At 42.4% G+C, this 144,179-nt stretch overlaps 6 protein-coding genes across 6 annotated transcripts in view; 5 read left to right on the top strand and 1 right to left on the bottom strand.

Moving 5' to 3' along the window:
• bin1b (bridging integrator 1b) overlaps positions 1-3,444 on the top strand; it is a 44,709-nt gene extending 41,265 nt beyond the window's left edge. The window contains exons 13-14 of the mRNA XM_080758467.1: positions 1,199-1,300; positions 2,762-3,444. Of these exons, the coding sequence (XP_080614593.1) occupies positions 1,199-1,300; positions 2,762-2,863 (204 nt within the window). The 3' untranslated portion in view covers positions 2,864-3,444. The remainder of the gene's footprint in view (positions 1-1,198; positions 1,301-2,761) is intronic.
• An 11,300-nt stretch (positions 3,445-14,744) lies between these two features.
• Positions 14,745-17,569, top strand: LOC308311917 (tubulin alpha-1A chain-like; the record flags this gene model as incomplete). Its single annotated transcript, XM_080758713.1, has 3 exons — positions 14,745-14,938; positions 16,342-16,490; positions 16,592-17,569. The coding sequence occupies exons 1-3, from the start codon at positions 14,818-14,820 to the stop codon at positions 17,567-17,569; spliced, it is 1,248 nt and encodes a 415-aa protein (XP_080614839.1). The 5' UTR covers positions 14,745-14,817.
• A 1,007-nt stretch (positions 17,570-18,576) lies between these two features.
• On the top strand, positions 18,577-27,332 carry LOC308311932 (tubulin alpha chain-like). The gene is made up of 4 exons (XM_080758738.1): positions 18,577-18,626; positions 23,473-23,695; positions 24,683-24,831; positions 26,121-27,332. The coding sequence occupies exons 1-4, from the start codon at positions 18,624-18,626 to the stop codon at positions 27,096-27,098; spliced, it is 1,353 nt and encodes a 450-aa protein (XP_080614864.1). The 5' UTR covers positions 18,577-18,623; the 3' UTR covers positions 27,099-27,332.
• A 1,306-nt stretch (positions 27,333-28,638) lies between these two features.
• On the top strand, positions 28,639-36,660 carry LOC308311599 (dynein light chain Tctex-type 3-like). The gene is made up of 5 exons (XM_080758350.1): positions 28,639-28,785; positions 30,333-30,374; positions 31,763-31,886; positions 32,221-32,298; positions 34,829-36,660. The coding sequence occupies exons 1-5, from the start codon at positions 28,759-28,761 to the stop codon at positions 34,900-34,902; spliced, it is 345 nt and encodes a 114-aa protein (XP_080614476.1). The 5' UTR covers positions 28,639-28,758; the 3' UTR covers positions 34,903-36,660.
• Positions 36,661-40,584: 3,924 nt separating this feature from the next.
• cybb (cytochrome b-245, beta polypeptide (chronic granulomatous disease)) lies at positions 40,585-57,254 on the bottom strand. Its single transcript, XM_080758285.1, has 13 exons — positions 57,145-57,254; positions 55,629-55,721; positions 53,000-53,110; positions 51,184-51,268; positions 50,757-50,908; positions 49,534-49,715; positions 47,977-48,115; positions 46,901-46,993; positions 46,245-46,504; positions 44,939-45,101; positions 43,110-43,256; positions 41,987-42,111; positions 40,585-40,825 (listed from the first exon to the last, which is right to left on the bottom strand). Exons 1-13 carry the CDS (start codon positions 57,184-57,186, stop codon positions 40,708-40,710), a joined length of 1,710 nt encoding a protein of 569 aa, XP_080614411.1. The 5' UTR covers positions 57,187-57,254; the 3' UTR covers positions 40,585-40,707.
• An 11,890-nt stretch (positions 57,255-69,144) lies between these two features.
• Positions 69,145-138,208, top strand: crfa4 (cytokine receptor family, class I receptor 4; the record flags this gene model as incomplete). Its single annotated transcript, XM_080758631.1, has 10 exons — positions 69,145-69,262; positions 92,753-92,856; positions 103,256-103,889; positions 107,273-107,445; positions 113,080-113,270; positions 121,971-122,124; positions 126,252-126,339; positions 130,358-130,427; positions 134,208-134,900; positions 138,152-138,208. The coding sequence occupies exons 2-10, from the start codon at positions 92,772-92,774 to the stop codon at positions 138,206-138,208; spliced, it is 2,145 nt and encodes a 714-aa protein (XP_080614757.1). The 5' UTR covers positions 69,145-69,262; positions 92,753-92,771.
• Positions 138,209-144,179: the final 5,971 nt, after the last annotated feature.

The raw sequence follows: 144,179 nt of genomic DNA, 5'->3' as shown, positions 1-144,179 counted from the left end.
AATATATGCGTGATGGTTTGTCCAGGTGAAGGTAAATTAATATATGCGTGATGGTTTGTCCAGGTGAAGGTAAATTAATATATGCGTGATGGTTTGTCCAGGTGAAGGTAAATTAATATATGCGTGATGGTTTGTCCAGGTGAAGGTAAATTAATATATGCGTGATGGTTTGTCCAGGTGAAGGTAAATTAATTATGCGTGATGGTTTGTCCAGGTAAAGGTAAATTAATATATGCGTGATGGTTTGTCCAGGTAAAGGTAAATTAATATATGCGTGATGGTTTGTCCAGGTGAAGGTAAATTAATATATGCGTGATGGTTTGTCCAGGTAAAGGTAAATTAATATATGCGTGATGGTTTGTCCAGGTAAAGGTAAATTAATATATGCGTGATGGTTTGTCCAGGTAAAGGTAAATTAATATATGCGTGATGGTTTGTCCAGGTGAAGGTAAATTAATTATGCGTGATGGTTTGTCCAGGTGAAGGTAAATTAATATATGCGTGATGGTTTGTCCAGGTGAAGGTAAATTAATATATGCGTGATGGTTTGTCCAGGTGAAGGTAAATTAATTATGCGTGATGGTTTGTCCAGGTGAAGGTAAATTAATATATGCGTGATGGTTTGTCCAGGTGAAGGTAAATTAATATATGCGTGATGGTTTGTCCAGGTGAAGGTAAATTAATATATGTGTGATGGTTTGTCCAGGTAAAGGTAAATTAATATATGCGTGATGGTTTGTCCAGGTAAAGGTAAATTAATATATGCGTGATGGTTTGTCCAGGTAAAGGTAAATTAATATATGCGTGATGGTTTGTCCAGGTAAAGGTAAATTAATATATGCGTGATGGTTTGTCCAGGTAAAGGTAAATTAATATATGCGTGATGGTTTGTCCAGGTAAAGGTAAATTAATATATGCGTGATGGTTTGTCCAGGTAAAGGTAAATTAATATATGCGTGATGGTTTGTCCAGGTAAAGGTAAATTAATATATGCGTGATGGTTTGTCCAGGTGAAGGTAAATTAATAATGCGTGATGGTTTGTCCAGGTGAAGGTAAATTAATATATGCGTGATGGTTTGTCCAGGTGAAGGTAAATTAATATATGCGTGATGGTTTGTCCAGGTGAAGGTAAATTAATTATGCGTGATGGTTTGTCCAGGTGAAGGTAAATTAATATATGCGTGATGGTTTGTCCAGGTGAAGGCGGTGCACGACTACGCAGCGACAGACGGAGATGAGCTGGAGCTGAAGGCGGGCGACGTCGTGCTGGTGATGGCCTTCGACGCTCCTGACGAGCAGGTCAGTGCTGGTCGGCTGCATCGCTGTTACACTACTGTTACACTACTGTTCACTACTGTTACACTACTGTTACACTACTGTTACACTACTGTTACACTACTGTTCACTACTGTTACACTACTGTTCAATAGCTCAGATTTAATAATAATAGCTCAGGTTTATATAGCGCTTTTCTAAATACCCAAAGCGCTTTACAAGGGAACACTAGGAACAGACTTTATTAAGAGAGAAAAAAAAAAAAAGTAAAACATAACAGATACAGGGTTATAAAGATAAAAGGATAAACGAGACGTCAACTGGGGGCCGAAACATAGAAGGCCCTGTCCGTCCCCCCAGGTGTCCCCCCAGGTGCGGTACTTGGCCTTGCGGACCTTCAGGAGGTTGGCTTCACTGTTACACTACTGTTCACTACTGTCCACTACTGTTACACTACTGTTCACTACTGTTCACTACTGTTACACTACTGTTCACTGTAGTGATTCATTTATGATTCAACTCATGCCTGGGAGTTGGAGCACCCCTGAACAAAATATGCAGCACACATTAGCACCCCTGAGCTCCAGTAGAAGTCATTGCACACTTGAAGGGCTGTATTTTGCGTGTCTTAAAGGACCACTTCACCACTTTTCAACCTATCTTCATATAATAGGTCCTCACTAATAATCATGAAAAAATGGCGCAATTATTTTCTACTCGGTCTGTCTGTGTCTCATAGAAGCTGTGGGCAGTTCAGAAACCGTCTTCCAGTGACATCATCATTAGGCAGATTTCTTTTTAAACAAGATTGTTTTACAAAAATGTTTAGATTTCCATTATCGTGAGAACGATGGCTTCCATTTTCGCATTGCAACTTTTCAGGACTAGAAAGCCTGCAGTTTCTATTAGCTTGGATTCCCCATCGATGATGTCACTGGAAGACGGTATCTGAACTGCCCACAGCCCTCCTATGACACACAGACAGAGTAGAAAGAAAATGCGCCATCTTTTCATGATTATTAGTGACCTATTATATGAAGATAGGTTGAAAAGTGGTGAAGTGGTCCTTTAAGTACCAGGTCTTATTCCCTAACTTGATTAAACTAAAGACCTGGAGGCGTGATCAATGCCATTTGGCTATTCTGAGTGGCCAAAGAGCATTGATCACGCCTCCAGGTCTTTAGTTTACTCAAGTTAGGGAATAAGACCTGGTATACTTAAGACACGCAAAATACAGCCCCAGGTTGCGTGCTGAGAATAGCAGATCTACAAGACCACGGCGAGATGTGAGCTTGTAAATTATTTCCAGTTATCTTCAGCAAGTGTATAAAATCAGCCAAAACTAGACTAACTAGACTAAACGCTAAACATTCCAAAGACTTATTACTACTAAACTAAAATATAGAAATGTGCTGACGTACGTACGTACGTACGTACGTACGTATACTGTATACATAAATATCTGTTTATACTGTGTGTTGTCAGGATGACGGCTGGCTCGTGGGGGTGAAGGAGTCTCACTGGTTGGAACATAAGGACCTGTCGATCAAGGGAGTGTTCCCCGAGAACTTTACTCAGAAGGTTTGAGACGAGCGCCGCCGCGCCCGGCCGGTCCTTCTCCACCTCTCTCTCTCTCTGTCCCAACATGTCTTGATGGTCTCTCTCCTCTGGAGAGACACCAGAGTCAAGTCAAGACACACAGACGTGGCTCTCTGAATTGAAATAAGTATAATACTGGTACGTTGTGGGGATTTGGAGTTTCCCGTTGAAATACGCGGTTTTGCGTTATCGATTGATTTTATGTTTTGAGGTTTACATTGTTCTCGTGGAGTGGGGTTAGAAAACAGTGCCAGTTCTGTGTACAAACACACACACACACACACACACACATGCACGCGCACGCATGCACGCGCGCGCACACACACACACACACACACACACACACACACACACACACACACACACACGCTCAAATACAGCTAAACAGTATCAAAGCGTTTTTAGTTTGATGGGATGTAAAAACTAAAAAAGAAGAATATATATATATATATAATATAATACAGTATGACCCAAATCATCAGCATGTTTCTGTTTTGTTACACGAGTCACAACTTATTTATGCGAAACCAAATATGTTATTAGCAATAAAAAGGGTAAAAGGTAACCGATGAATGTACTGTGCTTCTTTAAAACATGTTCTGTGACGTCATGGGACTTTGACACCCTTTTCACAGTCCCTTTGCATGACACACATCTTTGACTTGTATTGTGAGTTGGTGCTTTTTCAAATACATCAAAAATATACTTAGTATTGCCTGATTTCTACTTGGCCGTGCAATTGCGGAACTCTCTAACACTCTTTTCAGATAGAAAGAGGATAATAAGTCAAGCTTTTCGTACAGCTGCAATGTTGGTGAGTTTAACATTGTTTAATACAATCTGATGTTTCTGTTAGATTTACTGTTGGGCTGTACCTAGTTACCACCACCCTGGCTAGTTACCACCACCCTGGCTAGTTACCACCACCTAGTTACCACCACCCTGGCTGCCATTAACACAGACATAAAAACACCCCGTCGCGCGTCGGCTAACTTGCTTCTTACATGCGCTGGACATGATCAGCAGTGGAAAGAGGATAAGGTGCTGGACATGATCAGCAGTGGAAAGAGGAAGGTGCTGGACATGATCAGCAGTGGAAAGAGGAAGGTGCTGGACATGATCAGCAGTGGAAAGAGGAAGGTGCTGGACATGATCAGCAGTGGAAAGAGGAAAAGGTGCTGGACATGATCAGCAGTGGAAAGAGGAAGGTGCTGGACATGATCAGCAGTGGAAAGAGGAAGGTGCTGGACATGATCAGCAGTGGAAAGAGGATAAGGTGCTGGACATGATCAGCAGTGGAAAGAGGATAAGGTGCTGGACATGATCAGCAGTGGAAAGAGGAAGGCGCTGGACATGATCAGCAGTGGAAAGAGGAAGGTGCTGGACATGATCAGCAGTGGAAAGAGGAAGGTGCTGGACATGATCAGCAGTGGAAAGAGGAAGGTGCTGGACATGATCAGCAGTGGAAAGAGGAAGGCGCTGGACATGATCAGCAGTGGAAAGAGGAAGGCGCTGGACATGATCAGCAGTGGAAAGAGGATAAGGTGCTGGACATGATCAGCAGTGGAAAGAGGAAGGTGCTGGACATGATCAGCAGTGGAAAGAGGAAGGCGCTGGACATGATCAGCAGTGGAAAGAGGAAGGTGCTGGACATGATCAGCAGTGGAAAGAGGAAGGCGCTGGACATGATCAGCAGTGGAAAGAGGAAGGCGCTGGACATGATCAGCAGTGGAAAGAGGAAGGTGCTGGACATGATCAGCAGTGGAAAGAGGAAGGCGCTGGACATGATCAGCAGTGGAAAGAGGATAAGGTGCTGGAGCAAATTTGTGTTATTCTAAAAGCGGTTTTAATAAACATGGTTATTATGACATATGGAATTAGTGTTATTTCTTCATTCAGAGCATGCCAACACATTACACAGCAGAAGAGAGAGAGAGCATGCCAACACATTACACAGCAGAAGAGAGAGAGAGAGGTGCCAACACATTACACAGCAGAAGAGAGAGAGAGGTGATGGAGCAATCGGTGTAAATGTAAAGTGTGACAGTTTATTTCAATGAATGTAAATAAATGGAAGTGTAGGTTCTGCCGTAGCAGGAAGGTCTGTGACAGCAAGCTGGTTTATCTATCGAGCGATGATCCATTTCTGGTTTATCTATCGAGCACTGATCCATTTCCGTTTGCCGGAGCGGACTGCCGTAGCCGCCGGTCTGTATAGTGTAAAGCCAAATTCCAATACCCAAAATCTCGGCCACTCGCTCACTTCACTCACACTCAGATTATGGGGAAATTGGTGACCTTCCAAAATATGTGCCCATCTTGTGGACTTCACACAACTTACATGGAAGTCTTTAAATACGTGGCCTGCCCTAAATACCCCTAGGTTGAACTCTGTTAATGAGCAAACTGCATCAATTTACATTAGGACACTAACATTGTAAGAGCCATTTGAGCCTTATCATCTCTGTGATGTCACTACAGGGCAATGCCAATTTATCAATCAAGGCCTAGGTTGCCATAGTTACAGGGAGGGTATTTAACCCTGTCCCTAATGAATTGCAGGTGTTGCTGATAGGAGGCAAACTGTTTTCTGACTGCAGAGACAGGGACTGTTGCATTCACCACGTTTGACTGTTTGTTATTTATGTTATTTGCATTCAAAGTATAGGATTATGGAAAGTAAATAAATATAATTTAATATCCACTCAACACTCTGGACCTCAGTTCTTTCAGCACACGTCTAAACTAAGATTTAGGCGCTATAAACATTATGTGATTGTCTACAACATGATTGTCACATATTTCAGCAGGTCACCAATTTCACCGTAACATGGTATATTATGCCATTCTAAGCATGATTACCACTAATAACCCTGTGCGGAATATTATGTAGGCTGTTTCTAGAGAGGCCTGTGGATGGATGGTGCCAGGAACTAACGAAAAAGGTAAATGAATATTTTTTTAATGTTTTTGAATCAAATCTTGTGTAAGTCGTGGATGGCTAAAATGAAATTATTATGCAAATATATCTTGAGAAAAGATTCCTGGATTCCGGTATAGGCTAACACTGATTTATTACAAGAAATAAGATAGCTTTTTTCCGCTCATGATATAGAATTATAGGCAGTGCAGAAATCTGTTGGATCAAAGCTGTGTCATTAAAGACTCAGTAATACAATACAAAAAATCCATTATCTTTTTGTCCGTTGTTTAGACTTTTTTGTCTCGTCTCATTTACACAACATGTTGTCATTGCTTGTGCAATAGTAGTGCAGTGTCACCACTGATCTGTGCTCCCATTATACAACACCAGGTGGCGGTATTACTTTGTAACTGGCCACTGAACGCTGACACTACCTTGATTTGACTGGCATTTCCAAGGTCATCATGGCCTGATCTCATGGCGTCTGTGTCTGTATTTCTGTAACCATAGGGGAATAGCAGTCACGTGGGAATGGAACAGCTCATCAGTCAGGCCTCCACGGGACATACAGTAACGGGTGCTGGGGGTGATGTATTTCCCTTTACAGTAACATTGGTTTGAGCCATAATGTATTGACCATTTGCAGACCGTGGCCGTCAGAGTTTGGAAGCACTCGTTTTCAGTAAAGCAATGTCCTGCTGCCTCCTGCATTATGTGCTAATTCAGAACAGGTGGTACGATGCAGGGCAGTTGAGTGATGTCTAACGAGCACTTCCAAACTGCAACACTTACAAAGATAATCACCTGCAAGGACAGAAAGTAAAGTAAAGTGGATTGTTATGAAACAAAGATAGAAAGAGAATAATTCAAGCTTTTCGTATACAGCTGCAGTGTTGGTGAGTTTGCCGTTGTTTAGTACAATCAGATTGGACTTTTCTGTTTGGATGAATGGGCTACCTTGTTGTTAGCGCCATTAACTTCATAGTGCATAATGGTCCATAGGCCTCCCTCTCAGGGGTGTCATTTGGGGGCACCAGGGGATGGCATTTTGATGTAGAAATAGCACTCTATAGTAGTGTATACGCATTAGTTTCCTTATATAGATATTCCACTCTTAGGTTCTTATAGCTTACGTACATGATTCTTGATTTTTATGTATTTGATGTAGTACCATGTTTTGTTCTCATGCTTACTGTAATTCGCTCTGGAGTGCATGTATGCTAAATGGCTAAATTGTGACATACACATAACTCAATTACATTCAATGCATTTGGTTACTTTCTAAATCAAATTGTGGTAACCCAATTGTGAAGCAACACATTAAACTGACTGGGCAGAGGAGAGAAGACAACACATTAAACTGACTGGGTAGAGGAGAGAAGACAACACATTAAACTGACTGGGTAGAGGAGAGAAGACAACACATTAAACTGACTGCAGGGTAGAGGAGAGAAGACAACACATTAAACTGACTGGGTAGAGGAGAGAAGACAACACATTAAACTGACTGCAGGGTAGAGGAGAGAAGACAACACATTAAACTGACTGCAGGGTAGAGGAGAGAAGACAACACATTAAACTGACTGGGTAGAGGAGAGAAGACAACACATTAAACTGACTGGGTAGAGGAGAGAAGACAACACATTAAACTGACTGGGTAGAGGAGAGAAGACAACACATTAAACTGACTGGGTAGAGGAGAGAAGACAACACATTAAACTGACTGCAGGGTAGAGGAGAGAAGACAACACATTAAACTGACTGCAGGGTAGAGGAGAGAAGACAACACATTAAACTGACTGCAGGGTAGAGGAGAGAAGCTGCTGGTTGACTTCCGTCTGCATCTGTATTGAACGTCCAGTATACTGTGTGTGTACAGTGTGTGTACCCTACAGTGTAACAGCTTGTCATTGGCATAGCAATGCAAGATGTGATCACATAATGGGCATTGCACTGGTTATGTTGTCACTGTGGTTCAAGGAGGTTTAGTGTGTGTATTCTGCTTCCAGAGCTCATGGCCCAATCCCCAATGTTAGCATATGTTACAGTATAGCACAAAGTCAATATAGACTATATACTAGTTAACAATACATCTACCGATGCACAGACTTGGACACATCATCAGTGTTGAGTCCTGGGATCATAGGGTGTTGAGTCCTGGGATCATAGGGTGTTGAGTCCTGGGATCATAGGGTGTTGAGTCCTGGGATCATAGGGTGTTGAGTCCTGGGATCATAGGGTGTTGAGTCCTGGGATCATAGGGTGTTGAGTCCTGGGATCATAGGGTGTTGAGTCCTGGGATCATAGGGTGTTGAGTCCTGGGATCATAGGGTGTTGAGTCCTGGGATCATAGGGTGTTGCGGGTCTTTGAACAGAGACCCTCCTCCAGGCGACCCGACCAAGGCTGATCAGGCCCGGCCCATGGCATTCTACTGCAGCCTTTTCAACCAGAGCCTCCACATTGTTCTCTGTGGTTCTTCTTCGGTCGGCATCAGTTATGCCCTGCAGCGTACCGTAGGCTTTGCTCAAATGAAATATTACACAGAGATTTAATTATATTTTCTGGTACTGATGCTGTATTAAGTGCCTAAAACTAACTCACCATTAAAACGTGTTGACCGTCATTGAGCTTATAGTATATGATAAGATATTTCTAGGGTGGAATCAGGAAGTTGATCACGTCCCTGTCCCTGCCTCTCTAAGACTCTGCACGTCCCCGCAGCCGACAACCAAGTGTAAACAGATCTGTTGCCATGGCAGCCATAGGAGCTTAATTGTTCTGGCAGTCTCCACACAATGCAAACGTTTAAAGGTTTGTCGCCATGGTTACACAGCTCTGATGCTTTGGATATAGCGTTACAGGACTGCCACTCAGACAATGGAGTCAAGCAGAGCAGAGGCGTAGTTTCAGAAAGACGTCGCATACCATTAGCCCCATAAAATGACAAAAATAAAAAGTGGATCTACAAATCTCTCAACGCGTTGCCAAGCAACACGTTGACAGATGGCAGATTAACTATTTTCACTATTTGTTTTAGGCGTGAAAAAGAGAAAATGTTTGAAAGTGTTGGCCTATAAGGACATGACATTCCCAAACTATCGTTGCTATACGTTGAAAGTGGTTATTGTTACCGGTAGATGAATGGTTGCATTAAGATCACAACGTCGCAATGTGTGAGCTTGTACTGTAAATCTACTATCTACTGTCTTGTATGATGACGTAGGTGGGCATTCATTTACAAAACAGATAATGAAGTTTAGATGGCTCTGAATCTGTAGATGATTATCCATTTTGTTCCTTCAGAATCAATAATCTAGAGCTGGTTTGATTGATTTGATTGAATGATTACTTTAACACAGTGGTTCCCAAACTCTTTCATCTCAAGGACCCCCAAATTGACACTAATTAGCCCCTCGGACCCCCGTTTGAAAAGATACTCCAGTGTCCCCCATGAGAGAAGATTTGTACGGCTCTATAGCAGTGATTCTCAACCATTTTAATTTCAAGGACCCCCCCCAGTTTGACACGGACCCCCATTTAATGACATTTCCATCTCAGGGACCCCCAATTTATATTGTAAAATCAATGTTAATTTAACTCTGAGAGTGTCCAAATGGAACCAAATGGACCCTAACAGGTCCATGTTGTTCCATTTGTACACTCTCAGAGTTGCCATTAGCTGGGGACCCCCTGGAACTGCCTCAAGGACCCCTGGGGGTTGCTATTGCAACCGCCTGGAGGCAACTGGAATGTGAGAAGGATGGGGCCACCATAAGGTTGGTGGTGAGTTGAGGGTTTCAGGTATTGTCTCATGATATAGATAACTATGTGTGAAGGATCGGGCCATCATACGGTTTATGGTGAGTTGATGGTTTTGAGGTATTGTCTCATGATATAGATAACGATGAATAGATGAAGGATAAGGTTTGTGGTGAGTTGATGGTTTCAGGTATTGTCTCATGATATAGATAACGATGAATAGATGAAGGATAAGGTTTGTGGTGAGTTGATGGTCTCAGGTATTGTCTCATGATATAGATAACGATGAATAGATGAAGGATAAGGTTTGTGGTGAGTTGATGGTCTCAGGTATTGTCTCATGATATAGAATTGATAACGATGAATAGATGAAGGTTTAATTGTGAAATGGGCTATGGTTAAATGGTTAATCCATTCTTGGCGGGAACCCCTGTTGGTGTTTTTAAGCATTATTTTATGCTTTAGCTATTGAAAAATAGCAGATCTACAAGCTCATTGTAGAGCTTGTAGGTCTGCTATTTTTGAGTGGTGCAACCACTCCTACAACCAGCAATGTCCGTGTACCTGTTTGTGTACCTGTTGCGCAAATCTTCTTTCAGAGCGAACTTTTATTTTTATTTTTAACTAAAATCTTTGCTTCTGGAACTTTGCTTGTTTTCAAATTGGGGTCGGCGGCCAAATGCATATAATTCTGGGGGTCCTTGACATGAAATATTGAGCACCACTGATAAAGAAACATGAGGTATTTCAGAAAACTGTCATGATTTAGAAGATGTTTTTTTAAGGTTTTGATGTCAGGAGGAGTCATGGCTGTGCAGTGTGTGCACACAGTAGGCGCCGCACATCGCAACATGATCATGACTGATTGCCTATGTCTTATATTCTCTGATCAATATTTGTACTAAATTAGTGTTTTAAGTGTGTTGATTGAAGTTAACTTCATTACAGCATGGTGCTGGAATCCAGATCCTCCAATTTCAGAGGTAAAAAACCCCCATCTTTTTTTTCCCCCTCCTTTTCTTTAATAGAATTGGATGAAAATTGGTACAGCCTATGTGCATTTTTGCCATTAGCCGATATACTATACTATACTATACTATACAGTCTGTGCAGATGTGAGGTGATGGTAAAAGAGAACTCAAATGATGCCAGATTATACACACTACAGTGCTGTATAATCTGATCTATAAACTACAGGTACTGTACCTGGCTGCTACAGACTAAACGTTGCTAGACAGTGCCACTTGTTATTTGCTATTGCTGGCCTTAGTGGCCTACCATTTGAAACATAGGTATAGCCATTCTTATTAAATGCTTCTCCTTTCATCAGGTGAAGGCAATGGCCGAAACGCTGTGCACGCTGACAGTATTTTAAATATATATATATATATTTAAACATTGAGGAACAAAGCTGTGTGCAGACCTTTTCATAATTGTCATTTTGTGTCCACTAGAACCAGCAAAGGAACCGTTTTGATCCCGTCAGCCATTCTTACTCGTGTGGGACAGAATTTAGTTTCATGGTAATCTTGTTTTGTTGCTGTCCTGTCCCCCTCTAATAATTAACTGATTGCATTTGTAATCTCTAAATTGTCGAAGGGGCCCCGCTCGCCTGGCTGTCTACTCCCCTTACTGTACATACTATAGCCTACTGTACTGGCCGGCTCGCCTGGCTGTCTACTCCCCTTACATGAGAAGGCCGTGTTTTGAATGCGCAGACCACACTTACTGTACTTTGGCCTGATAAAACTCCACGGAAATGCAAACACGTCGTCCACACGTCCACCGGTGTCCTGTTTCACTCTGGATAGAAGCCTTCGTCTCAGGTGTCACCTGGCTTTTGAAAGAAGCGCGCCAGGTTTTCGCCCTATTGGCACCGGCCTGTCCACCACTTACTTTTGCATTTTGCCAAATGTATCTCGAGTTCTCGACCCGCACTGATCTGTTAATACTATACTACTACTACTACTACTACTACTACTACTACTACTACTACTACTACTACTACCACTACTACTACTACTACTACTACTACTACTACTACTACTACTACTACTACTACTACTACCACTACTACTACTACTACTACTACTACTACTACTACTACTACTACTACTACTACTACTTACTACTACTACTACTACTACTACTACTACTACTACTACTACTACTACTACTACTACTACTACTACTACTACTACTACTACTACTACTTTACTACTACTACTACTACTACTACTACTACTACTACTACTACTACTACTACTACTACTACTACTACTACTACTACTACTACTACTACTACTACTACTTTACTACTACTACTACTACTACTACTACTTACTACTACTACTTCTACTACTACTACTACTACTACTACTACTACTTTACTACTATTACTACTACTACTACTACTACTACTACTACTACTACTACTACTACTACTACTACTACTACTACTACTCGGGTCACCCGAGCCAAGTTAAGATATCCGTTTTCTGAGGGAAAATTGGTTGTTCTTTGAGTCAATTGGTCTAACCTAAAGTTTAATATTATTTTATTAGGACTGAAAATAACTGTTATACTTTGCCGTTTAACCACTTAAACCCAAGCATTTCTATTCTGGCGGGAACATTCACTAAAAATAGACGATCTATACACACACACAGCTCCGAAGAATAACTCGCCAAGTACAGTTTAACTTGGGTAAAGTATCGAGCGTCTAAGTGGTTAAACTGAAGTGACATAATAAATAAATCCCAAATATTATCCAAGTATCCGGAGGCACCCCTGGACTGGGCTGGCACGTGACCAAATTTGACTAGGAGACTGCCATTGGATTTTTGTTAATTTTTTGTTTTTTCAAAGCAGGGAATCATAGCTTCAAATTGACATATTGGTTGTTCAGTTTGACCCACCAGTTTTGGAGATATGGCTTATAGAGAAATGTCTTGCAGAGAAACGGCGAGTTGAGAAAACAGGCTTGAAAGGTTCACTTCTGTGGTCTCTAACATTACACCTAGCTTCATGTTTAAGCATTTATTTCATATTTATTATTTCAGCTTTGACACTTATTTCAGACATGCTCTATAGTATGTGAAAAAAGTTTTTCTCCTCAGTCAAATCTGGTCATTGTATAAGTTGTGATGGCCCAGTATTCTGTCCCTAACCCTAACCCTATAGTACAAGTTGTGATGGCAACCACTTTGAGAAGCCCAGCATTACAGTATGTCACCACTCACCAGCAATTCATCTGGTATGCGCTTTGTTTGTAAAATGTGTAAACTGGGCTTTAAATACCCCAAATCTAAGATGTTTTGAAATAGCACATACACACATTTTGTCCAGTACATATACTGTAGCCTGCAGTATATATTGGGCTTTACTCCCTGCAGTCCCAGCCAGGGAACAATATTGTTCCACGCAGACTCTTCATGGTGCAGCACAAGAGAACAATTATGGGTCACATTTCACACAGCTGCTGTAATCTTGGTTGCCGGGGAGACGTCTGTGTAAAAACGACAGCCGTCATTCCTTGGATCTGCGCACGAGAGCATAGCAGCGGATTCTCTGTTTGTCCCACTTTTATTTGGTCTCTCTGTGGCTCCTCTGGTTACCACAACATGCCAAAGCCTGTCGCCTAGCGACCCCCCCCCCCAGCCTATAAAGGTGCCTCGCGCGCTTTACACCTGACACAACAAAAGGTCCCAGAGCCAGACACATCACAGCCTGACCAAGAGACTACATACTTAATACTCTGCAAGCAATAATGGTGAGTTAATCCCTTTTTTCATTTATGGTCAAAATGTTAATGCGATGAAAACAAAAATTATTAATGTTCTAGTAAATGTATGTTAGATATTTGTGATGCAACACAAGGATATTATAGGCCTAAAAATGTTTCTATGTTCTGGGAAAATGTAGTTGTCCATTTTTGTCCAAGTAAAAACGTGCACTTCAACCTTGTGTATACCTGTAGTTAGTTAATAGTATGTGTATGTCCACGTATAGTGTTCCATTTCAAAATGAGCCAGACAGACACCACAAAGTGGGAGTAAGTGACATCTTGTGTTAGAAAGCAATAATGGGTAAAAGGCACCATTTATGTTACACTACTTATTTTGATGATGAAGTGTATAACCTTTATACTGTACGTGCCCCATGTTGCACAGTAATAGTCAAATAGGTCTATCAACTATTTCTTGACTCCTTCCCTTTTCATAAAGCTCATGAATGATGGACTACCATAATTATTTGCTAGCCTATAAGAAGTTTGCTCACTAAGAGGAAACACATAAAACTACAGTATAGTATAATACTGTACTTTTGTCCAATCTGCATGCATGGTGTATTGGAGTCCCTGCTCCTCTGTTGAGACATTTAGATCATGTCATGTGACTCATGTCTCACTAGTTAGACACATGATCTGACTTCTGACACAATATTTACCTGATGGTCAAGATTCAATTCATCCCCTGAGCAGGCAGGCAGGCTCTACTAGCTCAATGGTAAAGAAGAATCGGGTTCAAATCCGGGGTAGAAGAGGAAGGTTACAGAGTGCAGCTTTAACCCTATATATATATATATATATATATAATATAGATGTAATTAGATTTGATGGCTTTTCATAAATATGTATTTTAAAGTGAACATTTTTAACTCAAATCATTGCTTCTGTGCGCTACCTGAAACAAATTGTTTTAAGATTGGCTCCACACTCTGTCAGTCAAATACATACTAGGCTAATGTTGGTATAATAATACAATATAATAATAATAGGTTCATGACATGAAAACGTTTGAGGACCATGGAGCGGCAGTGGATCAGTGGGTAGAGTGGCCGGATGGCAACAGCAAGGTCGCCAGTTCGAACCCTAGTGGGCTCCCCCAGAGTTATAGTGTCGAAGTGTCCTTGAGCAAAGACACTGAACCCCTAATGGCTCCTGATGTTTTGTTTGGTGCCTTGCATGGTTTCCGCTGCCATCGGTGTATGAATGTGTGTGTGAATGTAATGCACACTAAAGCGCCTTGGATAAAGGCGCTATATAAATGCACCATTTACCATTAACCACTGATATGGCAACAAATGTTTTTTTCAGAAAACAAAACATTTGTGTAAAGACAACTCTTGACCCTTGACCCTTGACCTTTCCCACAGCGTGAATGCATCTCCGTCCACGTGGGCCAGGCCGGCGCTCAGATTGGCAATGCATGCTGGGAGCTGTACTGCCTGGAGCACGGCATCCAGCCGGACGGTCAGATGCCCAGCGACAAGACCATCGGAGGGGGAGACGACTCCTTCAACACCTTCTTCAGCGAGACCGGAGCGGGGAAGCACGTTCCCCGGGCCGTGTTCGTGGACCTGGAGCCCACCGTCATCGGTAAGTTAGTTTAGTCCATGATCAAAGCATTCATCATCCTGTCTGTTCTGCCCTTACTATACGTGTACATTGTGTATGGCTTGGCAGACAGCTAACATGGTTCCCAATAAAGCTCCAAAGGCAGTGACTTAGTTTGGGTTCTTTAGTGAAGAATACATTGTAAAACTGCAATACAGAAAAAATAGAAACACAACATTGGTGTCATATACTGTAAAATAATAAACCAAACATAGTTATTGTATGCATCATACAAGATTACAAAAAGAACATGTAAATTGCTTTAAGAGCCAAGAAGTTTAACAAAAAACACACAAACGTACAGACTTATCCTGTCCAAGGCCTGATAGAAAGGGTTAACTCAACATGTAGTGAGTGAGCTCTTGACAGTGTGCTGGCTTGAACTGAACTGACTCTCTGACCAAACTATATCACCTCATAACTACCTTTGTTAAGCTACCAGGTGAGGAGAATTACTAATTAAGCAAAATAACATTGGTCTCCATTACACATAGGGCCTACTAGGTGAAAGGTGAACTACCTAGAAAAGTAAACAGCACACTGTCCCTTGATTTTCACGGATGCTTAAAGCCATTGAAACTGGGAAAGCATCTGTGTTGTTGTGTAGATTTTATCATTGGAAAATAATGTTTTTAAGTGAACATTTTGAACTCAAACCTTTGCTTCTGGGGGTCCCTGTGGAATATATATATATATTTTTTTAGATGGGGGTCGTCAGCCAAATACATATGATTTTGGGGGTCTGAGCACCACTGATATAATAAGCAACATAAGTTTTCCAGAAAACTGTAAGGATTTAGAATCAAGACATTTGTAGAATCGGTCTCAGGTCTTAACAGTTTACCCAACGAGAGCCATCTGCCCTGCATTATGCATATGAAATGTATATTTTGAATCATTACCGATCTCATCCATTATCTTTTCTCGAAACAGACATCAAAGTTAACCAAAGCAGCACAGTATAGGCTATATGTGCTCAAAAGATAATTCTGTAAGAATTGAAACAGAATGTAACATCAGAATGGTCATATAAACCAGCAAAGATAATGTTTTCTCTGTGTTATCGTCAGGTGTTGAGACATTATGGACAATACAGCCAGTAACTATTACATGTTATCGTCAGGTGTTGAGACATATGGACAATACAGCCAGTAACCATTACACGTTTCATGAAAATCCACCGCCTCACTCTCGTTTTACAAACACCTTTTTACCCAAATGTTTGCCTTTATTCTCTTTGGGACATCCTACCAAGATTCACCAAAAATACACCAATAAGTTATTTTGTCGACATTCACATACAAACAAACAAACAAACGACTCAACAGGTGGAGGTATAACGGGCATATTGAATAACATGTGAATACAATATTTTCCAATTCCAGATGAGGTCCGCACCGGTACCTACCGCCAGCTGTTCCACCCCGAGCAGCTGATCACCGGCAAGGAGGATGCCGCCAACAACTACGCCCGCGGTCACTACACCATCGGCAAGGAGATCATCGACTTGGTCCTGGACAGGACCCGTAAGCTGGTACGCCATCTGTACAGTAGTACACAACATTCATTTTGATATTGTTATTAACTTTGAACAAAATCATGAAATGTGTACTTACTGTATCGTTTCTTATTCAGGCGGACCAGTGCACTGGGCTCCAAGGTTTCCTCATCTTCCACTCCTTCGGTGGAGGAACCGGCTCTGGTTTCACCTCCCTGCTGATGGAGCGTCTCTCCGTCGACTACGGCAAGAAGTCCAAGCTGGAGTTTGCCATCTACCCCGCCCCCCAGGTGTCCACGGCCGTGGTGGAGCCCTACAACTCCATCCTGACCACCCACACCACCCTGGAGCACTCTGACTGCGCCTTCATGGTGGACAACGAGGCCATCTACGACATCTGCCGCAGGAACCTGGACATCGAGCGGCCCACTTACACCAACCTCAACAGGCTCATTGGTCAGATCGTGTCGTCCATCACGGCCTCTCTGCGCTTCGACGGTGCCCTGAACGTGGACCTGACGGAGTTCCAGACCAACCTGGTGCCGTACCCTCGCATCCACTTCCCTCTGGCCACCTACGCCCCGGTTATCTCCGCCGAGAAGGCCTACCACGAGCAGCTCTCTGTGTCCGAGATAACAAACGCCTGCTTCGAGCCGGCCAACCAGATGGTGAAGTGCGACCCGCGCCACGGCAAGTACATGGCGTGCTGTCTGCTGTATCGAGGCGACGTCGTGCCCAAAGACGTCAACTCGGCCATCGCCACCATCAAGACCAAGCGCACCATCCAGTTCGTGGACTGGTGCCCCACGGGCTTCAAGGTGGGCATCAACTACCAGCCCCCCACCGTGGTCCCCGGGGGAGACCTGGCCAAGGTCCAGAGGGCCGTATGCATGCTCAGCAACACCACGGCCATCGCAGAGGCCTGGGCCCGCCTGGACCACAAGTTTGACCTCATGTACGCCAAGCGGGCCTTCGTCCACTGGTACGTGGGCGAGGGCATGGAGGAGGGGGAGTTCTCCGAGGCCAGGGAGGACATGGCCGCCCTGGAGAAGGACTACGAGGAGGTGGGCACCGACACCCTCGCCGACGAGGGAGAGGAGGGCGAAGAATATTAGGGTTCAGAACAGTTAAACATAACAACATCAATGCTGTATAAGGTTCTCTTTTTTTTTTGGTCACTATATGTAACAGTAATTCATTATGAGAATTTCATGAATAAACCTTATATTTTACAGCGACTTTGATTTCACGTGGAAAATGAAATAGCCAGACTCAATGTGCCGTGACTTTCAGAAATTGGTTGAATTAGAGAAAAAAAATGTAGTGTCAAATTTGTCATTGTTTCCAAGTTTAAATGACAATCAACACTCTGCTCTCTATATAGAAAGCTAACTTACAGCTTGGTTCTTTGTGTATTTTGGTGCACAAACGATGTCCTTTTTGTGTGAATAAATTAAGCCAAATAACGACAAAACGACTGGCATCTCAAGTAACGTCACATGGTTCACATAAGGAGCTTAATGCCATTATAACATGTCTTGTGCGGGAACTCCTTTTGGTGTTTTAAGTATTATCTTATACTTTATAGCTATTGAAAAATATCAGATCTACAAGCTCATAGCGAGGCACCGAGTGCCGCGCTACGAGCTTGTAGATCTGATATTTTTGAAAAATCGTGAAGGCGCAAATCTTTGAATGTATATATTCTTTCAGAGCGAACGTTTTTTAACTCAAATCTTTGCTTCTGGGGGGGGGGGGGTTCATAATCATATGGTGGTTGGCCATATATTTTTGGGGGTCCTTGACATGAAAATGTTTGAGAACCACTGATATATAATATATTATAGGTTTTTTCAGAAAACTGTCAGGATTTAGAAGACATTTGTAGAATTGTCCTCGGGTCTAAATTAAATGGGTTAAATCTACTCCACTCACATCCCATAATATATCACTCTAATATCATAATTATCAGTCACTCCTGCACTCACGTCCATATAGTATTATATAACAAGGATGAAATATGATCCTCCCATGCAAGGTTCAGCCCCGCCCCTCTGCCTCCGTCAGAGCCTGTATAAAAGCCTCTCTGAAACCCCAGAGTCTCATTCATCCTTCATTCACCGAATCCTCAACTTCGGACAGAAGGGAAGCACAAAAAAACCGTTGAATATGGTGAGTGTTATTATAATTAATATGCTAATTAAGACACGAGATCCTTGTTTTAACAGCTAGACTATATAGACACAACAAGATCGCGACGTTTTAACAGCCGGCTTTTTTTTTTTTTTTTTTTACAAATCTAAAATGAGGTGGGTGGTGTACTGTACTGTAGGTCACTGTAGGACGTTCGATCGTGGTCGTTTAAAAGATGCTTTGACGATAACACGATTTCTGTTTGAATTATAATATAGCCTAGCGTATATTCTTCAGTAATATTTTTTTCCCTTTCAAACGTAGTAGGCTTTATCTTCTAGCCCAGACATGTAGACTGGGCTCTATCAGAACATTTGGTGCAGGACTGCAGGTTCATTGTGAGACTCAATGGCTTTCAGAGCCACATGGTCAGGCCTGTACTGTACTGTACAGTTTAATCTGTATAGTCAAATAATAATAGCACGTTTGTGCAACTGTCACTTTATTAGACTAGTCATTTATCCCGTTGATTATGCGTTCGTTTATAAAGTTCCTTTTTTTTGTTCGGGTGCATTGACGCGTGTCGTGGTGGTGGAGGAGGAGGAGAAGGGGAAAAAATCAATGCGGGTGTGTGTGCACCGTTACAGATATTTGAACTGGATGTGATGCCGCGCGCGCCACACACTGGCACTGCACAGTGCACACACACACGCACACACACGCACACACACACACACACACACACACACACACACACACACACACACACGTGCACGTGCACGTTCACGCACGCACACACACACACACACACACACACACACACATGCATGCGTCTACTGTACATGGATAGTGGATAGACCTTTGTTGATTCTCCGTGGGGGGGGGGGGGGTTAGAACATGAAATGACAATAGGGAGACAAATAAGACTGTATAGCATTTACTATATTTATCGATTCTGACATTTTCAATCTTTAAAATGTCAGAATCGATAATTAAATACATCTACGACTCGAGAGTCCAAAGATTATAGGCTATAAGTCTGTATAGCCATCTGTGAAATTAATGACCCACATCAGCATGCCAGCTGTCTGTGAGTTGTTGATAGGATATACAGTGTCTGTATAATATAACAGACACCAGCACTTTGTTGTGTAAAAACAGATGGCATATTGTGTGTACTAGGTTTACCGCACGCACGCACGCACACACACACACACACACACACACACACACACTGGCACAATAGTGTGTGTAATGTGTGCGTGCGTGCGTGCAATAGGCTACGCATCGTTTCACCATGCCGTGCAAGTATAGGTATAATATCTACGACTCAACTGTTTAAAATTAATCTCACCACCAATATTTTGAGTTATATTCATACTAGCCTACAACAAGTGGCCTATGCTATATACATCATGGCAAGGTATTATACCGCTCTCTACCTAAGTGTAGTAATATTAATAATGATGCTATCAGCAGTGGCAGGTTCTTTTTTTTTCCCCCGCTAAAGAAACAAGCGGACAGGTCTATGGTGGGGGGGGGGGGGGGGGGGGGGGTGTAGATGGGGAGTGGCTTTTCTTTGTAGCATGCAAGCCTTCCATGATCCGCTGGCGCTGCCCAGTCAGTCAGTCAGCCCACTGAGTCCATGTTGTGGGGGAGAGGAGGGGAGGGGAGGGGAGGGGAGGGGGATGATAGCAATCATAGCACCGCTCCACCCCGGCATGGGGATCATAGCACCAGCACCACCCCGGCATGGGGATGATATCACCAGCACCACCCCGGCATGGGGATGATATCACCAGCACCACCCCGGCATGGGGATGATAGCACCAGCACCACCCCGACATGGGGATCATAGCACCAGCACCACCCCGGGCATGGGGATGATAGCACCAGCACCACCCGGGCATGGGGATGATAGCACCAGCACCACCCCGGCATGGGGATGATAGCACCAGCACCACCCCCGGCATGGGGATGATAGCACCAGCACCACCCCGGCATGGGGATCATAGCACCAGCACCACCCCGACATGGGGATCATAGCACCAGCACCACCCCGGCATGGGGATCATAGCACCAGCACCACCCCGGCATGGGGATCATAGCACCAGCACCACCCCGGGCATGGGGATCATAGCACCAGCACCACCCCGACATGGGGATCATAGCACCAGCACCACCCCGGGCATGGGGATCATAGCACCAGCACCACCCCGACATGGGGATCATAGCACCAGCACCACCCCGGGCATGGGGATGATAGCACCAGCACCACCCCGACATGGGGATGTTAGCACCAGCACCACCCCGGCATGGGGATGATACTAGAGCCGGTAACAAGACTACTCGCCCCGTTTCTGTTTTCCTCCCAGACTTTTCCCCAGTGAGGGGTTGGTGGGAGAGGCTGGACAGCAGACTGAACTGTCCCCAGTGAGGGGTTGGTGGGAGAGGCTGGACAGCAGACTGAACTGTCCCCAGTGAGGGGTTGGTGGGAGAGGCTGGACAGCAGACTGAACTGTCCCCAGTGAGGGGTTGGTGGGAGAGGCTGGACAGCAGACGGCTGGACTTTGAATTTCTCTAACTATAAACTTTCATGAGAGCAGATCGACAGCCCAAGTACAAATATAATTTAAGTCTGTTATTTATAATTTAAGTCTGTTCACAGAAGTTGTTGTAGGCTATGTGGGGATTATCTGACGAGGTACCATTTGAGTGGGCAAAACCTTACATAATACTACATAATACTAAATTGTTTATAGGGTCAATATAAGTAAAATAATATAGCCTTTCCACAGGAGTATCTTTTCATATTTTTCCAAAAAGAATACAAACAGCCAATAGCATAATATTACAAAGTTATCCCCCTCACTGGTGAAAATTCCGGGAGGCAAGCACCGGGGCGAGTAGTCCAGTATTCGATAGAGCCGCACCACACCGGCTGCTGCAGAACGGAAACCCTGCGAGTGACTCAGCATTATGGTATATTTGACTAGTCACTGGAACATGATGAGTCCCTCCTAGTCCTCCCAGTCCCATGTGGCCTGAATTAAACATGACCTAATATATATGCAATTACAACAACAACAACAACCGCAGACTTATGTTCCCTTTGGTCCCTTTAAGATGCGCAAGCGGATACGGTACGCGGTGAATCAATATTTCATTAACGTGTCAATCATGCAGCACTCTGCGTCCCATCCCGTAATGTAATGGGATTATATGACATGCTGTATATTATACCGGTAATAGTCAGATAAATAAAACAATGATAGACATGGTAGCATTATGGTATTAAAAGGCTTTTTAGATGGGGAAAGGTTTAACATTTTGTAAATGGATTGATACAGTCTTTGTCTGTGTCTAACCTTGACTGGTTGCATTTCACATGTTGACTCTTTATAATTATTATTTCATAATCGCAACCTTTTTTTTGTGAAATATATGATTTTTAAGTAAATTAACAATACTACATTCAAGATCATAGTTGGGCTGCATGGGCAATATGGACAATCAAATATAATTATATTTTCGATTCTCTTTTGATGACGACCTCTAAATCTAAATTGTGGGGATGAGTCTGACTATTGCTGCTTTTGCAAAAAATATTTACATAATAATAATTATAACACAATAATCAGTAATGCAATGCCTAAAGAAAAACGATGCAGTTGAGCTAAAATAATCCGGTAAAGTAGATGCGTCTTACTGTACTGCCGTCTTTAATGCCAGGAAATGATGACACCTGATATTATACGATATCCAAAATCCCTGTCTCAAATCATGATATTGGCATTTGTTTTGTGGCCTTGCATTCTAAATAATGGAACTATTTTGGTTGGTGCTTGCTTTGTTTTTAAAAATGGGCCAGGCGGAAGCAAAGTCTGGAAGTTGAAATTGTATAGTCGGGGCTGCGAGGAATATAAAACAGGCAAAAACCCCAATCTGGCTCAACAAGGACAAAACGTGGCTCCTCTTAAGCGACTGTAAACTCCACCTGTTCTTTTCATGAGCACATAAAAGACTTCTACTGTACAACACAGAACACACACACACAACATAAACGCACTAATTCAACCCAGGGACCTCACATACGGAACAAGGCATAGAATAAAATAGGTGGCATCATGTCACTCTCACAGTATACTAGTAGGAATCTTTTGCAAAGATGTACCAGTAATTATCGCGACCGAGTACCAATCCGATACCAGTTGCGTAATTTCAGTGACCCTCACAGGTCTGTAACTCACTCAGAGTTATGGGGGTCCTTGAAATTAAAAGGTTTGAGAACCACATATCTATTTAAAATAAGTCACAAATCGTTAAAGAGCAGCTATACAAGTTAGTCAAAACATAATAATGTAAATAGTATAGGAAGACTATAAAACAGTCATCAAACATCAACTGAAACATTCAAAACATAACTGTAAATTATATCTCATGATGTGATAAATTACACTGCACCAGAATGGCATAGATTGACCGCCTGACCGGCATACTCGCCGATACCGATAATAACCAAAGACTTTAGCCAGTGTCTGCAGCTTTTCTGACATATTCATATTGGAACAACTCTTTTTTTTTTTCACTTAATTTTTATTGAAGGAAGAACAGACACAAACAAAAAAACAACTAACAAGACAATACGGGAAAGAAAAAGAAAAGAAAAAGGACAAAAAGTAAAAGAAAAAAGGCTGCATTTTTCATATTACAATAAACATTCAATGAAATTCTATTGCAATATCGCTAGGCTGAGAGAAGAGATTCCACTTTTCCCATTTTTTCCTTTTCCTTTGTTCCTCAATAATCCATCCATTGATCTTTCGTTGGTGGGTCCTGTTGGTTGGAACAACTCTTAACCTGTTGTGTTATTATTCTCTTGCAGCGTGAGTGTATTTCGATGCATGTGGGCCAGGCCGGCACCCAGATGGGCAATGCCTGCTGGGAGCTGTACTGCCTGGAGCACGGCATCCAGCCGGACGGTCAGATGCCCAGCGACAAGACCATCGGAGGGGGAGACGACTCCTACAACACCTTCTTCAGCGAGACCGGAGCAGGGAAGCACGTTCCCCGGGCGGTCTTCGTGGACCTGGAGCCCACCGTCATCGGTAAGAAAGAGGTCGAAAGTGGACCGAGGTTGTCGACCAGGCATTTCTGTTATATAATATGTTGTATTATCGGTTGTAATTTGGGTTGCGACCCTTTGAGGATTTGTAGTCGATTCAAACCGGTGACAATTTGAATTTGAATCGTGATGCAAACAGCAGAGGGCGTGTAACAAAAGAGAAGAAAATACAGACTCGTCTTAGACCTTTAGCTAAGCCCCTCCCCAAACTGCTATGGTCCAATCAAGCATAACATGGGTTAGACAAACTTCTCCACCATAGTTTTCCTATTATGATAAAACATTGTTTTAAAAACCAGTATTTAATGATATTTACATTGGAATGAATGAGCCCAGCTGGAAAGTGTCCAACCCATGGGGAGAGGAGAGCTAAATGATTTTAAAAAGTCAGCCATTCAGTCATTTGAAAAGAGGAGAAGGTAAGGAAATTAAAGGAGAAATAAAATACTCGATTTGTCCTTGTGTGAGAGAAAATATGATTTAAAGAAGAATCTGTCATTTGTCTGGAAAATAAATTTGTTAAAAAAATTATATCGTGAGTTTAGTGAATCGGTGTTTAATTGTAACCATCCCATTCCTTAACGATTCCCTCTTAACTATTCCTATATTTAAAAAAAACAAACAATGTTGGCGTTTCGTAATTTTTTTTGAGAAACACAAATGACCCACTGGGTTATTTGTGGGGGTTTCCAAATGGACCCTAACAGGTCTTTAACTCTGAGAGTGATGTTGGTCCTTGAAAATAAAAAGTTCAAGAACCACTGGTATTAAAGATGGTTAACCAGCCGTGAAGTCCACATACCAGCTCTGACAGATAAACCGGTTTCCGGGGGAAACGGTTTCCAAAATGTGATGGAACACATTCCAGTGTTTCCTCAATTTTGGATCCGGGTTCCTCCGATTCCCGGATGCCATTATTAACCCTAGTTACAATTCTACTAAATATAAATGTATCCGATTGGTCCCACAGACGAGGTGCGCTCGGGTACCTACCGCCAGCTGTTCCACCCCGAGCAGCTGATCACCGGCAAGGAGGACGCCGCCAACAACTACGCCCGCGGTCACTACACCATCGGCAAGGAGATCATCGACATGGTCCTGGACAGGACCCGTAAGCTGGTAAGACAAGACATTAGTGTATTAATAATAATAATAATAATAATAAAACTTTATTTGTATAGCACCTTTCATGACATGAAATGCAGCTCAAAGTGCTTTACAGAAAAATGGAGAATAAAAGAAAAGCAAGGCAACAACATTAAAAACAAGCAGTAATGCAATACAGTGAGGACATGAATAACAAAAATAAAATATCAATTAAAAGCAATGTTGTAGAAGTGGGTCTTGAGCTGAGCTTTAAAAATGTCTTTAAAGGCTGCCTGACGAAGGTACAGTGGGAGTTTGTTCCATGCCGTCGGCCCGTAGAAGCAAAAAGCTGCTTCCCCGTATTTTTTAGTTGCCACTTTTTTTGGCAAAGCGAGCAGGCCAGCAGTGGAAGACCTTAGGGGGCGGTTTGGGACATATTTAGGCAGGCAGTCATGTAGGTAGGAAGGTCTGAGACCATTGAGAGCTTTATAGACAAGTAAAATAATTTTAAAATCAATGCAGTGATGCCAGAACTGGAGTAATATGTTCTCTCATCTTAGTTCTAGTTAGTTAATTAGTATATGTGTCTTTATGGGGTTTATGTGTATTAGTATATATGTTTTTATGGGGTTTCTGTGTACGCCAAGACATTAGTGTATTAGTATATATGTATTTATGGGGTTTCTGTGGACGTCTGGAAGATTTAGTTTTCAGAGAGAAAAATAAATCTGGGAGAACATTAAGGAGACACTCTTGGGGGCATGGAAGTGTCATCTTCATTTTAATCTTCTAAATCCTAAATAAATATTTTCACGATTTTTCAGACCTACAAGGTTGTAGATCTGCTCTTTTTCAATAGCTAAATTATAACATAATGTTTAAAACACCAAAAGGGGTTCCCTCCCCAAAATGGATTGATGTAGTGAGTGATAAGGCATGGCTTATGGTCATCGCCTACTAGCATTGTGCAAACGTGAATTATAAAAATAGCTCGTAAAATATACGCTGTCACTAAAATTCTCCATTCATTGTCAATGGGAATTTAATGTTTGTGTAGGACAACGTTTGTGCACATAGGCTACACCAAATGCTGGCCATAGGAGGGCCATAGGAGGGCCATAGGAGGGTCATAGGAGGGCCTGGCGCTCCTCAAAAAAACCCCCAATTGTGTGACAGTGAGGGGTCAAAAGACTTGGCTGCCACATGACGTCATTTCTGAAAGCTAGCGCCACTCAAAACAATACTAGTGATGTTATAAAATGCGGAGAGGTGCTACAGGAGAAGGCGAGCGCTTGATCACCTCTTTGTTCTTCTTGGTTCAGGCGGACCAGTGCACTGGGCTCCAGGGTTTCCTCATCTTCCACTCCTTCGGTGGAGGAACCGGCTCTGGTTTCACCTCCCTGCTGATGGAGCGTCTCTCCGTCGACTACGGCAAGAAGTCCAAGCTGGAGTTTGCCGTCTACCCCGCCCCCCAGGTGTCCACGGCCGTGGTGGAGCCCTACAACTCCATCCTGACCACCCACACCACCCTGGAGCACTCTGACTGCGCCTTCATGGTGGACAACGAGGCCATCTACGACATCTGCCGCAGGAACCTGGACATCGACCGTCCCTCGTACACCAACCTCAACAGGCTCATTGGTCAGATCGTGTCGTCCATCACGGCCTCTCTGCGCTTCGACGGTGCCTTGAACGTGGACCTGACGGAGTTCCAGACCAACCTGGTGCCGTACCCTCGCATCCACTTCCCTCTGGCCACCTACGCCCCGGTTATCTCCGCCGAGAAGGCCTACCACGAGCAGCTCTCTGTGGCCGACATCACCAACGCCTGCTTCGAGCCGGCCAACCAGATGGTGAAGTGCGACCCGCGCCACGGCAAGTACATGGCGTGCTGTCTGCTGTATCGAGGCGACGTCGTGCCCAAAGACGTCAACTCGGCCATCGCCACCATCAAGACCAAGCGCACCATCCAGTTCGTGGACTGGTGCCCCACGGGCTTCAAGGTGGGCATCAACTACCAGCCCCCCACCGTGGTCCCCGGAGGAGACCTGGCCAAGGTCCAGAGGGCCGTATGCATGCTCAGCAACACCACGGCCATCGCAGAGGCCTGGGCCCGCCTGGACCACAAGTTTGACCTCATGTACGCCAAGCGGGCCTTCGTCCACTGGTACGTGGGCGAGGGCATGGAGGAGGGGGAGTTCTCTGAGGCCAGAGAGGACATGGCCGCCCTGGAGAAGGACTACGAGGAGGTGGGCACCGACAGCGTCGGAGAGGGAGAGGAGGAGGGCGAAGAGTACTAGATGTACAGACAGTACGTGATATCAAAGGTCATCCTTGTTACCGGTATCCCAGTTTGACAACTGTTGTCTTAATTTTGCTGTTTTTCTTCCAATACGTTTTGTTACAATATTCAATTAAGTATAGCACAAGGCTAAACACCCCACGAAAGATTTAATGGATTGGACATTATATGGACGTTTTATTAAGAAGCACAATCCTGCTCCCATGCTTTTAATAAAGAAAAGTACTCTCAACTAATTTATTTGACTTTTGTTTTCACTGGGTGACTGTTCTAGAATCAGCAATCAATCAACAGAATGTGTCAGTAGAATCAGCTGATTATTTTATTGTTCTGTCAGTGGCAAGGGTGTGTATCAAGGTTATCAGGACACACACACACACACACGCGCACACACACACACACACACACACACACACACACACACACACACACACACACACACACACACACCAGATATACTGTAGGCCTATATGCAAATGTGTATAGGTTTGTGTATTTGTAATTTAGAACTTTACTGTTATTTTAATAAACTGGGTTGATGTTTTGTTAAAATGAATGTTAAATCTATATTCTCATTCATGCAATCATTGTGTTTGTTCTATCTATTAAACAAAATGCATTGTTTAGGTTGGGATACCAATTATATCGAATCAGGAGATTATACTCATACAAGACAAACAGGTGAAATTGGAAGTGATATGACAAAGACATTAATAGCAGACAAAAGTCATGGTTTGTTACTGGAATATTTTAAACTGATTGGCTGACACATTGGCAACCCGCCTGAAAATGTTTTTTCTCTATTAAAGGTAATTAGTACGTTTTGTTAAAAGGTTACAGCACTAGTACATTCAGTTAAATTGTTCGCTCTCCTCTCCCCATCTCCAGCTCTACAACATGTCACAGTGCAGCCGTGTCTGTTAGAGTTGGGCCATTACATATAAATGGCTAGAGGACGCCTCCTACTGACATAAGAGAGGTAGTGTTCTGAACTAAAGAACTCGGCTCTGTCTGAGAGAATTTATAACAGAGTAGAGATGCCGCTAAAATGAAACGAGTCCATCAGATTAGATTTATTTTCCAAGGGTAAAACCTTAGAGGATATATTGCTTAAATGATAGCTTGGAACCATATAGCAATGTTAGCTGGGTGGTCAAGGAACCACCCAGCTAACATTGCTATATGGTTTTACAAATTACATTGGGGTCCCAGAGATAGAAATGCCACAATAAATGGGAGTCCCCCCGGGTCCGTATAGACTAATGCATGTCAAACAGGGGGGTCCTTGATATTAAACGAGTTGAGGAGGGGGTTCGTGGCATGTGTTTTCAAATGGGCTAATTATATTTGGGGGTCCTTTGACTCATTTCCTTGACATGATGAAAACGTTTGGGAACCTGGGTTTTGACAACAGTGAAACCCAACCGCGTCGATAGGGGGCAGCATCAGTCAAGTTCATGAATGTTTTTATCCTCTTTTTTCCCCCCAACCTCTGTCTTCAGCAGCAGCAAGCAGGAAGTCATATGCGGCATCATTTTTGTGTCTTCGTAAGCAACAACATTATTTACAACCACAGACATAATATAACAACAAGCTAGTTTTGACATAATCCTACTTGTTTTGGTTTGAACCCACCCACCGGCGGACGGAGAGCAAGAATGGAAGAATATCACCCCAGCGATGAGGTTTGATAAAGTTGCATTTTGTCAGTATGGACTATATAATATGGTAGTAATGTGGTCAGCTAGCCTTGAATGGTGGGCACTGGGTTGGAATGATTGTTGATTTATTTGTCTTGACTTATTATGTGGGTTGCAACAAACCATGTAGCCTACAACCCAGATTCGGCACAAACAAGGGACTAAATTATTTTCGCTCCTATGCCACCAAAATGTGGAACGCCCTAACAACAGTCATTAAGACATGTGAATCCCTTGACTCAAAGGGCACCTACGGATGGCTGCAATTCGAAACTGGGCCCCGTAAAATCTGAATGCCCCCCCCCCTTTTCCCCTCACTGTATATGTTTCTTTTCCCTTTTTGCTTCCTTTATGATGAATTCCTGTTCTGTTCTTTAGCTACATAGAAGTGTCTATTTGTACGTCTCTAAATGTTTTGATGAATTTAACATGGTGGACGTACCCTCTTGTAATGCTGTCCACTCACAGTTAACAGTCTTTGTATTGAGTTTGTGCTTGAAATGTACTGTAATTCTGCAAACTGTTAATAAATATTTCAATCAAAATAAAAAACCCCATAGCTCTAATGCGCATTAGAGCTATGGACCAGAGCTAATGGGGCCCTTTTGATCAAGACTATCATCATAGCTTTGTATTTTGTGGTATATATTATTAGTAAGGTTGTATTTGAGTTAAAGGTATTTTTATTTATTTATTTCTGCCTAAACTCTTGCTCTCATATTACTGCTGCTTCACTGTGGGCCTTTTATGAATGAATGAATTACATTTTTATTTTCGTCTCATGCCATTTTGGCCATTCCATATGGGATTTATTGCCCTATTGTACTACTCCTGTATTATAATAGGCAGAATTTATATTATATATATATATATATATATAGCGCTGAGAACAGGGGAAAATAAGGCAGGAAGAATCATGACTCAATCATGCAGTATAGGAGAGTAAGAGTATACACTATAGTATACAGGTAGGTGAGCAGATATAAAATACAGGCAGATTAATATCAAATCAAACTATATATTTATATTTATCTGATTGCCTAAGTCACCTATGAGGCTGATATAGGGGTCTTTCATTTCTTTCTTGAAAACCTTACAAATGATATGACTTGGGCAAACAATTATGCTATTATATATGAGTTTTTGATTGATTCATTGATTGAAATATTTATTGACAGTTTGCAGAATTACAGTACATTTCCAGCACAACTCAATACAAAGACTGTTAACTGAGTGGACGACCCAATAAACAAGCATTACACTTGTTTACAAGAGGGTACGTCCACCTTGTTCAATTCATCAAGACATTTAGAGACGTACAAATAGACACTTCTATATATACTGTAGCCAAAGAACAGAGCAGGAATTCATCATAAAGGAGGTAAAAAGAGGCATAACGATTTAGCCTTGATCCAAGGCTATTATAAGAGCCCACATGATTTATTGTTATCATTACAGTATATCATACATATGCATTTATTGTTATTATCATTACAGTATCTCATACATGCATTTTCTCTTTGGAATTGCAGGGCTCGTTCAATGCCGATGACGCCAGTAACACCGTTAAAGAGGTATTTATTTACATGTCTTACATGCCACTTTTTGCCTCTAGCCGACCTCTCAGCCATTAATTAATTAATTGATGTCATCAATTCTTGTTTGAAAACTATTTACTTTGTAGATTTTTTTTTTTTTAATACTGTTTTTATTAGGCATTTTTGTATGACAATTTCAGATTAGACAATGATAAGTAATTCAGTTAAATAAAAATGAGAAAAATAACAGGCAATGTAAATGTTCCACATACAGTATAATAAAAAAGACATAAGTGTGATAAACATGAAAAAACAAAAAACGGTTAAATAATGACAAGTGTGAACAGACAAACAAAACAGACAACAGGACAGACACTCTTGCTCTCAAACTTCCAACATGTTGTAAATTAAGTAAGTTACAGACATTCTTTTAAAAAAAATAAAAAATAAAATAAAGAAAAAACACTCAGTTCCTTTTCTTTCAGTTCCTTTTCTTTCTTTCCAATTTTCTATTGTGCTATCTATTGTACTTTGTAGATTTTAATTAACTATTACAAAACATACATTAACCACGCAGCCCTATTTAAACTTTGGCTATGTAAAAATAGCCAATATGCTACAAGCTCATGGCTGCGTTGTGAGCTTATAGATCTCTGCAATTGTCAAAACATTTTAATGCCTTTATGTTAGATGTTGTGAGATGGTCGACCTGCTATTTTCTGCAAAGGCTTTCCCCTAAAGATGGAAGCTTGGGTTTTAGTGGTTCGAGTATACGGTTTCATCATATCACATCTGATGTCGGATAATGCTGATCCATTAATTGAATCAATATTCTGGAAGGAGAGCATTTTACAGACGCCTTACTGAGAGGAGTCGTCAACTCTTTATGTATATCACGGCCCATTTGATCCAGGGACCACCATGAGATTTAGACCCAAAACGAAAGAATATTTTTGTCGTCGTCGGATGAGATTTTGTCCACAATTCCATGCTATTGGCCATACGTTGATCAAAATAACAATTCTTCCACATTCTTGCCGCCTTGTAAATTAAGTAAGGAAGATGTTTAACAATAATTTAACTCTAATATAAGGGTCCATTTGGTTACCACGGGACCACCTAGAACCGCCACAAGGACCACTGGTTGAAAACCACTGTTCTGTAATGTTGTGAAATTGTGAGCTTATCTCCTCTGTTCCAACACGGCTATAAATAAATACTAATCAGTCAGTCATTGCCGAACACAAAGTGAGGCTCAGTTTTCTTTGACGCTTTGACCAATTTGCCTTAGGTGCTTGCAACAACCAGTGACTACCACATGACTGATGATACTGCACTGTCCTTATTTGTCCTGTGTGTGTGTGTGTGTGTGTGTGTGTGTGTGTGTGTGTGTGTGTGTGTGTGTGTGTGTGTGTGTGTTGCAGTGCGTCGACAACATCATAGGTGCTCTAGACTACAACGTTAACCTGGTCAACAAATGGACGGCCAGTATTGTGGAGATGTCCCTCACCCAGCTGGTCAAACAGGCCAAGGCCTACAAGTACATTGGTATGTTCTGTGTGCGTGCGTGCGTGCGTGAGATTTAGTTCTAGTCGCCGTAGCTTAGTTTTCATTTAGTTTCCATTTAGTTTTCGTCCATTGAAAAAAGGTTGTCGACGAACATTTTTCGTCTTAGTTTAATCGAGGAAATCAACACAGGCCATAACCCAGGCTAACGTGGTCCTATACCTCTGTGTGCAGTGACTATAACCCAGGCTAACTGTACCTCTGTGCAGTGACTATAACCCAGGCTAACTGTACCTCTGTGCAGTGACTATAACCCAGGCTAACTGTACCTCTGTGCAGTGACTATAACCCAGGCTAATGTGCTACCTCTGTGCAGTGACGTGTGCCGTGATGCAGAAGAGCGGGGCAGGACTCCATACGGCCAACTCGTGCTACTGGGACACCACCACAGACGGTAAGAATCCGCTCCCTCTTAGTCCCCCTTTCTTTCATTTATTCACATATTTATTCTACACTTTAATCCTAAGAGAACGGCGACATCAGACTGAGAAAGATGTCCGACGATATAGGGGTAAGATAGCGGGGGTGCTCACGGTCGTAAGGTATAAGTAAACGCACTGGTGCGCAACGGCGCAACGACGTGCTCACAAAAGTCAGAGAAGCATTTGGCTCAAAAAGACATGCGATGCATTTCCGGGGGTCACCATGCAGCCAAAGAACGCCCAGGCTAACTTCAGACACACTCGCACCGAGTCAAGATTGTGGTTGTATAAATGCCTTCATTAGTTTATAAAAGGAGAACACGGATCGGCTTCCAGTCCACCGCCCGCATGGGTCGTAGGAAGAGTTGTCGAAAAGTAACAGGGAATATTTGTGTGTGCGTACCTGGGTTTTTTGAAAAGTGAAGAAACTTCAATTCACCTCTGTCTCTGTCAAGCTGTTGCATGCACTTGTATAGAGCGTCGCAGTCCCTCCCCCTTTCAGAACAACGAGTGGCCCAAGAAATGAATCCCAATGCATTTTGCCCCATAGGCATTTCTTAAAGTATTTATTTAAAGACGGTTAACGGTTACGCCAATTGGCACTGGGTGAAAAGAAAAACTGGGTTACAAAATCGTGGGATAAAAATTTAAAAGAAAAAGACGGTTACGCCGCGGACAAAGCCAACTCGGATCGTGACAAATCATGACAATGAACACAATGTTTTGGGGCCGATCAAATAATTTATAAGAAGAAAAACAAAACAAATTTTATTTTATTTTCTTCTTTCTAATGATTTGATCGGCCCAAAATATTGTGTTCATTGTCATGATTTGTCACGATCCGAGTTGGCTTTGTCCGCGGCGTAACCGTCTTTAAATAAATACTTTAAGAAATACCTATGAGGAAAATGAACGGCGATTTATTTTCTGGGTCTCTCGAGGGGGCGGGACTGCGACGCTCTATAATAATAATAATAATAATAATAAAACTTTATTTGTATAGCACCTTTCATGACATGAAATGCAGCTCAAAGTGCTTTACAGAAAAATGGAGAATAAAAGAAAAGCAAGGCAACAACATTAAGAACAAGCAGTAATGCAATACAGTGAGGACATGAATAACAAAAATAAAATATCAATTAAAAGCAATGTTGTAGAAGTGGGTCTTGAGCTGAGCTTTAAAAATGTCTACCTCCTGACGAAGGTACAGTGGGAGCTTGTTCCACGCCGACGGCCCGTAGAAGCAAAAAGCTGCTTCCCCGTATTTTTTTGTTGCCATTTCTTTTGGCAAAGCGAGCAGGCCAGCAGTGGAAGACCTTAGGGGGCGGTTTGGGACATATTTAGGCAGGCAGTCATGTAGGTAGGAAGGTGCGAGACCATTGAGAGCTTTATAGACAAGTAAAATAATTTTAAAATCAATCCTAAAAACAACCGGAAGCCAGTGCAGTGATGCCAAAACTGGAGTAATAATAATAATTATGTTCTCTCATCTTAGTTCTAGTTAAAACTCTGGCTGCTGCATTTTGGACAAGTTGTAATCTGTCACTTGTTTTCTTAGGCAGTCCTGAAAAAAGTGCATTGCAGTAGTCAAGCCGAGAAAAAACAAAGGCGTGGATTAGCGTTTTTGCATCAAAAAAAAAGGACAAATAGGCTCTGATTCGTGCAATATTTCTAAGGTGAAAAAAGGCAATCTTGGTAATATAAGGCAATCTTGGGTAGTGACCAACTAGTCACTACCCAGGGCTAGGAAGGACACAACACAGGGCAGCTTTCTTAAGTAGACTGGTTTATTCCTCCATGTGCACAAGGAATAACACAACATAATTATGACACTTCACACAGGAGAGGCGATAGCCCTCCACTGGACTGAGTGTTTGTGGAGATGACTGATTTAACCTGCACAGCCACTCCCTGCTCTGAGTCCAGTTCTAGTTCGACTCAGGCCTGGTGTGACATGCTTAAAGGAGAATTCCATACTAAAAGGCTTTCTTACCTTTCGTTGTAGTCGTTACGTCCCCACCAAAGAGGTCCAGGTGTTATTTTGTGCAAAAGCTCCTTATTGGCTGTTTCCCCTATACCATAAGCCCTCAATGAATTGCATTGAATTGAATGGGGCTATGGGGTGTTGTGCTAATTTGCTTATTTCCATCGCTCAAAATTATAATTTCTTTGTATATATTTTCTCTTCATAATGTAAATAATATCCCAAGCGGCACACTTTACTACTTCTTTCGATGGAAATAAGCGAACTAGCATAACACCCCATAGCCCCATTCAATTCCCATTCAATGCAATGCAATTCATCGAGGGCTTATGGTAGGGAAAATAGCCAATAAGGAGTTTTTGCACAAAAAAAAACATCTGGACCTCTTTGGTGGGGACGTAACAACTACAAAGAAAGATAAGAAAGGTAAGAAAGCCTTCTAGCATGGAATTCTCCTTTAAATCAGTCACCCTCCATCTCACATATATATTCCTTCTCTGTGTTTTCTCCCCGTCCAGGAAGCTGCACAGTAAGATGGGAGAACCGTACTATGAACTGTGTGGTCAGTGTCTTCGCTGTGGCAGTAGCATAGGAAGGGGATAGGACACGCTCACACATGCACATACATACACATGCACATACCACTCAAAGACAATGCAATGCTTCCCCACAGCCAGCAGGGGGCCCCCAAGTGCCACACAATCTGGTATGTACATCTTGTTGACTGGCTGTCCTTTCTTACCCTAATGAAGCCAAATAATTCCAATACCCCAAAATCTCGGTCACTTCCAGCATGGTGGTGTTACGGTGAAATTGGTGACCTGATGATATGATATGATATGATATGATATAGTACTTTATTCTCAGTTCACACTGAAATTTGTCTTGCGACACAGCAGCCAAGTATGCAGAACACATTATACACACATTAGACATAACACAAAGAACAAGACAATTTACATACATGAAAAGACATGAAGACAAGAGCAATATCCACCGCTTAGATTACCCCATGGCTACTACATCTCCTGATTAAGCCTCAAGGTCGAATGGTAGACAAAGGACCTCTTTAGTCTGACCTTATTGTATGCTGGTACACCATATCTCCTTCCTGAAGGTAGCAACCTCTATATTCTCCATACAACACATGCTTAGTATTAGAGGTGGTTAGCAAGGACCTGATGAAATAATGTGACAATTGTGTGTGTGTAGACAATCACATGATGTCAGTGCCCGAATGTACATTGTTGCAGTTTGTTTATTAGCAAGAGTTCAACCTAGTGGTATTCAGGAGTCAGGACACATATTTAATTGTCCACAAGACGGTCACACATTTCGGCAGGTCACCAATTCTCACCATAACACTGGAGTGATGGAGTGTGAGTGAGTGAGTGGGTATTGTAATTTGGCTCAGAGTTCAAGGAGAGCTGCTGTGTTTGTTTGGTTCCTTTTCTCTGGTAATGTAAATCATGAATGTGTAAAAAAAGAGACAAACCAAAGTTTGCTTTGCGTTAATTAACAAACTGAAAGGATGAAATGGCCAATTCAAAGGAAATGTTTTCTGAAGCCCAAACCTCAGCAATGCAACTTCTGGTGTGGCATGTTAGATTATTAAATTATTAGATTATTATGTTAACTTCTGGTGTGGCATATTAGAAACCTATATGTTTCTATTGTCAGCGGTGTTCAACTTTTTTCACGTCAAGGAGCTCCCAGAATTATCTGTATTTGGCTGCGGACCCCCCCCCCGCTATCTGTAAATATGTTGTTCCAGGGACCCCCCCCCCCCGCAGAAGCAAAGATTTGAGTTAAAAAACGTTCGCTCTGAAAGAATATACAGTATATTCAACGATTTGCAACCACATTTTCACGATTAAAAAAAAAAGAAAAAAAAGCAGATCTACAAGCTCGTAGATCTGCCATTTCTTTCAATATCTAAAGTACAACATAATGCTTAAAAAACACCAAAAGGGGTTCCTTCCTGTCCCGACTGGGTTCAAACGGTTCTGTCCCATGCAAGGAGTTGCAACGGAGTTTGGGCTTTAGCGCTGTGCTTTAAAAGCTTGCATCAAAGTACAGCCATACATACAGTGTTCTATCCTGAGTTATAATATTATTCAACAGCACGCAGCCTCCCTTTAGTGAACAATACAGTTTTACTGCACTTATACTCAGTGTATTCCATCATGTGTTCATTATTACATTATGTACACTGTCATATTATTGATAAAGATGCTTGGTTAATATACTGTACACCGTGCCATAATGGTGAAAGAAAGGATGGACTAGTTATAGGTTTTATAAAGTTATTTACAGGAATGAGAGGCAATAAAGTGGAGTTGAAAACAAACCATCTATAGAGTCATTTGTTTTTAACTAATATTACACCATAACACCCCCCCACCCCCACCCCCCCAGTGCCCAGTTCATTTATCCATTCGAGAGTGTACAAATGTAACTAGTGATGCACCGAATATTCGGCCGCAGAAAATATTCGGCAGAAAATGGCTAAAAAAGCATTTTCGGCCTATTCGATTTCGGCCTGAATAGGCAGAAATGATATCACCGAATAGTGTATGCAATTAATGCATTCAAAAGAGCTGAATAAATGTTTTATGGACCCATAACAGTGATTGTTTTGCCATAACCCATAAATCAGGTAGCTTTAATGACAGCAATGGTAGGCAAAAATATATATAATATTAAATATATTCGGATATTCGGTATTCGGTTTTCGACCAGCTGTTTCTTATATTCGGTATTCGGTTTGGGCCAAGAATTTCCCTTTCGGTGCATCCCTGAATGTAAGCGAATGGGTCCTTTATGTGTCCATTTGGTTACATTGTGAGTTAAATTTAACACATTGCAAAATGTACTATAATGAAATGCATGTGTGTGGATGGTGTTGTAACTCTCTCTGCAAACAGTGGTGGAAAGTTTACATTTACATTTAAGTACTGTACCATTTTCAGGTATTTGTACTTTACTTGTAGTAATTCCATTTTCCAATACTTTTAGTTCTACCCCACTTCTCAAGAGTAAAAAATAATAATAATATTGTACTTTTACTTCACTACATTGATTTGTAAACTTACATAACTTTTAACTTTATTCTATGCAAATAATAGTTCACAAGCTTCAAGTAAGGAGGATTAAGATAAACTTTGCATTTGAAGCAGCTTGACTATAGTTCTTAATTATTCTTTTTTTGTCATCAAAGTTTTTGAATGATTTTTTCAAAAAAGCATACAAAATTCACATCGGTGTTGTTTTCGTCGACTAAAACTAAGACGGAAAATGTTCGTCGACTACCTTTTTCCACTGAAGAAAACGAAATGGAAACTAAATGAAAACTATGCTATGATGACTAAAACTAAGACTAAATATACTGACAATTTCGTCAACAAATAACAACTAGACTAAAATGTTAGGAAGGGACTAGTGGACAAGAGATCCAGTATAAGTCCTTTTACATTTGCTGAAAATAGACGATCTACTAAATCAACTGTAGATTTAGTCGACTAAAATCTCGTGACAATAACACATTCCAGGTGACTAAAATGTGACTAAAACTAAGTGAAAACTATTCAAAAGACTATGACTAAAACTAAAATCAAAATTTGCTGCCAAAAAACAACACTGGTTCACATGACTTACACGAAAGAAAAAGACAAGAAAAAACAAACAAAAAACAAAACACAACTAGCAGTCAAAAAAAAAAAAAAACCCTGGACAACACCCCTCCACACTGTTGTTGACACTCGTGATCAGGGCCGGTTCTAGGCATAGGCGAACCAAGCGGTCGCTTTTTTTTAATGTATCCCCTATCCCTTACATGGGCTACTGGCCACATGTGGCCCCCACCTAGCTTCTTAATTTTGATCTCAAAGTGCACCAGATTGAAGCATTTTCATGGCAATGCGCCCCAGCGCCCCACCGGGGGCACATAATATTATGTTGCTTGGGGCCACTAAAGGCCTAGAACCGGCACTGCTTGTGATTATGTCATCTGTAACGTATAAATAAATACAAATTGTTACTGCAACCATCCTTTAATATATAAATAAAAGCAGTCCCATATCTCATGGGACTTCCCTTTGACGTTGTTCCTCCTGGCAATTGAGTATTCAAAGGATGGACCGTTTCAGTCATAAGTCTGTGATCTAGCTCACTAGTTCTTTCTTGACTTGATGACTAGGAGTAGCTCACCCAAAAATATGACTTATTCGCTATCGGGTATATACAGTTATACACTCAGATTCTTATGTTTTTTTTGTCAAATTCCTGGGCCAATAATTTGACTGTCAGTAAATTAACTTACCGTAAGTTACTTTATATATATACCACTGGCGATAATAACAACGACTAACACTATCTCCATGAATTCCATGAAATTGATATACGTATAAAATATGTCCCTTTTTTTTGGGTGAACTGCTTCTTTTAACAGACAGGACATGGCAACGCAGCAACATGTGAAATACAGGAAGAGTTGTTTTGAAACCAACAGTTTCTAACGTTGAGGAAACAAAAAGAGAAGAAGAAGAAGAGGACGATGTTGTAAATACTGGAGGTAATTTCTTTATCCAATTGAGAAAGAAAGCAGGAAACACGGGACCTTTTGTGAAACGACGTTTAGAACACGTCTGTGCTCTTAATCCATTTTGGGCAGGAACCCCTTTTGTTATGCTTTTAGCTATTGGAAAAATAGCAGATCTACAAGCTCATAGCGCGCCACCAAGTGGTGCGCTACGAGCTTGTATAGGTCTGCTATTTATGAAAAATCGAAGAACGACTTTTCAGAAAACTGTCATTTTCAAACAGACATTTTTTTAATCTGATCTCAGGTCAAAATGGGTTAATTTAACCATTAAGTGAAGTTGGGGGGGCCGCATGTGGCCCCTGTATGTACGTTTAGAACACATCTGTGCTCTTAATTTAACCATTAAGTGAAGGTGGGGGCCGCATGTGGCCCCATGTATGTACGTTTAGAACACATCTGTGCTGTTACTTTAACCATTACGTGAAGGTGGGGGCCGCATGTGGCCCCTGTATGTACGTTTAGAACACATCTGTGCTGTTACTTTAACCATTACGTGAAGGTGGGGGCTGCATGTGGCCCCTGTATGTACGTTTAGAACACATCTGTGCTCTTAATTTAACCATTAAGTGAAGGTGGGGGCCGCATGTGGCCCCATGTATGTACGTTTAGAACACATCTGTGCTGTTAATTTAACCATTACGTGAAGGTGGGGGCTGCATGTGGCCCCTGTATGTACGTTTAGAACACATCTGTGCTGTTACTTTAACCATTACGTGAAGGTGGGGGCTGCATGTGGCCCCATGTATGTACGTTTAGAACACATCTGTGCTGTTAATTTAACCATTAAGTGAAGGTGGGGGCCGCATGTGGCCCCTGTATGTACGTTTAGAACACATCTGTGCTGTTAATTTAACCATTAAGTGAAGGTGGGGGCCGCATGTGGCCCCTGGGCCCCCAGTTGCCCATGTATGTGGACTACTGTACAGTACAGTATGTACAGTATGTGCTAGAATAGCAACCCCCCGCGGGGTACTGTCTTGTCTTGTTTCCCGTCACAGGAGTTCAAAACCCCACTGAGCTGCCCCACTGATTGGTAGGAGGTGAAGGATTGGGGTCGGTGTTGGTTGTTGCTGATCCTGGGACAGTTCTTATGGGTCGGTGTTGGTTGTTGCTGATCCTGGGACAGTTCTTATGGGTCGGTGTTGGTTGTTGCTGCAGCAGCAGCAGATCCTGGGACAGTTCTTTTGGGTCGGTGTTGGTTGTTGCTGATCCTGGGACAGTTCTTAATGGCTCGGTGTTGGTTGTTGCAGCAGCAGCAGCAGATCCTGGGACAGTTCTTATGCTCGGTGTTGGTTGTGGCTGCAGCAGCAGCAGATCCTGGGACAGTTCTTATGCTCGGTGTTGGTGGTTGCTGCAGCAGCAGCAGATCCTGGGACAGTTCTTATGGCTCGGTGTTGGTTGTTGCAGCAGCAGCAGCAGATCCTGGGACAGTTCTTATGGGTCGGTGTTGGTTGTTGCTGATCCTGGGACAGTTCTTATGGCTCGGTGTTGGTTGTTGCAGCAGCAGCAGCTGATCCTGGGACAGTTCTTATGGGTCGGTGTTGGTTGTTGCAGCAGCAGCAGCAGATCCTGGGACAGTTCTTATGGTCGGTGTTGGTTGTTGCTGCAGCAGCAGCAGATCCCGGGACAGTTCTTATGGCTCGGTGTTGGTTGTTGCTGATCCTGGGACAGTTCTTATGGGTCGGTGTTGGTTGTTGCTGCAGCAGCAGTAGATCCTGGGACAGTTATTATGGGTCGGTGTTGGTTGTTGCTGCAGCAGCAGTAGATCCTGGGACAGTTCTTCTCTGGTGTCTGTTAGAAGTTCTCCTTGTTGAAGATGAAGGAGGAGCCTCCTTCGTTGTGATTGACGCACTGCTTCGACAGGGCGTTGCCTATCGCCGCCGCGCCACACAGGAACACGCCCACTTTGGTACTGAGGACACATGAGTAGAAATATTATCATTATCATACTTATATATATATATATATATATATATATTAACCCATTTTATAAAAATAGCAGACCTACAAGCTCATAGCGCGCCACTCGGTGGCGCGCTATGAGCTTGTAGATCTGCTATTTTTGAAAAATCGAAGAACGACTGACATTAGAAACATAGCTTTTTCAGAAAACTGTCAGGATGTAGAAGAACATTTTTAGAATCTGATCTCAGGTCAGAATGGGATATAATTATAGTGGAACTTTCCCTTCATTATTATGATTTATTTGTTTACTTCAATTGTTAAATTGTCTACATTTTCCCATAAGGACAGAGACATACTGACAATTTCGTCGACAAATAAAAACTAGACTAAAATGTTAGGAAGGGACTAGTGGACAAGAGATCCAGTATGAGTAATTTTACTGAAAATATTTTCAGCAAGTGTAAAAACACTCATTACGACGGCATCAAGACCTGCCAAAATTAAATTTTAGTCGACTAAATCAACTGTAGATTTAGTCGACTAAAATCTTATGACATTTAGTCGACTAAAACTAGACTAACACTAAGACATTTCCAGGTGACTAAAATGTGACTAAAACTAAGTGAAGTTTCAGTCCAAAGACTATTGACTAAAACTAAATGAAGTTTCAGTCCAAAGACTATTGACTAAAACTAAATGAAGTTTCAGTCCAAAGACTATTGACTAAAACTAAATGAAGTTTCAGTCCAAAGACTATGACTAAAACTAAATGAAGTTTCAGTCCAAAGACTATTGACTAAAACTAAATGAAGTTTCAGTCCAAAGACTATTGACTAAAACTAAATGAAGTTTCAGTCCAAAGACTATTGACTAAAACTAAATGAAGTTTCAGTCCAAAGACTATTGACTAAAACTAAATGAAGTTTCAGTCCAAAGACTATTGACTAAAACTAAATGAAGTTTCAGTCCAAAGACTATTGACTAAAACTAAATGAAGTTTCAGTCCAAAGACTATTGACTAAAACTAAATGAAGTTTCAGTCCAAAGACTATTGACTAAAACTAAATGAAGTTTCAGTCCAAAGACTATTGACTAAAACTAAAATAGAAGTTTTCTGCCAAAAACGACAGTGTCGCGTTGTGACCATGGAGGCGGCGTTGAGGCTCACCCCGGGTGCTTCATGGCGATGCAGCCGAACTCGTTGTCCCAGTTGGGCTTCCCGTAGAGCGTCTTCTGCTTCAGGCCCGTGATGGGGTCGTTCTCCGCCTCGTGGTGGACCCAGAAGTGTGCGGCCTGGAAGAACAGACACGGACACGTTATTGATCCAGTGAATGCTTTGCTAACGGCGTTAAATGTGTGTGTGTGTGTGTGTTAGGACCGGGACTAATTTCGATTAATTTCGATTAATTAACTACAGAAAAACTAATGGCGATTAACTACAGATAAATTAATCGCACCTTTCTTTTCACCGCGGAACGTTTCTCACTGGGCGCTTTTCTATAGTACTGAAAACTGGAAATAATAAAAAGTCACCCCATTTTGTGTTGCCTAGAACTGGAGGTCTGACAAAAAACAGTAACAATATGAAGTAAGTACAGCTTTGTGATGTCACTGAGATGTACTTGTTACCGTTACTAATTGTTTTTCAGACCTCCAGTTCTAGGCAACACAGAATGGGGTGACTTTCTATTATTATTTCCACAACAGGTATATTAATGACAGTAAGATGTTGAAAATGAGTGGTATCCTGTAGTCACTATTCATTGATTCACTGGGATGCCATAAAACATTTAAAAAAAAAGGTTTCTCGCTGTTCTCAGGTTGAATATTGATATGCGATTCAAATGCGATTAATCTAGATTAATTAACTACAAAGCCTCTGATTAATTAGATTTTTTTTTTAATCGAGTCCCAGCTCTAGTGCGCGCGCGTGTGTGTGTGTGTGTGTGTGTGTGTGTGCGTGTGTGTGTGTGTGTGTGTGTGTGTCTAAGAATAGCTGGCATGACAAAAAGCAAAGCCAAACATCTTGCCAAATACTGAGCTCTGTTTGGGCTGTTATAATTATAGGCAGTTTGTCTGTGTGGAGGAGAAGGAGGAGCCATGATGTGTATCCTTAAGTGAACATGAACTGGCAACCCCGTTATATTTGTTTCCTTGTAAAATGTATTGTAATTTGTGGATTCAAATGAAGAAATCGAAGTGTGTGTGTGTGTGTGTGTGCGTGTGTGTGTGTGCGTGTGTGTGTGTGTGTGTGTGTGTGCGTGCGTGTGTGTGTGTGTGTGTGTGCGTACCTCGGCCTCCTTCCAGCGGGTCAGGTAGATGTTGTAGTTCAGGAAGTCGGTCACTCCCTTCTCCGCCATCTGGTTCTCCAGCGACTGCAGCAGGTCGGCGAACCACTCGAACGCCTCCGTCTCCGGACACAGCCAATAGAAATAGATCTGATGAAAAGGACCCGGCCAATTAGAAATGGATCTAATGAAATGACACAGCCAATAGAAGTAGATCTATGCACCCATTGGGTGTAAGCATGCAGACTTTCGCGTCTCTAAAACGTGAGCCCCAGGCGTCTCTTCCAGGTGTTTTAAACGGCTGGTTGATGCATTTCCACGCTATAGTGCGCGGCTTCAACTTGTAGCGTGGGCAAAGCGTTTCCGCTCTTCCCCTTAAAGTGAATGTGAGTGGAGTGGTTGTGACTTGAAGCTACTTGACGCGTTGTGTGTGTGTGTGTGTGTGTGTGTGTGTGTGTGTGTGGTTACACCATAGACTGTAAAAAATATGGACAAAGCGTTCCGTGGGTCTAACATGATCATAAAATGAAGCCTGTCAGTCCTTGCACTGGAAGTCGCCATCTTTCTAGATCCGTTTGGGCCCAGCTGGCCATTGGCTGGCCCAGACAACGAGGCGGGACTTCCCCCCTTCTTCTTTGTTGGTTTATATTTTGACTCGAGTGGGTGGGGGATTATAAATGGGACCATCATTTTCCAAAAAGAATATTATGACATTAGAAATGAGACTTTAAACTAGTGACTGGAAGCAAAAAGTATTCATGACCATGTTTATTAAGGTAATACAGTCTAGGTGAAGTTGGGCCCAAATACATGGACTTCTATGGGGCTATGGGTTTTTTTGAGCCCAGTGACAGCGCCACAACAGGCCATTATATGAACTTTCATTTCCTTAGTGGCTTCACAAAATATCTGTCTGACTGCCCCCCTGGGTTACACTCAATAGAGTGTCGCAGTCCCTCCCCCTTTCAGAACAACGAGTGGCCCAGGAAATAAATCCCAATGCATTTTTCCCATAGGCATTTCAATACGTATTTATTAGTATTTAAAGACCTTTTAAGCGTCGTACGAAGCCAACTCTTGTCGTGACAAATCATGACAACACACACAATCTTTCGGGCCAAACAAAGCATTAGAAAGTAGAAAAAAACGGCAGGTTATACAACACTTTTTTTGTTGTTTTTCTTCTTTGTAATTATTTGTTTGGTCCAAAATATTGTGTGTGTTGTCATGATTTGTCACGACAAGAGTTGGCTTCGTACGACGCTTAAAAGGTCTTTAAATAAATACGTTTTGAAATGCCTATGGGAAAAAATGCATTGGGATTCATTTCATTTCATTTCCACTCGTTGTTCTGAAAGGGGGAGGGACTGCGACGCTCAACAGAGAGCATGGCAGTGTGCCAGAGAACCTTCTGTAGCCTCTCTCACCTTCTTGGTGAAGACCTCCTGGTTGCTCTGGGTGCGTTTGTACCACTCACCTTCTTGGTGAAGACCTCCTGGTTGCTCTGGGTGCGTTTGTACCACTCACCTTCTTGGTGAAGACCTCCTGGTTGCTCTGGGTGCGTTTACTTTGTACCACTCACCTTCTTGGTGAAGACCTCCTGGTTGCTCTGGGTGCGTTTGTACCACTCACCTTCTTGGTGAAGACCTCCTGGTTGCTCTGGGTGCGTTTGTACCACTCACCTTCTTGGTGAAGACCTCCTGGTTGCTCTGGGTGCGTTTGTACCACTCACCTTCTTGGTGAAGACCTCCTGGTTGCTCTGGGTGCGTTTGTACCACTCACCTTCTTGGTGAAGACCTCCTGGTTGCTCTGGGTGCGTTTGTACCACTCACCTTCTTGGTGAAGACCTCCTGGTTGCTCTGGGTGCGTTTGTACCACAGCGACTTGAGTATGGAGGCGAAGGGCGTGACCCCAATGCCGGAGCCCACCAGCATCACCACCTCGTAGCGGAACACGTCCTCGCTGGCCGTCCCGAACGGGCCGTCTATGGCTACCCTGAACACACAGGAGGAGAGAGACAGAGAGATATAAGTTATGGCTACCCTGAACACACAGGAGGAGAGAGACAGAGAGATATAAGTTATGGCTACCCTGAACACACAGGAGGAGAGAGACAGAAACACACAGGAGGAGACAGACAGAGAGATATAAGTTATGGCTACCCTGAACACACAGGAGGAGAGAGACAGAGATTATATAAGTTATGGCTACCCTGAACACACAGGAGGAGAGAGACAGAGAGATATAAGTTATGGCTACCCTGAACACACAGGAGGAGAGAGACAGAGATTATATAAGTTATGGCTACTCTGAACACACAGGAGGAGAGAGACAGAAACACACAGGAGGAGAGAGACAGAGAGATATAAATTATGGCTACCCTGAACACACAGGAGGAGAGAGACAGAGATTATATAAGTTATGGCTACCCTGAACACACAGGAGGAGAGAGACAGAGATTATATAAATTATGGCTACCCTGAACACACAGGAGGAGAGAGACAGAGATTATATAAGTTATGGCTACCCTGAACACACAGGAGGAGAGAGACAGAGATTATATAAGTTATGGCTATTGGCTACCCTGAACACACAGGAGGAGAGAGACAGAGATTATATAAGTTATGGCTACCCTGAACACACAGGAGGAGAGAGACAGAGAGATATAAGTTATGGCTACCCTGAACACACAGGAGGAGAGAGACAGAGAGATATAAGTTATGGCTACCCTGAACACACAGGAGGAGAGAGACAGAGAGATATAAGTTATGGCTACCCTGAACACACAGGAGGAGAGAGACAGAAACACACAGGAGGAGAGAGACAGAGATATATATATATATATTTAAATTGTTCCCAATCCGAACGGGCCGTCGATCGCGATACCCTGAACATACAGGACACACCCCTTTCTTTTCCTTTTCTTCTATATATAAATTGAGGAGTTGTACAAGTTGTGAGCGCTCACTTTGTGCGTAGTTGGGTTGGCCAAGTCATAGACCGTGAGATATGCCAAGTCATAGACCGTGAGATATGCCAAGTCATAGACCGTGAGATATGCCAAGTAGTTTCCAGGCCTTCTAGTCTGGACTCTTGTAGCATTACCTGGGCAGTTTCCAGGCCTCCAGGGTCTCTTACCTGGGCAGTTTCCAGGCCTCCAGCCCCTCTTTCTTGTCTCCTCCACAGGCCTCGTACAGAGCCTGCGTCCAGTCGCCCGCCAGGCGGATGTGGATGCTGAAGTTCTCGTCTTCGGGGCAGGAGGACAGCGTGAACGGGTGCCACTCCAGGTGAGAGACGGCCGGACACTTGATGAAGACGTACTGGCCCACCTCCGACTGGAAGCCCTTCTTCTTCATCTGCAGCTCCAGGACCTTGGTCTTGGACGGGTGGACCACCACCTGGGAGGGGAGGAGAGGGGAGGGGATGGAGGAGGAGGAGGAGGGGAGAGGAGGAGAGGAGGAGGAGGAGGAGGAGGAGGAGGAGGAGGAGGAGGAGGAGGAGGAGGAGGAGGAGAGAGGAGAGGAGAGGAGAGGAGAGGAGAGGAGAGGAGAGGATAGGGGGTTAGCTTCCCGTTTCTATTTTCAATTCCATTTTTTAATACAGTAAGTACAGTAACACACCTTAGTGATAACAACCTTCTGAACAGAGCATTAACATACAGTACATACAGTAACATACCTTAGTGATAACAACCTTCTGAACAGAGCATTAACATACAGTACATACAGTAACATACCTTAGTGATAACAACCTTCTGAACAGAGCATTAACATACAGTACATACAGTAACATACCTTAGTGATAACAACCTTCTGAACAGAGCGATAGAAACGGACCAGGCGCTCGGTCACGTAGATGGCCATCGGCCCGATCACCCACTTCCACGTCTAGGACGAGACAAACACACATTGTTGTTAGAACCAACATTTAAGAACTGTAGCTCCAACAGTCATTCGTCAAAGGACCTCTGACCTCTGACCTTTAGGTCTCGCAATGATCTCCCAATCTCCAACGTTTTTTTGAAGTCCCATGTATTAATTATCAATAGAATTGTCATTATCTAATATTATATTTTGATATGGTCTTATTATATAAGATGTATTATCAATGGAATTCCTAGCACGGCACAACATCTGCCGCCTGGAGAAATATACATGACAGTTTATGACACCCTTTTCGGGAGTGAGACTCTGTTGCCCAATTATATGATTGTAGATAGATAGGATTGCTAAAGTAGATTTATTATTAATTTTATAATAAGACACTGGTTGGTACAGTATAGTCAGGTGCTCAGCCACAGGAAGGACTGTAGTCACACTAAGGTCTCACTCTGAGGAAGCTGTTGCACAAACGCCTTAGCCAAGTCATGAATAACTGAGCCCTTTTGTCTTGCTGTCGACACTTCCCGCCGCGGGCCATAGTGTGGTAAAACCCGTTGTGAAAACAAAAGCAATGGTTGAGTCTACGAGCTCGTAGCGCGCCACCGAGTGGCGCCACGCTATGAGCTTGTAGGTCTGCTATTTTTGAAAAATCGAAGAACGACTGACATAGAAAACATAGCTTTTTCAGAAAACTGTCAGGATGTAGAAGACATTTTTCAGAATCTGATCTCAGGTCATATAGCTCACCCCTGGGGGGGTTAGGGTTAGAATCTGATCTCAGGTCAGTCAGCTCACCCCTGGGGGGGGGTTAGGGTTATAATCTGATCTCAGGTCAGTCAGTTCACCCCTGGGGGGGTTAGGGTTATAATCTGATCTCAGGTCATATAGCTCACCCCTGGGGGATTAGAATCTGATCTCAGGTCAGTTAGCTCACCCCTGGGGGGTTAGGGTTAGGGTTAGGGTTAGAATCTGATCTCAGGTCAGCTCACCCCTGGGGGATTCCCGGCGAAGCTGGGCACGGGGCAGTCGGTTCCGTTGTCCCCCCACTCCAGGAAGCGCTCAGAGCAGTTATCGGGCCGGTGGAGGTCCTGGTCCAGCTCAGACTGCGGCTGTCCTCGCACGATCCTCCTGCCACCAGGAACACACGAGGAGGAGGAGGAGGATGTTGTGATGATTAGACAAGCAGGAGTACTTGGGCAGGCAAAGCGTTAAAGGGACACTTCACCCTTTTTGCAAAAATAATAATATGTTAATGACGTTTAAAAGCTTTAGATCACTTTCCTGGGGGTATTTGTGTGTGTAATATGTGGTTTTAGATATTTTAGATTGGCAAATCTAAATCTCCAGGCAAAGCGTTTAACAGCCGAGAGACAGAGCTGCGAGGTCCCCAGATGATTGACTTTCATGTGCAACACTGTCTTCACACTAGACTAGACTGTGAACAAACCACCATACAGTATAAGTAGGGTATCTGCACATTTCTAAAGTTGCAATTTATGACTTTTGTAAGACCTTTTTATTAACAAATTGTCAAAGATAAATATCAATTGCGAAAATAGCCTATATCGACAAGCTCAACACTGCTTGTGAGCTTGCAAGTTCGGCACAATATTTATCCGTGCAACCGAGTCAAACTAAATTAAATGCCTACAATTCCAAGTGCTTGTCAGGGTGGGTGGGTGGGTGGGTCCCCCAGTTCAAAGATATTATTTTCTTTGGGGGGAGAGGGTCGTTGATTCTTGATGACTCTTTTTATGCATTTAATGTATTACCTTACCTTATGTGTTGTTCTTGCTTACTGTAAATCGCTCTGGATTATAATTGTAAATTAGGATGGCTGAATGAGGGGGGTAAATTTGACATTTGACTAAAACGACATCCACAACACTGCCCCCCATAGCGCGCCACCAGAGTGGTGCGCTATGCGAGCTTGTAGATCTGCTATTTTTGAAAAATCGTAAAAATGTGCCGCAAATCTTTGAATAATATATTCTTTCAAAGTGAATGTTTTTAACTCCGGTCTAAATGGGTCAACACCAGTGGGAGATAGACGGACCCCCCCTTACCCTTAGGATTGATTTTAAAATTATTTTACTTGTCTATAAAGCTCTCAATGGTCTCGCACCTTCCTACCTACATGACTGCCTGCCTAAATATGTCCCAAACCGCCCCCTAAGGTCTTCCACTGCTGGCCTGCTCGCTTTGCCCAAAAAAATGGCAACTAAAAAATACGGGGAAGCAGCTTTTTGCTTCTACGGGCCGTCGGCATGGAACAAGCTCCCACTGTACCTTCGTCAGGCAGCCTCTGTAGACATTTTTAAAGCTCAGCTCAAGACCCACTTCTACAACATTGCTTTTAATTGATCTTTTATTTTTTTATTTTTGTTATTCATGTCCTCACTGTATTGCATTACTGCTTGTTTTTTAATGTTGTTGCCTTGCTTTTCTTTTATTCTCCATTGTTCTGTAAAGCACTTTGAGCTGCATTTCATGTCATGAAAGGTGCTATACAAATAAAGTTTAATTATTATTATTATTATTATTACCCGTAGCCGTGGAACACCAGCGCGATGAAGAAGACGACGAAGAGGTGGTGCGTGTACCAGAAGACCTCGAAGTAGGAGCGTCGGATCACCTCCATGGACGAGGTGATGATGAGGATGAGCGCCAGGGTGATGGCCACGCCCGTCACCCCCGCCACGGTGGTGAACAGCACGAAGGTGGGGGTCTGAGGGGCCACGCCCAGGAGGAGGAAGGATGACGTGAGTACAGGGGTCTTCAGATAGATTATTATTATTATTACTGGGGTCTTTCAACTAGATTAGGCCCCGGGGGCCACAGGGGTCTTCAACTAGATTAGGCCCCGGGGGCCACAGGGGTCTTTCAACTAGATTAGGCCCCGGGGGCCACAGGGGTCTTCAACTAGATTAGGCCCCGGGGGCCACAGGGGTCTTCAACTAGATTAGGCCCCGGGGGCCACAGGGGTCTTCAACTAGATTAGGCCCCGGGGGCCACAGGGGTCTTTCAACTAGATTAGGCCCCGGGGGCCACAGGGGTCTTTCAACTAGATTAGGCCCCGGGGGCCACAGGGGTCTTCAACTAGATTAGGCCCCGGGGGCCACTGGGGTCTTCAACTAGATTAGGCCCCGGGGGCCACTGGGGTCTTCAACTAGATTAGGCCGGGGGCCACACAACTGTACAATGATTGTGTGTTGATTCTCAAAATGCATTTTGTGCTCAAACGAAGCGAAGATTTATTTTTTAGTAAAATAAAAAAAAAAAAAAAAAGATAAACACAGTCAACAGCAAAACTGCGATAACAACAATAAGAAACAAGCAACAGAAAACAATACATGAAAATATGTACAGGCAGAACAAGACAGACAAGATATATCGCTATATTAGACCAAAATATTTGCGATATAGGTGTGTTTTAAGCAGCTTTTTAAAAGTGTTGACTGACTCTGCATTTTTTTTAAAGTTCATAGGTAACTCGTTCCAGAGTGTAGGTGCTATAGCTGAAGGCTCCGTCACCTTTAGTTCTCATCTTAGTCCAGAGTGTAGGTGCTATAGCTGAAGGCTCCGTCACCTTTAGTTCTCATCTTAGTAGCAGGGACGATGAGAAGGCCTTTATCAGAAGACCTAAGTTGTCTTGTATAATAAACCCTGGGGTGGAGTACGGTAGCTCTGTCAAATATAATGGACCCAGCCCAAAGAGGGATTTATAAGTCATTCATAAATAAAAAATGTTAAAAAAAAAAGTACTCACGGTGTCGTTGGTCCTGATGACGTTGAGGAAGGTCTCGTTGGGGAGGTCGCCGATCTGCGACAGGACGAAGGGCAGCGTGCTCGTGTTCCTCCGGTCCAGCTGAGCCTCCATGTAATACTCGAAGTTGAACAGGTGGGCTACGATATGGACCGCTGTGGGGGGGGGACAGGGGGACAGGTTACAATTTACAATTTAGCAGACTGCCTCAATCACACCCAACCAGATCAGTGGCCTTGTGGTTAGAGGGTTTGCCCTGCAGGGGACTGGGTGGCTGGGGTTCAAAGTACCCCCCGGCCGGGTCATAAAATGGGACCCAGTGCCTCCCTGCTTGACACTCAGCATCAAGGGTTGGATTGGGGGGTAAGTAAGTCCCTGCGACATGCATGGTGACATGGTGACATGGTGACATGGTGACATGAAATCTCACCTGTCTGCAGGGCGATCATGTAGGCCACCAGTTTGTGGAACGCCAGGTTCTTGTCGAGTTGGCGAGTGACTGTACGCCCGAAACACTGAGAAAGAGGACAGGGAATGTGCGGTGAGTTCTCCATTAAATGGAGTGCTGAAAACAGCAGATCTACAAGCTCACAACGCATATAACCAGGAGGTTACCTGGATGGTGCCTCGTATCAGGGAGAGGAGGTTACCTGGATGGTGCCTCGTATCAGGGAGAGGAGGTTACCTGGATGGTGCCTCGTATCAGGGAGAGGAGGTTACCTGGATGGTGCCTCGTATCAGGGAGAGGAGGTTACCTGGATGGTGCCTCGTATCGGGGAGAGGAGGTTACCTGGATGGTGCCTCGTATCGGGGAGAGGAGGTTACCTGGATGGTGCCTCGTATCAGGGAGAGGAGGTTACCTGGATGGTGCCTCGTATCGGGGAGAGGAGGTTACCTGGATGGTGCCTCGTATCAGGGAGAGGAGGTTACCTGGATGGTGCCTCGTATCAGGGAGAGGAGGTTACCTGGATGGTGCCTCGTATCAGGGAGAAGAGGAGGTTACCTGGATGGTGCCTCGTATCAGGGAGAAGAGGAGGTTACCTGGATGGTGCCTCGTATCGGGGAGAGGAGGTTACCTGGATGGTGCCTCGTATCAGGGAGAAGAGGAGGTTACCTGGATGGTGCCTCGTATCGGGGAGAGGAGGTTACCTGGATGGTGCCTCGTATCAGGGAGAGGAGGTTACCTGGATGGTGCCTCGTATCAGGGAGAGGAGGTTACCTGGATGGTGCCTCGTATCAGGGAGAGGAGGTTACCTGGATGGTGCCTCGTATCGGGGAGAGGAGGTTACCTGGATGGTGCCTCGTATCAGGGAGAAGAGGAGGTTACCTGGATGGTGCCTCGTATCGGGGAGAGGAGGTTACCTGGATGGTGCCTCGTATCAGGGAGAGGAGGTTACCTGGATGGTGCCTCGTATCAGGGAGAGGAGGTTACCTGGATGGTGCCTCGTATCAGGGAGAGGAGGTTACCTGGATGGTGCCTCGTATCAGGGAGAAGAGGAGGTTACCTGGATGGTGCCTCGTATCAGGGAGAGGAGGTTACCTGGATGGTGCCTCGTATCAGGGAGAGGAGGTTACCTGGATGGTGCCTCGTATCAGGGAGAGGAGGTTACCTGGATGGTGCCTCGTATCGGGGAGAGGAGGTTACCTGGATGGTGCCTCGTATCAGGGAGAGGAGGTTACCTGGATGGTGCCTCGTATCAGGGAGAGGAGGTTACCTGGATGGTGCCTCGTATCAGGGAGAGGAGGTTACCTGGATGGTGCCTCGTATCAGGGAGAAGAGGAGGTTACCTGGATGGTGCCTCGTATCAGGGAGAGGAGGTTACCTGGATGGTGCCTCGTATCAGGGAGAGGAGGTTACCTGGATGGTGCCTCGTATCAGGGAGAGGAGGTTACCTGGATGGTGCCTCGTATCAGGGAGAGGAGGTTACCTGGATGGTGCCTCGTATCAGGGAGAGGAGGTTACCTGGATGGTGCCTCGTATCGGGGAGAGGAGGTTACCTGGATGGTGCCTCGTATCGGGGAGAGGAGGTTACCTGGATGGTGCCTCGTATCGGGGAGAGGAGGTTACCTGGATGGTGCCTCGTATCGGGGAGAGGAGGTTACCTGGATGGTGCCTCGTATCGGGGAGAGGAGGTTACCTGGATGGTGCCTCGTATCAGGGAGAGGAGGTTACCTGGATGGTGCCTCGTATCAGGGAGAGGAGGTTACCTGGATGGTGCCTCGTATCAGGGAGAAGAGGAGGTTACCTGGATGGTGCCTCGTATCAGGGAGAGGAGGTTCCGGCAGACGGGCAACAGGATCAGCATGCAGTTGAAGTTAAGGACGGCGGCGGGGGCTCTGGCCCACGGCAACGCTTGCTGGAAACAGAGAGAGAGAGAGAGAGAGAGAGATAGTGTTACGTGATAATGGCGGCATTTGATTTACAGACCGAAATGATCAGTGGAGTGAAAAGTATAGTCACATTTTTGGGGGGGCCTACTGTATGCCCAGCTTTGTGTGTTTGTCTAAATAATAGCAGTGATTTTTATTGGCTGCAGAGCACGGAATTGAGATGATTTTGATTGGCTGAGCAAAGTACGTATAGAGGGTATACCAGTAAGATTTTTTAAGTTTTTTTTTTTTTTAAGTTAAGTTATTTTTCTTAGCCATAACCATATAAGGAGTCCCCAAAGCAGCTATACGTCCAAATATGGAGTGTGTTGCATCAATCACAAACAAATCACTCAGCTCCATATATGGGCACAAAGGGGGGACACACGCACGGACAGACATGATCGCAATTATGCGCACGCTTGCCCAAACTATAGTCGCAACTCCTTGCAACAAAACCGTTTTAATTTGGTCAACCGCACCAATGCAACTCCTTGAAGATAATGGTTGCATGTTGCAAGGAGTTGCATGGCCAACCATTTGTGCGTGGTTTGGGGGTCTCCACCCCAGAAGACAGTAAAGTGACAATTTAACAAACTATACAAACTAAACATTGACCAAATTGTCAAAAGAAAGACTTAGCCTGTGAAAATAAAATAGCCTTGTGAATATTTATCTGTGGAACCGAGTCGCTGGCTTTCAGTAAAGCAACGACCCGCTGCCTCTCAAAACGGGTGGTTCACAGGGCCGCTGAAATATAAAATATATAATAATATATAATAATATCAGGGCCGCTGAGTGATATCCAAAGAGCGCTTCCAACACTTTGAAAGATAATTATCAGAATGTATTGACAGAAAGTATATCCATACGGTGGATTCTTATGAAACAAACACTTTGCAGATAATTAAAGCTATTCGTACAGCTGCAATGTTGGTGAGTTTGACGTTGTTTAACCCATTCTGACCTGAGATCAGATTCATACGAGGTTTCCACTGGACACACACTGGTCTGATTAACCCATTCTGACCTGAGATCAGATTCTAAAAATGTCAGTCGTTCTTCGATTTTTCAAAAATAGCAGACCTACAAGCTCGTAGCGCGCCACTCGGTGGCGCGCTACGAGCTTGTAGATCTGCTATTTTTCAATAGCTAAAGCATAACATCATGCCAACACCAAAATGGGTTCCCGTTCAGAATGGGTTAAAGGGATAGTTCAGATTCTTTTTAACTTAAGTTGTATGAAATAGTTGCCATTAATATAGTGGTTGCAACTGTATTAATTGATTGCCCGATTGAGTCCCGTGGTGGGAGTTCTGCTCTGGTTTTGGTGAAATATGAAGTAGTTCCGGTCATTTTGTGGGGAGGGCACTGGGGGGGGCCACGCAGTAAAAGTAAATTAATCCACCAAACTAACGTCATTTGTATTGTTGACCCCTTTCTAAAATATTAGCGCGACTTTCATTCAACTTTGACCCCTCCATCAAATTTTTTGGGCGTAGTGATATGGACACAAAAAACATGGTTCTGATGTGTGATAGAGGGGTAAAAAAAGAACGAAAGTTGCACTAATATTTTAGAAATAGGTCAACAATACAAATGACGTTCTTCGTTTTGTGGATTAATTTACCTTTACTGCGTGGCCCCCCCAGTGCCCCCCCGCCCCCCCACAAAATGACCGGAACTACTTAATATTTCACCAGAACCAGAGCAGAACTCCCACCACGGGACTCGGGCAATCAATGAATACAGTTGCAACCACTATATTATTAATGGCAAGTATTTCATACAGCTTAAGTTAAAAAAAATCTGAACTATCCCTTTAATACAATCAGAGAGGACTCTTCTGTTTGGATGAATGGGCTGCCTGTCAATGGGAAGTTGCACCTACTGTACGTTACTGTAGTGTAACCTTTTGCAGAAGTGAAACTGCCTCCGTTTGTTCATGAAAAATGAATAAAATGTAATAAACTGCCACCGTTTCACTTCTGCTCAGGGCCGGTCACCTGCAGACTGCAGCGCGCGCCACAGTGGCATTCCCCCAGTCTGTCATGAACACAGATGTTAACCTCAAATAGCCAAATGACATCCCCTACGACAGACCTACAGTATACTTCCCTATCTTTAATCTCCCCAGCCGGTAGGAGATGGAGATATACCCCCATTAACCCATTCTGACCGGGCACCCATTTTGGTGTTAGCATCATGTTATGCTTTAGCTATTGAAAAATAGCAGATCTACAAGCTCATATCGCGCCACCGAGTGGCGCGATACGAGCTTGTAGGTCTGCTATTTTTGAAAAATTCGAAGAACGACTGACATTTTTAGAATCTGATCTCAGGTCAGAATGGGTTAATCAGACCAGTGTGTGTCCAGTGGAAACCTCGTATGAATCTGATCTCAGGTCAGAATGGGTTAAGAGAGCCCTACTGTAGGACACAGACTTATCCACTGCCTACAGTATAGGTTATCTGTAACCCGAGGCATGAAAAAGACAGACTTACCCCCAGAAGTACCCTGGTGTAGAACCATCTGGGCGTCAGGAAGTTGAGGTAGAATTGGACAAACAGGTATGTGTTGATCGCCATCCATACGAACTGTAACGACACACATTTACAGATCAGTCTGGAGAGCAGTATAAAACACAGTGGGTCTTATCTCAAAGGTTTCTGTCCCAGTATGGAACTCTTTCAGACGGACAGGGCACCCCTGAATTACTGAAGTTATTTTATACTAGCATCTTTTGTCATATTAACCCATTCAGGCCTGACGTCAAAATAAAAAATAAAAAATAAAAGTTTTCTAAATCATGACCATTTTCGGAAAGATTTGAGGCACATTTTAACGATTTTTCAAAAATAGCAGATCTACAAGCTCGGCCACTCGGTGGCGCGCTATGAGCTTGTAGATCTGGAGCTTGTAGGTCTGCTATTTTTGAAAAATCGAAACATGACTTTTTCAAAAAACTGTCAGGATGTAGAAGACATTTTTAGAATCTGATCTCAGGTCAGAATGACTTAAATTGTCTTAACTTACTTAAACTTTATATATGTGTGTGTATGTATACAGTACATTTTCCCATAAGGACAGAGACATACTGTATATACAGTATGTGTGACCTACAAGCTACGAGCTTGTAGATCTGCTATTTATGAAAAATCGAAGAACGACTGACATAGCTTTTTCAGGAAACTGTCAGGATGTAGAAGAACATTTTTAGAATCTGATCTCAGGTCAGAATGGATTAATAAGTATATACAGTATAGAGGGTCTACGTGGTTAGGCTGAAGTGACATTGAAGATTCATTCCAAATATTATTATCAAAGTATTCTGAGGCACGCCCATGGATGGACTTGCGTCAGGGCACCCACTTTGAGACGCCCTGCCCTAGAAGGTTATGCAGAGAAACATAGATACTGTATACAGTCTGCATGGAAAATATGAAGTTCTCCCAACACAACGAATGTTAACGGTCCATTAACGGACGTCGTCGATTCAAATACTACTTCCAACATCTTTTACTCCCAATGTTCTGTTATCTCATTCAGTGATTATACTTAGGCTACTTTGCACAAATGTAATTCACGACACGAGTACAGACACAAAAGATATATATTGAGTGTAGCTGAAAGAGTCAACGTTAAATCCGAAAGCTAAAACATGGAATTCACCCCAGCAGATATTCAAATGCATCCTACGGTATAATACAACATATATATATATATATATATAATATATATAATATATATATATATATATATATATATATATATATATATATAATACTACAGCAGATATTCAAATGCATCCTACGGTATAATACAACATATATATATATATATATAATATATATAATATATATATATATATATATAATACTACAGCAGATATTCAAATGCATCCTACGGTATAATACAACATATACATATATATATAAATATATAATATATATATATATATATATATATAATACTACAGCAGATATTCAAATGCATCCTACGGTATATAATTATACTCACAATGACAAAGATGGACAGTCCCTCGTTTGCAGCGAAGCCCATGGTGACTGCGTCTGTTTGAAGGTGCGTCTGGTCTGGTCTGACCGTGTGTGTGTGAGTGAGAGAGAGGGTGTGTGTGTGTGTGTGAGGGTGTGTGTGTGTGTGTGTGTGTGTGTGTGTGTGTGTGTGTGTGAGGGTGTGTGTGTGTTCTAGTAGGCTACAGCAGATGATAACAGGAGGAAGTTCTAGGAGAGAGAGCGTGCTGGCCGACACACTCTGAGGCAAGATCAGGTGGTGTCGTCACTACCTTTACATATCCTTGCTAAGGTAGCAAATAAGGAAGTGCGTTTTATTTATTTGTTTCTCAGAAGGAACTATAAGGCCCTGTCAAGACGTGACGCTAATTACTGTAAGGCTCATGTTTCCGATTGTTCACCAATATGAATGCCATACAGTATTTTAGATTAGATTAGATTAGATCGTCATTATTATCCACAAGGGAACGTTGCTTTGCTCAGGTCAATGAGAGCCTATTATTTCTGGTGAATGGCGGTGCCTATAGTGCTTTAGTCCGGGGACCCCCGCAGGGGTCCTTGAGGGAGTTCCAGGGGGTCCCCGGCTAAATGATAGTTTGGAACCAAAGGGACCCCTTATGGGTCTGTACCAAATGGACCCGTTACAGTGTTAAATTAACGTTGATTTTACAATATAAATTTGATAGAAATGCCATTAAATGGGGGGTCTGTAAGTCAAACTGAGGGTCCTGGAGAATCACTGCTAGAGCCGTAAAAATCTTCTCTTATGGCATGTCTTTTCAAATGGGGGTCCGCGGCGGGCTAATTAGTGTCAATTTGGGGGTCCTAAATGGTGGTCACTGCATTTGAAGACAGTGTGTGGTTGTTTTCCGTGTTCATTTTTGGGGGAACCGTACCCTCTCCTACGCACCTGTCGCCTGTAGGGGGCACCGTAACCCTCTCCTACGCACCTGTCGCTTGTAGGTGTGCAAAAGCTTTGCTTTTCATTAATTTGGGGGTCCTGACATGAAATGGTAATTAATTAACCCTATATTCTGAGGGGAACATTAGCTACTTGAACCCTATATTCTGAGGGGAACATTAGCTACTTGAACCCTATATTCTGAGGGGAACATTAGCTACTTGAACCCTATATTCTGAGGGGAACATTAGCTACTTGAACCCTATATTCTGAGGGGAACATTAGCTACTTGAACCCTATATTCTGAGGGGAACATTAGCTACTTGAACCCTATATTCTGAGGGGAACATTAGCTACTTGAACCCTATATTCTGAGGGGAACATTAGCTACTTGAACCCTATATTCTGAGGGGAACATTGGCTACTTGAACCCTATATTCTGAGGGGAACATTAGCTACTTGAACCCTATATTCTGAGGGGAACATTAGCTACTTGAACCCTATATTCTGAGGGGAACATTAGCTACTTGAACCCTATATTCTGAGGGGAACATTAGCTACTTGAACCCTATATTCTGAGGGGAACATTAGCTACTTGAACCCTATATTCTGAGGGGAACATTAGCTACTTGAACCCTATATTCTGAGGGGAACATTAGCTACTTGAACCCTATATTCTGAGGGGAACATTGGCTACTTGAACCCTATATTCTGAGGGGAACATTGGCTACTTGAACCCTATATTCTGAGGGGAACATTAGCTACTTGAACCCTATATTTTGAGGGGAACATTAGCTACTTGAACCCTATATTCTGAGGGGAACATTAGCTACTTGAACCCTATATTCTGAGGGGAACATTAGCTACTTGAACCCTATATTCTGAGGGGAACATTAGCTACTTGAACCCTATATTCTGAGGGGAACATTAGCTATACTTGAACCCTATATTCTGAGGGGAACATTAGCTTACTCATGTCTGAAATGCAGAGACAGATATTCCACTATAGTCCATCTTATATATATATATATATATATATATATATATATATATATATATATATATATATATATATATATATATACTAACTATCATATAGTCTCTCAGGGGATTTAAGCATAAACACACTTTCTAAGGCCTATAAATTAAGGGACAAAAAGAGGAAATTACTTACCTTAGCTTACCTCCTGCAGCTTTTGTTCTCAAGAGATTGCAATACTATAGTAGCTGTGGAAATAATGAAAAGAAATACAAACAAATGATTAGTCCATATCGGTGGAGCGACCACAGGACGTTGTTATGGCCACACAGTTCCTTTGCACTGGAGGAAGTTGGGTTTTCACCGTACCGAGATATTAACAAAGCAAAGTGGGTGTTTAACCCATTCTGAACGGGAATCCATTTTGGTGTTGGCATCATGTTATGCTTTAGCTATTGAAAAATAGCAGATCTACAAGCTCATAGCGCGCCACGAGCTTGTAGGTCTGCTATTTTTGAAAAATCGAAGAGCGACTGACATTTTTTGAATCTGATCTCAGGTCAGAATGGGTTAATCAGACCAGTGTGTGTCCCAGTGGAAACCTCGTATGAATCTGATCTCAGGTCAGAATGGGTTAAATCAAGAATAAGGAACTAATCGTTATTATAATTATATGCTGCTGCTGTTTGTATAGAAGCAGAGCTCGGAAAATGTACTTTCACTGTTGTTGTTGTTGTTATTATTGTCGCCTTGGCGGAAATTATAATAATAAGATCTTCGTCGCAACTCTGAGAGGTCAAAACCAACGTTCGTTCGTTTTGCGTCATCAATCACTGATTTCACCATTATTGCGAACGCAATGAGCACTTACTATGAGACCTAGCAGATCATGTCTGTCTGTGTGTGTGTCTGTGTGTCCCCCTTTTGTGCCCATATATGGAGCTGAGTGATTTGTTTGTGATTGATGCAACACACTCCATATTTGGACGTATAGCTGCGTTCGCTTCCCGCGTTTGCGCGTCTTACTTGTATCAATGGATAAAGTATAAATATATATATATATACACACACACAAACATACATACTTTAACCTTCTGTTGGGGATTATTTCACCATTATATCAATGGATGAAGTATAAATATATATATATATACACACAAACATACATACTTTAACCTTCTGTTGGGGATTATTTCACCATTATATCAATGGATGAAGTATAAATATATATATACACACACAAACATACATACTTTAACCTTCTGTTGGGGATTATTTCCAATATAAGCTGATTGTTTCCGCCACTATATATATATATATATATATATATATATATATATATATATATATATATATATATATACACCACTAGCTACGTATCCATGGAGAAAATCCTAAATTCCACCGTCTGATGAAACGGAGGCTTACATGACATAAAGCAAACGCATGGTTCCGATTGGTTCTTACATGACATAAAGCAAACGCATGGCTCTGATTGGTTCTCACATGACATAAAGCAAACGCATGGTTCTGATTGGTTCTTACAGCTGGTTCTGACTGTCTGACGTGTAAAGAAGAAAACAACTGGATGTGTAGAATACTGGGCACTCTAGTTTAACCCATTCTGACCTGAGATCAGATTCATACGAGGTTTCCACTGGACACACACTGGTCTGATTATAACCCATACTGACCTGAGATCAGATTCATACGAGGTTTCCACTGGACACACACTGGTTCTGATGAACCCATTCTGACCTGAGATCAGATTCTAAAAAAATGTCAGTCGTTCTTCGATTTTTCAAAAAAAATAGCAGACCTACAAGCTCGTAGCGCGCCACTCGGTGGCGCGCTATGAGCTTGTAGATCTGCTATTTTTCAATAGATAAAGCATAACATGACGCTGACACCCAAAACGGGTTCCCGTTCAGAATGGGTTAAGTATGAGATGACGTGGTCAAACAATCTGGATGCCGAGGCAGAACTAATCCGCTCTCTAAAACCACGGCATTATCTAATGACGACCAGCGGAGCCCCGGAGCGCCACGGAGAGATCATTACTCTGTGGTGGAAAGTAACCCAGTACTTTTACTTAACCCGTTCTGACCTGAGATCAGATTCTAAAAGTGTTACTTAACTTAACCCATTCTGACCTGAGATCAGATTCTAAAAGTGTTACTTAACTTAACCCATTCTGACCTGAGATCAGATTCTAAAAGTGTTATACTTAACCCATTCTGACCTGAGATCAGATTCTAAAAGTGTTATACTTAACCCATTCTGACCTGAGATCAGATTCTAAAAGTGTTATACTTAACCCATTCTGACCTGAGATCAGATTCTAAAAGTGTTATACTTAACCCATTCTGACCTGAGATCAGATTCTAAAAGTGTTACTTAACCCATTCTGACCTGAGATCAGATTCTAAAAGTGTTATACTTAACCCATTCTGACCTGAGATCAGATTCTAAAAGTGTCTTTGATTTTTCAAAAATAGCAGTGACATTTTTAGAATCTGATCTCAGGTCAGAATGGGTTAATCAGACCAGTGTGTGTGTGTGTGTGTGTGTCCAGTGGAAACCTCGTATGAATCTGATCTCAGGTCAGAATGGGTTAAACGTTATACCAACTGCGATAAAGGAGAGTAAAGGGGAATGCAATTATACTAATTATACAATTATGCTAATTGTGCTTTCTTTTTCCCTAAAAAAGGAATACAAATAATCTGTATCATAGAATGTAGATTGTGATACAACGTAACGTACGTGTGATACAACGTAGCGTACGTGCCTGACAGAATCCTCTTTTATCAAATCTCATCTCCCTCGTATTTAATCACTTAAACCAAATTCAGGAAAATGATCAGAAATGAAAATTATCATACAAAGAGGACTTAACCCATTCTGACCTGAGATGAGATTTAAAAAAAAATGTCTTCTACATCCTGACAGTTTTCATTCTGACCATGAGATCAGATTCTAAAAATGTTCTTCTACATCCTGACAGTTTCCTGAAAAAGCCATGTTTCTATGTCAGTCGTTCTTCGACTTTTCAAAAATAGCAGACCTACAAGCTCGTAGCGCGCCACTCGGTGGCGCGCTACGAGCTTGTAGATCTGCTATTTTTCAATAACATAATGCTAACACCAAAAGGGGTTCCCGCCCAGAATGGGTTAATGTATGGCGCGTGACTTGGAATAAATGACATGTGGGGAATAAAAGCCCCCAATAAGACGGTTCGAACGCCCGTGTCATGAAAGATGCATATAAATGCGACCAATAGTTTAGGGTCTATCAATCTGCTCACCTTATCGTGGAAATCCACACTGTCTGCTGTTGTGACACAATTCTACTAATCCCACGCACGCACGCACACGCACACATACACAGACTTGCACGCGATGTTAAGCCGTTTGTGTGTGCGCGCGTGTGTTTGTGTGCACCTTTTATATAAGACCCTCCAGTGTGTGATGTAACTCATCAGTGACAGTGATGACCTGCTGTGGCCGATAGTTTAGTTTAGTTTAGTTTAGTTTATTTAGGATCCCCATTAGCTGTTACACCTGACCTGGCAACAGCTGTTCTTCCCTGGGGTCCTCACCTCACAGAATAATATACATACAATTTTTTTTAATAAAAACAACATTAAACAGATATCACAAAATAAATACATTAAAGCATAACAACCACGGTTAGTGCATTCACTCTAGATTACATTAACTGGTATATTGACATAAACAGAATTACAATTGACCATATATATATATAAAAAGTATTTCCTTAAAATGCCTTTTACCCTTAATTTCTGTGATGCATACTGGTAAAGAGTTCCATAAAGTCATTGCCCTGTACATGACTGTATTCTTCATTGCATCAGTTCTTGGCTTAGGCACTGTAAATCGACCCATTGTCTGGTTGCGAATGCAGTGAGCACTTACTATGAGACCTAGCAGATCATGTCTGTCTGTGTGTGTGTCTGTGTGTCTGTCTGTCCCGCTTTTGTGCCCATATATGGAGCTGAGTGATTTGTTTGTGATTGATGCAAGTGTCTGTCCCGCTGTTACGTCACCATGACTCAGCCATAACCAGTCCCCAAAGCAGCTATACGTCCAAAACCCAAATATGTACGAGCTGCGTTCGCTTCCCGCATTTGCGCGTCTTACTTGTATTATGTATATGTCTATCGCTGGTATAATGAATATTTTTTATATAAGCAACAAATGTTCCTAAAAAAATCCAGCCAGACTAGCACCTATAATCTAATCTCTGCTCCACCAACAGCCATGACAGCTTCTGATGATTTAACAGTGTACTATAGATCTAGTATTGATTTAACAGTGTACTATAGTATTGCAGTTCAGGGCAAGGCGAGCTGCCTTATAATTATTCTGGGCTATTTGTAATTTACGCAGGTCCTTTTTATAGCTGCATTATGGGGCCACACAACTGGATACGGTTTGTAAAGATATAGTGTCTCCATCTCCTTAAATCTAGGAGTAATTATCACGAGCGGTGAGGAGGGATGCAGGCCCTGTGAGAGAGTTCACCATCTGTCCACAAACCCATAGGGAAAAAATAAACGCGCTGATAAAGAGGACAGAATATTTCATGTATTGTTTTCAATACACTGACACATACCGACCGACTTACGGTGAACTGACGCAGGTCCATGTTTCCTTACAAAGAGATAAAGAGAAGTGCTTAATGGCCTTGGGCGGTAAAACAATGAGATCCTTCTCCATACTTTCAAGGCCATCCATAACCTCATCCCCCCCCTCATCCCCCCACCCTCTTATCTGTCTGACCTTGTCCATGTCGACATTCCCACCCGCTCTCTTCGGTCTGCCTCCTCCGTCAAACTGAAAGTCCTCCCATCCCGTCTGTCGGGTCAAGAGCTTTCAGCCGCTCTGCCCCCTCACCTCTGGAACTCCCTCCCCCCTGAGATCAGAAACATGGACTCTGGGCCTTTCTGTGTGGAGTTTGCATGTTCTCCCCGTGTCCCCTAGGGTAGGTACCCTCACAAAAAACATGCAGTAATCCTGGTCACTAAACTGCCTCCCCCTGGCCAGCCGGGGCGCCTGATGGAGGGGAAAGGAACTGGTTGGAATAACGTGTTCCTTCCACGCGCTACGTCCAACCAGGGAAACTCCCCCCTGTCAGGTGTAAAGGAGCAACTTGGACACTCAGGCATGAAGGAAGCATAAGTTCAAGTCCGTTGCTCTCCCCTTGTCCCCCATATATGGGGACTAGGTTGGCGGAGGGTGTGTAGAGCCCAGGATCACATTAGATGATTGACACAGCGGTGAAAAATGGGTTACAAAATCGTGGGATAAAAAATATAAAAAAAAAAAAAAAAAAAAGAAACATGGACTCTATCACCATATTCCAAACTCACCTCAAAACCCACCTGTTTTAGGCAGGCTTATGACTCTGTGTGACCTCTGTGTCTTCTGCTGCAAGCTGTGCCCTAGTTTTGTTCTGCCTTTAACTGTGTTTTTTGTACTGTTTTTAACCTGTACGGCGACCTTGAGTGCCCTGAAAGGCGCCTTATAAATAAAATGTATTATTATTATTATTATTATAAGAAAAAGGCTGCACACTCATATAGCCACAATGCTGAATATTTATTAACAAGAATCCAATGTTTCGACCCATAATGTCTTCTTCAGGGAACGAACCCTTACAAAGAGATACCTAAAGTGACTGAGATAGCTACATGTTCCCTTGTGATACATGAACCGATTGATTGGTTGAACATTATTTAGAGTGGGTACAGTTCAACAGTACAGGTCAATACAAAATATGCTAAGAGGATAAAACCTGCAGAAAAATACTTGTTTACACAAGGGTCACCCATTTTCAATTCATCAGATAATTTAAAGACATGCAAATAAAAGACACGCAGGCTGACACGCATGGTATTTCACACATAAGCGCTTTGGGTATTTAGAAAAGCGCTATATAAATCTGAGCTATTATTATTATTATCTAATATGGATAAGACATTCTCAAAGATTATGGACTCCCTTCATAGACCCCCCAGAAAACTGAAAACATACTGTCTACTTCTTATCTTATGTTGCAGGGCACGCATAAATGGTTTGCATGTCATGTGTAACAACAGAATATTAAACAAAGTAGCCTATATACTGTACATAGCCATACTGTACATACGTCCTATAAGTAGCCTACATTCCCTACAACAGGACTTCGCATAACATAGCCTCTTATTACTCAGCTTGCACTGACAGACTGAACTGTACATTATGCATTATGGATACTGCCTGTTAGTTGTTCTTACCCTTATAAGAACATAAGCCAAATGGCTTATCACGTTAATCTACGAGGATTGGTTATAATGTAAATCTATACACAGTGGATTGGAATTTTGTCATTTTAGGGGCAAGGCCAGCTTGACTTCTAGTGGTGCATGGTGTCCATTTTTTGAGGGCACATTAAGACCAAATGCCATAGGGCAGGAATTGGACATCAAATGCACTTAAATTGGCAGATAAAAAGTTAAAAACTAAAATGAGGCAGGCAAAATTGGCACACAGACAGCGTCTGGAGGATGCATTTAATGCCAATGATCACAAAAAGGCATGGGATACTATGAAATCTATGACAGGAATGTCAACCCCAACGAAACCTATTGTGACCGAAAATGAACTTGTCTTTTCCAATGACCTAAACACCTTTTTCGCCAGATTTGAATCATTGGACAATTCCTTTAAGTGTACTGAAATACTCAAGGCTGTAACACCTTCCCCCTCTGACAGAATTACCATCACTGAAGAGGATGTGAGGAAAGTGTTTCAGTGTACTAACACGAGGAAAGCTAATGGGCCAGATGAATGCAGTGCTTTTCTCCTCAAACACTTTGCATCTGAGCTGGCTCCAGTGTGGCAACCAATATTCCAATCCTCTGTAGACACACACACACACACACACACACACACACACACAATTCCCCTGTCTTGGAAAACCTCACACATAAACCACTACCCAAAATCCAATGTCCAAAAGAACATAAGGATTATAGACCCATAGCCCTCACTTCAGTGATTATGAAATCACTTGAAAGAATACTGTTACAACATCTTGTCAGTATAACCAAAGACAAATTCGACCCCAGTCAGTTTGCCTACAAAAAGGGTTGTGGTACAGAGGATGCGGTTGTGACACTGGTCCACTTAATTACAAAACACTTGGATAAGTCAAATAAGAATCATGCGAGAGTGCTATTCTTAGACTTTTCTTCAGCTTTCAACACAATACAGTCTGATATACTAGTGTCAAAAATGGTACAGTTGGAACTGAATCCATACTTAATTCACTGGTATGCTTCTTTTCTTACTAACAGAGTACAGAGGGTGAAAGTGAACACAACCCTCTCATCAGCATTAACTACTAATGTTGGTGCTCCCCAGGGTTGTGTGAGCTCAGCTGTACTTTTCACCCTAGTCTATACTGACAGCTGTCGTATTGAGGAATGCCTGTCTGAATGTCGCACTGACACACCAGACCAATACATTCTAAAATACTCAGATGATACAGTTTTGATCTCTCTCCTAGATAGTTCCAGTGATCCTGGACTGCACCAACACAGAGTAAATAAGGTGGTTGAATGGAGTGATAACAACGCTCTCATCATTAACACAAAAAAGACAGAAGAGATTGTTTTTGGTACACCACCAGAGATACACAGATCCCCCATTACTATTCATGGTGAACCGATCAACCAGGTATGTTCGTACAAATACCTAGGAGTAGTAATAGACCATCTTTTGTCATGGAAAGATCAGATTGATTCAGTGTGTAAGAAAACAAAGCAAAGAATCTACTTCCTTCGCCGTCTAAGATCCTTCGGTGCTAGTAGACGGATTCTCCTTTTGTTTTTCACTTCTGTTATTATGAGTGTTCTTCAGTACTGTAGTACCACCTGGTATGGATGTTTGTCTGCAGCCCTAAAGTCACAACTGCTGCAACAACTGAACATTTGTTCAAAGATTGTTGGACAACAACTTCAGAAACTTTATACATCCACATATGATAACAGCATCCTAAGGTTAGCAAGGAATATCACCTCTAATACTAAGCATGTGTTGTATGGAGAATATAGGTTGCTACCCTCAGGAAGGAGATATGGTGTACCAGCATACAATAAGGTCAGACTAAAGAGGTCCTTTGTCCACCAGTCGACCTTGAGGCTTAATCAGGAGATGTAGTAGCCACAGGATAATCTAAGCGGTGGATATTGCTCATGTCTTTATGTATGTGACTTGTCTTGTTCTTTGTGTTTGTATATGTGTTTCTGCATATAGTTGGCTGCTGTGTCGCAAGACAAATTTCAGTGTGAACTGACAATAAAGTACTATATCATATCATATAACGATATATCAATATATATATATCGATTATATGTTTGTTCAAAAAATAATTACTATGTTGCATAATATAGTCTACACATATTGACAAGAAAGAGACACTGGTGTCTAGTCTAAGACAAGATAAAGTGGTACATTCTGCTGGGGCATTAAGGTCCACTGTGGCTGCCTTTTTTTTGTTAATGTTAATGGAGTGGCTTGTTGTCGAAAATGTGAAAAAGTGAACCCTTTTCTCAGATTTAGTAAATAATTTACTATTATTATTATTATTATTATTATTATGAGTTTTGAGTTATCAGTCATTATGACTGACTTCTGTCACGTTTCACTGTATATACAGTACAGGTCAGGATCATGAGGACAATTATTATTAAAGTCAGCTGTTGGCCTGACAACTAAAACTATCCAATCACAGCGCGTCCATTCACCCATACCTCCGGGATATGGAATGAAGCCTCTACTAGGCTACAGGCGCACACACACACACACACACACACGAGTTGATCGCTGACTGACTGATCACGGTACGTATATGACGCCAGTCAGTTAGTAGTTTCATCTTTCGCGCAGACGAAATGAAAGCCTGGGTATCGAGGCTAGTTAGTAGGAATAGACTCACTCACTCAACTGTAATGCAGAGTACATTTTATAGGTAGGCTGGCTGTAGTTGCAGACTTGCAGCGAGTGCAGTAGGCTACTAGCCCTGGTCCAATGCTTACAGCGAGTGTCTCTCTCTGACGCCTTGTGGAAGTACCTTCCACAGCCCACTGGTCATATTTCCACTCCCGTGCGCTGTTTTTTTTTAATACCAGCAAATAAACAAAACGACGTAACCACTTACCGAAATAAAGCCTGCTAAACCTTGGTAAAAGTCTATTCTCGAACCTGGGAAGCGTCTCCGGTGCCCAGTTTCTCTCTAAAATGCACTATTTTAATCATTAAATAAAATGAATCCAGCCAGATCGGCGCGGGTAAAACCCGGAAATGCCATAGTAGAAGAAATGACTGCCCGGTAAATTCAGGGTACATTGCGTTATTAAGATGACACAAAGTGCATTTTAGAGAGAAACTGGGGACCTGAGACGCTTCCCAGGTTCGAGAATAGACTTTTACCAAGGTCTAGCAGGCTTTATTTCGGTGAGTGGTTACGTCGTTTTGTTTATTTGCTGGTATTAGAAAAACAGCGCACGGGAGTGGAAATATGACCAGAGGGCTGTGGAAGGCGTCAGAGAGAGACACTCGCTGTAAGCATTGGACCAGGGCTATAGTGCAGTACAGGCTTCATTGCTACCGTAACTGTTGAACTGTCAACACTCGCACAGCTGTTGAACGAAGACACGCGTAACGTGCACACACATAGCACAGTCAGTCAGACAGTCTGCTATAGCCCCACAACAAGTCAGAACCCAATGGTACTGAAGTTTCTGACATTTTTGAGACCCAGACCTGAGACCCAGGCACGATAGATCGAGCTGACCCAGGGAGGGGCGTTCCGACAGAGGGGCTAACAAACAGTCTGCGCGCACAGGCAGCTCTCTGCTCTTCATTAGGCTAATTGCCTTCTTCAGGAAATCAAAGGGTATTATTCAACAACTCCAACTATAGCAGAGCGGAGCGGAGAGGAGAGGAGAGCAGAGGAGCTCACGGCAGTGACGGCACGGATATAGGACTTTATTATTTCTTTTTCTTCCCCAGCGGAGGAGAGGAGAGGAGAGGATATAGGACTTTATTCTTTCTTCCCCAGCGGAGGAGAGGAGAGAGGAGCGTCTCCACCGGCCAGCGCTCTGTCTGCAAAGCAAAGCCTGACTTGGCTTGTATTCTGCGAGCATTGTGTGAGGTAAGAAATGACCTAACTTATAACAACAACAACAACAACACAGCAGCTGACTTTCTTTCTTTCTGCGCGCGCTCGCTTCCTCAGTGAACATGCCGTTGTTGTCAATTACGCCTAATTATTTAACACGCCATGTTTGTCATGATTAATAGCCTTGATGTGTTCATCATGACTATTGGTGTTATTGTTGGGCAGCGCGGTGATAATGATTAAGTATGCTATGATATTTGTCGAGCTCTCTGTGTGGGCTGCTCATCCACTTTTTAATTGCGATTGATTCCCCCTCACGCTCTGCTGTCCTTTTTTTTGTAAATACAGTTTTAAAGATTTCATGCAAATTCCTTTTAATGTTATTTCCAGAAGCCTTTTTCTCTTAAAGGTCATGAGCATTCCACACATTTTACAATCGATTTTTTTCTTTGCCACTGTACATTTTCTACCTGTGTGGGAGCCTCAGTGGGACTATAGCTTAATTGCAAACAACAGGTGAGCAAAAATGATTAAGTTAGACAAGAGAAAAAAGCAAACAGTCAGAAGGGAGAACCCATTTATATCGGATTCGATTTGAATTGTGTTACAGTTCAAAATCTGTCTGCTATTTGTTCCTTTGTTTACTTATATTGTCACTCGTTTATTCTGTAGGCTTTCCTGTGTTCTGTGACGATTATTCTCAAAGTGGGGGGTCATTAACGGAGCTCCAGGGGGCCCCCAGATATATGATATGATATAGTGATTTGAACAAACATATAATCGATATATATATATATTGTTATATGATATGATATAGTACTTTATTGTCAGTTCACACTGAAATTTGTCTTGCAACACAGCAGCCAAGTATGCAGAAACACATATACAAACACAAAGAACAAGACAATTTACATACATAAAGACATGAGCAATATCCACCGCTTAGATTATCCTGTGGCTACTACATCTCCTGATTAAGCCTCAAGGTCGACTGGTAGACAAAGGACCTCTTTAGTCTGACCTTATTGTATGCTGGTACACCATATCTCCTTCCTGAAGGTAGCAACCTGTATTCTCCATACAACACATGCTTAGTATTAGAGGTGATATTCCTTGCTAACCTTAGGATGCTGTTATCATATGTTGGATAGTTCGGTGGATAGTTCGGAACCAAATGGACCCACATGTGGCTTCAACTTGAGCGTTAATGTGTACACACTCTGAGGCCCCTTTTCCACCGGTTGGTTCCCAGTGGGAACCGTTCAGTTATCTTTGGTTTTTAGTCCATGAGCCAGAGCTCCAAAATTCAAACGTTAATTATGAATTGAGTGTAGCAAAACCATACCTATATTAGATTATCACCATGAAACTTCCACAATTGAGTACTTACACGAAGACAATGATTTATTGTATTACAAATTTACATTTTTAAATATGCAAATGAGGCATTATGTAGGAAAATATTCAAAATATTCAAAAAATAAATAAAAGCTACTACTGTGGAAGGGCTATCATGTATTAATTTACTTGTATTGATCTTATAAACAATTTAATATAGGGTATAGTTCGCCCACCAATTTTTGGAGCTCTGGCTCATGGACTAAAAACCAAAAAGAACTGAACCGGTTCCCACTGGGAACCAACTGGTGGAAAAGGGGTCCTTAATAAGGTCTAATGCAGGGGTTCCCAAAGTGGGTCCTGGGGTGTGGACCCCCTGCAGGGCCCTATATATGCATCAGCTATTTAGAAATAATAAATAATAATCTTGACTTTCTTTGAACATTTGACATTTTTTCAGATGGGGCTCAAATTCACATTATTGTGTTCCTCGTCATGAAAAAAAATATGATCCAATCAATTCAGTCATAAAGGTTTGACTGGATTGATCAAATTGCTATAGCCCATACAGTATGTACAGTTCAGGATACAGTATATATGTGATGATATGATATAGTACTTTATTGTCAGTTCACACTGAAATTTGTCTTGCGACACAGCAGCCAAGTATGCAGAACATATACAAACACAAAGAACAAGACAATTTACTTACATAAAGACATGAGCAATATCCACCGCTTAGATTATCCTGTGGCTACTACATCTCCTGATTAAGCCTCAAGGTCGACTGGTGGACAAAAGACCTCTTTAGTCTGACCTTATTGTATGCTGGTACACCATATCTCCTTCCTGAGGGTAGCAACCTATATATTCTCCATACAACACATGCTTAGTATTAGAGGTGATATTCCTTGCTAACCTTAGGATGCTGTTATCATATGTGGATGTATAAAGTTTCTGAAGTTGTTGTCCAACCTGACAATGTCTTTTCTGTATACTATGGAGATGGGGAGACCCCTGTCTGTCACCTGAACGATGGGGAGACCCCTGTCTGTCACTGAACGATGGGGAGACCCCTGTCTGTCACTGAACGATGGGGAGACCCCTGTCTGTCACTGAACGATGGGGAGACCCCTGTCTGTCACTGAACGATGGGGAGACCCCTGTCTGTCACTGAACGATGGGGAGACCCCTGTCTGTCACTGAACGATGGGGAGACCCCTGTCTGTCACTGAACGATGGGGAGACCCCTGTCTGTCACTGAACGATGGGGAGACCCCTGTCTGTCACTGAACGATGGGGAGACCCCTGTCTGTCACTGAACGATGGGGAGACCCCTGTCTGTCACTGAACGATGGGGAGACCCCTGTCTGTCACTGAACGATGGGGAGACCCCTGTCTGTCACTGAACAAACACGCGAAAGCTTTAACCATTTTGTTTTTCGACTTTTAAGCACCGTGGCATGAATTTAAGTGGACATGTTCCGTGTTTTAAGTGCTCTGGTCGCGTAGCCTCAAAAACAACTAATTTGTAACTTAATGTTATTTAGTCATGGCGGTCACAAGATTACATTATTGCCCCGGGGGAGGGGGGCGGGGCCGTGGATAACATCCATTGATTTAGTAACTTGAAGGGTCGCTCCAAATTGAACCATAATTCAATGAGTAAATTTGCACTTTAGTGGACAACTGGGGGGGGGGGGGGGGGGGGGGGGAAATGAGCTTGTAGATCTATTTGGCTATTTTCCTAGAGCAATGCAGTATATAAATCAGCACTATAGTAACGCTTGTTTACAAGGCTAATGACGGGGAAGAAGTTAGACGTATAGGCTATGGTTTTTATTTGATCGGTTACCAAAATCTTCACGCCTAGCGGTTATCGTTTGGACAGCATTGGACACCCAGCAACATTATCTGTCTGTCTGTCTGTCTGTCTGTCCGTCCGTCTTAGATAATAACATTAGCCTACTTTTGTGCCCAGCCCAACTTCCCAAGATCATCTGTTAACAAAATCCTACCCAGACATAATTTGGTGTTCATATATTCAGAACGGGTAAGGACTAGTTTAACCCATTCTGAACAGGAGCCCATTCTGGTGTTAGCAGCATTATGTCGTGCTTTAGCTATTGAAAAATAGCAGACCTACAAGCTCGTAGCGCGCCACCGAGTGGCGCGCTACGAGCTTGTAGGTCTGCTATTTTTGAAAAATCGAAGAACGACTGACATTTTTAGAATCTGATCTCAGGTCAGAATGGGTTAATCAGACCAGTGTGTGTCCAGCGGAAACCTCGTATGAATATGATCTCAGGTCAGAATGGGTTAACAACTGTGTGTGTGTGTGTGTGTGTGTGTGTGTGTGTGTGTGTGTGTGTGTGTGTGTGTGTGTGTGTGTGTGTGTGTGTGTGTGTGTGTGTGTGTGTGTGTGTGTGTGTGTGTGTGTGTGTGTGTGTGTGTGTGTGTGTGTGTGTGTGTGTGTGTGTGTGTGTGTGTGTGTGTGTGGGGAGAGATTGACAGTGGTTCATATTTCTTTCTTAAGCCTCTTTGCTCTTTGGGTCATAGGTCATAGGTCATTCATGATTTTTTTTGTCCAGCTGGTCTGGTGTTGGGTGATCTTCTCTGAGAAGTAGTTCACATGGGCAGTAATATATATATATATATATATATATATATATATATAATAGCAGTGTCGATGGTAGACGAATCTCCTTCTAAAAGATAACACCTTATCCATGTCTGGATCCGCCATGACAGTTGGGACGGATCGAGAACTGTATTTGTTTGTTTTCGCTGCATTTTCTTGTTTGTTGAAGTCGGTTGGGGCCCAAACGGTTCTCGAGTTACATGCATTATACCGTACGCGCACACGCACGCACGCAGACACGCACGCAGGCACGCACGCAGGCACGCACGCAGAGACGTGGTGCATTTAGAGTAGGATAGCAGCAGACGTGCAGAGTCCACACATAACCAGCTCTGACGGTGTGATAATAAAAACGGCTTTTCTCGGAAACACGTCTCCAAATGCCATCGCCTCGCGGCGGCCATGATGCCAATATCACGGCGTGGAGCAGCTTGCATCGCAAAGGCACATTAACCCATTCTGACCTGAGATCAGATTCATACGAGGTTTCCACTGGACACACACTGGTCTGATGAACCCATTCTGACCTGAGATCAGATTCATACGAGGTTTCCACTGGACACACACTGGTCTGATGAACCCATTCTGACCTGAGATCAGATTCTAAAAAATGTCAGTCGTTCTTCGATTTTTCAAAAATAGCAGACCTACAAGCTCGTAGCGCGCCACTCGGTGGCGCGCTATGAGCTTGTAGATCTGCTATTTTTCAATAGCTAAAGCATAACATGATGCTAACACCAGAATGGGTTCCCGTTCAGAATGGGTTAAATGAAGGACCAGCTGATTTAGCAGTTCATAATAATATGGCCACATTTAGCCCCAAGGAGTGTTCTTCGTGCAAAACTAATGCTCGGAATTGGATTCAGAATCATGAAAACCCCCTAGTTTGACACATCACACATCACACGCTATACTTAAAGCATAATGAAATTGCAGATTGATTAGGTTCTGGTGATTAGATTTATCGAGTGCTCGACACAGCGGGGGGCGATGGGGCTCAAGTGGGTAACGATACCCCGACTTTCAGCAGCTGTCAAAAATTCCCCTATAGGGTGGCTGAATGGAAACCAATGTTGGATATGTTAGTAGACACTAGACAGACAGACACCTTTTTACAAACACATTGGAGAAGAAATGTAATTCCCAGATTTGACATTATTCTCTGGCTTCATTCAGAGGCAACATGAGACTCGTGGGGTGTTTTTGTGCCCCGTCCATGTCCTTGGGAGCTATTATGTCTTGTGATGGTGATCAGTTTGGTTTCCCTCACAACAACACCAAACAAACGGTGTTCATCATTCGTCATTTGTTTAACTCACGACCGTGATCACATGGTTTGGTAGCACAGATTCATAAAAGTATACAATCGAAAGTACTATACAATACATTACAGATGACACGATATACATACAGTAGACATAATATCGGAAGGCTTTCCCTATTTATATACAGTGGAAGAACATTTTTCAGAAAAGCACCCAATTTATAGATTACCTTTTTGTTTTTCAGATTTTAGTCATGCAATTAATTTAAACATAATTTAAACATTGTACCTAATGTTGTACCTAATGTAAAAAAACAACACTTTTAGACCATGTACGTGGTCATCATATGGACATACTGTATACCTAACAATGGATGGCAATAGTATTTTACTATTTTTATATCAGAAGTCCATAAAAAGCCAATTTTAATTACTTCCTTTGAACGAAAACGTGATTGGCAAATGAATCTTGATTTAAGTCATCTGTATAGAGGGTATGCAGATCTACAAGCTCACCGAGTGGCGCGCTACGAGCGGCGCGCTACGAGCTTGTAGGTCTGCTATTTTTGAAAAATCGAAGAGCGACTGACATAGAAGACATTTTTTTTAGAATCTGATCTCAAGGTCAGAATGAAAACTTGTCAGGATGTATAAAGACATTTTTAGAATCTGATGTCGGGTCAGAGTGGGTTAAAGTGAATGGCACATCGAGTGGCAAGGCAACAGGCAAAGTGAGTTTTTAACATGGTTTAATGCGATCAGACAGGACTTCTCTGTGTGGAGGTCTGGGCTGTCGGGGCCAGACAGTAGTTTATTGCCACTCAGTGGGCGTTCATGCATAACCTCCGGGTTTGGTGATGATGTCACACATGCGCATACCCTCTATCGTCCTAGTCCAAACACAGCTGGTTCTGATTACAGAACTACTCCGTTTTTAATCCCATTAACCCATTCTGACCTGAGATCAGATTCATACGAGGTTTCCACTGGACACACACACACACTGGTCTGATTATAACCCATTCTGACCTGAGATCAGATTCATACGAGGTTTCCACTGGACACAACACACTGGTCTGATTAACCCATTCTGACCTGAGATCAGATTCATACGAGGTTTCCACTGGACACACACACTGGTCTGATTAACCCATTCTGACCTGAGATCAGATTCATACGAGGTTTCCACTGGACACACACTGGTCTGATTAACCCATTCTGACCTGAGATCAGATTCATACGAGGTTTCCACTGGACACACACACACTGGTCTGATTAACCCATTCTGACCTGAGATCAGATTCATACGAGGTTTCCACTGGACACACACACACTGGTCTGATTATAACCCATTCTGACCTGAGATAAGATTCATACGAGGTTTCCACTGGACACACACACACACTGGTCTGATTATAACCCATTCTGACCTGAGATCAGATTCATACGAGGTTTCCACTGGACACACACACACTGGTCTGATTATAACCCATTCTGACCTGAGATCAGATTCATACGAGGTTTCCACTGGACACACACTGGTCTGATTATAACCCATTCTGACCTGAGATAAGATTCTAAAAAAATGTCAGTCGTTCTTCGATTTTTTCCCCCAAAAATAGCAGACCTACAAGCTCGTAGCGCGCCACTCGGTGGCGCGCTATGAGCTTGTAGATCTGCTATTTTTCAATAGCTAAAGCACAACATAATGCCAACACCAAAATGGGTTCCCGTTCAGAATGGGTTAAATAAATAAACAAAGATTACTCCGTTACGAGTATAGCCTAAAAGTCCGGAATTCAAAATGTACTATAGCGTAAAAGTACAAAATGTACTAAAGTATAGAAAGTACTCACTACTATGCAGAATGTCTCATTTCAAGTTTTCAAATGTTTACAGATATTTGGAAATGGCAGATCTACAAGCTCACAATGCATCGATCGCAACGCATTGTGAGCCCAAATCTACAAAGTAACTAACTAGTAATTCAAAGTTTCAAATAAATGTAGTAGTAAAAGTAAAAGTAAAAAAAGAAAAAGTTTTGCCTCTGAGATGTAGTGGAGTAGAAGTAATATTATTGGAATTTCTCAGGTAAAGTACAAATAACACAATTGTACTTGAGTACAGTACTTAAGTAAATGTACTTTCCTGTGGCGACATGAACATAAGGGCTACGCTTGCATGCGGGCCCTTTTTAGTCTAAGACTAATGTCTTCCTCGGGAGACAAATGATAAAGAACCTTGAACCTTGATCAACTGAAACCAGTTGTCTTGGCAACTGGTTTTAGCAGGAGACGTGAGACGTCCTTCCACCGCGGAGAGCATCATATCATATAGAGCAGGGGCGCCCACACTTTTTTGACTTGAGAGCTACCTTCAAAATGCCCAGCTAAACGAGATCTACCCACCCAAAGAATTGCCAACTTGCTGAAAATAGTTTTTTTTCTAAAGTAGCCCACCTTTGGAATAGTGGTCACATATAATAGAAGGGTGGAAATGGAATTGGTTGTTTTTTTAGTAGGCCTATACTGTATATAACTTTGTAATGCTACGGAGGTTTGTGTGCAACACTTTTGAAAACATAGAAGATATTTATTGCATTGTGGCTTTGAGCTGACAGGCACTTTTTGATGTCAAAAGTCAAGTCGCCTTAATTCAAGTGGCAGATGCCTATTTTAAATTAAAATTATATATTTTTAGGGGCATGTGATCTACCTGCACAGCCTGTGTGATCTACTGGTAGATCATGATCTACCTTTTGGGCACCGCTGATATAGAGCACCGAAGTCCTGACGTCACTGTCAGCAGAGGGCGTCAGTCCCCAGGTTCATGTATGTTTTATTTGCATTGTAATCCCCATAGGAGGGATTTTAGATCGCCTCATATAAGAACTGTGTTCGATCACCCCGGCCTTTTCACTCCTATGGATTATGAAGCATCAACTGAAGGTGGAAATGTACAAATACACCCAAAGAGTAACAAAATAAAGCGTTAGAAACGAGTCAAACAACCCAGAGACTACATTTCCGGGTAGGCGGGGTGGCTGCATCTGCCCGTCGCACAACAGAAACTGAATGTTAATTAAGTTTATTTTTATTTTATTGATATTTAATGTTTCGTGGTTATAGTACGAGTCGAGTCACCACCAGCTGAGCTTACGTCAACGAGGAATCTCAGGAATGCAATGTGTTGACAGCTGGGCGTGACGTATATTAGCAGCGACATTGCCTTCATATGAAGTTTCAAGGCTTTTGCGGCCACATTAATTCCATTTTCTCCAGAAACTGGCTGTATCAGATATGAATGGACATCATTAACGACACACAGCCACTCCCCCTGACAGAAAGGCCGGGGTGGTCGGTTTATTTTTCAAACACAGTTCTTATATGAAGCGATCTAAAATCACCCCTATGGAGATTTCACTGCAAATAAAAAAATACATGAACCTGTGTATTGGCGCCCTCTACTGAAAGACACGTCAGACTTTCGGTGCTCTATATGATCATGTCAGGAGAGCTCATTCACCTGCTGGGTGGGTGGATGGATGGATGGATGGATGGAGGTGGATGGATGGAGGTGGATGGATGGAGCTAGGGCGTTCACCTGCTGGGTGGATGGATAGAGGTGGATGGATGGAGGTGGATGGATGGAGGTAGGGCGTTCACCTGCTGGGTGGATGGATGGAGGTGGATGGATGGAGGTGGATGGATGGAGGTGGATGGATGGAGGTAGGGCGTTCACCTGCTGGGTGGATGGATGGAGGTGGATGGATGGAGGTGGATGGATGGAGGTGGATGGATAGAGGTGGATGGATGGAGGTGGATGGATGGAGGTGGATGGATGGAGGTAGGGCGTTCACCTGCTGGGTGGATGGATGGAGGTGGATGGATGGAGGTGGATGGATGGAGGTAGGGCGTTCACCTGGTGGGTGGATGGATGGAGGTGGATGGATGGAGGTGGATGGATGGAGGTGGATGGATGGAGGTAGGACGTTCACCTGCTGGGTGGATGGATGGAGGTGGATGGATGGAGGTGGATGGATGGATGGAGGTGGATGGATGGAGGTGGATGGATGGAGGTGGATGGATGGAGGTGGATGGATGGAGGTAGGGCGTTCACCTGCTGGGTGGATGGATGGAGGTGGATGGATGGAGGTGGATGGATGGAGGTGGATGGATGGAGCTAGGGCGTTCACCTGCTGGGTGGATGGATGGAGGTGGATGGATGGAGGTGGATGGATGGAGGTGGATGGATGGAGGTGGATGGATGGAGGTAGGGCGTTCACCTGGTGGGTGGATGGATGGAGGTGGATGGATGGAGGTGGATGGATGGAGGTGGATGGATGGAGGTAGGGCGTTCACCTGCTGGGTGGATGGATGGAGGTGGATGGATGGAGGTGGATGGATGGAGGTGGATGGATGGAGGTGGATGGATGGAGGTGGATGGATGGATAGAGGTGGATGGATAGAGGTGGATGGATGGAGGTGGATGGATGGAGGTGGATGGATGGAGGTAGGGCGTTCACCTGCTGGGTGGATGGATGGAGGTGGATGGATGGAGGTGGATGGATGGAGGTGGATGGATGGAGGTGGATGGATGGATAGAGGTGGATGGATAGAGGTGGATGGATGGAGGTGGATGGATGGAGGTGGATGGATGGAGGTGGATGGATGGAGGTAGGGCGTTCACCTGCTGGGTGGATGGATGGAGGTGGATGGATGGAGGTGGATGGATGGAGGTAGGGCGTTCACCTGCTGGGTGGATGGATGGAGGTGGATGGATGGAGGTGGATGGATGGAGGTGGATGGATGGAGGTAGGGCGTTCACCTGTTGGGTGGATGGATGGAGGTGGATGGATGGAGGTAGGGCGTTCACTTGATTGCGAATTCAGTGAGCACTTACTATGAGACTTAGCAGATCATGTCTGTCTGTCTGTCTGTGTGTCTGTCTGTCTGTCTGTCTGTCTGTCCCGCTATCCAAATATGGAGTGTGTTGCATCAGCAATCACTCAGCTCCATATATGGGCACAAAAGGGGCCAGGTCCACTCAGCTCCATATATGGGCACAAAAGGGGCACCATATAAGGAGTCCCCAAAGCAGCTATACGTCCAAAACCCAAATATGTACGAGCTGCGTTCGCTTCCCGCGTTTGCGCGTCTTACTGGTAAGAACCATTAGAGTTGGGCCTAATCCTATTGAGTACAGTATAGTAGAACATGTTTAATCCTATTGAGTACAGTATAGTAGAACATGTTTACCAGTAAGACCTAATCCTATTGAGTACAGTATAGTAGAACATGTTTAATCCTATTGAGTACAGTATAGTAGAACATGTTTACCAGTAAGACCTAATCCTATTGAGTACAGTATAGTAGAACATGTTTACCAGTAAGACTAATCCTATTGAGTACAGTATAGTAGAACATGTTTACCAGTAAGACTAATCCTATTGAGTACAGTATAGTAGAACATGTTTACCAGTAAGACGCGCAAACGCGGGAAGCGAACGCAGCTGAGACTCTGCAGATCATGTCTGTCTGTCTGTGTGTCTGTCTGTCTGTCTGCCTGTCTGTCTGTGTGTCTGTCTGTCTGTCTGTCTGTCTGTCTGTGTGTCTGTCCCGCTGTTACTGTATATGTGGACCTGGCCCCTTTTGTGCCCATATATGGAGCTGAGTGATTCGTTTGTTGATGCAACACTTTTGTGCCCATATATGGAGCTGAGTGATTGTGTTGATGCAACACACTCCATATTTGGACATATAGCGGGACAGACAAGCGGGACAGACAGACAGACAGACAGACAGACAGACAGACAGACACACAGACACACAGACAGACAGACAGACAGACAGACATGATCTGCTAGGTCTCATAGTAAGGGCTCACTGCATTCGCAATGAGTACAGTATGGCGTACAGTAGAACATGTAGAACCATGACTGAGGATGCTGATGCCATTATCGAGACGTCCCTCTCAATTTTACTCTCCACTTCGTGACTGATGGCCTAATGTAATCATTACATTACAGTATTACATAATGTAATCATGGCGTGACATTGTGGGACAACATGGTCGAAAATGAAGCCCGAATTGATCAGCTTTTCAGGAAGTGAGAAATGTTTCGGGCCATTTTCCAAGTGTACATGCAGGTCATGAATGACCAGCCGGGGCGCCTGATGGAGGGGAAAGGAACTGGTTGGAATAACGTGTTCCTTCCACGTGCTACGACGTCCAACCAGGGAAACTCCCCCCTGTCAGGTTGTAAAGGAGCAACTTGGACACTCAGGCATGAAGGGAGCATGAGTTCAAGTCCGTTGCTCTCCCCTTGTCCCCCATATATGGGGACTAGGTTGGTCTCCCCTTGTCCCCCATATATGGGGACTAGGTTGGTCTCCCCTTGTCCCCCATATATGGGGACTAGGTTGGTCTCCCCTTGTCCCCCATATATGGGGACTAGGTTGGCGGAGGGTGTGTAGAGCCCAGGATCACATTAGATGATTGACACAGGGGTGAAAAATGGGTTACAAAATCGTGGGATAAAAAAATATATATATATAAAAAAAAAAAAAGAATGACTGTAAAGTCATTATCATTCATTAGCGACTAGCCCATAGTATTCACGTTCAGAAGTATTTTACTACTGCTTGTGTCGTTAACGGATGTTCTTGGCTGAAGGCCAAATGTGACCAGATTTGACTGAGAGCCTGGCCATCGCGCAAACTCAAGCTTTTATTATTTTAAATGAGTTAATAGCACAGGCAGACTCTTCACATACTAGAGCACATGTCTGAAATAAGTGTCAAGTCTCAACTCGCTGTTTCTCTGCAAGGCGTTACTCTATAACGCAAATCTCCAAACCTGGTGGGTCAAACTGAACAACCAATATGTCCATTTGAAGCTATGATTCCCTCAGTCAAATTTGGTCACAAAATGTGTGCCGGTGCAGCGGTGTGCATGATGCCGCGTTGATTTCATCCACTGAAACTGTGACACAAAATGTTGGTCGACTACCTTTTAGACAAAAACTATGATATGATATAGTATGATATAGTACTTTATTGTCAGTTCACACTGAAATTTGTCTTGCGACACAGCAGCCAAGTATGCAGAAACACATACAAACACAAAGAACAAGACAATTTACACACATAAAGACATGAAGACAAGAGCAATATCCACCGCTTAGATTATCCTGTGGCTACTACATCTCCTGATTAAGCCTCAAGGTCGACTGGTGGACAAAGGACCTCTTTAGTCTGACCTTATTGTATGCTGGTACACCATATCTCCTTCCTGAAGGTAGCAACAACCTATATTCTCCATACAACACATGCTTAGTATTAGAGGTGATATTCCTTGCTAACCTTAGGATGCTGTTATCATACGTGGATGTATAAAGTTTCTGAAGTTGTTGTCCAACAATCTTTGAACAAATGTTCAGTTGTTGCAGCAGTTGTGACTTTAGGGCTGCAGACAGACATCCATACCAGGTGGTACTACAGTACTGAAGAACACTCATAATAACTAAACTAAAACTGACAAAAACCATGACTAAATATACTCACAATTTTGTCAACAAATAAAAACTGGACTAAAATGTTAGGGAGGGACTGGAGAAAAGATCCAGTAGAACTAACAGACAAATGATCTTATGTTTGGTTGCGCTGCCTTGGGGTGTTGCGGTCTAAAAATAGCAGATCTAGGAGAAGGAAATGTACATTTTAACAGCTGTAAATGAAGTGTGTAATGAGAGCGTATTAATCCGTCCCATCAATCTCACGCGTCATTCACCAAAGGTTGCATAATAATGGCTTCATTTGTGCCGATCGCTGATGATTTCGCCTCTTAACCCATTCTGACCTGAGATCAGATTCATACGAGGTTTCCACTGGACACACACTGGTCTGATTAACCCATTCTGACCTGAGATCAGATTCTAAAAAAATGTCAGTCGTTCTTCGATTTTTCAAAAATAGCAGACCTACAAGCTCGTAGCGCGCCACTCGGTGGCGCGCTATGAGCTTGTAGATCTGCTATTTTTAAATAGCTAAAGCATAACATGATGCCAACACCAAAATGGGTGCCCGGTCAGAATGTGTTAACCAAGCGATTCGCCTCCACGCCCATTCCACGCCATATAAGGCAACGGGAAACATATTTCCTCGGGTGAAAAAGTATATTTATATTTTAAATGATGACATGGACCTTGAGAGACGACAGGGATCGGGTCACCCCCCACGCACTTTGAGCGTGGAGAGGGGCAGTTGAGTGCACGTGCGCACTACAACCCCCCCCCCCCCCCCCCCCTCTCCCTTCACATGGACATGTCATTTAATACCTCTATGGACATTATTTATTATTGTAGTCTAACTTAATTATTTATTATAGTCTGCTTTTTTAGGGTTGGAAGTGTTTTAAATGGTAGATTTATTCTCAGCTTTAGTCCTCTTGTCCTGTATTACTGTTCACTTCTGTGGGGCTGACCTACATACATTTCACTGCATTTTAAAGATACTACTTTTTTAATATGTATAGTGACAAATAAAGATTGATTGATTTGATTGAGGAAACATATTTCCTCGGGTTTAAAAACGTCATCTCATTCCTGCAGAATGCACAGATCTCCACGTCTCCGAGTGTACAGCGCACGGCATCAACTGGTAGATCAGCTTTTATTCTGACAGGAGAGTCAACAGTGTTGTTTTTATTTTAGTTTTAGTCATAGTCTTTTGAACTAAAAAAAGAATAGGATTCTAATAGAATAGAATAGGATCGCTGATTTCGCCTCAGAAAACGTATTCATCATGGCAATGGCCAAGTTGGTCTTCTCACTTGGATTGCTATTTGTGTCCATTGTGCCATACAGTATACATACATAGCGTAATCTTTCGCCCCAGTCCCATATGCATACAATACTGTTACTGTACATGGGACTTATACTTACTGATTATGGCCCTCGATCACCGGCCCATTTGGTTACATTTGTAAACTCTTGTTACAGATTTTACTGTGTGGCATGTTCCCTGAACAGCTTTTTTTATTTTATTTTTTATATATATATATATTTTTTTTATCCCACGATTTTGTAACCCATTTTTCACCCCTGTGTCAATCATCTAATGTGATCCTATGGGCTCTACACACCCTCCGCCAACCTAGTCCCCATAACAGCTTTTTTTATGTAAGAGTCCAGAGATTATTCTATGACTAACAGTACAGAATATGAATGGAGCAATTATAGGTAATGTTTGTGTATGCATAATCTAGTTTTATTGGGGTTACGTTTAGGAATCCCTGGTGGGACTGGTGAGTGTTCCCTCTGAGTGAGCGTGTTTTGAATCCCTGGTGGGACTGGTGAGCGTTCCCTCTGAGTGAGCGTGTTTTGAATCCCTGGTGGGACTGGTGAGCGTTCTCTCTCTGAGTGAGCGTGTTTTGAATCCCTGGTGGGACTGGTGAGCGTTCTCTCTGAGTGAGCGTGTTTTGAATCCCTGGTGGGACAGGTGAGCGTTCTCTACTCTGAGTGAGCGTGTTTTGAATCCCTGGTGGGACTGGTGAGCGTTCTCTCTGAGTGAGCGTGTTTTGAATCCCTGGTGGGACTGGTGAGCGTTCCCTCTGAGTGAGCGTGTTTTGAATCCCTGGTGGGACTGGTGAGCGTTCCCTCTGAGTGAGCGTGTTTTGAATCCCTGGTGGGACTGGTGAGCGTTCTCTCTGAGTGAGCGTGTTTTGAATCCCTGGTGGGACTGGTGAGCGTTCCCTCTGAGTGAGCGTGTTTTGAATCCCTGGTGGGACTGGTGAGCGTTCCCTCTGAGTGAGCGTGTTTTGAATCCCTGGTGGGACTGAGTGAGCGTGTTTTGAATCCCTGGTGGGACTGGTGAGCGTTCTCTCTGAGTGAGCGTGTTTTGAATCCCTGGTGGTGGGACTGGTGAGCGTTCTCTCTGAGTGAGTGTGTTTTGAATCCCTGGTGGGACTGGTGAGCGTTCTCTCTGAGTGAGCGTGTTTTGAATCCCTGGTGGTGGGACTGGTGAGTGTTCCCTCTGAGTGAGCGTGTTTTGAATCCCTGGTGGGACTGGTGAGCGTTCCCTCTGAGTGAGCGTGTTTTGAATCCCTGGTGGGACTGGTGAGCGTTCCCTCTGAGTGAACGTGTTTTGTGGGCGAGTGGTCTTTTATTCGCCCAGCCCTACGGAATGTATGGAATGCATGTGATTAAAAAATAAAATAAATTATACTTCCCGAAGGCTAATGTGAACATCAAAACAATATTTTAAATAGGTTTTTATTAGCACATGCATTGCATTCCATACATTCCATATAAGGGCTGCATGGCTGGCTTCACACACATGGAACGTAAGCCTGTCCTATAGAAAAATAACAAAAAAAAAAGTTACGTGAAAGCTGTAAAATCTCTATGTACGACACATTCAAGGGGACGGGTACGAATGATGGTTCTGAGGATTGCGTTTTAATATAAAATGATGGAGTTTCTCAAAGTTTATAATACGGTTATTAGGTTAGTTACAGAGACAACATGTTACATCACAGACTGAGTTCACACGGTTCACATGATGTTCCAGACCTGTATCACAAGACAGACTTTGATCCCCAGGAGGAAGGGAGGAGGGTCTCTTTCCTCCTCTCCTCTTCTCCTTCACACGTCTGAGCACGGTGGGTGGCGTGCAGAGAGGCAGGGGCTGAAATACCCTAAAAGGGTATTATAATTTTTACCCAAAAAATAGCAGATCTACAAGCTCTGAAAAATAAACCACAATGATTTACGTTCGGACAATGACGACGTTGATGTGATTGTCACATATTTCACCGCCTACGTACCATGCTGGAGTGATTTTGGGGTATTGGGGAAAATCCAGCTTATGGCACCAACAACGTGGAAGCTTAATTGTGCCCTCACTGGAGATGCAGACAACCCAGAGGCTTTTAAACCTTTCTATGTCCATGCTGGGGATGAGCAAGTGACATCAGCCGGATGTTATGTGGATCAGGGAACGGGCCATGAGGTGAGGCCGGGGGTCGAGGTCACAGGTTGACTAAGCTCGATTGTGTTGTGTTGCCCTGCTCTGCTTGCCTCTTGTGTGTATCTCTGTCTGGGCTCACCTTATATTCCTGGTCTGAGTGTAGACCTTATATTCCTGGTCTGAGTGTAGAGCTGCTTACACAGACGTGTCAAGGAAATGTGGAATGCTTGTACATTTAAGGACGTCATAAACCAAGCCATGAGAAGCTGGTTTCTGTGACCGGTGTGGTCTGTGTCTGGAGGGGTCCTCTGATGTCATGTGTACAAGACCCACCCACCCCTGGGGGGGGGGGGGGTAATAATGTATTTAAGCTGAAGCCTGACTGAGATGTGTTGAGTCAGTACGGTGTTCCATTGTAACGCTGCTGTCCGTATTCAAATACATTTTATTCCAAACTCTTTGACAGACGGCAGTGTTGATTTTGACAGCAAGTTTTGATCTACTTTAGCCATATCTCTCTCCATATCTCTCTCCATATCTCTCTCTTTTTAATACATTTGGTCATTTAGTTTTAGTCCAGTTTTAGTCAACTGAATTTCACATAAGATTTTTGTCAATAATATCTCTTTTGGTGGGCCTTCATGGTGGCGTTTTATTAATGACTGATTTCACACTCTGCTCCACCACTAGTCCCTAACATTTTAGTCTAGTTTATTTTTGTTGATGAAATTGATATTTATTAGAAAAAGAGAGACGATCTGCAGGCCCTCAAAGAGGAACGCCTTTATTTAATTAACCCATTCTGAACGGGAACCCATTTTGGTGTTATAGCATCATGTTATGCTTTAGCTATTGAAAAATAGCAGATCTACAAGCTCGTAGCGCGCCACCGAGTGGCGCGCTACGAGCTTGTAGGTCTGCTATTTTTGAAAAATCGAAGAACGACTGACATTTTTAGAATCTGATCTCAGGTCAGAATGGGTTAATCAGACCAGTGTGTGTGTCCAGTGGAAACCTCGTATGAATCTGATCTCAGGTCAGAAAGGGTTAAAAGGCAACAAACGTGTTTCGACCAACGCTGGTCTTTATTGTTATGACGACACACATACTGTAGCTGCATAAACATATTGATAACCATGACATGGTGATCGTCTACGACTGACTGTACTTACAGTACAGTAGGATAATAAGAGTTCCTGCTCAATCTGTTCTTATCATGGTTTCCATAATCTACTAGTGATCGTATAGTATTCACAATGCTGCACAGACCATAACCACACACACACACACACACACACACACACACACACACACACAGGACAGTGTCAAAGCACGGTGTGATACAACAGAACCTTTGTGTGTGTGTGTGTGTGTGTGTGTGTCAAAGTGGACGGTTGGCACAGCAAGGTTCTGATGTAATCCTCCTTTGAAAGCTCACACCATGCAGGGTTTAGTGTGTGATTATGATGTTGATGCCAGAGACAGACTGCTGTGTGTGTGTGTGTGTGTGTGTGTGTGTGTGTGTGTGTGTGTGTGTGCGCGTGCGTGTGTGTGTGTGCGTGCGTGTGTGTGCGTGCGTGTGTGCGCGCTCGTGCGAAGTCTCCTCTGCTTTCTCTGCTAAGAGACTTGACTTAATATAAGCCCGTAACCCTTTAACCCATTCTGACCTGAGATCAGATTCATACGAGGTTTCCACTGGACACACACTGGTCTGATTAACCCATTCTGACCTGAGATCAGATTCTAAAAATGTCAGTCGTTCTTCGATTTTTCCAAAAATAGCAGACCTACAAGCTCGTAGCGCGCCACTCGGTGGCACGCTATGAGCTTGTAGATCTGCTATTTTTCAATAGCTAAAGCATGACATGATGCTGACACCAGAATGGGTTCCCGTTCAGAATGGGTTAAGACCTGAGATCAGATTCCTGTCTTCTAAATCTGAATCACGACAGTTTTATGAAAAGCCAATCGGCCTATCCTTTCGCTCCTATATGCCACCAAAATGTGGAACGCCCTACCAACAGTCATTAAGACATGTGAATCCCTTGACTCCTTCAAAACCGCTCTCAAAGGGCACCTATATACGGACGGCTGCAATTCGAAACTGGCCCCCCCGGTAAAATCTGAAATGTATTGAAATGTACTGTAATTCTGCAAACCTGTCAATACATATTTCAATCAATCAATCAATCAATCAATGCTTCTCAAACTATTTTAAGTCAAGGACCCCAAAGATCATAGCTATAACTGGTCGTCGACCCCCATCTGAAAATATGTTGTTCCAGGGACCCCACCTTAAAAACGTTCACTGTGAAAGAATATATATTTATGCTATAGTAGACTGTAGTGTAGACTGTAACAGAATAAATGCAGCATACTGTAGATGGTAGACTATAACAGAGTAAATACTGTATTCAGTTAACTGTAGATGGTATGATAGATAGATAGATAGATAGATTTCTTTATTTTTGTGTCATGCACCAAAGGCGCCCAGCCCACATGGACTTACAGGACACACCATAACATTGCATTCAATATTGCATTGTGTACAATAAACAGATATGTTTTGTTGATATTCCCTTTTCTTTTTTTTCTACACAAACAAAACATTCTGCCTTTTTTCCCACGCCCTGCATAAAAAGTCTGCCGAAGCAAAAGTACCTTTCCTAAAACAAAATTCCAGTTTTTCATAGTCCTCCAACCAGAAAAAGTCAGCACAGATGGTTGTCATTTTACAAAATAATACATGTCTTAATTCTTCATATAATGGGCAGTAAAACAAAAGATTAATTTCATTTTCAATTTATTTTAAATCACACACTAGACAGACTCTGTCCTCCTTTAAATCACACACTAGACAGACTCTGTCCTCCTTTAAATCACACACTAGACAGACTCTGTCCTCCTCAGGAGTACCAATGAATCTACCCGTTTCTAAAGCTAACGGTAAAGGTCCCAGAACGGTATCATGGTAGACTGTAGTAAATACTGTATTCTGCACTAAACAGATTACAGTGTAATGAGCTTTGCTTGGCTTGGACCTTTTGAACTGCAGAAATGATTGCGTCTGGACGTGTAATGGAGATAAGTGCTACTGACGGACATATGCAGTGGTTATAATTACTTCTATAGTCACAGTATACTTAACTCTAGGATAGTTCTACATTCTAATTTTAGAGTTCTTTAGAATTAAGGGATATGACATGTTTTATATGATATTCCAAAACCGGTGCACCTGTGTCATCTTATATTATTGCACGGGCACTGGCAGGGGCCTTGTAGCTGTACGCTGAGGGGGGCCTACTGTACAGGGGCCACTGGCAGGGGCCTTGTAGCTGTACGCTGAGGGGGGCCTACTGTACAGGGGCCACTGGCAGGGGCCTTGTAGCTGTACGCTGAGGGGGGCCTACTGTACAGGGGCCACTGGCAGGGGCCTTGTAGCTGTACACTGAGGGGGGCCTACTGTACAGGGGCCACTGGCAGGGGCCTTGTACTGTATGCTGAGGGGGGCCTACTGTACAGGGGCCACTGGCAGGGGCCTTGTAGCTGTACGCTGAGGGGGGCCTACTGTACAGGGGCCACTGGCAGGGGCCTTGTAGCTGTACGCTGAGGGGGGCCTACTGTATGTACTGTATGCTGAGGGGGGCCTACTGTTGTCATTGAGGCTGCCTTAGGGCCCCTGATGGTCAAGGGCTCCAATGGGCATCGGCCCCATGACTCCCATGTTCAAGTACAAACAGGTCCTGGGCACGGAGACGGTCTGTTCTACTGTAGATCTAGTTATTATGTACAACTTGTGATCCAGGTCCCGAGTTAGTCAGTTGGGCAATTAGAATGAAATCTGACTGTACAGACGAGTACAGAACCATGGTGAACAGTGTGGCTCTCAGCTAGATCCGACTGTACCGGTACGGATGAGTACAGAACCAAGGTAAACGGTACAGAACCATGGTGAACAGTGTGGCTCTCAGCTAGATCCGACTGTACCGGTACGGATGAGTACAGAATTTTTTGAATAGTTCAACTATAGCCAAATCGACACGTTGTGAGCTTAGCCTCTCTTAGACCCTATAGAGCGCCGCAGGCCCCTCCCCCTCTCAGAAAAGCGAGTGGCCCAGGAAATGAAACCCCAATGCATTCTCCCATCGGCACTTCTAATATAATTTATTTAAAGACGGTTACGCCGCGGACAAAGCCAACTCGGATCGTGACGAATCATGACAATGAACACAATGTTTTTGGGCCGATCAAATAATTTATAAGACCAAAAACAAAACAAATAGTGTTGTCTCCTGACTTTCTTTTCTTCTTTCTAATGATTTGATCGGCCCAAAACATTGTGTTCATTGTCATGATTTGTCACGATCCGAGTTGGCTTTGTCCGCGGCGTAACCGTCTTTAAATAAATTATATTAGAAGTGCCGATGGGAGAATGCATTGGGGGTTTCATTTCCTGGGCCACTCGTTTTTCTGAGAGGGGGCGGGACTGCGGCGCTCTATAGACTAAAGAATATTTAATTGTCTGTTAATTTGTCCACAATTCCATGGTGTATAAAAATGTTGATCAAAATAACAAGCGTGGAAAATGAAACGAAACTAGCGTGAAATGAAACGAGCGTGATTTAATTTTACGCGTTAAAGAGTTAAAGATCTAATAATAAGGGGTCCATTTGGTTAACCAACTCTCCATCATTTAGCTGCATGGGAGTCATGGGGACCACCTGGAACCCCCCTCAAGGACCCCTGGTGGTCCCCGGACCACTGGTTGAAAACCCAACTGCAATAGCAAACGCATTTTGGGGCGAGAAGAACCCCTTTTGGTGTTATAGCATTACGTTATGCTTTATAGCCATTTAAAAATAGCAGATGTACAAGCTCGTAGCGCGCCACCGAGTGGCGCGCTACGAGCTTGTAGGTCTTCTATTTTTTAATAGAACGACTGACATAAGAAACATAGATTTATCAGAAAACTGTCAGGATGTAGAAGAACATTTTTAGAATCTGATCTCATGGTCAAAATGGGTTAACCCATTCTGACCTGAGATCAGATTCATACGAGGTTTCACTGGACACACACTGTTCTGATGAACCCATTCTGACCTGAGATCAGATTTAAAAAATGTCAGTCGCTCTTTGATTTTTCAAAAATAGCAGACCTACAAGCTCGTAGCGCGCCACTCGGTGGCGCGCTATGAGCTTGTAGATCTGCTATTTTTCAATAGCTTAAGCATAACATGATGCTAACACCAAAATGGGTTCCCGTTCAGAATGGGTTAATGGCCTTATACAACGAGCTCACAAATGCCCCAAAAAGATCCAAATTCAATAAACCTCGGAGGAGATGAAAGTGAACGAGGAGGAGAAAGACTTCTACTGTATGCCTTGTGGTCGTGTCTCATGACTGGACGTGTTGCCTCGGTCGTCATCGCTGGCGTCCCCCTTCGGAGGGCCAGAGGGCCACTCCACTGACAGGCAAACTGAATCAGTGTTCACGTCAAACCCCCCAAAGTACCCAAATTAACTACTCTGTGACCGCGGGGCTGATTCCAATCCCAGCCAGCTGGGACTCTCCCCTATAGCTGCAATGCAACGTTTGTGTTGTTAAAATATTTCAAACCTGCCTCACCCTGGCCAGCCTGGGGCAGCTGATGGAGGGGAAAGGAACTGGTTGGAATAACGTGTTCTTCCACGCGCTCTACGTCCAACCAGGGAAACTCCCCCCTGTCAGGTGTAAAGGAGCAACTTGGACACTCAGGCATGAAGGAAGCATGAGTTCAAGTCCGTTGCTCTCCCCTTGTCCCCCATATATGGGGACTAGGTTGGCGGAGGGTGTGTATAGAGCCCAGGATCACATTAGATGATTGACACAGGGGTGAAAAATGGGTTACAAAATCGTGGGATAAAAGAATATATAAAAAAAACATTTTTCACCTTTAAAAAAAACAATCAAAGAAAACAAAGAAAGGGAATAATACTGAAACCCATTTTGGGGCGGGAACCCCCTTTAGTGTTTTAAACATTATGTTATAATTTAGCTATTGAAAAATAGCAGATCTACAAGCTCATAGCACAAGCTACAAGCTTTTAGGTCTGCTATTTTTGAAAAAATCATGAACATGTGGTGCAAAGCTTTGAATCAATACTCCTTTCAGAGCGAACGTTTTTAACTCAAATCTTTGCTTCTGGGAGGTGCAGGTCCCTGAAACAACACATTTCTCCTTCTGGGAGGAGGGGGTCCCTGAAACAACACATTTCTCCTTCTGGGAGGAGGGGGTCCCTGAAACAACACATTTTCAGATGGGGGGTCAGTGGGCAATTTCATATATTTTTGGGGGTCCTTGACATGAAATATTGAGAACCACTGACTGGTTTTTCAGGAAAAAAAATGTCATTTTAATTTTAAATTTCGACGTCAGGCCTAAATGGGTTAAGGAGACCAAAGCAGGAAAGACGAACGTTTGAAGCTCTTTTACAAAGAAGTGTCCAGGGTACGACCGTACGTAGACATTTAGAAGCTTGTTTCACAAACGGCACACTCGTAGGGTCTTGGCTTATTTATTTACAAACGGCACAGGGTCCGTAGGGTCTCTTGTTTTATTTACAATACAAGTAAGGCAGGTTTCATTGATTTATTATTCCCCTGCTTATCGGTTGAATGTTTATAATTCACTTCAATCTGTCCTCCCCGTTGGGGGAATAAACATGTTCAGATTTTTCTTTCCAAAGTCTCTTAAATGGCACATTGACAATATGAGTTATGTTTTCAGTACCTTTGCATGACTTAGCATGTCATCGTACTCAGTGGCCTTGCGTTTAGAGTAGACCGATATGTTGTACAGTATTACCATATGTTTTTGTTCTTGCTTACTGTAAATCGCTCTGGATTAAGAGTGTCTGCTAAATGCTAGTAATTGTACATCAAGCTGCCTCACACCTTACAGAAACAGTGGGTGATTGATTGAAATATTATTTATTAACAGTTTGCAGAATTACAGTATACATTTCAAGCACAAACTCAATACAAAGACTGCATGTTAACTGTGAGTGGACGACCCGATTAAGCATTACACTTGTTTACAACAGGGTCCACCATGTTCAATTCATCAAGACATTTAGAGACGTACAAATAGACACTTCCATAATAGTCAAAGAACAGAAAGAACAGCTAAGCTTACACTAGGCACAGAAAGTAAGGTCTTTTGTAGTGCTGACCTTGTGTCTGTCTGTCTGTCTGTCTGTCTGTCTGTCTGTCTGTCTGTCTGTCTGTCTGTCTGTCTGTCTGTCTGTCTGTCTGTCTGTATTGTCTCCAGGTTGAAGGAGAGCGGTGGGATGCTGTGGTTGCTCATCTGTGCAGTCGCCGCCCTGGTGGGAAGTAATTGGATTGCACCGCAGGACTCCTCATACATGGAGAGAGGTGAGTCACACTCCTGTTGTTCAGGTGTATACACATGCCCACGCACGCACACACACACACACACACACACACACACACACACATGCCCACGCACACACACACACACACACACACACACACACACACACACACACACACACACACACACAAGGTCAGCGCTACAAAAGATATACCTTACTTTCTGTAGGCATGTTTTGTGTGGAGAAATTGTCTCTGTGCAAGCCTAGCTACCTGCTGTTTCTGTATGTTCAGACGCACGCACGCACGCACGTGCACTGACCCTTTGTTGTTACTTTGATAGCACAAATCAGAGCATATATACTTACAGAATTATTAATTACCATTACAAAAAGCAGCCTTAGGGCCGATTCATACTCCTATTGTACCGTAGTTACTGTAGTGACCAAATGATTCATACTCCTATCTTACCGTAGTTACTGTAGTGACCAAATGATTTCGGCTCGTCAGACATTTTCAGTACCACCGAAGAGCCGACTTTAGGACGAATTGAATGGGGCTGTGGGGTGTTGTGCTAATTTGCTTATTTCCATCGCTCAAAATTATAATTTCTTTGAATATATCCTCTCTTCATAATGTAAATCCACTCTCTCTCTCTCTCTCTCTCTCTCTCTCTCTCTCTCTCTCTCTCTCTCTCTCAATTCAATTCAATTCAATTCAATAGGCTTTATTGGCATGACGTTTTACAAGTGTTGCCAAAGCACAATCACAGATATTACAAACAACAACATAACAACATAATATCAATGACATGAAAAAATAAATTAAAATAATATAAAATAAAGCAGGTGGTGCATAAAATAAAACATGGCATACTGTATGTGTGTCCTACTGGTTGTCCCTTTTCTTGTGACAGGAATTGACATATTTTGCAGCCAAAACTGCACATTCTTTCTGTTCCCCCAGAAGGACTGGTAATCTTTCCCTTTCTGTCATACTTCTGAATTCTGGGAAATTTGTTTCAAATTTTGGGAAGAACTCCTCTCTAATATTTGTGTAGTTTTTACATTGTGTTAAAAAGTGTAACTCTGTCTCTATAGCTCCGACATCACAGTGACAGCACAGCCTCTCCTCTCTGGGCAGCCAGGTCTGTCTGTGTCTGCCCTTCTCTCTCTCTGTGTGTGTGTCGCTCTCTCTCTCTCTCTCTCTCTCTCTGTGTGTCTCTCTCTCTCTCTCTCTCTCTCTCTCTGTGTGTGTGTGTCGCTCTCTCTCTCTCTCTCTCTCTCTCTCTCTCTCTCTCTCTCTCTCTCTCTCTCTCTCTGCTTTTCTGTTAGTCATTTGGTTGTTGTCAGACATTGATACCACTGACACACTGTCAATTTATAGAGAAAGTCATGATGTGTTTATGTCAAATTGACCCTAGGCCTATCTGTTTGACCTGATTTACACTCTGTGTGTGTGTGTGTGTGTGTGTGTGTGTGTGTGTGTGTGTGTGTGTGTGTGTGTGTGTGTGTGCGTGTGCATCACATGGTGGTACTATTTTCTATGCAGGCTTTGTGTGTTTGTGAGTGAGTTGAAAATGTGTGAAATTTATAAAAAAATCGTTTTGAAAATAGCAGATCTGCAAACTCACAATGTGTCGCCATGCAACACATTGTGAGCTCTTGTAGATTGGCTATTTTCCAAAAGCTCCGTTGGAGCTACAGATATTCTGAGGTGCTCAAAATGTTCAGAATACTCATTTTTGAATACTCAATAGACCTTAATGCACACGGCATCTAAGTTAATGGCCAAGTTATGTTTTCAAATAATTGTATAGTGTCGTAAAAGTATAATATTTGCCTCTGAAAGTCAAAGTACGTATTAGACAACTGGAAATACTACAGTAAAAAGTTGAAATACCTCAAAAAATTGCAATTAACCCCATTCTGACCGGGCACCCATTTTGGTGTTGGCATCATGTTATGCTTTAGCTATTGAAAAATAGCAGATCTACAAGCTCATATCGCGCCACCGAGTGGCGCGATACGAGCTTGTAGGTCTGCTATTTTTGAAAAATTCGAAGAACGACTGACATTTTTAGAATCTGATCTCGGGTCAGAATGGGTTAATCAGACCAGTGTGTGTCCAGTGGAAACCTCGTATGAATCTGATCTCAGGTCAGAATGGGTTAAGCAGTGAGTCACTTTACACCACACAGTGTACAGTATAGGTGATGTTTGGTCCTGGTCAGATGGCTAATGATAATTATTATAATAATGTGTATCTGTGGTTCTTCTCAGATGATGTTCTGTTTGTTGTTTGTTTGGGGGGGGGGGGGGGGGGGGGGGGGTGCGGGCCCCTGAGCGGTTTAGCAGCAGAACACTAGGGGCCTTTGTGTCCCTCGACGCCCCTGGAACATGCAGGCACACACATTCCCTGGTGGATTACTTAGAACCCTGTTCACACATCATGGTCCAAAATCTAAATCTAAAATCTATGTATTACTTTAGTCCAGTGGTTTAATTCAACCCTGTTCACACATCATGGTCCAAAATCTAAATCTAAAATCTATGTATTACTTTAGTCCAGTGGTTTAGTCCTGTTCACACATCATGGTCCAGTATGTATTACTTTAGTCCAGTGGTTTAGTCCTGTTCACACATCATGGTCCAGTATGTATTACTTTAGTCCAGTGGTTTAGTCCTGTTCACACATCATGGTCCAGTATGTATTACTTTAGTCCAGTGGTTTAGTCCTGTTCACACATCATGGTCCAGTATGTATTACTTTAGTCAGTGGTTTAGTCCTGTTCACACATCATGGTCCAGTATGTATTACTTTAGTCCAGTGGTTTAGTCCTGTTCACACATCATGGTCCAGTATGTATTACTTTAGTCCAGTGGTTTAGTCCTGTTCACACATCATGGTCCAGTATGGATTACTTTAGTCCAGTGGTTTAGTCCTGTTCACACATCATGGTCCAGTATGTATTACTTTAGTCCAGTGGTTTAGTCCTGTTCACACATCATGGTCCAGTATGTATTACTTTAGTCCAGTGGTTTAGTCCTGTTCACACATCATGGTCCAGTATGTATTACTTTAGTCCAGTGGTTTAGTCCCTGTTCACACATCATGGTCCAGTATGGATTACTTTAGTCCAGTGGTTTAGTCCTGTTCACACATCATGGTCCAGTATGTATTACTTTAGTCCAGTGGTTTAGTCCTGTTCACACATCATGGTCCAGTATGTATTACTTTAGTCCAGTGGTTTAGTCCTGTTCACACATCATGGTCCAGTATGGATTACTTTAGTCCAGTGGTTTAGTCCTGTTCACACATCATGGTCCAGTATGTATTACTTTAGTCCAGTGGTTTAGTCCTGTTCACACATCATGGTCCAGTATGTATTACTTTAGTCCAGTGGTTTAGTCCTGTTCACACATCATGGTCCAGTATGTATTACTTTAGTCCAGTGGTTTAGTCCTGTTCACACATCATGGTCCAGTATGTATTACTTTAGTCCAGTGGTTTAGTCCTGTTCACACATCATGGTCCAGTATGTATTACTTTAGTCCAGTGGTTTAGTCCTGTTCACACATCATGGTCCAGGTATGTATTACTTTAGTCCAGTGGTTTAGTCCTGTTCACACATCATGGTCCAGTATGTATTACTTTAGTCCAGTGGTTTAGTCCTGTTCACACATCATGGTCCAGTATGTATTACTTTAGTCCAGTGGTTTAGTCCTGTTCACACATCATGGTCCAGTATGTATTACTTTAGTCCAGTGGTTTAGTCCTGTTCACACATCATGGTCCAGTATGGATTACTTTAGTCCAGTGGTTTAGTCCTGTTCACACATCATGGTCCAGTATGTATTACTTTAGTCCAGTGGTTTAGTCCTGTTCACACATCATGGTCCAGTATGTATTACTTTAGTCCAGTGGTTTAGTCCTGTTCACACATCATGGTCCAGTATGTATTACTTTAGTCCAGTGGTTTAGTCCTGTTCACACATCATGGTCCAGTATGTATTACTTTAGTCCAGTGGTTTAGTCCTGTTCACACATCATGGTCCAGTATGTATTACTTTAGTCCAGTGGTTTAGTCCTGTTCACACATCATGGTCCAGTATGTATTACTTTAGTCCAGTGGTTTAGTCCTGTTCACACATCATGGTCCAGTATGTATTACTTTAGTCCAGTGGTTTAGTCCTGTTCACACATCATGGTCCAGTATGTATTACTTTAGTCCAGTGGTTTAGTCCTGTTCACACATCATGGTCCAGTATGTATTACTTTAGTCCAGTGGTTTAGTCCTGTTCACACATCATGGTCCAGTATGGATTACTTTAGTCCAGTGGTTTAGTCCTGTTCACACATCATGGTCCAGTATGTATTACTTTAGTCCAGTGGTTTAGTCCTGTTCACACATCATGGTCCAGTATGTATTACTTTAGTCCAGTGGTTTAGTCCTGTTCACACATCATGGTCCAGTATGTATTACTTTAGTCCAGTGGTTTAGTCCTGTTCACACATCATGGTCCAGTATGTATTACTTTAGTCCAGTGGTTTAGTCCTGTTCACACATCATGGTCCAGTATGTATTACTTTAGTCCAGTGGTTTAGTCCTGTTCACACATCATGGTCCAGTATGGATTACTTTAGTCCAGTGGTTTAATTCAACCCTGTTCACACATCATGGTCCAGTGTGTATTAAGCCCATCGCACACCGTCTGCGACCGTCTGTGGCGCGACGCGTTGCCGCGCGGCGCCGCCTGGAAAATAGAACTGTGTTCTATCGGCGCGCCGGGCGACGCGGCGGACGGGGCCGGTGTGTGGTGGGCTTTACTTTAGTCCAGTGGTTTTCAACCCTGTTCACACATCAGTATTTATTCAGCGGACCAGAGTAATGATAATGATAATGAACTTTATTTATAAAGCACCTTTCAGAGCAAGGTTCCAAAGTGCTGTACAGTATACAAGGTTAAAAAAAAAACACAACATAATATGGCAAATCATAATCAAGGGCAGTTTAAAAACTAGAAACATAAAGAAAAGAAGACAAAATAGCAGCAGTTAAAAAAATGAACAATCTCCTATATAAAGCAGAATATAAAACATTCTGTGTAAAGGTGAGTTTTCAAAAGTGACTTAAATACGGGTGCAGGTCTTTTTTCCGACAGCATATTGATCCGAAACCTCAATCCTAACCTAACCCTAACCGCAAGCACGGGAGCAGCGCATGTCGGACCATCGCTTTTTCGCATCGCAGTGAATGTCCTGCCCCTGCGGATCGGATCGTTGCCCCAGTCGGCTAGAATGCTGTAGGAAAAAAGGCCGCCTCCCCTTAAATACAGGCACAGATGGTGCTAGTCTTACATGCACCGGTAGAGCATTCCATAGTCTGGGTGCCCGGGCGGAGAAGGCCCGACCACCTCTGGTGACTAGGTTCGTCCCGCTTCACTCATATGGATATGAAGAATCAACTGAATGAGAGAAAACGCTAATGTTACTGCTGCTGAATTAGTTAGATTTTCGCTAGAAGCAGACTGTATCATATATGAGTGACTGACTGTTGCAAACGATACAGAGACACCTCCCTGACAATAACGCCGAGACAGCTTGTTTATGTTTGGACCACAACGCTTATAGTAGACGATGTTAAGATCACCCCATGTTATTCTCCATAGAGACATTACTTCCGCGAACCAGGGGAATCGTCGGGATGAGCGAGTTACGTCAGGACTTCGGCGCTCTCTAGGTAAAAATGTAAAGTCGCATCCGGCGCTCACCGGCAGCCAGTGCAGAGTCGCAAGTACAGGTTCTGGTACTGTGTTTGCTGGTACCGTGTTTCCTGGTACCGTGTTAGAACGATGTCTCTGCTGTATACAGAAGCTAGCTCTGTAACGGCTAATAGTCGAGTCTGAAACTGGGGTCTAGATTGGAGGTCGAATAATGATTTTCTTGCTGCGCTGCATCACAGCGGCCCGTTAACCCATTCTGACCTGAGATCAGATTCATACGAGGTTTCCACTGGACAACACACTGGTCTGATGAACCCATTCTGACCTGAGATCAGATTCTAAAAATGTCAGTCGTTCTTCGATTTTTTCAAAAATAGCAGACCTATAAGCTCGTAGCGTGCCACTCGGTGGCCCGACGTTGACATTTAAAAACAAATCTCCTAAATCATGACGGTTTCTGAAAACCCTATGTTTGTATATCAGTGATGCTCAAACTATTTAATTTCAAGGATCCCAAAAATGATATGTAATTGGCCACCGACACATATGTTGTTCCAGGGTCCGTCCCCTCCCCCCCCCCCCCCCCCCCCCCCCCCCCCCCCCCCCCCCCCCCAGAAGCAAAGATTTGAGTTAAAAATGTTCGCTCTGAAAGAATATAATATTCAAAGATATCATTTTCAAGATTTTCAAAACATAGCGGATCTACAAGCTCAACAGCTAAAGTATCCTTAAAACACAAAAGGGGGTTTTTCCCGTCCGGAATGGGTTAATTTGAACCGAGTGTCAAATCAATCTCCATCATCTTCTCAGTGCGAGGAGACGTGAGCGTTAGTGACGGATATGCTTCGCCAAGCCAGGCGTGAATTAGTTCCATGCAATATGGAATTATAGGCCTCGTTATGCGTTCACAGTTTACTGTCACGTTAGACTTCTAGGCATATTTCAGCTTAATGACCTTATTATCTCAGATGGGAGATTTGGCTCGCAGTTGAGAGCACAGGGGGGGAAAACAACTAAGACTTAGTCTAATTTAATCTTTGGAAGCCACTCTCGTGGTTTCATGCTAATGGTAGAGGACCAGGCTACGGTGTGCACTTCATTTAGGAGAGAATATCTCAACTGTTCTTCTCTAATATGACCACCGCGAACAACTTGGGGAACTATGGCTAATTCTCTCTCCGGAACGAAATACCCGTAAATGACCACACACCCTATTAAAAATGACCACACCCGGGGCGCCTGATGGAGGGGAAAGGAACTGGTTGGAATAACGTGTTCCTTCCACGCGCTACGTCCAACCAGGGAAACTCCCCCCTGTCAGGTGTAAAGGAGACACTTGGACACTCAGGCATGAAGGAAGCATGAGTTCAAGTCCGTTGCTCTCCCCTTGTCCCCCATATATGGGGACTAGGTTGGTGGAGGGTGTGTAGAGCCCAGGATCACATTAGATGATTGACACAGGGGTGAAAAATGGGTTACAAAATCATGGGATAAAAAAACATATATATAAAAAAAAAAAAAACATGGCTCTAACACCATATATATATATACCGTTGGAGCTACAGATATTCTGAAGTGCTCAAAATGTTCAGAATACTCATGTTTGAATACTCAATAGACCTTAATGCACACGGCGGTCATCTTTCCACAAGTTAATGGCAGGGTGGAAACTATAGCCGCAATTTGCCATTGACCGCCCATACATCTAAACAGACATAGTCCTCTCTAATTGTATTAAATTATGTCAAACTAACCTATAACATTGCAGCTGTACGAAAAGCTTGAATTATCCTCTTTCTATCTGCAAAGTGTTTGTTTCATAAAGATCCACGGTAGACATGAGTCTATGAGTTACTTTATGTCAAGAAATTCCTTGCCGGTGACTTTTTTTCCCTAAGTATTGGAGTTTGGAAGCGCTCGTTGAATAATCACTCAACGGCCCTGTTTTGAATGTGCACATAATGCAGGAGGCAGCAGGATGCTGCCTTACTGAAAGGGAGCGCTTCCAAACTCTGACACTGGAATTTCTTCTTTTTTTTTTTAAAGTACATTTTATTCAAAGAGTATGACATCATATGCCATTTTCACAGAAAGAGAATACGACTCTTTGTTTTTTACATTTTCTCCCACAACTCCTTTCCCAGTCCTCCCCACCGGCCCACCAACTTACCCTACGAGGCCAGACATACTGTACAAACACAGGTATAAGACCAATGGGTTGAGTACAAAACAATACACACAACATACATTCCAAAGATTGGACTTCAGAAACTTTATACATCCACGTATGATAACAGCATCCTAAGGTTAGCAAGGAATATCACCTCTAATACTAAGCATGTGTTGTATGGAGAATATAGGTTGCTGCTACCCTCAGGAAGGAGATATGGTGTACCAGCATACAATAAGGTCAGACTAAAGAGGTCCTTTGTCCACCAGTCGACCTTGAGACTTAATCAGGAGATGTAGTAGCCGCAGGATAATCTAAGCGGTGGATATTGCTCATGTCTTTATGTGTGTAAATTGTCTTGTTGTTTGTGTTTTGTATATGTTCTGCATACTTGGCTGCTGTGTCGCAAGACAAATTTCAGTGTGAACTGACAATAAAGTACTGTATCATATCATATCATATCACATACAGTATACACAGGTATAAAACCAAGGTAGATAAGATGCTAAGATACAAAGAAGGGGATCACATGGTTATGATTAATAAGACACTGGGATTTCTTGACATAGAGTAGCTCATTTAACATGTCTATGTTGTATTTTTATGAAACAAACACTTTGCAGATAGAAAGAGCATCATTCAGGCTTTTCGTACAGCTACAAAGTTTGACATAACTTAATACAATTAGATATAGGACTTTTTTTTTTTTAGGTCTTTTTAGATGTATGGGCGGTCAGGGGCAAATTGCGGCTATAGTTTCCACCCTGTCATTAACTTGTGGAAAGATGACCGCCGTGTGCATTAAGGTCTATTGAGTATTCAAACATGAGCGTTCTGAACATTTTGAGAATATCTGTATAGATATTAGAATATCGGTATAGAAGTTAGAGCCATGTTTCAACTATATATATTAACCCAGAACAGTTTACTATTTTCAATTTAGGCATTTATCAGACGCTCTTAATCCAGAGCGACTTACATTAGGCAAGAATCACATATATAAAATGCATTTATCATGAAAACATGCGTAAGCTAAGAACGTAACTAGAACATATATCTATATAATGACACTATACATATAAACTATACTATACTATGATATACATATGTACTATGAAGTGCTGGCGTTTTCTTTATTTCAACTATGAAGTGCTAGGACTACATGCAATGCAATTATTGAGCTGTCTACAACTACATGACATGCTATAAGTCTGTTTCAAATGCTATCGAAGTCTAAAAAGTGCTATCTAAGGGGCTGGGGTAAGTGCTACGGGCCATGATGGAGTCTGAAAAGGTGGGTTTTCAGACTACGGTGGAAGATTGGGAGTGCTGCTGCAGTTCTGATTACACTGAGTGCATTCCACAGTTTTGGAGCCAGAAGGGAGAAGAGTTTGGGACGTGTGGAGCGTTGTTGTCCCGGCGTTTTTTTAGTGAGGGTACTTCCAGCTTTCCTGCGTTCTGAGCGTGCGTGGGGGGTTTGTAGGGTTCAATCATGCTTGCAAGATATGGAGGAGTCATACCTTTGGTTGCTTTGAATGCCAGCATCAGAGTTTTGTATTCCGTGCGGGCAGCGACCGGGAGCCAGCCAGTGCAGGGAGCGGAGCAGGGGGGAGAACCGTTGAGATATTCTCTCCTAAATGAAGTGCATACATATCTAGACTATAACAGTCTATGATGCAACTATGACATATCGCGTGATTCCACATTTGGGCAATCTCAGCCCAAATCTGCCACCAAGCCCAAGGTGCTCACATTTGAAGAACCTGAGCTTCTTTGACTGCCATGTGTTTTGGCGTGGAGCAGAGCCATAGATTAAGACAGAGTTAGGACATTGAGGGGGCAGATAACTGAGCTCTGTTCATGCAGCCTGAACAGTGACAAGATGGAGTTTGAAATACATTGTTTTCAACGAGGGCGGCGCAAATATCAGCACTTTTAGACATGTGTGTAACATGACAACTGTTTTACAGTATTGTACAGTGACAACTAAAGTCTCTGTAATGTTTATGTTGTGCTATTACTCAAAACCGATCTAAAATAAAGGGATTTAAGATCATTAAAGCTGCATGGGCACCAGTGCATTCTGCCAACCTCCGGTTGAGGACTGTTTGCTCTGGTGTGGAGTTCTCCTTTTTAACCCATTCAGCACGGGAACCCCTTTTGGTGTTTTAAGCATTATGTTATACTAGTTATTGAAAAATAGCAGATCTAGATCTACAAGCTCATAGCGAGCTTGTAGATCTGCTTTCTTTGAGAAATCGTGAAATTGTGGCGCAAATCTTTGAATATATATATATATATATATATATCCTTTCAGAGCAAATGTTTTTAACTCAAATATTTGCTTCTGGGGGGTCCCTGGAACGACATATTTTCACATGGGGGTCGGCGAGTCCTTTGACACACGAAATAAAGTTTGAAAACCACTGACACAGAAACGGATGGTTTTTCAGAAAACCTTCAGGATTTAGAAGCCATGCATTTTTGTGTGTATAGAATCCTCGTCCTCGTTAAAAATCTAAAACGGGTTACGTTTGTTTCACAGAGGACGCCAACGCCCCCCCCACGGCGAGGACCACGAGGCCCCACGTCTACTACTGTCGCTCGCCAAACATGGAGGACTTCACGTGCTGGTGGCGTCCTCTGGACAGCGTCTCCTCCGGGCGTCCTGTGGACAGCGTCTCCTCTGGGCGTCCTGTGGACAGCGTCTCCTCTAGGCGTCCTGTGGACAGCGTCTCCTCTGGGGGGCGTCCTGTGGACAGCGTCTCCTCTGCAGGGCGTCCTGTGGACAGCGTCTCCTCCGGGCGTCCTGTGGACAGCGTCTCCTCCGGGCGTCCTGTGGAAGACAACGTCTCCTCTGCAGGGCGTCCTGTGGACAGCGTCTCCTCCGGGCGTCCTGTGGAAGACAACGTCTCCTCCTCCGGGCGTCCTGTGGACAGCGTCTCCTCCGGGCGTCCTGTGGACAGCGTCTCCTCTGCAGGGCGTCCTGTGGACAGCGTCTCCTCTGCAGGGCGTCCTGTGGACAGCGTCTCCTCTGCAGGGCGTCCTGTGGACAGCGTCTCCTCCTCCGGGCGTCCTGTGGACAGCGTCTCCTCCTCCGGGCGTCCTGTGGACAGCGTCTCCTCTTCCGGGCGTCCTGTGGAAGACAACGTCTCCTACGTGCTCACCTACTCCATAGAGTACGTGCTGCTGCTGTTGGAAAGTAACTGAGTATACATTAAAACTTAAGCACTGTATACTTAACTGGTTCAGTGCCACCCCGGTGCAGTAGGTGGCGCTATATAAAAAGTGCCAGACGTTTTTTGACAAAACGGCCACAAAGGCCGACGATCACTTCCGGTTCAAACAGGAGTAAACATCCGGTAGCTTTTTCATAGGAGTGCAGCGAGTGGATCGTCCAAGCAATTATAGTTTTTGTCAAATTCTGTTCTAATCGAGCCCCGAATATCGCATTTTGAGCAGATTATGAGCCATAATGCATAATGCCCAAACCTTTTCATGTCAGGGACCCCCAACATTGACACTAATTAGCCCATGGACCCCCATTTGAAGAGATATGCCAGGGATTCTCAACCCGTTTAATTTTAAGGACCCCCAGTTTGACACGCATTCGTCTACGGACCCCCATTTAATGGCATTTCTATCTCTGGCCAACCCCCAATTTATATTGTAAAATCAATGTTATTTTACCCATTAGGGTCCATTTGGGGGTCCCCAGCTAAACTGTAACTTAGCTGGGGACCCCCTGGAACTCCCTCAGGTACCCCTGGGGGTCCCTGGACCCACTGCCATAATGCACATAAAGACTGCGTGGCCGTTTTTAGGTGGGTTCGATCGACCGTTAGCTAAAACCTTTAAAACATGGCATCGATTTCAACGGTAAATTAATCTCCAGTTAAGTACAATTTTGAGGTATTTGTACTTTCCAATACCTTTACTTCTTTACTCCACTACATCTCAGAGAGGCAAATATTCCACTACATTTATTTGAAAACTTCAGTTACTATAGTCACTTTGTAGATTTTGATTTGATTTAATTCAAAGGAAGTAATTACAATGGCATTTGTATGGACTTTTTGATCTAAAATCCACAAAAATGTAAATGTCCCCTGCATGCCGATATGATGCTCTAAATGTGTGAAAGCATACTTTTCATTTCACTACGTCTTTAAATTCTGACCTGAGATCAGATTATAAAAATGTCTTCTACATCCTGACAGTTTTCTGAAAAAGCTACGTTTCTGTGTCAGTCGTTCTTCGATTTTTCAAAAAAATAGCAGATCTACAAGCTCATAGCGCGCCACTCGGTGGCGCGCTAGAGCTTGTATAGGTCTGCTATTTTCCAATAGCTAAAGCATAACATAATGCTATAACACCAAAAGGGGTTCCCGCCCCCAAAATGGGTTAACCCATTCTGAACGGGAACCCGTTTTGGTGTTCGCATCATGTTATGCTTTTTAGCTATTGAAAAATAGCAGATCTACAAGCTCATAGCGCGCCACTCGGTGGCGCGCTACGAGCTTGTAGATCTGCTATTTTTGAAAAATCGAAGAACGACTGACATTTTTAGAATCTGATCTCAGGTCAGAATGGGGTTAATCAGACCAGTGTGTGTCCAGTGGAAACCTCGTATGGATCTGATCTCAGGTCAGAAGGGGGTTATAATCAGACCAGTGTGTGTCCAGTGGAAACCTCGTATGGATCTGATCTCAGGTCAGAATGGGTTAATCAGACCAGTGTGTGTCCAGTGGAAACCTCGTATGAATCTGATCTCAGGTCAGAACGGGTTAAAGTTCCCGTGCAGCTCTTTGAACTGGAGCTGACCCCCGTGGTGGCGTCGGTGCGTCCGGTCCGTGTCTCACATGGCGTCGGAGACGTGCCCGTCTGCCGTGAGGAGGCGCCACCAGGCGCCACAACAACATGCCGTGGGGTAATTGGCATGAATTGGATCACATTCTCGACCCCTTCATCGCTCTCCGGCATCCGTCTCGTCTCGGAGCTGAACGGATGAGGCCGTAGTACGACTGATTTGGTCGATAAGGGCCTCAAGGGGCCCCTTCCCCCCCCCCCCCCCCCCCCGGCTGGGGTCGGCCAGGATTTGGTGGATAAAGGGCAAGGGGCCCCTGGCCCCTGCCTGCCCGGGGTCAGCCAGGATTGCCTGGTCAGATTAGACTGTTAGTGTAATTTGGTGATCTGATTACACATAATACGATTTGTTGGGTGATGAATATAATGATTTCTTTCAAGAAGTTGGTGAATGATGTCTAAAACTATAAGTGTACAAGCTCATATAGCGCGCCACTCGGTGAGTGCTTGTAGATCTGCTATTTTTCAATAGCTAAAGCATAACCGTTAGTTTTTTTTTTTGCTAAGCCAATAAGCCTATAGCTCTCTATACTCCCTATGGAGACAGAAAGGAGACTCTTTGTGTCTCCATAGGGATTAGGGAACCACTGTTGGTTTGAACCTGTACTGTATTGTGTTGTTTTTTTATTACCTATAGCACAGTCTGCAGAGAATGTCACACCAACATATTACCTATAGCACAGTCTGCAGAGAATGTCACACCAACATATTACCTATAGCACAGTCTGCAGAGAATGTCACACCAACATATTACCTATAGCACAGTCTGCAGAGAATGTCACACCAACATATTACCTATAGCACAGTCTGCAGAGAATGTCACACCAACATATTACCTATAGCACAGTCTGCAGAGAATGTCACACCAACATATTACCTATAGCACAGTCTGCAGAGAATGTCACACCAACACGTGTTGAGTGACGAATCAAGCCCTTCCAATCTCTCTGGGTCTTTGAAGTGCCCCCGGTCCTTTAGTCAGGCGTGTGCGTTTGTTTTATTATTATATATATTTTTTTATATATTTTTTTATCCCACGATTTTGTAACACATTTTTCACCCCTGTGTCAAATCATCTACTGTGATCCTGGGCTCTACACACCCTCCACCAACCTAGTCCCCATATATGGGGGACAAGGGGAGAGCAACCTAGTCCCCATATATGGGGGACAAGGGGAGACCAACCTAGTCCCCATATATGGGGGACAAGGGGAGACCAACCTAGTCCCCATATATGGGGGACAAGGGGAGAGCAACCTAGTCCCCATATATGGGGGACAAGGGGAGACCAACCTAGTCCCCATATATGGGGGACAAGGGGAGACCAACCTAGTCCCCATATTATATGGGGGACAAGGGGAGAGCAACGGACTTGAACTCATGCTTCCTTCATGCCTGAGTGTCCAAGTTGCTCCTTTACACCTGACAGGGGGGAGTTTCCCTGGTTGGACGTATAGCGCGTGGAAGGAACACGTTATTCCAACCAGTTCCTTTCCCCTCCATCAGGCGCCCCTGCTGGCCAGGGGGAGGCAGTTTAGAGACCAGGATTACTGCATGTTTTTTGTGAGGGTACCTACCCTAGGGGACACGGGGAGAACATGTGAGGGTACCTACCCTAGGGGACACGGGGAGAACATGCAAACTCCACACAGAAAGGCCCTTTCGCGTTTGTTTTATTCTGTTTTTCCCTCTGCAGCAGAAAGGAGCCCATGCACGAGTGTCCCGACTACGTGACGGGGGGGCCCCACAGCTGTCACTTTGACAAGAGATACACCTCCGTGTGGTCCCTCTACTGCATGACGGTCACCGCCATCACGCCCCTGTGGAACTACACTTCCCATGAGCACTGCCTGGACGTGGCAGACATTGGTAAGGGACCATGACATGATCATAGTGGATCAGGGGTGGGCAACTTTGACCGTGGAGAGGTCCACTGTAGTTCCACACTCACTCCAGAGGGGCCACTATAGTCCCACACTCACCCCAGAGGGGCCACTATAGTCCCACACTCACTCCAGAGGGGCCACTATAGTTCCACACTCACTCCAGAGGGGCCACTATAGTTCCACACTCACTCCAGAGGGGCCACTATAGTTCCACACTCACTCCAGAGGGCCACTATAGATCCACACTCACTCCAGAGGGGCCACTATAGTTCCACACTCACTCCAGAGGGCCACTATAGTTCCACTCTCACTCCAGAGGGCCACTATAGTTCCACACTCACTCCAGAGGGCCACTATAGATCCACACTCACTCCAGAGGGCCACTATAGTTCCACTCTCACTCCAGAGGGGCCACTATAGTTCCACACTCACTCCAGAGGGCCACTATAGATCCACACTCACTCCAGAGGGCCACTATAGATCCACACTCACTCCAGAGGGCCACTATAGATCCACACTCACTCCAGAGGGGCCACATTGCATATTACTGTCTTAGCAAAAATAGCCGATCTACATGCTCAAAACGCGTCGCAGCGCGACACGTTTTGAGCTTGGAGAACGGCTATTTTTGTTGAATATATATATAGTGAATATATATAGTGAATATATATATAGTGAATTCAAATCCTGGCGTCCCCCGGGCCCATGTATGTAGTAGATGGTGATGATGATAATGCATTTAATTGAATAGGACTTTGATGATGATAATGCATTTAATTGAATAGGACTTTTCCAACGTGCTTTACATGATAAACATTAGAGATACAAATAAATACAATCGATACAACACAATGGCAAGAAGATCAAAAGAAGGACTTAACGTAGAAATGAGTTCTCAGAACAGATTTGAAAGAAGTTACTGATTCTTTTGAAGCGTTTGCTCATCAGGAAGGACGTTTCAAAGCCTAGGAGCCTCCGTAATAAGGCAGGCTTTGGGGAAGATGATGACAAATGGGTGAAATATAATGTAATGACAGAATTCCATCCACACACTGGGTCAAGGTCATATTCAATTCAATTCAAACTTTATTCAAGACACTCACAGGGGGGTCCATATAGGGCAGAACACATAAAACATAAAAACACAAAAGTAAACAAACTATAAATAAAATAAACAAAGCATAAACAAACAAACAAATAAATCTATACATCAGGTTTAATAATAACAATGATGCTGCTCTCAGAGTCTGTTAAACCTGCACATAAATCTATACATCAGGTTTAATAATAACGATGATGCTGTTCTCAGAGTCTGTTAAACCTGCCCATAAATCTATACATCAGGTTTAATCATAACAATGATGCTGTTCTCAGAGTCTGTTAAACCTGCACATAAATCTATACATCAGGTTTAATAATAACGATGATGCTGTTCTCAGAGTCTGTTAAACCTGCCCATAAATCTATACATCAGGTTTAATCATAACAATGATGCTGTTCTCAGAGTCTGTTAAACCTGCACATAAATCTATACATCAGGTTTAATAATAACGATGATGCTGTTCTCAGAGTCTGTTAACCTGCACATAAATCTATACATCAGGTTTAATAATAACGATGATGCTGTTCTCAGAGTCTGTTAAACCTGCACATAAATCTATACATCAGGTTTAATAATAACGATGATGCTGTTCTCAGAGTCTGTTAACCTGCACATAAATCTATACATCAGGTTTAATAATAACAATGATGCTGTTCTCAGAGTCTGTTAAACCTGCACATAAATCTATACATCAGGTTTAATAATAACGATGATGCTGTTCTCAGAGTCTGTTAAACCTGCACATAAATCTATACATCAGGTTTAATAATAACGATGATGCTGTTCTCAGAGTCTGTTAAACCTGCACATAAATCTATACATCAGGTTTAATAATAACGATGATGCTGTTCTCAGAGTCTGTTAAACCTGCACATAAATCTATACATCAGGTTTAATAATAACGATGATGCTGCTCTCAGAGTCTGTTAAACCTGCACATAAATCTATACATCAGGTTTAATAATAACGATGATGCTGCTCTCAGAGTCTGTTAAACCTGCACATAAATCTATACATCAGGTTTAATAATAACGATGATGCTGCTCTCAGAGTCTGTTAAACCTGCACATAAATCTATACATCAGGTTTAATAATAACGATGATGCTGCTCTCAGAGTCTGTTAAACCTGCACATAAATCTATACATCAGGTTTAATAATAACGATGATGCTGCTCTCAGAGTCTGTTAAACCTGCACATAAATCTATACATCAGGTTTAATAATAACGATGATGCTGCTCTCAGAGTCTGTTAAACCTGCACATAAATCTATACATCAGGTTTAATAATAACGATGATGCTGCTCTCAGAGTCTGTTAAACCTGCACATAAATCTATACATCAGGTTTAATAATAACGATGATGCTGCTCTCAGAGTCTGTTAAACCTGCACATAAATCTATACATCAGGTTTAATAATAACGATGATGCTGCTCTCAGAGTCTGTTAAACCTGCACATAAATCTATACATCAGGTTTAATAATAACGATGATGCTGCTCTCAGAGTCTGTTAAACCTGCACATAAATCTATACATCAGGTTTAATAATAACGATGATGCTGTTCTCAGAGTCTGTTAAACCTGCACATAAATCTATACATCAGGTTTAATAATAACGATGATGCTGTTCTCAGAGTCTGTTAAACCTGCACATAAATCTATACATCAGGTTTAATAATAACGATGATGCTGCTCTCAGAGTCTGTTAAACCTGCACATAAATCTATACATCAGGTTTAATAATAACGATGATGCTGTTCTCAGAGTCTGTTAAACCTGCACATAAATCTATACATCAGGTTTAATCATAACAATGATGCTGTTCTCAGAGTCTGTTAAACCTGCACATAAATCTATACATCAGGTTTAATAATAACAATGATGCTGTTCTCAGAGTCTGTTAAACCTGCACATAAATCTATACATCAGGTTTAATAATAACGATGATGCTGCTCTCAGAGTCTGTTAAACCTGCACATAAATCTATACATCAGGTTTAATAATAACGATGATGCTGCTCTCAGAGTCTGTTAAACCTGCACATAAATCTATACATCAGGTTTAATAATAACAATGATGCTGTTCTCAGAGTCTGTTAAACCTGCACATAAATCTATACATCAGGTTTAATAATAACAATGATGCTGTTCTCAGAGTCTGTTAAACCTGCACATAAATCTATACATCAGGTTTAATAATAACGATGATGCTGCTCTCAGAGTCTGTTAAACCTGCACATAAATCTATACATCAGGTTTCGTAGCACAGCGGGGCTACAGTGGGAACATTTATTTCTACAAACATTTGACTGGCACTACAAACAAATGAAAGTTCAAACTTGGTGTGACCCAGCACTGTGATGTTTGCTTCTGCGCTGCACCTGGCATTTTACATTTTGGATGTGTGTGCTTTTCTGCTCGTTTATTGAAATGTAAAGCAGGAATTGCCCGATCTGGTCTTACACAACACACACAATGGCAGTTTGTTTGCGGCGATCCGAGCGCATTAAAAGATGCTGCAGAGTAAAACTAATTGTAAAACAAACTCCTGGGTTAAGGAAATGCACATTGCTACTGTAAAGGCACGACAGGATTGTTGATCTATTAGTTGAGGACATAATAAGTTCTATAATGTTTCAATGATTCAACCACAGTCTGGAAGAAGCATTCCTTTGCTCTCTTCATGGCTACAGATGTAAACTGCCTGTGCTCATATTTGTTAGCCTCTGTAATGTCCATCAACCAGTTGTGAGAATATATATGTCCAATAAGCCGAGAGCTGATGGGGTTAGCCTTCTGTTCAGTGCATTCTGGAGGAGACGGCAATGCTTCCTGTATCCGTGATTGACTCACAGCCTCTCTCTCTCAAAATGTCTGTAAACAAACAAAATGTTCATAAACAAATACACAATGTTTACCAACAAACACAAAATGCAAACTATTTGTAAATAAATCCACAACGTTTGTAAATAAACCCAAAATTGTGTAAACAAACGTCAACTGTTTGTAAACAATCCCTAAATGTTTGTAAACATAATACATGTTTGTGAACAAACCCATTTTTTTTAAACAAACATCTACTGTTTGTAAACAAACCCCACAATGCTTGTAAACAAATCCAAAATGATTGTTTGTGCATCTACATAATGCTGTGTGTGCTCATGAACTTCTCGTTAAATGTGAACAACTGTGTGCGCTTCCGGTGAATTGCACTCGGCGGGAAACATCACATTCTTCTCTCGCTTGGTCAAACATTTGATCCAGACAACCATCGATGGCTGCCCGCTCCGCGCCTCCCGCTGAGCCAGCAGCACAAGTTACGTCGGACGTGGACCCTCACGGTCCAGGCTCATTGGAGCTATAGGCTTATTGGCTTAGCAAAAAAACTAACGGTTATGCTTTAGCTATTGAAAAATAGCAGATCTACAAGCTCATAGCGCGCCGGCGCGCTATATGAGCTTGTACACTTATAGTTTTAGACATCATTCACCAACTTCTTGAAATAAATCATTATATTCATCACCCAACAAACCCATTCTTTTCTTTTCATTTCTTTCCATTCCATTTCATTTATTTTCTTTTCTTTTCTTTCCATTTATTTTCTTTTCTTTCCATTTATTTTCTTTACTTTCCATTTCATTTCTTTTCTTTCCATTTATTTTCTTTACTTTTCTTTTCATTTCTTTCCATTCCATTTCATTTATTTTCTTTTCTTTTCTTTCCATTTATTTTCTTTTCTTTCCATTTATTTTCTTTACTTTCCATTTCATTTCTTTACTTTCCATTTCTTTCCATTCCATTCCATTCCTTTTCTTTTCTTTTCTTTTCTGAGGTTGTTATATGAAGTACAGACATAAACGTGGACCGTGAGGTTGTTATATGAAGTACAGACATAAACGTGGACCGTGAGGTTGTTATATGAAGTACAGACATAAACGTGGACCGTGAGGTTGTTATATGAAGTACAGACGTATAAATGCATTGTTGTAAAGTAAAGTAACTACTAAAAGCCAGCTGGGAAAACCGGATGTGAAAAGGTAGTAATTTGCTGAAATCCTTTCTGTGGCCACATATTGGGGGCAGTCAAACTGTACCATTTACTGTAACATTTGTGTCCCTGTATGTTTCTCCATAATGTGGACATGTACTGTAACTAAATGTTTAAACCATTTTGGGTCGGGAACCCCTTTTGGTGTTGGCATTATGTAATGCTTTAGCTATTGAAAAATAGCAGATCTACAAGCTCGTAGCGCGCCACTCGGTGGCGCGCTACGAGCTTGTAGGTCTGATATTTTTCGAAGAATCGTGAAAAGTGACATGAAAGTGTTTGAGAACGACTGACATAGTTCAAAACATAGCTTTTTTCAAGAAAACAGTCAGGATTTAGAAGAAGACATTTGCAGAATCGTTCCCAGGTCAAAATGCGTTAAAGTGTGTGTGTGTGTGTGTGTGTGTGTGTGTGTGTGTGTGTGTGTGTGTGTGTGTGTGTGTGTGTGTGTGTATGTGTGGCCACAGTGCAGATGGAGGCTCCGGTGAACCTGAGCTACAGCCTGATGGAGGCCGGTGGGGACGAGGTGGGCCACACGGCGCGTCTCTCCTGGACCTACCCGGTCCCGTCCGCCCTGCAGTACGACTGGATCACCCTGCTCTACGAGCTGCAGTACCGACACGTCGCCCAGAACCCCCAGAACCCCGACAACTGGAAGGTATGGGCGGGCTGGAGGGCAGGCGGGCATGGGAGATGGGCAAGATTTGTCACCTGACAAAAAGCAACAAGCCCAAAAGATGCGACTTCTAGGGCCTAGTTGCTGCTTGTTTAACTGATAACCCAAGACCTGGCTGGAACGCACCTGTGTCACTTACTGTAAGCGCTTAACCACCATTATTTTATATACGTTAGCTATTTTACAGAAATCGTGAAAATGTGGCGCTAATCTGAAAAAGGTTGAACAGCAACCAATGGCTGAAGGGAGTGATGGGAATACATGAAGCATAATATTATAATATTTAATCTAAATCATAATATAGGAAGCAACAACGACGACAACAAGGGTCTCACTGAGTCACTGCACGACCTTGACCTTCTAACAGAATGCTTTCATCAGAAGAGATAACAAGGGTCTCACTGAGTCACTGCACGACCTTGACCTTCTAACAGAATGCTTTCATCAGAAGAGATAACAAGGGTCTCACTGAGTCACTGCACGACCTTGACCTTCTAACAGAATGCTTTCATCAGAAGAGATAACAAGGGTCTCACTGAGTCACTGCACGACCTTGACCTTCTAACAGAATGCTTTCATCAGAACAGATAACAAGGTTCACATACATGAATGAATTCTCAGATTCACAGGATTCTGGTTGTTCTCATAAAGATACAGATACAGTAAAGATAAAGTAGATAAATATAAAGATACAGATACAGTAAATGTAAAGTAGATAAATATAAAGATACAGATACAGTAAATGTAAAGTAGATAAATATAAAGATACAGATACAGTAAATGTAAAGTAGATAAATATAAAGATACAGATACAGTAAATGTAAAGTAGATAAATATAAAGTAGATAAATATAAAGATACAGATACAGTAAATGTAAAGTAGATAAATATAAAGATACAGATACAGTAAAGATAAAGTAGATAAATATAAAGATACAGATACAGTAAAGATAAAGTAGATAAATATAAAGATACAGATACAGTAAAGATAAAGTAGATAAATATAAAGATACAGATACAGTAAATATAAAGTAGATAAATATAAAGATACAGATACAGTAAATGTAAAGTAGATAAATATAAAGATACAGATACAGTAAAGATAAAGTAGATAAATATAAAGATACAGATACAGTAAATATAAAGTAGATAAATATAAAGATACAGATACAGTAAAGATAAAGTAGATAAATATAAAGATACAGATACAGTAAAGATAAAGTAGATAAATATAAAGATACAGATACAGTAAAGATAAAGTAGATAAATATAAAGATACAGATACAGTAAAGGTAAAGTAGATAAATATAAAGATACAGATACAGTAAAGATAAAGTAGATAAATATAAAGATACAGATACAGTAAAGATAAAGTAGATAAATATAAAGATACAGATACAGTAAAGATAAAGTAGATAAATATAAAGATACAGATACAGTAAAGATAAAGTAGATAAATATAAAGATACAGATACAGTAAAGATAAAGTAGATAAATATAAAGATACAGATACAGTAAAGATAAAGTAGATAAATATAAAGATACAGATACAGTAAATGTAAAGTAGATAAATATAAAGATACAGATACAGTAAAGATAAAGTAGATAAATATAAAGATACAGATACAGTAAAGGTAAAGTAGATAAATATAAAGATACAGATACAGTAAAGATAAAGTAGATAAATATAAAGATACAGATACAGTAAATGTAAAGTAGATAAATATAAAGATACAGATACAGTAAATGTAAAGTAGATAAATATAAAGATACAGTAAAGATAAAGTAGATAAATATAAAGATACAGATACAGTAAATATAAAGTAGATAAATATAAAGATACAGATACAGTAAAGATAAAGTAGATAAATATAAAGATACAGATACAGTAAAGATAAAGTAGATAAATATAAAGATACAGATACAGTAAATGTAAAGTAGATAAATATAAAGATACAGATACAGTAAAGATAAAGTAGATAAATATAAAGATACAGATACAGTAAAGGTAAAGTAGATAAATATAAAGATACAGTAAAGATAAAGTAGATAAATATAAAGATACAGATACAGTAAATATAAAGTAGATAAATATAAAGATACAGATACAGTAAAGGTAAAGTAGATAAATATAAAGATACAGATACAGTAAAGATAAAGTAGATAAATATAAAGATACAGATACAGTAAAGGTAAAGTAGATAAATATAAAGATACAGATACAGTAAAGATAAAGTAGATAAATATAAAGATACAGATACAGTAAATGTAAAGTAGATAAATATAAAGATACAGATACAGTAAAGGTAAAGTAGATAAATATAAAGATACAGTAAAGATAAAGTAGATAAATATAAAGATACAGATACAGTAAATATAAAGTAGATAAATATAAAGATACAGATACAGTAAAGGTAAAGTAGATAAATATAAAGATACAGATACAGTAAAGATAAAGTAGATAAATATAAAGATACAGATACAGTAAAGGTAAAGTAGATAAATATAAAGATACAGATACAGTAAAGATAAAGTAGATAAATATAAAGATACAGATACAGTAAAGATAAAGTAGATAAATATAAAGATACAGTAAAGATAAAGTAGATAAATATAAAGATACAGATACAGTAAAGATAAAGTAGATAAATATAAAGATACAGATACAGTAAAGATAAAGTAGATAAATATAAAGATACAGATACAGTAAAGATAAAGTAGATAAATATAAAGATACAGATACTGTAAAGATAAAGTAGATAAAGATACAGATACAGTAAAGATAAAGTAGATAAATATAAAGATACAGATACAGTAAAGGTAAAGTAGATAAAGATAAAGATACAGATACAGTAAAGATAAAGTAGATAAATATAAAGATACAGATACAGTAAAGATAAAGTAGATAAATATAAAGATACAGATACAGTAAAGATAAAGTAGATAAATATAAAGATACAGATACAGTAAAGATAAAGTAGATAAATATAAAGATACAGATACAGTAAAGATAAAGTAGATAAATATAAAGATACAGATACAGTAAAGATAAAGTAGATAAATATAAAGATACAGTAAAGATAAAGTAGATAAATATAAAGTTACAGATACAGTAAAGATAAAGTAGATAAATATAAAGATACAGATACAGTAAAGGTAAAGTAGATAAATATAAAGATACAGATACAGTAAAGATAAAGTAGATAAATATAAAGATACAGATACAGTAAAGATAAAGTAGATAAATATAAAGATACAGATACAGTAAAGATAAAGTAGATAAATATAAAGATACAGATACAGTAAAGATAAAGTAGATAAATATAAAGATACAGTAAAGATAAAGTAGATAAATATAAAGTTACAGATACAGTAAAGATAAAGTAGATAAATATAAAGATACAGATACAGTAAAGGTAAAGTAGATAAATATAAAGATACAGATACAGTAAAGATAAAGTAGATAAATATAAAGATACAGATACAGTAAAGATAAAGTAGATAAATATAAAGATACAGATACAGTAAATATAAAGTAGATAAATATAAAGATACAGATACAGTAAAGATAAAGTAGATAAATATAAAGATACAGATACAGTAAAGATAAAGTAGATAAATATAAAGATACAGATACAGTAAAGATAAAGTAGATAAATATAAAGATACAGATACAGTAAAGATAAAGTAGATAAATATAAAGATACAGATACAGTAAAGATAAAGTAGATAAATATAAAGATACAGATACAGTAAAGATAAAGTAGATAAATATAAAGATACAGATACAGTAAAGATAAAGTAGATAAATATAAAGATACAGATACAGTAAAGATAAAGTAGATAAATATAAAGATACAGATACAGTAAAGATAAAGTAGATAAATATAAAGATACAGATACAGTAAAGATAAAGTAGATAAATATAAAGATACAGATACAGTAAATGTAAAGTAGATAAATATAAAGATACAGATACAGTAAAGATAAAGTAGATAAATATAAAGATACAGATACAGTAAAGATAAAGTAGATAAATATAAAGATACAGATACAGTAAAGGTAAAGTAGATAAATATAAAGATACAGATACAGTAAAGATAAAGTAGATAAATATAAAGATACAGATACAGTAAAGGTAAAGTAGATAAATATAAAGATACAGATACAGTAAAGGTAAAGTAGATAAATATAAAGATACAGATACAGTAAAGATAAAGTAGATAAATATAAAGATACAGATACAGTAAAGATAAAGTAGATAAATATAAAGATACAGATACAGTAAAGATAAAGTAGATAAATATAAAGATACAGATACAGTAAAGATAAAGTAGATAAATATAAAGATACAGATACAGTAAATGTAAAGTAGATAAATATAAAGATACAGATACAGTAAAGGTAAAGTAGATAAATATAAAGATACAGATACAGTAAAGATAAAGTAGATAAATATACAGATACAGTAAAGGTAAAGTAGATAAATATAAAGATACAGATACAGTAAAGGTAAAGTAGATAAATATAAAGATACAGATACAGTAAAGGTAAAGTAGATAAATATAAAGATACAGTAAAGATAAAGTAGATAAATATAAAGATACAGATACAGTAAAGGTAAAGTAGATAAATATAAAGATACAGTAAATGTAAAGTAGATAAATATAAAGATACAGATACAGTAAAGGTAAAGTAGATAAAGATAAAGATACAGATACAGTAAATATAAAGTAGATAAATATAAAGATACAGATACAGTAAATGTAAAGTAGATAAATATAAAGATACAGATACAGTAAATATAAAGTAGATAAATATAAAGATACAGATACAGTAAAGATAAAGTAGATAAATATAAAGATACAGTAAAGATAAAGTAGATAAATATAAAGTTACAGATACAGTAAAGATAAAGTAGATAAATATAAAGATACAGTAAAGATAAAGTAGATAAATATAAAGATACAGATACAGTAAAGATAAAGTAGATAAATATAAAGATACAGTAAAGATAAAGTAGATAAATATAAAGATACAGATACAGTAAAGGTAAAGTAGATAAATATAAAGATACAGTAAATGTAAAGTAGATAAATATAAAGATACAGATACAGTAAATGTAAAGTAGATAAATATAAAGATACAGATACAGTAAATGTAAAGTAGATAAATATAAAGATACAGATACAGTAAATATAAAGTAGATAAATATAAAGATACAGATACAGTAAATATAAAGTAGATAAATATAAAGATACAGATACAGTAAATGTAAAGTAGATAAATATAAAGATACAGATACAGTAAATATAAAGTAGATAAATATAAAGATACAGATACAGTAAATGTAAAGTAGATAAATATAAAGATACAGATACAGTAAATATAAAGTAGATAAATATAAAGATACAGATACAGTAAAGATAAAGTAGATAAATATAAAGATACAGATACAGTAAAGATAAAGTAGATAAATATAAAGATACAGATACAGTAAAGATAAAGTAGATAAATATAAAGATACAGATACAGTAAATGTAAAGTAGATAAATATAAAGATACAGATACAGTAAAGGTAAAGTAGATAAATATAAAGATACAGATACAGTAAAGATAAAGTAGATAAATATAAAGATACAGATACAGTAAATGTAAAGTAGATAAATATAAAGATACAGATACAGTAAAGATAAAGTAGATAAATATAAAGATACAGATACAGTAAAGATAAAGTAGATAAATATAAAGATACAGATACAGTAAATGTAAAGTAGATAAATATAAAGATACAGATACAGTAAAGATAAAGTAGATAAATATAAAGATACAGATACAGTAAAGATAAAGTAGATAAATATAAAGATACAGATACAGTAAAGATAAAGTAGATAAATATAAAGATACAGATACAGTAAAGATAAAGTAGATAAATATAAAGATACAGTAAAGATAAAGTAGATAAATATAAAGTTACAGATACAGTAAAGATAAAGTAGATAAATATAAAGATACAGATACAGTAAAGATAAAGTAGATAAATATAAAGATACAGATACAGTAAAGATAAAGTAGATAAATATAAAGATACAGATACAGTAAAGATAAAGTAGATAAATATAAAGATACAGATACAGTAAAGATAAAGTAGATAAATATAAAGATACAGATACAGTAAAGATAAAGTAGATAAATATAAAGATACAGATACAGTAAAGATAAAGTAGATAAATATAAAGATACAGATACAGTAAATGTAAAGTAGATAAATATAAAGATACAGATACAGTAAATGTAAAGTAGATAAATATAAAGATACAGATACAGTAAATATAAAGTAGATAAATATAAAGATACAGATACAGTAAATGTAAAGTAGATAAATATAAAGATACAGATACAGTAAATGTAAAGTAGATAAATATAAAGATACAGATACAGTAAATATAAAGTAGATAAATATAAAGATACAGATACAGTAAAGGTAAAGTAGATAAATATAAAGATACAGTAAAGATAAAGTAGATAAATATAAAGATACAGATACAGTAAATGTAAAGTAGATAAATATAAAGATACAGATACAGTAAAGATAAAGTAGATAAATATAAAGATACAGATACAGTAAATGTAAAGTAGATAAATATAAAGATACAGATACAGTAAAGGTAAAGTAGATAAATATAAAGATAGAGTCACTGAGAGAGAGAGGAGCAGTGGATGAGATTCCCCTCAACACTATCTATGGTTGACTCCTCCCTCCACACAACTATTTTGTTATTCGAAAACTTTATTTTGTTTTGAGTTAATAAATCACAGTTAAGCTTATTTACTGATTTCTGTAGTGATTATTGTTCTGAACTGACCCACCACCTCCCTCATTTTTGCTATAATTGGTTTATTTAATTGTTATTATTGTAACCGTACACACACACACACACACACACACACACACACACACCTCTAACGGACACCGGTTGACTCCCTATGGTTGACTCCTCCACACAAGACCACAGAGCCCAGAAACCTCAGCTGGCCTGCAGAGGCACTGATAGTCTAGAATGATCATGGGTTTCCAGAGTGGGGACCCCTAGGGGTACTTGAGGGAAGTACCTAGCTCAATTAGAGATAGAAACCTCTCAGAGTTAAATTAACAGTGGTTTTTACAATATAAATTGGGTTCCCAGAGATAGAAATGCCATTAAATCGGGGGTCCGTGGCATAATGCGTGTGAAACTGGGTGGGTCCATGAAATTAATGTGTTTCGGAATCACTGCTAGAGCTGTAAAACTCCTCCCTTATCGGGGTCACTGGCATAATGTTTTCAAATGGGGGGTCCGTGGCCTGATAAATGTTGATTTGGGGGTCCTTGACATGAAGAGGTTTGGGAACCACTGATCTAGATGATGACACTTGGGCCTCTCTTCCACCAAAACAACTTTTAATAATTAGTCTATATTCTTTGCTTCTGGGGGCGGTCCGTCACTGGAACAAAATAACTTCAGATGGGGATCCGCGGCCAAACACAGATAATTCTGGGGGGTCCTTCTGGGGGGTCCTTGCCATGAAAAGGTTTGAGCACCGCCGATACTATTTCTCAGAAAACGTCCAGGAGACATTTTGTAGAATCTTAATGGGTTAACTGTTAAACAACGCAGTATTCTAATAGGCTCTCAGACGAGAAGGACACATGTCGAGTGCTTTAATAAAAACAAATCCCCAGTAATTCCAGTACTTTGCAGTCCCACCCAGAGCACCTACATTGTACATTCCTACAGTGTATATATATATATATATATATATATATATATATATATATATATATATATATATATATATATATATATATATATATATATATATTGTGAGGATTGATACCATCAACAAGAGACAGACGGGCAGAAAATAGGTTTGAGCCCAGGATCTGGCGCTCATTTATTGAAACAAATTATATTCACCGGGTTTGTAATTTTAAAGAATATAGCCTCAGGCTCCAGGGTAGTCAACTTAAAAGGTTGTTCTTGCTTAATGTAAGTCGCTCTGGATTAAGAGCGTCTGCTAAATGCCTACATTGTAAATTGTATAAGGCCTGCTTCCATTCTTCCCCACATCCTGACTATGAGTGTATATGTGAATATGTCTCAATGACATTATGTATATAGCCTCTGTGCTACACCATGTTCTGCGCCAGTGATTAAACTGTAACTTTTTTATTGTTTTTTTTCACAGAAGCATTATTTAAATACTGAGTTTGACAAATAATAAATGGTGGCATTGACAGCTTCTCTTAAATAAACCCCACAATGATGACATAAAAGAGTAAAAAGAAAAACACATTGAATTTTCACCCCAAAGAAAAAGGACAACAGAAAACAAGACAAACAAACCTTAAATACAACAATCAGTAAAAGTTGAAAAAATAAAAGGCAGACAAAAAAACAGACTAAACAGCAGTACACAACATCCTATCAACAATCATAGGTACATGATACATCCATAATCCAATAAAATACAATACGATCCATACAATCACAGTATAAGATACTTTTACAACAACAGTCCAGCAGACCTCACTCATCCCCAAGCAGAGACGGGTTCAGACTCTGAACGAATGGACCCCATATCCTCCCAAACCTATGGGAAGAACTGTAACTTTTGAACTCTCCCTCTCTCCCTCGCCCAGGTGAAGCCGCGTCTGCGCGAGCCGCACGTGGAGCTGCTGGGCCTGCCCGCGGGGGACTACGTGCTGCGGGTTCGATGCCGCTCGCGCAACAGCGACCTCTGGAGCCGATGGAGCGCCACGCTGGGCATGAGCATCCCCGCCAGGCCGCCCGCAGGTGAGCCGCCTTTGACCCGTTCTGGACGGGAACCCCTTTTGGTGTTATAGCATTATGTAATGCTTTAGCTATTGAAAAATAGCAGATCTACAAGCTCATAGCGCGCCACCGAGTGGCGCGCTATGAAGCTTGTAGGTCTGCTATTTTCGAAAAATCGAAGAACGACTGACATAGAAACATAGCTTTTTCAGAAAACTGTCAGGATGTAGAAGACATTTTTTTTAATCTGATCTCAGGTCTGATCTCAGGTCAGAGCCTGACGACGTCGAAATTAAAAAGAAATGTCTTCTAAATCCTAACGGTTTTCTTTGTCAGTCGTTCTCAAACATTTTCACGTGGAGGAGCCTCCAGCATTATGTATTTGGCCTGCCGACCCACATCTGAAAATGCGTTGTTTCCACAATGAGCAGCTTGTAGATCTGCTATTTTTTCAATAGCTAATAAAGTATAATATAATGCTTAAAACACCAAAGGGGGTTCCCGCCGCCCTGAATGATGATCTGTTAACAGATAATGTCCCTCTGAATGGATCTACCATGAGAGAAGAGCAGCTATAATGTCCCTCTGAACGGATCTACCATGAGAGAAGAGCAGATAATGTCCCTCTGACTGGATCTACCATGAGAGAAGAGCAGATAATGTCCCTCTGAATGGATCTACCATGAGAGAAGAGCAGATAATGTCCCTCTGAATGGATCTACCATGAGAGAAGAGCAGATAATGTCCCTCTGAATGGATCTACCATGAGAGAAGAGCAGATAATGTCCCTCTGAATGGATCTACCATGAGAGAAGAGCAGATAATGTCCCTCTGAATGGATCTACCATGAGAGAAGAGCAGATAATGTCCCTCTGAATGGATCTACCATGAGAGAAGAGCAGATAATGTCCCTCTGAATGGATCTACCATGAGAGAAGAGCAGATAATGTCCCTCTGAATGGATCTACCATGAGAGAAGAGCAGATAATGTCCCTCTGAATGGATCTACCATGAGAGAAGAGCAGCTATAATGTCCCTCTGAATGGATCTATCATGAGAGAAGAGCAGATAATGTCCCTCTGAATGGATCTACCATGAGAGAAGAGCAGATAATGTCCCTCTGAATGGATCTATCATGAGAGAAGAGCAGATAATGTCCCTCTGAATGGATCTACCATGAGAGAAGAGCAGATAATGTCCCTCTGAATGGATCTACCATGAGAGAAGAGCAGATAATGTCCCTCTGAATGGATCTACCATGAGAGAAGAGCAGATAATGTCCCCTCTGAATGGATCTATCATGAGAGAAGAGCAGATAATGTCCCTCTGAATGGATCTACCATGAGAGAAGAGCAGATAATGTCCCCTCTGAATGGATCTATCATGAGAGAAGAGCAGATAATGTCCCTCCAAATGGATCTACCATGAGAGAAGAGCAGATAATGTCCCTCTGAATGGATCTACCATGAGAGAAGAGCAGATAATGTCCCTCCAAATGGATCTACCATGAGAGAAGAGCAGATAATGTCCCTCTGAATGGATCTACCATGAGAGAAGAGCAGATAATGTCCCTCTGAATGGATCTATCATGAGAGAAGAGCAGATAATGTCCCTCTGAATGGATCTACCATGAGAGAAGAGCAGATAATGTCCCTCTGAATGGATCTACCATGAGAGAAGAGCAGATAATGTCCCTCTGAATGGATCTACCATGAGAGAAGAGCAGATAATGTCCCTCTGAATGGATCTATCATGAGAGAAGAGCAGATAATGTCCCTCTGAATGGATCTACCATGAGAGAAGAGCAGATAATGTCCCTCTGAATGGATCTACCATGAGAGAAGAGCAGATAATGTCCCTCTGAATGGATCTACCATGAGAGAAGAGCAGATAATGTCCCTCTGAATGGATCTACCATGAGAGAAGAGCAGATAATGTCCCTCTGAATGGATCTACCATGAGAGAAGAGCAGCTATAATGTCCCTCTTCTCGGTCCAAATGGGTCGAGCCTTCCATTTGTAGTGGCAGTATAAGAACACCCCTTTTTATCGTATCCAAAAAGTTAAGGTATTTCCTACAGATGATAGAATTTGGAGTGGAAAGTAATAGGTTTCATATATCATGTCATATATTGTGAGAGCACCGTCTTAGCTCTCGAGGAGTTGCTCCCGTAGTTGAACCTGGTTGACTGTTTGTTCTGTGTGTCAGCCCCACAATGTTCTGTGTGTCAGTCTGTGTTTGTTCTGTGTGTCAGCCCCACAATGCCATAATAAACACACAGAACAGCTCTTCTTGCCGTTGACACATTTATTCCCAAGCAGTGAGTATAATATACGGCATCAGTATCTGCACGATTTCAAAATGAAACCATAATCAGTATAAACAAACAATGGATATTTCTCTGACAGGCATTTCTCCACACAGCGTTTGACAGTGGTATAGTATAGCATACCTGCGGTCGAAACCATTTGCCCCTTCCGGGTCAATCCTCCCTCTCGCCATACCCGTGAACAAGTAAACAACAGCGCCACCCCAAGGTTATACATGAATGTGCTTGACCTTGGTACTGCATTTGGCGCTTACACATATCAGCCAGTATAACATGTTTTCCCAATGCAATCTCATACGGATAGCAGTATCGTTACATTCTGCGGACGGGGGTTTTGACCGTCCACAGGCTGACTAAATAAGCTGTTTAACCCATTCTGACCTGAGATCAGATTCATACGAGGTTTCCACCGGACACACACTGGTCTGATTAACCCATTCTGACCTGAGATCAGATTCTAAAAATGTCAGTCGTTCTTCGATTTTTCAAAAATAGCAGACCTACAAGCTCGTAGCGCGCCACTCGGTGGCGCGCTATGAGCTTGTAGATCTGCTATTTTTCAATAGCTAAAGCATAACATGATGCCAACACCAAAATGGGTTCCCGTTCAGAATGGGTTAAGCTTTATAAGGTGGTTGTTTTAACCCGCTCCAGAATGTTTATACTTTCCACTCCAGATTCTATCATCTGTAGCTCTCAGGAAAAATACCTCAACTTTGTGGATGCGATACGGTCGAAAAGGGTGGTGTTCTGTTCTGTTCTCCACTGCTCTTGGAGAGGGCTCGACCCATTTGGACCTACAGTATGCAGAGACTTCTTCCTGACACGGAACCTCTTCTGGGAGCTAATATCGGAGGGAGAGGTTCCTACGGGGCTATAGTAGTAGTAGTAGTAGTAGTAGTAGTATAGTATAGCATAGTATAGAGCGTTGCAGTCCCTCCCCCTTTCAGAACAACGAACGGCCCAGGAAATGAAAACGCAATTAATTTCCCCCATAGGCAGTTTTTATTTAATTTATTTAAAGACCTTTTAAGCGTCGCACGAAGCCAACTCTTGTCGTGACAAATCATGACAACACACACAATATTTTGGACCAAACAAATAATTACAAAGAAGAAAAACAACAAAGAAAGTGTTGTATAACCTGCCGTTTTTTTTCTACTTTCTAATTCTTTGTTTGGCCCCGAAATATTGTGTGTGTTGTCATGATTTGTCACGACAAGAGTTGGCTTCGTACGACGCTTAAAAGGTCTTTAAATAAATTAAATATAAACTGCCTAATATGGGGAAATGCATTGCGTTTTCATTTCCTGGGCCGTTCGTTGTTCTGAAAGGGGGAGGGACTGCGACGCTCTATAGAGTAGTAGTAGTATAGTAATCGACAGTAGCCTAATAACAATATACGTAGCAATAAGCTGTCAAATCTGAAACCTCTACACTGTAGCAGGGCAAGGCAACCGTAGGCATGGGGAGGGTGATCACTGGCACACTGGCATAAGTGTGAGATGAGAGAGAGAAGGTTTTTCTTTTAAAAATTAAATATTCCAAAAAGGTGTAGTCAGTTAAATCAAGTCCAGTCACATCTACCAATTTCATTCTAATTTACGTCCTGCACATAATTGTACATTCATTCAAACTCCTAACTCATGACTGGGGAGGGATTGGGTGGGTTATTTTTGCTATAGTTTAATGTTCATTACATCCTGGAAATATTTCCTAAGCTTGTTATGACTGAGCCATATAGAGTATAAGACTCACTTCACGCAGCTGTCTTTTCTTTAGTGTTCATTTCTGTACTGGGTGGATTTCTTCCCTTCAGGTAAAATGCTGGTTCTGATTCTGATGACGGGTTTCGGGATGGTGGTCCTGCTGGCCATCAGCTTCGGGATACTACCGCAGAGTAAGAGGTGAGACGAAGGCATTACAGTATAGCTGGGTGCACTCTGTGCCATTTTATAAAATAGCAGATCTACGAGCTTGTGGATCTGCTATTTTAGAAAATTCGTGAATTTTGAAGACTTTTTTTTAATTTCGACCTCAGTCTAAAATGGTTAAATAAGTGCCCTTGACTTTTATTCCACCCCTAACCCTCCCCACGCACCGTCCCTCCACCCTTCTGCACCCCAGGGCGTCCCTCCACCCTTCTGCACCCCGGGGCCAAAGCAATGTGATTCTGACCCGAAGCATGACGATCAGCTGTTTATGTTATGTTTTAGAATGGCCGTTGCGTAACCATTTAATTCGCTCTCTCGCACCGTAGTTTGTATTTGCTGGTGATAAGAAGAGTCTGGAGGGAATGTATGAACAGGCCAGTGGTGTAAAGTAACTAAGTACATTTACTCAAGTATACTGTACTGTTACTCGAGTATTTCGAAATTTCAGTGCTTTCACTTGTACTTCTACTCCACTACATCTCAGAGGCAGATGTTGTACTTTTACTCCACTACAGTTATTTGACATATTTTGTTACTGTACCATAATATAGTTACTTTGTAGATTTGGATTATTGCAAAACATTATACATTTACACTTCTGGTGCCACCAGAGTTTTTCCAGAATAAAGGCGCTAGAGTGCGTAAGTAGATGAGGGAGATTTTACTCTGAAATCCCCCACCTTCCATTTCCGCCCCAAACCGGGAGATGAAATCTTCGCCAGCGTAAATCTGATCTCTCTCTAGAAGCATTAATATTCTAACCGAGATGAATGATGAAGTCAGGAGTTAGGACAGAACATCGCAGTACGGAGGGCATCATACGTGTTAAACCATTTCTGCCATTTGGAAATAGCAGATCTACAAGCTCACAATGCGCCATGCATTGTGAGCTATATAGTTATTCATGTCCTCATTTTAAGACCTATATTTTTCAAAGGATTTTAGGACTTCCAGTACGTTTGTATTTTAACTCAAGTACTTCTTAGGTTCAAGTTCAAGTTTATTTGTCCCAACATGGGAAATGTGTGCTGCAACAAACTTGTATAAACAAAATGAACAACGTAAACATACAGTATATAGCAGCATGAGTGTTCTCAGCAACTCAAGTCATGAATCATAACGCAATAGACATGATGCTACAACCAGCTGTCAACCATCTTCAACAAAGTAGCTGCTCGTGCGCACACACACTGACATTCACTTCTTGTATACAGGCTTGTGTGTTGTGCTTCAAGAAAACAATCATTATTGTTGTGACCGCAGCAAATTGTGCCCATTCCCAAGAAAAGGAACCTGTCGCCTTAATGATTATCGACCTGTTACTTTCACTTCTGTTCTCATGAAATGTCTGGAAGAATTGGTTATTTCCCATATCGAAAGCATCATTCCTGCCAGCGTTGATCCATTACAGTTTGCTTACTGTTCAAATTGATCTGTGGATAACACTATTTCTCTTGCTCTACACACTACCTTGGTACTGTACACCTTGAAAAGAGAAACTCTTATGTCAGACTTCTGTTCATTGCTTCAACACTATATTGTTCCATCTAAACAAGTGTTGACACCCAGAGGCAAGCTCCATCTGTAACTGGCTATTTGACTTTCTTAAATATATATTTTTTATCCCACGATTTTGTAACCCATTTTTCACCCCTGTGTCAATCATCTAATGTGATCCTGGGCTCTACACACCCTCCACCAACCTAGTCCCCATATATGGGGGACAAGGGGAGACCAACCTAGTCCCCATATATGGGGGACAAGGGGAGAGCAACCTAGTCCCCATATATGGGGGACAAGGGGAGAGCAACCTAGTCCCCATATGGGGGACAAGGGGAGAGCAACAGACTTGAACTCATGCTTCCGGCTATTTGACTTTCTGACAGGCAGGCCCCAGTGTGTCTGTACGCATAGGAGAGAGAGAGATGTTCATCCACAATTCTCACCAGAACCGGTGCGCCCCCAAGGCTGCTGCCTCAGTCCTCTGTTGTACAGTTTGTTTACATTCGATTGTGTCGCTAAAGTTTTGAGAATAACAGCGTAATTCAATTTGCGGATGATACCACATAGTGATCGGATTAATAGCCGACAATGACGAGAGAGGAGATCTAACTCTATGGTGCGATAACAACAACCTCTCACTTAAACATCGATAAGATCAAAGAAATCATTGTAGACTTTAGGAAGTCCAAAAGGCATCCACCCCCCCCCCCCCCCCCCCCCGTTTCCCTCAAGGGGTCATCTGGTGACATACCGTACTTTACATTCCTGGACATACACGTCACGTCACAGACGCACTCGCATGGTCCCTCACCACGGAGCACATCCTTAAGGCGCAGCAGCGACTGTACTTTCTAAGAAAAAAGTCCACAAAGACACCAGCCATCCCGCCCATACCAGAGGCAGCGGTGGCCGAACGGTTTGCGGAGCGGTCTTGATATCGTGAAGGTCGCTATAGTTCGTATCCCCGGACCGGCACGTTAAAATTACCACCGCTGAAGTGCCCTTGGACAAGGCATTGAACCCCTACCATGAAATGTTCTATGAGCAGGGCCTGGCTGTAAACAAGTTCTTGAGCTTAGTCCAGTTACCCTGGGTAAACATAGTACCTTTCCTTTCCTTAGTCCAGTTACCCTGGGTAAACATAGTACCTTTCCTTTCCTTAGTCCAGTTACCCTGGGTAAACATAGTACCTTTCCTTTCCTTAGTCCAGTTACCCTGGGTAAACATAGTACCTTTCCTTTCCTTTCCTTAGTCCAGTTACCCTGGGTAAACATAGTACCTTTCCTTTCCTTAGTCCAGTTACCCTGGGTAAACATAGTACCTTTCCTTTCCTTTCCTTAGTCCAGTTACCCTGGGTAAACATAGTACCTTTCCTTTCCTTTCCTTAGTCCAGTTACCCTGGGTAAACATAGTACCTTTCCTTTCCTTTCCTTAGTCCAGTTACCCTGGGTAAACATAGTACCTTTCCTTTCCTTTCCTTAGTCCAGTTACCCTGGGTAAACATAGTACCTTTCCTTTCCTTAGTCCAGTTACCCTGGGTAAACATAGTACCTTTCCTTTCCTTAGTCCAGTTACCCTGGGTAAACATAGTACCTTTCCTTTCCTTTCCTTAGTCCAGTTACCCTGGGTAAACATAGTACCTTTCCTTTCCTTAGTCCAGTTACCCTGGGTAAACATAGTACCTTTCCTTTCCTTTAGTCCAGTTACCCTGGGTAAACATAGTACCTTTCCTTTCCTTACCCTGTTCCAACTACTCCCTTCCAAAAGAACGCCACCAGAGCATCAAATCACACAACCACCCGTCTCAGGAACAGTTTTTTTCCCCCCAGGCAGTCAGGCTGCTGAACAGCTGACCTTGCACTTTACTGCAGACTGTCTTTGTTCGTTCTTTTGCACTATAGTTGTTGTGTTTTTGTCTTGTATACACTAGTGTATATTTGTATTTAAAACACATTATGTGCCCTTTCATTCTTTCAAAACGGTGACCCAGGGTGCACACTTTTAGACCCACTTTTACCAAGACGTCCACAGACGCCTGTGGACGTCTTGGGCTCAAATTGTGTTAAGACTGAGAGTGCCCGGAGCACAGTGAACTTCATTGTATTCATACACATTATGACAAATAAACCTGAACCTGACAATATAGTAGAAGTATTAGTTTATTACCTCAAGTAAAGTACAACTTAAGTACAGTGCTTGAGTAAATGTAAAATCTAAAAGAAAGAAAGTAAAATGTTATCTAAAAGCTCACACCGCTCGTGAGCTACTGTGTTCGAAGAGCCAGATGACATGCAATCATGTATGTGTTATCTGCGAGATATACATAGTAAATAGCCTGTATGGTATTGTGTGTGTGTGTGTGTGTGTGTGTGTGTGTGTGTGTGTGTGTGTGTGTGTGTGTGTGTGTGTGTGTGTGTGTGTGTGCGTGCGTGCGCGCTCTTCGATCAGAACTCATATCCTCCTGTGTGTTCATGTTTGTTTTTGGCAGGATAAGGGCATACTTCCTGCCTCCTATACCCAAACCTCACATCCTGGGCATCGACCCCCTGCTGTTGAAGGTAATGACTCTACATGTAGGCTATCATTGTTGTTTTTCTTGTTTTTTCGACACACACACACACACACACACACACACACACACACACACACACAGGGCGCACATTCGAATGTCATGTTGATTCAATGCTGTGCAGTGCACGTGCATCACGCAGTGAGGCAACTCAGGCAGCAGGGGCCGCCAAGACTCCTGTCCCCTCTCTTAAAAGTTTCCTCCTATAAACTTCACTTGAAAATTAAGTTTAAGAAACTTTAATAATGATGTTGCTTCTCTGCACAGTGCGTCTCTCTCTCTCTCTACACTCACGAGCCACGTTACAGTGCGTTGAATGTCGGCCATATCAAATAATTAAATACACGCTGTATGGTTTCTTTGATTTGCATGGGCGTCACTGTCAGCTGACAAAATAACATAACCTTCAGCAACATTCCCAAAATGGTAAATGGTGCATTTATATAGCGCCTTCATCCAAGGCGCTTTACATAGATTGTGCATTACATTCACCCATTCATACACAGGATGGCAGCGGAAACCATGCAAGGCACCAACTAGCACATCGGGAGCAATTAGGGGTTCAGTGTCTTGCTCAAGGACACTTCGACACTATAACTCTGGGGGAGCCCGGGTTCGAACTGGCAACCTTGCGGTTCCCATCCAGGCACTCTACCCCTGAGCCACCGCCGCCCCCAAACACATGTATGTTTCATGATAAATGCTTTTATGTGATGTATTCCCATGCTTTTGTTCTCGCTTAATGTAAGTCGCTCTGGATTAAGAGCTAAATGCCTAAATGCCTAAATTGTAAATTGTTATATATGCTCTGCTCTCTACTTGTCCTCAAACGAGCATGACGGTGTAATCAATTATTCAACTGTGGTTTGACTGACCAGTCTGTGTTTTGTTTCCCCTCTGCCTGGTTCCATACGGATATGATATGATATATGATATGATATAGTACTTTATTGTCGGTTCACACTGAAATTTGTCTTGCGACACAGCAGCCCAAGTATATGCAGAAACACATATACAAACACAAAGAACAAGACAATTTTCATACATAAAGACATGAGCAATATCCACCGCTTAGATTATCCTGTGGCTACTACATCTCCTGATTAAGCCTCAAGGTCGACTGGTAGACAAAGGACCTCTTTAGTCTGACCTTATTGTATGCTGGAACACCATATCTCCTTCCTGAAGGTAGAAACCTATATATTCTCCATACAACACATGCTTAGTATTAGAGGTGATATTCCATATATTCTATACAACACATGGCTAGTATTAGAGGTGATATTCCTTGCTAACCTTAGGACGCTGTTATCATATGTGGATGTATAAAGTTTCTGAAGTTGTTGTCATAATGTCCACAATGTCCAATGTCCACATATGTCCACATGTCTTCTTCTCGTCAAGTAAGATGTAAACATTCAGAACTGTTTTGACGTGAGGGGAGGGGAGGCGGCTATCGGATCAGAACAATTTTCGCAAATAATAATAATAATAATAATACCACCGTCGATCCAGAGCCATAGAGTAGAAGAGTTGTGACATGTCAAAGATAGTAGAGAGATGGAAGATGGTGTACTGCAGTGACAGTGTACAGTACACACCAGATGGTGTCCTGCAGTGACAGTGTACAGTACACACCAGATGGTGTACTGCAGTGACAGTGTACAGTACACACCAGATGGTGTACTGCAGTGACAGTGTACAGTACACACCAGATGGTGTGCTGCAGTGACAGTGTACAGTACACACCAGATGGTGTACTGCAGTGACAGTGTACAGTACACACCAGATGGTGTACTGCAGTGACAGTGTACAGTACACACCAGATGGTGTACTGCAGTGACAGTGTACAGTACACACCAGATGGTGTCCTGCAGTGACAGTGTACAGTACACACCAGATGGTGTCCTGCAGTGACAGTGTACAGTACACACCAGATGGTGTACTGCAGTGACAGTGTACAGTACACACCAGATGGTGTACTGCAGTGACAGTGTACAGTACACACCAGATGGTGTACTGCAGTGACAGTGTACAGTACACACCAGATGGTGTACTGCAGTGACAGTGTACAGTGTACACACCAGATGGTGTACTGCAGTGACAGTGTACAGTACACACCAGATGGTGTACTGCAGTGACAGTGTACAGTACACACCAGATGGTGTACTGCAGTGACAGTGTACAGTACACACCAGATGGTGTACTGCAGTGACAGTGTACAGTACACACCAGATGGTGTACTGCAGTGACAGTGTACAGTACACACCAGATGGTGTACTGCAGTGACAGTGTACAGTACACACCAGATGGTGTACTGCAGTGACAGTGTACAGTACACACCAGATGGTGTACTGCAGTGACAGTGTACAGTGTACACACCAGCGTCACTGACAAGCACACTGACGAACTACAGACTGGCAGCCAAGTGGCCTAGCATCCTACTAGCCTACATGTAGGCAGCAAATGGCGTCCAAATAAGCCAAAATCCTACCGAACGCGTCACTATGCTCTCCCCCTATAGTAGTAGTGTTTGTGCCAGTGGTTGTAGCGTTCATAGTAGGCCTACATTCATAGTAACAGTAGTGTTTGTTGCACTTCTTATAATCTGCCTGTTGTAGCTGTCTGTCTGTCTTGTAGTCAATTAAATCTAAAGCTAGAACTTCCCTCTAGTCTAGACTTTAGTTTCAGACAGGAGAACTTGCTATAGCCTCAGTAACGGGCTGCTTCACCCCTACAAGTAGTTAAATCAAAAGTCAGACTGCATTTCCCCAGACCTGCACAGGCATGTCAGTGGGTCTAGTCTAGAGAAGTAGAAGTTTCTCCACAGACTGTAATGCTTGGGAGCTCCCTCTGGCTGGGATTGGCCCTGCCACTTTCGGGGTCCCGCCTTTAGCTGCAACCTTATGCAAATGTGGTTCCTGAGTTGATCAACGATCATCATTGTAGTTTGATTGTTGATTAGGTTACTTGAATGACTCTTCATATCAGTTCCATTGTCCTGGGTGAACAAGAGTGACAGATGTGTTCCTGATGAGCCAATTAAGGTCCATAATATGGCCTTTATCCAAACGATTGCTACAGCGCTCCCCTTTGCTCCTGGTTTCAGCGCTATGACCCTCTACCATACTGTAACATAACTCTACCATACTGTAACATAAACATGTCACTCTGCATGACATGTTTTGGGGGCAGAAGAATAATTTTCATAAAACTGCCATTTTTCATCTCATAAAAACGACACTGTTAAACTTAAAAACAAAAGCGAGACACTGTTTTTTATTTTTTTAGATATTGGACCAAAGTTCACCTGTAGCAAGTTTCGTGCATTTTGATCAAAGATTATTTCAGTTTGGGCAACTTCACATAATTATAAAACTTAATTCTTACAACTGCTTCTTTGCTTTTTTTCACACAACCTCAGCTGTTTCACACTTTCATAGAATATATTATACACTCATACACACAAACAACTTCGCATACATTTACAATTATTCACAATAAAACAAGGAAATAAAATACTGCAATTATTCACAGTGTTGAGGAGTTGAGCTATGATCTTGTAGATCTGCTATTTTTTTTTAATCGAAGAGCGACTGACATAGAAGACATTTTTAGAATCTGATCTCGGGTCAGAATGGGTTAACAGTCCCTTCTGGGCTGAATCAGTTCATAATCGTCCATGTCCACATGGCGATTAATCTATGAATCTATTTTATTTTGCACCCCTAATACCTCCCCCCCCCCGCCTCTCCCCCCCCCCCCCCAGATGGGTCACATAGAGGAGATCAACCGTCACTTCAGTTCGTTCCACGGCTACCGTCCGCCCAGCTACGGCGAGGAGGTCTGGGACTGCGTGAGCACCGACGAGCACGACGACGGCTTCTCCCCGCCCGCCGCCGCCCCGACGGACCCGCCGCGGTCCGGCGGTACCGGCGACCTCCCGACGGACCCGCCGCTGTCCGGCGGTACCGGCGACCTCCAGGCGGATGCCGCCCCGCCACCCCCTCAGGCGGACACCGCCCCCCTCCTCCTCCTCGACTCGCTCTACGTCCGAAGCCCGCCGCCGTCGCAACACGGCTGCCCCGCTGCGCCGGCGCCTGCAGTCGGCTCCTCCTTCTCCACGTCCACGCCTCCACCCCCGGACGTGGCCGCCGCCGCCGCTGGCCGCCGTGAACCGTGGCCGGGCATCGTGTTCCTGCCGGGCAGCGACTACAGCGTGATGGGAGGCGGGGGGCGGTGCGGGGGGGGGGGAGGGGACCACCCCCCCGCAGCCGCTGCCCCCGCCCCCCCTCCCCCTCCTCCTCCTCCAGCAGCGATGGGCCCCCCCGCCGCCCCCCGCTCCGCGCAGCCGGACTTCTACACGTGCGTGCAGATCATGAACGAGACGGGCGAAGTGCACCTGGTGCCCTGCCTGAGGCCCACGCCCACCACGCCCACGCCCGCCGCCGTCGGAGAGGAGGCACCCGGGAGGAGGAGGGGGGACGGGGGGGAGGAGGAGGAGGAGGGGGAGGGGGAGGGGAAGAAGAAGCAGTTGTCCGAGCGGCGGGGGAGGAAGACGGCGGCGAGCGAGAGGGGCGACGTAGCGCCGCTGCTGCCCGTCGAAAACAAGGGCTGAGCGGCGGAGAGGGGCGGAGCCTCGTCGTTTAGGGGCGGAGCCCTGTCGTTTAGGGGCGGAGCCCCGTGAACTAAACCACCAGGAATGTCTGTTGAGCGCCTTCTTCTTTCACAGACTAAAGGTCATTAACACACTGGCGAATTAGCAACGCGATATATTAAAAGAAAACAATTGAAGTCCATGCAAGCTTCCACATCAGCGGCGAATGTGCGACCGTTTTCGCTCTTCATTTGTTCGCTCTGGTGTCGTATTTTTTGCAGAGATTCGCAGGCGAACTGCAACATGCAATATTTTCAGCATTTTCAGATCGCTTATTCGCATCGCGTCGCTAATTCGCCAGTGTGTAAATAATGACCTTAACACGAAATAAAAACTACAGTTGACTGAAACTGTATAAAGACTAAATATAATTATACTGGCCGACAAATTAAAAACTAGACTAAAGTGTTCGGGGGGGAACTACAGTGGAGCAGGACATCCAGTAGAGCTCAGAGACAAGTTATTTGATTGGTTGCATACATGTACTCTGAAAATAGCAGATCTATACAAGCTCAGAACGTGTTGCGCTGCGACGCGTTGTGAGCTTGTAGATCTGCTGTTTTCAGCATGGAAACCAAGTGTAAAATCGGCCATCAAGGCCCAAGACATGCTATAGTTCACTAAAATCTTTAAAAAAAAATGTACTTGGTTAATGTTTCAAGATGACTAAAATGTGACTAAAACTAAATGGAATCTTTATTCAAAAGATTACGACTTAAACTAAATCAAAATCACAATCAAGACTGGGCAGAACGATGGAGGAACGCACGCGCACGCGCGCGCTCACACTTTAAACGGCTGTGACAAACGACACTGTTGAATGCACTTTGCTCATTCGTTGTTTCGAGACTCATTTATCCGTCATTTTTGGACCTGCGGGACGTATCTTGTTGTGGTATATTGTTCGTTGTTTTTGCATTTGATCTTGTTGTGTAAATGTTATGAGCTGGGACCATTTTGAAGGACAATGTCGCCGCCAAACGATATACGTATTTAAAAGACGATGGACGAACGGCAGACGTTCTCTGTACAGAAAAGAGACCGCAGGCTTTTAACCACTTGGAACGCTTATAAATAACATACGCTTATAAATAACATACCGATATGTGTATATATCTATGTGCTCACAACGCGTCACCATGTCACATAATATTGTGAGCTTTACAGCTTTATCGTATTTGAAAGAAATATATCTTGTATACTCTTAACAGAGTGTATATAGACCAAATTTGGTTTCATCTTAAAGGACAACTTTTAGTTTTCTTTTCAACCAAGGCTCGTGTTTTGGGCTGTTATTTAGACAAAGTAATTTTGAGTGTTAATTATTTTTCATTTGCTGCTTTCTTTCGTTTTAGGGATTTTAGCTGTTTTTGACAGGGGGGGGGGGGCATTCGGACATGGGGCTTAATATGTATTTTTTTTTAATTATTTACTCTAGTCCTATACTAGACCCCAAGAAATTATATTTGACCACAAAAGATCACGGGATCTACTGAATGTGTCAAACTGTGTGGCTTCCCCCCAGTAGGCTACCTTCACATTCAGTAGATCCTGCATGTGATCTTTTGTGGCCAGATGTAATTTCTTGGGGTCTAGTAGGACTATAGGGAATAATAAATGTAAAACAAAAAAAATCTCTGCGGATGTTTAACAATAATTTAACTCAGCTAGAAGGTCCTGGGTTCGATTCCCGCTCGGGGCACTGTGGGTCATGCTGGCGGCGTGTTTCCTCCTCCGCGTCATCAGTGCCCATACCCCGAAGGCGGGGTTGGCGAAAGGGCCTTTCTGTGTGGAGTTTGCATGTTCTCCCCGTGTCCCCTAGGGTAGATACCCTCACATGTTCTCCCCGTGTCCCCTAGGGTAGGTACCCTCACATGTTCTCCCCGTGTCCCCTAGGGTAGGTACCCTCACATGTTCTCCCCGTGTCCCCTAGGGTAGATACCCTCACAAAAACATGCAGTAATCCTGGTCTCTAAACTGCCTCCCCCTGGCCAGCCGGGGCGCCTGATGGAGGGGAAAGGAACTGGTTGGAATAACGTGTTCCTTCCACGCGCTACGACGTCCAACCAGGGAAACTCCCCCCTGTCAGGTGTAAAGGAGCAACTTGGACACTCAGGCATGAAGGGAGCATGAGTTCAAGTCCGTTGCTCTCCCCAGGTTGGCGGAGGGTGTGTAGAGCCCAGGATCACAGTAGATGATTGGCACAGGGGTGAAAAATGGGTTTCAAAATCGTCGGATAAAAAAAATATATAAAAATATATACATATATATATATACAATAATTTAACTCGAGTATTTGTATTTTGTGGAATTGATACTAAAACATGCAGTGGTGGAAAAAGTACTCAATTTTTTTACTGCAATTTAGAACTTTAGAAGAAGTAAAAGTACGGAATTGGAAAATGTACTTTAAGTAAAAGTACAAAAGTATTGGCATCAAAATGCACTTAAAGTATACTAAAAGTACTCATTGTGCAGAATGTGCCTTTTCACACGTTCAAAATGTGTAGTAAATCTATTGAAAATGGCAGATCTACAAGCTCACAATGCGTGGCGTTGCGACGCACTGTGAGCTTGTAGATCTGCTGTTTTCAAATGGCCGAAATGTATATGGTTGAAGTGGTTAATGTGTGTTTTCTAATAAGTAACTAGTAACAAAAGTTTTCAAATAATTGTAGTGAAGTAAAAAGTACAAATTTTGGCTCCGAGATGTAGTGTAAAGTAGAAGTAAAAGTACTGGAACTATAGGAAATACTCAAGTGAAGTACAGTACTAAAGTAAAAGTACTTCGTTACTTTCCACCTGGGAGTACTTTTTCCCACCCCACACTGTAGTGTACAGTCTGTGTAATCACCTACAGGCTCTGTGACGGGTTCTCAATCGGTTTACTACAGTACAGTACAGTACAGTACAGTACAGTACAGTACAGTACACTACAGTACAGTACACTACAGTACAGTACAGTACAGTACAGTACAGTACAGTACAGTACAGTACAGTAGGTTGCTTTATGAGGCTCTGGTTATCCCCTCATCTCGTCTGGCGCCACTCCAAAGGCTTTCTGCTTCACGCTTACGATTAAGACCCCGCCAGCCATGAGGACACCGTTCTGAAACATGTCTTCAGAATCAGTGGTTCTCTACCTGTGGGTCGGGGACCCCCAGGGGGATCCCCTCCCCACACTGTTCTCTCTTAAAATGACAGTGAAGAGATAATTTAAGGACTTTTTAATGACTTGTATAATATCTCAAACTAAAGGCTAAAAACAAATCTAATCAAAAGTAAGATTTGTTTGGGGCGGATCCCAGTTCAAATATGTTTATTTTGGGGCGGATCCCAGTTCAAATATGTTTATTTTGGGGCGGATCCCAGTTCAAATATGTTTATTTTGGGGTGGTCGCGGCCTGAAAAGGTTGAGAACCAACTGTTCTAAATCCTAACATTGTTTCCATGTTTATGTATTGAATGATGGCACTTTTCTTTATCCCAAAACGCCCTCGGTTATGAACGTCTTTGTACATTTGAAGTCATCCATCGTGAGGTTTAATGTTTCGGGTGATGGATCTCTTCTCCTATTGGAGAAGAGATCTCCTTCTCCTCTTCTCCTACCCTATGCTGAAAGCTGACACCAGAGGTGGAAAAAAAAATCTCATGTCATTTTATTAAAAATTTAAATCGTTTAAATCAAAAATAGTCCACTTGGCTGACAGTGAACCCAGGCATGTTTTATGTTATAAATGTTGAGTAGGGGTCCCCATGAGCATGTAGAAACTGATGTTATAAATGTTGAGTATGGGTCCCCAGCATGTAGAAACTGATGTTATAAATGTTGAGTAGGGGTCCCCAGCATGTAGAAACTGCCGGATGCTAACTTGCATATTTTCATAATTGGCATAATGTGTGATCGTACCAAGTGATCGTACCATTAACAACCTATAGAAGGCAACAACAAAAAAATATATAAAAATGTCATCATGCTTTATGTAAAACTAGGGGGTTTTCATGATGCTGAATCCATTCCAGGCATTCGTTCTGTACAATAAACAATCCTTGGGCTAAAAACGGCCATAGCCGTCATCACAAATGTGGCGATGTCGGCACAATAATTAGGAACATGCTAACGGCATTAGTATTTTTGTTAAACTAATGCTTGGAATGGATTCGGCATCATGAAAAGCCCCTATAGTTTGACATGTCACATGCTACATAAAGCATGATGAAATGTTGATTGTTTTGCCTTCTATATTTGTTAATGGTATATGGTCACATATTATGAAAATTGCTCAACATAATGCAAGTTAGCATCCGGCAGTTTCTACCTGCTATATGGACCCATACTCAACCTTTCAAGCATAACCTTGGTGTAGCCTATATACTCAACATGTCCGGGTTCAAAATGGGGCTCTATGGGCTGGCAAGTACACTAAGAAGGGGTGTGGGGGAGTATAAAGGGGTGTGGGGGAGCCATAGGGGTCTGGGGGAGCCATAGGGGTCTGGGGGAGCCATAGGGGTGTCGGGGAGCCATAGGGGTGTGGGGGAGCCATAGGGGTGTGGGGTCGGGGAGCCATAGGGGTGTCGGGGAGCCATAGGGGTGTGGGGGAGCCATAGGGGTGTGGGGGAGCCATAGGGGTGTGGGGGAGCCATAGGGGTGTCGGGGAGCCATAGGGGTGTGGGGGAGCCATAGGGGTGTCGGGGAGCCATAGGGGTGTGGGGGAGCCATAAGGGTGTCGGGGAACCATAGGGGTGTGGGGGAGCCATAGGGGTCTGGGGGAGCCATAGGGGTGTGGGGGAGCCATAGGGGTGTGGGGGAGCCATAGGGGTGTGGGGGAGCCATAGGGGTGTGGGGGAGCCATAGGGGTGTGGGGGAGCCATAGGGGTCTGGGGGAGCCATAGGGGTGTGGGGGAGCCATAGGGGTGTGGGGGAGCCATAGGGGTGTGGGGGAGCCATAGGGGTGTGGGGGAGCCATAGGGGTGTCGGGGAGCCATAGGGGTGTGGGGGAGCCATAAGGGTGTCGGGGAGCCATAGGGGTGTGGGGGAGCCATAGGGGTGTGGGGGAGCCATAGGGGTGTGGGGGAGCCATAGGGGTGTGGGGGAGCCATAGGGGTGTGGGGGAGCCATAGGGGTGTGGGGGAGCCATAGGGGTGTGGGGGAGCCATAGGGGTGTGGGGGAGCCATAGGGGTGTCGGGGAGCCATAGGGGTGTGGGGGAGCCATAGGGGTGTGGGGGAGCCATAGGGGTGTGGGGGAGCCATAGGGGTGTGGGGGAGCCATAGGGGTGTGGGGGAGCCATAGGGGTGTGGGGGAGCCATAGGGGTGTGGGGGAGCCATAGGGGTGTGGGGGAGCCATAGGGGTGTGGGGGAGCCATAGGGGTCTGGGGGAGCCATAGGGGTGTGGGGGAGCCATAGGGGTCTGGGGGAGCCATAGGGGTGTGGGGGAGCCATAGGGGTGTCGGGGAGCCATAAAAAGTCTTTCTGTGTTAGTTTTTTCCTGTGATCTCTGGCATCTGTTGAAGATTTTGTCACCGCCGGCTTTAAGCACTTTCTCACATTGGCGAATAAAGTCTATATACATAGACGTCAGATATATCTCATGCCTATATAGGCTTATATGCCGTATTGGTCCAGCGTGGTTTTCTGCGTGCGTGTGTGCATGTGTGCATGTGTGTGTGCGTGCGTGTGTGACCTAAAGTAGGCTGCAATCAGTATTTATAAATAGACAAATCTATTGTGAGCTGAAGATAATTTGTGCTATCATTGTGTACGCATATGTGCATTCTCTCTCTCGCTCTCTCTCTCTCTCTCTCTCTCCTACACATACACAAACACACACACACACACAAACACACGCACCGAGGTGTTGTGTTGTTCATGTAGGTCAGTGTTTTCCAACCTGCAGGGTCTTAGTCCCCCTGGGGGGGGCGCCAAAGCTCAAGGATGCACTGACGGATGGAAGGCTGGACAGTGACGGACGGACGGACACACACGTGAGTCCTCTCTGTTTTTCGGGCAATCAAACATTTGAACAAATTAAAGGGATAGTTCACCCAAAACTATTATATTTTTGTCTATTGATTTAATATACTTAACCCATTGGAGACTTGAATTCATGGCTTTTTGTTATAGTTTTTGTCGCGTTCAGGCCACGGGAGGGGTCATCGATGTGTCCGTACAGGGGTCATCGATATGTCCGTACGGGGGTCATCCATGTGTCCGTACGGGGGTCATCCATGTGTCCGTACGGGGGTCATCGATATGTCCGTATACGGGCGTACACACACACACACACATATTGGTAAAAACCCAATCACTGAATGTCAGTCTCCCGGTTCTCTTCAGAATAATGTTATGCTAAATGTTAAAGTTATGTGAACAGATCTACAAGCTCACAACATGTGCACAATGTGCCACGTTGTGAGCTTGTAGTTCGGCCATTTTCAAATGGTTGATCTATGTGGGGTTGATTGGCGTTTCATCTCCTGGTGTCGGCGAGGCTTCCACCGGCCTTTTCTTACCATTTAATTAAAAATCCCATATTAGGGAATGGCATTTTAATCCGTCATTAAGATAATGGGTGAAAGTCCTAATCCTCCTGTCAGAAGTCACATTGTTTTCATTACTTTAAATTTACACATCGTTCAAATGAGCTCTCTGTGGACAAAAGGCTGCCCTCAATCCATTAAAATCAGTGGTGTGAAGTCATTTACTTAAAATCATTTACTTAAGTAGGCTACTGTACTTAAAGTACTGTACAATTTGGAGGTATTTGTACTTTAGTATTTCCATTTTTCAGTCATTTTACTTCCACTACATATTAGTATATGCACGATCAATCGGTAGCATAATCGTACTAGGCCATATCGGCCGCGATATCGGAACGGTCATATCGGAATAGGCCATATCGGAACGGTCATGCTAGTCATACGTTTGGGTGACTGCATGACAAACATACAGTGAGTCAGCTTTATTTCGACACCAGGGTGTCATGAGGAGGGAGGCTTCTAGAAAGTGGGTGGGGGGGGGGGTGCTGCTGCTGGAGGGTGGGTCTAGTCAGAGGGGGGGCATGGTAGGAGGGTGGGTCTAGTCAGAGGGGGGGCATGGTAGGAGGGTGGGTCTAGTCAGAGGGGGGGCATGGGAGGAGGGTGGGTCTAGTCAGAGGGGGGGCATGGGAGGAGGGTGGGTCTAGTCAGAGGGGGGGCATGGTAGGTGACGGTCACTCACTCTAACTTTAGGTCCCTTTAGGTCTCATGTGTTCGACTCCACGTCGACGCGGCAGACAGAAGAGGCCGACACGACAACAACGCACACATCGGACACGACCGCGCCAGGTAAGAGGACACACAGAGGGGTGTGTTTGTTTCTGTTCCTGTGGGATGTTTTGTTGGGGGGAGCTTGTTTTTGGGGCCGATTTCAGGGGGTCTGTGTTGCTGTTTTGTGGCTGCTCTGTTTTCCAAAACTGTTTGCACCACTTTATCTCTACAGTGGCCTGATCTGTGTCTTTGGGGCAGCTGTCGCCCAGAGGCTAAATATAGACTACTTGTAGCTCTCAGGCCTGGTATTGACCCCCCTCCTCCACACACACACACACACACGCACACACACACACACACACACACACACACACACACACACACACACACACACACACTTTGACACCAGTGGTGAAAAGTGTAACTAAGTACTTGTGTTAAAGTACATTTCCAATTTCCAATACTTTTTACTTTACTACTCCACTATACATTTCAGAGGCACATATTTTACTTTTACTCCACTACTTATTATTTGAAATACTTTTGTCCCTATAGTTACTTTGTAGATTTCGATTAGCCTATTATTACAAAAACGTCGCACGTCCACAAGCTCAAAATGTGTTGCAATGGTGGGACACATTATGGGCTTGTATGTAGATCTGCCATTTTCAACAAAAAAAACATTCTTTATACATTTGAAAACGTGTGACGCATAATGAGTATACTCTCTAGTTTGGTACTTTAACTGAAGTACCTTTTGAATGCTGGACTTGTACTTGTAACAAGAGTATTTCTAAATTGCAGTATTGATACTTTCACTTGTAACTAAAACATTTCAGTAGTTTTTCCACCACTGTTTGCCACAATCAGACGACCAACAGCATATGTTCTGAAAACCTATTAATTTCCCCCACTAGTTAGCTAGTTAACTAGTGCTATTATAACCTTCAGTGTTGTTTTGACTGCTAGGTGTGACTCCGTTTATAATGACAACAAGGATTGAGATGTTCTCACTGATTAGCATTTAGCATTTTGTCACAAGGCTTATCCAGTTACTGGTATAAAGGCTTTAGCTTTCTTTCTTTCTTTCTTTGCTCTCCTGTGGTATATTTTCAAGAGCTTCTCTGAGTTATTTAGGCTAACTTGAAGAAGAAATAAGTGAAGCAGCAGAAGTTGATCCTCAGATGGTCATTTATTTCAACCCATTCTGACCTGAGATCAGATTTAAAAAATGTTCTTCTACATCCTGACAGTTCTCTGAAAAAGCTATGTTTCTATGTCAGTCGTTCTTCGATTTTTACAAAAATAGCAGATCTACAAGCTCTATGAGCTTGTAGATCTGCTACTTTTCAATAGCTAAGGCATGACAAAGCTTCCCGCAGACCACTATACAGTATACCTACTGTACCTGACCACATGGGCGGCCAGCCAGGAATGACAATACTTGTCCAAGAATATGAGCCATGTTGAATGGTGTGGTTCCAAATATCCTACAGTATACACTCCATGTTTATCTCTGTTAATATCCTACAGTATACACTCCATGTTTACAGTATACACTCCATGTTTATCTCTGTTAATATCCTACAGTATACACTCCATGTTTATCTCTGTTAATATCCTACAGTATACACTCCATGTTTACAGTATACACTCCATGTTTATCTCTGTTAATATCCTACAGTATACACTCCATGTTTACAGTATACACTCCATGTTTACAGTATACACTCCATGTTTACCTCTGTTAATATCCTACAGTATACACTCCATGTTTACCTCTGTTAATATCCTACAGTATACACTCCATGTTTACAGTATACACTCCATGTTTACC

This window comes from Protomyctophum bolini (assembly GCF_963924005.1).
Source record: "Protomyctophum bolini genome assembly, chromosome: 24".
Taxonomy (NCBI): Eukaryota; Metazoa; Chordata; class Actinopteri; order Myctophiformes; family Myctophidae; genus Protomyctophum; species Protomyctophum bolini.
This window is presented reverse-complemented; position numbering and strand designations above follow the sequence as displayed.

What these genes read in the sequence shown, in the direction of transcription:
- LOC308311932 (XM_080758738.1), top strand. An exon ending in CCTGGAGCCCACCGTCATCG is followed by an intron (nt 23,696 to 24,682) that starts GTAAGAAAGAGG and finishes TTGGTCCCACAG; the next exon opens with ACGAGGTGCGCTCGGGTACC. An exon ending in TGGACAGGACCCGTAAGCTG is followed by an intron (nt 24,832 to 26,120) that starts GTAAGACAAGAC and finishes TTCTTGGTTCAG; the next exon opens with GCGGACCAGTGCACTGGGCT.
- LOC308311599 (XM_080758350.1), top strand. Translation starts at nt 28,759, where the DNA reads ATGGAAGAATATCACCCCAGCGATGAG. An exon ending in CCAGTAACACCGTTAAAGAG is followed by an intron (nt 30,375 to 31,762) that starts GTATTTATTTAC and finishes TGTGTGTTGCAG; the next exon opens with TGCGTCGACAACATCATAGG. An exon ending in CTGGGACACCACCACAGACG is followed by an intron (nt 32,299 to 34,828) that starts GTAAGAATCCGC and finishes CTCCCCGTCCAG; the next exon opens with GAAGCTGCACAGTAAGATGG.
- cybb (XM_080758285.1), bottom strand. Translation starts at nt 57,186, where the DNA reads ATGGGCTTCGCTGCAAACGAGGGACTGTCCATCTTTGTCATT. An exon ending in ACACCAGGGTACTTCTGGGG is followed by an intron (nt 53,111 to 55,628) that starts GTAAGTCTGTCT and finishes CTCTGTTTCCAG; the next exon opens with CAAGCGTTGCCGTGGGCCAG. An exon ending in CATGATCGCCCTGCAGACAG is followed by an intron (nt 50,909 to 51,183) that starts GTGAGATTTCAT and finishes CCCCCCCCACAG; the next exon opens with CGGTCCATATCGTAGCCCAC.